The sequence below is a fragment of the Nilaparvata lugens genome, chromosome 6 (assembly GCF_014356525.2).
Source record: "Nilaparvata lugens isolate BPH chromosome 6, ASM1435652v1, whole genome shotgun sequence".
NCBI lineage: Eukaryota > Metazoa > Arthropoda > Insecta > Hemiptera > Delphacidae > Nilaparvata > Nilaparvata lugens.
The window spans coordinates 52,290,718-52,423,634 of record NC_052509.1 but is presented as its reverse complement, the minus strand read 5'-3'; the positions used below and the strand labels follow the sequence as shown (position 1 = coordinate 52,423,634).

General features: G+C 33.9%; 5 protein-coding genes across 9 annotated transcripts; 2 read left to right on the top strand and 3 right to left on the bottom strand.

Moving 5' to 3' along the window:
• Positions 1–34,700: 34,700 nt before the first annotated feature.
• LOC111064343 (proton-coupled amino acid transporter-like protein CG1139) lies at positions 34,701–77,431 on the top strand. 2 transcript variants are annotated; one of them, XM_039431220.1, is made up of 11 exons: positions 34,701–35,102; positions 62,887–62,982; positions 64,773–64,864; positions 65,997–66,110; positions 66,378–66,528; positions 67,724–67,845; positions 68,612–68,696; positions 69,178–69,450; positions 73,137–73,315; positions 74,818–74,987; positions 76,190–77,431. In XM_039431220.1, exons 1-11 carry the CDS (start codon positions 35,076–35,078, stop codon positions 76,435–76,437), a joined length of 1,557 nt encoding a protein of 518 aa, XP_039287154.1. In that variant the 5' UTR covers positions 34,701–35,075; the 3' UTR covers positions 76,438–77,431. The 2 variants fall into 2 exon arrangements, with proteins under 2 accessions (XP_039287154.1, XP_039287155.1); XM_039431221.1 differs by lacking the exon at positions 34,701–35,102 and adding an exon at positions 40,252–40,470.
• A 638-nt stretch (positions 77,432–78,069) lies between these two features.
• Positions 78,070–88,963, bottom strand: LOC111062984. The gene is made up of 9 exons (XM_039431222.1): positions 88,508–88,963; positions 87,379–87,531; positions 85,995–86,125; positions 85,417–85,546; positions 84,608–84,733; positions 83,944–84,027; positions 82,814–82,960; positions 80,205–80,336; positions 78,070–79,012 (listed from the first exon to the last, which is right to left on the bottom strand). The coding sequence occupies exons 1-9, from the start codon at positions 88,698–88,700 to the stop codon at positions 78,897–78,899; spliced, it is 1,212 nt and encodes a 403-aa protein (XP_039287156.1). The 5' UTR covers positions 88,701–88,963; the 3' UTR covers positions 78,070–78,896.
• Positions 88,964–89,510: 547 nt separating this feature from the next.
• LOC111064348 (telomere length and silencing protein 1 homolog) lies at positions 89,511–100,001 on the bottom strand. Of its 2 annotated transcripts, XR_005571676.1 has the most exons (7): positions 99,610–99,992; positions 97,296–97,410; positions 96,536–96,684; positions 95,255–95,470; positions 94,311–94,444; positions 93,094–93,373; positions 89,511–89,678 (listed from the first exon to the last, which is right to left on the bottom strand). XR_005571676.1 is itself a non-coding variant. In XM_039431218.1 (6 exons), exons 1-6 carry the CDS (start codon positions 99,717–99,719, stop codon positions 89,804–89,806), a joined length of 879 nt encoding a protein of 292 aa, XP_039287152.1. In that variant the 5' UTR covers positions 99,720–100,001; the 3' UTR covers positions 89,511–89,803. The 2 variants fall into 2 exon arrangements, 1 of the variants encoding a protein (XP_039287152.1); XM_039431218.1 differs by lacking the exon at positions 93,094–93,373 and having other exon boundaries at positions 89,511–89,958; positions 99,610–100,001.
• Positions 100,002–100,027: 26 nt separating this feature from the next.
• LOC111064341 (actin-related protein 6) lies at positions 100,028–127,806 on the top strand. 2 transcript variants are annotated; one of them, XM_039431214.1, is made up of 8 exons: positions 100,028–100,448; positions 100,788–100,902; positions 102,875–103,067; positions 104,285–104,477; positions 105,003–105,201; positions 108,574–108,839; positions 110,032–110,157; positions 127,657–127,806. In XM_039431214.1, the coding sequence occupies exons 1-8, from the start codon at positions 100,372–100,374 to the stop codon at positions 127,670–127,672; spliced, it is 1,185 nt and encodes a 394-aa protein (XP_039287148.1). In that variant the 5' UTR covers positions 100,028–100,371; the 3' UTR covers positions 127,673–127,806. The 2 variants fall into 2 exon arrangements, with proteins under 2 accessions (XP_039287148.1, XP_022207751.2); XM_022352059.2 differs by lacking the exon at positions 127,657–127,806 and adding an exon at positions 122,522–122,701.
• On the bottom strand, positions 110,961–127,797 carry LOC111064340 (tryptophan 5-hydroxylase 1). Of its 2 annotated transcripts, none has more exons than XM_039431212.1 (12): positions 127,690–127,797; positions 126,685–126,781; positions 125,559–125,663; positions 123,075–123,291; positions 122,543–122,640; positions 122,164–122,231; positions 121,753–121,803; positions 118,868–119,013; positions 116,918–117,053; positions 115,731–115,857; positions 114,503–114,732; positions 110,961–112,525 (listed from the first exon to the last, which is right to left on the bottom strand). In XM_039431212.1, the coding sequence occupies exons 2-12, from the start codon at positions 126,772–126,774 to the stop codon at positions 112,264–112,266; spliced, it is 1,530 nt and encodes a 509-aa protein (XP_039287146.1). In that variant the 5' UTR covers positions 126,775–126,781; positions 127,690–127,797; the 3' UTR covers positions 110,961–112,263. The 2 variants fall into 2 exon arrangements, with proteins under 2 accessions (XP_039287146.1, XP_039287147.1); XM_039431213.1 differs by lacking the exon at positions 118,868–119,013 and adding an exon at positions 117,727–117,872.
• Positions 127,807–132,917: the final 5,111 nt, after the last annotated feature.

Genomic DNA, 132,917 nt, shown 5'->3' with positions numbered 1-132,917 from the left:
TTGTTGCATCATAGGTTCCAGGCGTGCAAATCAATCAATCAATCTTTATGGAGAGGCGTGTTGGCTTTTGCTAAATGAAGCCAGATGTAACGACTGGGCAAAGTTGTTCAACCTGGTACGATATAAATAAACCCAAACTTCAATTATTGCTCCACGGCCTTGGATTTTATTACTATTGCCGTTAAAACAGATTGAACATTGCATCATACAATAGAGCAGACTATAGAGACTTTGCTGTTCGTTTTCTTGCAGAACGCTTTCCTCTATTCCTTATTAAACAAATAATGTATTCACTATTTCTAATCACAGTTCATTCAAACAAAGCTCTTCAGTTTTTATTTTTGATCATCATAAAAATATAATGTAACCCTCTTATTGTATTCCCATTATATTATAGATGAATACACTTCTTCATCTATACCTTATAGATGGGATGTCATCAGTAAATGGAGTGGCTGAATCAGGGGTCCCCACAGCATGTTTTGATGTCGCAAGTTGCGACACGAGGCTAAATTTTGGGGGAGATTTTTAGAAAAAAACGTTGGGGGATTTTTTTTAATATACAGTTTTCAAGTACCTAAATTGATGCCAAATTTTGGGGGATTTTGCGACATGGACCATGGGGGGATGGGCACCCCTGGGCTGAATTAGAAGTTCACGCTACCAAAATCAAGGGGTTGTCCAATTAGTTAATGGGTGAATTGGTCACCATTTCATCTTTGCAGCTCACTACCAATAGGAAACAAGCAGCTTGAGAATTTTACATGCAAGCCATTGTCCAATGGGACTAATCATTAAATTTGTGGTGGGGCTTACATTAATATATTTTTGGTGCCAGTTCTATCTCAGCTAAAGCTATTTTTCTCTGAAATTTCAGTATTTTTTTCAAAAAACTTACAACTATAAAGCTGTATCGATTTTCAAGAAATTGGCATAATTGGCCTGCTATAGATTTTTTCAAATATGTTTCAGGAGAGTGACTCTAATATATTGGGCCTAGGATCGTCTAATTGCTAATGTCGGCCCTGCATCTACTCATCCACTGAATCTTTACCAAATTGTACCACGATGTCCTTATTAAATATTAGCATGTAGAATGTAGACTGTACTTTCACTCATTCACTCTCTGCATTGACTCATTCACATTTACTATTCTTTTGTAACAGATCACCTGAAACCTCCAAATATTGTTCTTCAGATGTGTTACTTGGATACAGATCCTGGATTCTATAGATAGAGTGTGTATTTTTGTCTTTGATACTCCATATGGCGAAAATTGTATATTTTAAGTGATAGGACAAACTGATTTGATAGGATACTTCAAAGGACATACAACAGATGGCTCTGTTTTAACTTATCTTGTAGTGTGAGTGCAAAATTTTCAATCACCGCAACAAACCATAATCAATCACTTGATCCATGGTACAATGACGGTGCCAGCTTGATGCCTTGATCTCAGCACTCTTATCAGGTTGACGCATTGGGATAGGCTTTTAAACTGTTGTCATGCCCCTCTCAGAGTCGGGGTGCTTATCCAATTCACTGCAAATTGCTCTAACCATTGACCTTGGCTTCATTATATGAATTCGGCGCACAACCCTAAACTGTTTTCACGGCTGAGAGAGTCTCTCAACGAATAACCTTAATATTCACACCAACAAATAATGACAACAATCTCAGATGAGGATGTGTGAGTGGGATTTTGTCTCAGCAAACTAACTACAATAATAATAATTTGATTGTGAATTTTGTTTTTACACAACTCTTGTACTTTATATGAATGTTAAGTGTTTTTTACTGTTGTACTTCAGTGTTTTACATTCTTCATTTGTTGTTCTTACCAATTTCCTCCGCGGTTTCTGTTCCTCCTGCCACGGATAATTTTGCTCAATTCTCTTTGAATTGGTCAGTTTCATCCAGGCTCTCTTCTTCTGACTGATTAGAAATGCTGGATTTACACCATAACACAATATGTCTTTCTCCTTCACTCTTCGAAAATCGGATCTCTTATGCAAATTCCCACCGGAAGCACACAGGTCAATAACTAGAAACCCTCCAGGTTGAAGAACTCGCTAATAACAGGATATTAACAACTTATTTATAGATTAATTTAGCTCTTCAGAGATCTATTTTAAAAAATATTTCATTTGAAATTATTATCGACGTCCTTTCAATTTTGAAATAGTTTTGTTTTTGCACCCTATAACCCAGCCGGATTTAGAAATTTGACACCTCTAGGCTCAGAATGTTTCAGACTAGAATTCAGTTGAAGTAACTCTTCTAGAATATATCTTTAAAATCTATATCACGCCCATTATCTTAATTGGTTGAATATCATAATTATCACAACTTCATAATTATTGTAATTTTCAAATAATGATTATGTAGGTTTCTTCATTTTGAGAAGTTTAGAAAAATATAATTCTAGCGGAGAAAGGCAGAACCAACTTAAGACAAAAAATATAAGAGTGGCTATGCTACAGTAAGCCACGCCCCTAATTCAATGAGCAATGTCATTGGACAATGACTTGCAAGTGACATTCTCGAGCTGCTTGCTTCCTATTGGTAGTGAGATGTGAAGGTAAAATGGCGACTGATCAACTCATTGACTAATAATACAGCTCCTTGGTTTTGGAGGCGTGGATTCATTTAGCCACTCAATTTAATGACGTTGCCCTAAAAAGTATATTGTAAGTGTGCTCTAAGATAATAAGAATACAATAAGAAGTTAATATTCATTTCTATAATAATCAAGAAGAAAAACTGAAGAACTTTGTCAGAATAAACCTTTATACAGTACCTAATAAGGATAATGCATTCGTAGACGTGGACTACTACGTGGCTGTTATAGTACAGCCAGTCCTACAACAATTCCATGTTATTGCCCTGACAAGAGTAGTCAATGATAAGAATACAATTAAATATTCCATCTATTGCATATTTATTCATGTCCAGCAAGAACTGATCTAGAAGAGTTCAAATACGATTCTTATTTGCTCTCTCTTGGATTTTCCATAAATAAACAAAGCTTGCTTCAAGCCTCCATCTACTAAAGTGAGTAACGAGAGCATGTTACCATAGAGAAAATATAACATAAGTTATCTTATCTCAAAATATAGCATAAGCTATTTTCTCTCTATGATGTTACTCATATGAAAGTAATTACATATTACGCTATCGCAGATTCATCAGTTCACCCAAAATTGCAAAAATCATATTTAATCAAACATCTTAAGCCGTGTCCACACTAAACGAATGTTTGATCGACAAACATAATGTGTTGAGGGACAAACATTTTGAAAAGTTTGGACAATCATTGTTTGTCAAACAAAAAATTACTGTTTTTCCAAACATTTTCAGTGTTCACAGCTGTAAAACATAAAACCTGTTCTTCCCACTTACAAATATTTTGATTGGTGACGCGTCCGCACTGGCCACAGGCAAACATTGTTTGTCAAACATAATAAAATTTGCCCCAACTTTTTCAACAAACATGTTTGTAGAACATTTGTTCAGTGTGAACACGGCTTTAGACTACACGACAGAAAAGGGACGAACTCTGTCTAATGCTAATTAATCTAATACAATAATAATGCTTGATATTTTTAATAATAGAAACTTTTCTCTAATGCTTATAAGAAAAATGTTTGAAACATCAGAATTATTCTGTAACTTCAAATTAATATGTGAGTCTCACTATCACGATAATTAAACAGGATTCTCGAAATACACGTTGATGGCTTCTTACATCTAATACGAGTAGAGCTATGTTTTTACTTTCCTCTAGCTAATGGAATTTCATACTCCACAAATTCCAGCTGTTGCTGATTTTGCATTCCGGATTTGAACCATTCTACGCTTAATCTCAAATGTAACAGCCCGTGACACTTAATTACAAGTGTATGCTCTCTTCTGAGGAAATATTTCCGTGGTCAAATTTAGCAATTGGGGAAGGTCAATAACTCGGCTGGCTCCAATCTGGCAATCAGTAATTAATTTTCCGTCTCCAGATCAGTTCTCATTTATTTTTAGAACACACTCAGATGTATTAATAAATCAAGCATACCTCTACAGTGTGTTCACAACCATACACTAAAAAGAGCCAACCGCCTTTCTTACAGAAAACCTACTCGAATTTCGAATTCCAACACCGTACAGTAACAAATGGATTGCACCAGAAAAGTGGATATTAATCAATTTCCTCTAAATGGTGCAAAATGAAGTGAATTGATGGATGGTGAAAATTGATGAAAATACCTGTACCATGATATCCTACATGTTGTACGTACACACGTTATAATTTTCCATTCCGATGAAATGAGACATTTAGAAATTATTGGTCTAAATAGAAATAGCGAATCCAAATCGGTAATATTTTACTCAGTGATTATGTAGCTCGAATTTTTAAATCTGAATACATTATAATAGTGATATGTGAAATTATGTTTTATATGGAATGTTTAGTCTTTCAATGTTATGTCGTCAGCCCAGTTCAACTCGTCCCTTTTCGAATAGGAAATAAATTCTTCCACATTTCTTCAATACGCAATTGAAATATGCAGTGTAATATTAAAGAAAAGAGCGAAGGCTGACTAATGCTAATTAATCTAATACAATAATAATGCTTGATATTTTTAATAATAGAAACTTTTCTCTAATGCTTATAAGAAAAATGTTTGAAACATCAGAATTATTCTGTAACTTCAAATTAATATGTGAGTCTCAGGATTCTCGAAATACACGTTGATGGCTTCTTACATCTAATACGAGTAGAGCTATGTTTTTACTTTCCTCTAGCTAATGGAATTTCATACTCCACAAATTCCAGCTGTTGCTGATTTTGCATTCCGGATTTGAACCATTCTACGCTTAATCTCAAATGTAACAGCCCGTGACACTTAATTACAAGTGTATGCTCTCTTCTGAGGAAATATTTCCGTGGTCAAATTTAGCAATTGGGGAAGGTCAATAACTCGGCTGGCTCCAATCTGGCAATCAGTAATTAATTTTCCGTCTCCAGATCAGTTCTCATTCATTTTTAGAACACACTCAGATGTATTAATAAATCAAGCATACCTCTACAGTGTGTTCACAACCATACACTAAAAAGACCCATCTGCCATTCACAGAAAGCCTACTCGAATTTCGAATTCCAAGACGTACAGTGACAAATGTACGGCACCAGAAAAGTGGATATTAATCAATTTCCTCTAAATGGTGCAAAATGAAGTGAATTGATGGATGGTGAAAATTGATGAAAATACCTGTACCATGATATCCTACATGTTGTACGTACACTCGTTATAATTTTCCATTCCGATGAAATGAGACATTTAGAAATTATTGGTCTAAATAGAAATAGCGAATCCAAATCGGTAATATTTTACTCAGTGATTATGTTGCTCGAATTGTTAAATCTGAATACATTATAATAGTGATATGTGAAATTATGTTTTATATGGAATGTTTAGTCTTTCAATGTTATGTCGTCAGCCCAGTTCAACTCGTCCCTTTTCGAATAGGAAATAAATTCTTCCACATTTCTTCAATACGCAATTGAAATATGCACTGCAATATTGAAGAAAAGAGCGAAGGCTGACGGATAAATAGTTCAATACTAGGACCTTGACAAATGAGTTAATTAAAAAATATTGTTTCCACTGCTGTGGCCACAAACTCTACTAATCACTGACCATAGCTTACCAGCCGTGAAATAAGTTACTATATTTTCAACACGCACACCAAGTTTATCTTTTTGGATTCTCCTAATATTTTATTTACATATCAACTCTGTATACTTTGTTTTATTATATATTTTACATAGAATTCTGCTGATGCTTCCTATTTTTGAGAATAACATTTTTGGGAATAACGGTTTTTTGCTAGAGATTTAACTCAAACCAGGGCATTTCTGAATGATGATGATATCATAAATATTGTAAACTTTGAGAAGTAACTGTAAACACTCATTCAATGACTTTAGGATTTAGGGTTGATATGAAGCGAGCTGAAAAATTAGATGTTTCCAAAAACAAGCATTTGATTTGCGGACGTTCAAAACATCGAATGCTCATACCTATCATGTGTTTACCAATCATAGGTTGACGGCAGATCATGAGCCGTGCCAAAGTTTCAAATTAATAAAGCTCTTCTGTTCTGCACAACAACGTGGGAGTGTAGTAATCTAAATTTAGTCCTCCACACTCTCGAAATACATTACTAAATTTAGTTGCGCATTTCAAAGCAGAGTGAATAACAAAATGAAGCTGCTGTCATGTCCCATAAATTCCAGTTCCGTGAACGGTGAAGTAAATAAATCGTTTGGCATTTTTCACTGTGTATGGAAACTCATTTCAACGGCTATTTCAACGATCAAAATTTACGTTATCAGTGAGAATCATATATGTATCGTATTCCACTGTGATAGGGTAACTATCGGTACATTGTAGATAAACGATAAAGTAACTTTAAATATAATTTTAGTGAAACGGTTATCGTGTGTGAAAAGTCAATATGAAATCGTAAATTATTTGTGTATGGTTTTATCCAATTGAACTTCATGACTTCATCCGTGCAAAAAATTAAAAATACAGTATCAACATTCATAACAAGAAATACATTAAGTTAAATATGCATTTTGGCTTTGAACTTTCCTTGACAACGTCTCGAGTAACCGACTTTGGCAATTTCTCGAGACACTAAACCCAATACAGTCCCACACTCATATAAAAAAGTAAGTTCCATTCACCTCCTAACATGTTTTGGAGTTGTCATCTATTTCATTTTAAAAATGACGGATCCTTTTGTTGTTCAATGAGGATCTGACTCAATTGTCACAGAAAATGTAATAATTCCTCTTATAATATTGATCCATAATATAGTAGAGAACTACTAATAATTACTTCTAATGATGTTGCGTTGATCTTTATAATGAGTAAGGTGAATCAGTTTCTGTCGCTATTTGAAAAGTATGAACGTTTAAATCAACTGTCTAAATGAAAATTACAATTTTCTTTCGTGATAGATTCTCCAAAATCGGAGAGAGGGAGAGGGTAGCTAATAATTGGCGAATTTCTCATCACTGGATGAGATGTCGCTATCTCTGGATCAGATGTCTCAATCATTTCCTGACAAATCAAAAAATATTGTCTACCTTTGGTGAACTGGTAGAATAGTCATAGCTGATTGGAGGACGAAAAATCAAAGATTGACACAATTTTAGTCAAGATGAGATCACTTTATTGTAGGTTATGTGTGGTTGCGAGGGAGTATATTGCGTCACGTATATTGCGTTCAGTAGAACGGAGACAAGCGAATATTTTAAGTAAGGTCGTTGACCTGTCTTTTCTCTTCTCTTCTCTTCTTTCACTGTATGCTCTCCTCTCTCTTTCCAATCTGTTTGGAAAGCAGAATGTTTATGCTAGCAAATAGGAAACAATGGAGGAAGATTGACTGATGAATCTGAATGGGACCGAGAGAGAGAGTATGGTATTGAGTGTGGAGAGAGAGTGATGGATGGAGTGATTGTTCAAAAGAGAAAGAACACGTGATTGGGAGGAATCCTTTTGTGTGGTGATTCGGCGGCGCAATGTCAAGTGAAGGTCACTGATTGGAGAGGCAGGCCCAACTGTTACTAAAAGGCTTGCAAGGGCATCATGCTCCCTCCCAAAGTTTCAAATTAATAAAGCTCTTCTGTTCTGCACAACAACGTGGGAGTGTAGTAATCTAAATTTAGTCCTCCACACTCTCGAAATACATTACTAAATTTAGTTGCGCATTTCAAAGCAGAGTGAATAAAAAAATGAAGCTGCTGTCATGTCCCATAAATTCCAGTTCCGTGAACGGTGAAGTAAATAAATCGCTTGGCATTTTTCACTGTGTATGGAAACTCATTTCAACGGCTATTTCAACGATCAAAATTTACGTTATCAGTGAGAATCATATATGTATCGTATTCCACTGTGATAGGGTAACTATCGGTACATTGTAGATAAACGATAAAGTAACTTTAAATATAATTTTAGTGAAACGGTTATCGTGTGTGAAAAGTCAATATGAAATCGTAAATTATTTGTGTATGGTTTTATCCAATTGAACTTCATGACTTCATCCGTGCAAAAAATTAAAAATACAGTATCAACATTCATAACAAGAAATACATTAAAGTTAGATATGCATTTTGGCTTTGAACTTTCCTTGACAACGTCTCCAGTAACCGACTTTGGCAATTTTGCGAGACACTAAACCCAGTACAGTCCCACACTCATATAAAAAAGTAAGTTCCATTCACCTCCTAACATGTTTTGGAGTTGTCATCTATTTTATTTTAAAAATGACGGATCCTTTTGTTGTTCAATGAGGATCTGACTCAATTGTCGCAGAAAATGTAATAATTCCTCTTATAATATTGATCCATAATATAGTAGAGAACTACTAATAATTACTTCTAATGATGTTGCGTTGATCTATAAAATGAGTAAGGTGAATCAGTTTCTGTCGTTATTTGAAAAATATGAACGTTTAAATCAACTGTCTAAATGAAAATTACAATTTTCTTTCGTGATAGATTCTCCAAAATCGGAGAGAGGGAGAGGGTAGCTAATAATTGGAGAATTTCTCATCACTGGATGAGATGTCGCTATCTCTGGATCAGATGTCTCAATCATTTCCTGACAAATCAAAAATATTGTCTACCTTTGGTGAACTGGTAGAATAGTCATAGCTGATTGGAGGACGAAAAATCAAAGATTGACACAATTTTAGTCAAGATGAGATCACTTTATTGTAGGTTATGTGTGGTTGCGAGGGAGTATATTGCGTCACGTATATTGCGTTCAGTAGAACGGAGACAAGCGAATATTTTAAGTAAGGTCGTTGACCTGTCTTTTCTCTTTCTCTTCTCTTCTTTCACTGTATGCTCTCCTCTCTCTTTCCAATCTGTTTGGAAAGCAGAATGTTTATGCTAGCAAATAGGAAACAATGGAGGAAGATTGACTGATGAATCTGAATGGGACCGAGAGAGAGAGTATGGTATTGAGTGTGGAGAGAGAGAGTGATGGATGGAGTGATTGTTCAAAAGAGAAAGAACACGTGATTGGGAGGAATCCTTTTGTGTGGTGATTCGGCGGCGCAATGTCAAGTGAAGGTCACTGATTGGAGAGGCAGGCCCAACTGTTGCTAAAAGGCTTGCAAGGGCATCATGCTCCCTCCTCAATCTGTTTCTATCTTCCATCTCTGTCTGCGGCCGGATGAGAACGCAACCGTCTGCTGAGTGGAGTATTGCAGGGCTGCCTGACTTGCTCCAGAATCACAACTCTGTTATGTGTGTAGCATAACCTTTCCCGTGCTCTCTATTCTCGCAGTACTGTCAAACTGTTCATACACTTGCTCATCACACAGGCCTTCTGAATACATTTGATATACAGATATAATATTTTCATGAAAATAATCATATTTTGATAAGTATCAAACTTGTCATGGGGAGTGTCGAAATGTCTGAGATTTAAAAGAATGATAGACGAAAGAGACTGCTAAATACCAGTCACTCTATGATTCTTAATTGAATAATGATACATGATTAGTAAGCTATATTGATTCAATCGTCCTGGGATTGCATCTATTTTTACTCCCAAATTAGGGATTGTTCAGGAGTGTTGTCAACCAAATACTTTCTTGAATCATTTTATATCATTTCGAAATTCTTCATAAATGAATAACAGATAAGTTACCTCCAGTGGATTAGACAGTAACTTTAATCGTGGAGAAATCTATGGGAAGATACCAAAGTCATACTATTCAAATGAATCAAATTTTTATATACAGATATAATATTTTCATGAAAAATATCAAACTTGTCATGGAGTGAGCTGAGTTTTCGATTGTGCGTAAATGCCGTCGTCGACCACGACAGGGTGAGTATCTCAGATTGGGTAGATTTCAATTTGTCTAAATAACCTAAAAGATTATACTTTTGAATGGCAATATGTTGATATTATTAGAAATGTTTCGATTCTTAACGATATTTTGAATTATTAACGATTATTTTAATTATATTATTTCTCTGTAGATTGATAGGTATTATCGCTCTTTCTCTACAAATGGGTGTAATTTATAATGGTAAATGATACTAAAAATGTTTGTTTTGTATGTATGTGCGAGCTTGCACTCAATCATCTTCATTACATCATACTTAAATTCTGAATCTCTCTTCTTTCCAACTCCTTTTCCTAGACCTACTAAATCTTAAACTATATCAATTTATCAAATAAATAATCTTACTTATAACACTTTGTATCTGACTCCTATTCGCGGACAAAGTCCAGTAACATACTGTACTTTTTGTGAGTAGTATCTTGTTCACTTGTAACTTGTCGTGTTATACTTTTGTTAATATTTTGTATGAATTTCGAGTGAATAAATTTGAATTTGAATTTGATAGATAACGAACACAAATAACAAAAAGTTATTGGATCAGCTGTGTTGGCACACTTGAAATTTGGACAATATGGATGTCTTCAAACAACAAATCACAACTTGTCATAGAGTAAGCCGATTTTCTCAAGACACTTTCAATATGAAGTCAAAATACTTGTATGAATGGGAAATCATAATGTAATGCTGGTTCACTTTTAATTTGAGACCAACTTGGGATTCCTGAAAACAAAGCTGAGTCATTATTTCAAATTATTGATTTCCTTCTATAGCACAATAAATTTCCAGGAGAACAACTCAATGCTCTATTATAAAATATACTTTCAGCCTTCATTCAAGCATCATATTGATGCCATAATTCATTATTTTATGCTCTATGTCGGTGTTGAGCCTGAAATGATAATGAATGACTGCTCCTTTATGGAACATTGATAACAAGGAACCTCTAACTCAAGAAACAATCGTTATTGAATCTCATAAAAATCCCAGCCTGTTTATAGCAAGAGTTAACTGCGATAATCATTTCATTTAATTACAATTGATTCCAGAATATGCTTGGAATTCTATTGTAACTTTATGTAGGAATTTCATGTAGAAATCACTCAGTCCAGTTACTGTTCTGGTAGTCAATGGATGTAATAAGTAACATCTAATTAACCTTGAGCAATGGAAAGCTGATTTTCATCATGAGTTCAAATTTTCATCAAACAGGAGCAACACAAGGATCAAATTGATTATTACTTACTTTCCGTGTCCAGGATCACCAGTCTTATATTTTTCTATATATTAGCCACCCGGAGGGCTTTGTCGTTGCTTTGGAGGAGGTCGTCATGAGAGCAGTTTGTGTCAAGCAACTCGCACTGCAATAGGTGAGTGTAGTTTTGTTCCAGGCCGCAGTCGCAGGCAGCATCGTCCTGAATGTAACCCCAGCGTAGTAGATTTGATTTGCACCTTGTGACTCCTGTGCGTAGTCGGTTTAAAGACTTCCAAGTTGTGAAAGGGAGTTCACTACCACAGCTAGCACTTTCTTTCAGTTCCAGGAGTGGATTTTGCAGTTCCTCCTGCCATAGATCCAACCTTCGTTGTTCAGGTGTTGTGGTAAGAGGTACTGTTGACTGGATGAAACTCCTTCTTGACTTGAGCCTTGTTGCCGTTGGTTGATGGTGAAACAGAGGGTGTCTTGGGTCACTGATTTGCTTCTTCCGTTCCACTTCTGCTGCAACAGTTCTGCGAATGGGTGGTGGTGCTATTCCTATGATTGGGAAAATTTTACCAATGGGTGTGGGCTTGAGACAGCCTGAAATTATTCTCCCAGTCTCATTGACCGCCGTATCAACATGTCTGGCATGTACAGAGTTTGCCCAAACTGGGGCAGCATATTCTGCAGTGGAAAGGCATAGTGCAATGGCTGATGTACGTAGAACACTGGGGTTAGCCCCCCATGTTATATTTGTCAATTCACATATTATGTTATTCCTAGCAGCCACCTTCATCTTTGTGTCCTGACAGTGTGCTGTATGACAGCGTTCGGTCCAGCTTGACACCAAGGTACTTAGGCCACTCACAATGCTCAAGCTCTTGTTGCATCCAGTTTACTCTAAGTTTCCTTTTGGCCTCTTTATTTCTGAGATGGAAAGCGCACACCTGAGTCTTAGATGGATTAGGCTTGAGGTTATTAAGTTTGTAGTACACACCAAGATTTTCAAGGTACTGGCTAAGCTCTTCCTCCACCTTGTCAAAGGTTTTTGCTTGTACAGCCACTGCTGTGTCATCAGCATAAATGAATCGTTTCACCTTGGGACTGGGACTGTTTGGTTGGTCATTTGTATAGATGTTATATAATAGGGGCGCCAGAACACTTCCCTGTGCCAAACCGTTTTTCTGTTGTCTCCACCGGCTATTCTTTCCCTGCAGTGTTACATAGAATCTTCTATTCTGCAGAGTGCATTCAATAAACCTTGTCAGCTTGTAATCTTTGGTGAGGTTATACAGCTTATGGGTCAGCTTTCTATGATTGATGGTGTCGTAAGCTGCACTTAAATCAATGAATGCAACTCCTGTTACCTGGCCCCTCTCATAACCATCCTCTATGTGCTGATGAATCTGAATGGGACCGAGAGAGAGAGTATGGTATTGAGTATGGAGAGAGAGTGATGGATGGAGTGATTGTTCAAAAGAGAAAGAACACGTGATTGGGAGGAATCCTTTTGTGTGGTGATTCGGCGGCGCAATGTCAAGTGAAGGTCACTGATTGGAGAGGCAGGCCCAACTGTTACTAAAAGGCTTGCAAGGGCATCATGCTCCCTCCTCAATCTGTTTCTATCTTCCATCTCTGTCTGCGGCCGGATGAGAACGCAACCGTCTGCTGAGTGGAGTATTGCAGGGCTGCCTGACTTGCTCCAGAATCACAACTCTGTTATGTGTGTAGCATAACCTTTCCCGTGCTCTCTATTCTCGCAGTACTGTCAAACTGTTCATACACTTGCTCATCACACAGGCCTTCTGAATACATTTGATATACAGATATCATATTTTCATGAAAATAATCATATTTTGATAAGTATCAAACTTGTCATGGGGACTGTCGAAAGAATGAGAGTGTCTGAGATTTAAAAGAATGATAGACGAAAGAGACTGCTAAATACCAGTCACTCTACGATTCTTAATTGAATAATGATACATGATTAGTAAGCTATATTGATTCAATCGTCCTGGGATTGCATCTATTTTTACTCCCAAATTAGGGATTGTTCAGGAGTGTTGTCAACCAAATACTTTCTTGAATCATTTTATATCATTTCGAAATTCTTCATAAATGAATAACAGATAAGTTACTTCCAGTGGATTAGACAGTAACTTTAATCGTGGAGAAATCTATGGGAAGATACCAAAGTCATACTATTCAAGTGAATCAAATTTTGATATACAGATATAATATTTTCATGAAAAGTATCAAACTTGTCATGGAGTGAGCTGAGTTTTCGATTGTGCGTAAATGCCGTCGTCGACCACGACAGGGTGAGTATCTCAGATTGGGTAGATTTCAATTTGTCTAAATAACCTAAAAGATTATACTTGGCAATATGTTGATATTATTAGAAATGTTTCGATTCTTAGATAACGAACACAAATAACAAAAAGTTATTGGATCAGCTGTGTTGGCACACTTGAAATTTGGACAATATGAATGTCTTCAAACAACAAATTCACAACTTGTCATAGAGTAAGCCGATTTTCTCAAGACACTTTCAATATGAAGTCAAAATACTTGTATGAATGGGAAATCATAATGTAATGCTGGTTCACTTTTAATTTGAGACCAACTTGGGATTCCTAAGAACAAAGCTGAGTCATTATTTCAAATTATTGATTTCCTTCTATAGCACAATAAATTTCCAGGAGAACAACTCAATGCTCTATTATAAAATATACTTTCAGCCTTCATTCAAGCATCATATTGATGCCATAATTCATTATTTTATGCTCTATGTCGGTGTTGAGCCTGAAATGATAATGAATGACTGCTCCTTTATGGAACATTGATAACAAGGAACCTCTAACTCAAGAAACAATCGTTATTGAATCTCATAAAAATCCCAGCCTGTTTATAGCAAGAGTTAACTGCGATAATCATTTCATTTAATTACAATTGATTCCAGAATATGCTTGGAACTCTATTGTAACTTTATGTAGGAATTTCATGTAGAAATCACTCAGTCCAGTTACTGTTCTGGTAGTCAATGGATGTAATAAGTAACATCTAATTAACCTTGAGCAATGGAAAGCTGATTTTCATCATGAGTTCAAATTTTCATCAAACAGGAGCAACACAAGGATCAAATTGATTATTTAAGTGACTATAGTATAACCATAATTACTATGTAGTCTAAATCTTCATCAAAAGAATTTATATAGGCACTGTAAAAAGACTATTTATCATTGAAAAACAAATTAAATAATGAAAGTTACAAAGTGGAAGATGAATTTCAGAGAGTACATCATGATTACAGTAGTTTTATTGGAATTCAAATCTTATCGTGGAGCAAAGGGTTAGAACTCACAAAGAGAGTAGTCAAATTGATAATTTTCAAGTAACACTTCCTATAGTTACATTGTTGGATAGTCGAGGGTAGAGAAAATAGGATTTTCCAATTATGCTATTTGAAAAAGTAAATTTATTCTCATAAAAGTTTTCAAATAACAAGTTCCACTATTTGCTACTTGAAAAGTTCTGAATATACTTTTTATTGCTGTAGAAAAAGAGAACATCGAATACATTACAACGTCAAAATCAAAAAATACATTTAAATTCGCATGTGGTTCAAGTAAACCTGCATACGACATGAATTGCACACATTGAGCAGCAATGAATTCAATAATCAAATCATCATTTTTTAAAAGTTCCCGCTTTAGTGAACTCTGGAACTATTGAATCTCATTAACTTATTTATCTAGAGTCTTCCCCCTGTGATTTATCTTCCCTCATATTTCCACTGGAACTGAAAATCGTTTGACCTCCATCAACTGAAATTCATTTGTACCGCATATCTTGAGAGGAGTTGAATCCAAATTATGGAAAGGTACAGTTACCGGTAGCATAGCAAACCAATCTGAATCCTATCACAAACCAAATATCAGCAAGTCAAAATACGCTCATTGTTACAATAATAATCCACGGCCAACATGCAGACAGGAAACCCAATTTGTAAATAGAAGGCTCATTAAGAAGGGTCCCTTTCAATAGCAGACCACCGCCAACTGACAACTAGTTGAGGTAGTGCCGTCGAATCTCGGTTTTCATATTCAACAAGAGATTGCTAATTGCAATTTCCTTTACAACTTCGCGACTCTCCTTTCAAAACTGCTATACAGGAGTGGAATTCGGATAGTTTATAGAATCAAATCCAATCTGGTTTTAAAAAAGTATGCAGTCATCATTTGTCTCTACTATGTATTTACCACAAGGAAAGGGGAGACCAGTATCGTCGTGGTTGTTACTGATGTACTTTCCCTTGAATATTTCAAATTAATTTACAATCAATGATCTCAATTATTGTTTTCTAAAAATAATGAACTTTTCAATTGCAAAGACTAATGGGAATCCATTTTTATTATTCGAAATAATCAAGTAATGTATTCTAGGTATAATTATAAATTATTATTGATTGTTAAGTGTTGGTTTGTTCTTCTAATTTTATCTGTTCAATGTGACAAGTGTAATGTGACAATATTCAATGTACCTGAATATTTGATGAAAACAAAGATTGATTGATTGATTAAATGCTGTAATTCACCCCGAAGACTTCTGCTACTGCAAATATTGACAACAGGGTGAACAACTAGATGGAAATTCGATGAGCGCTACTATTTAAAAATTATTTGTCAGCCCGGGCTGGTTATTACTGATATATACTTTCTCTTGAATTTAAAACTGATTTACAGTCAATGATTATGAATTGTATTACAGAAATAAAGTACTTTTCAATTGCAATGACAAATGTGAATTCATTTTTATTATTCTAAATAATCAAGGAATGTATTCTAGGTACAATTATTATTGGAAATAATGTTGGAAAGTGTTCAATCATGAGGTATTTCTCAAATATTTCGGCTCGACCTCTATCACAGGCTATGGTTCTTACTGTCCTAATGCTATGTTAAGTCAAGTCAAATTGAGTGTAACAACCTTACAAATAAAAGTCCTACTAATGTAATCATTGTTGAAGATATCTTATAGCTTATATCGTATAATATTATATCTTATAACTGAAGATAGCTCATGCTACACTGGTGGATTTTTCATTATCACTGTTATCATTAACACCAGCCTATTATGTTTCATGTCTCACCCACAAAGTCTAGGTGCTTTATGCGCAAACAATACTTTTTAGTTGATATTCAAGAATCTTGAATATAATTTAATGGTACAGTAACTTTCTACACTAATTTATCGATCACTGCTTTCTATCTGGATGAAGGTTGGCAACGATTGATCGAGAGAATTGGAGTTCTAATTTAAAGTTAGTTTACTTTTTACAAAAAATGGAGAGTCCTTCAAATTTTGAACGCAATGGAACCATTCCACAGATCAAGTTCGTTAGCCAACGAAATTGACTTGACTCGTCATTTTTGAGGATATAACAGGATGACATTGGAAGTGCATTATACAAAATGTTAAAGTAAATTACAGATAACAGGTGATTAAATTTCAAAATTATCTTTGCCTCAAGGTAAGGTAAGGTACAGACAAGGTAACGAATGCTCAAAATCCTTCCAGCTGAACCTGTGAATCGAATTTCAATTTTTCAAGTCGAGTCATTCTTGAAATATATACATAGATTACCCTTCCATAAAATTTTCCTATCGTTGAAATACATGCATGAGTGGCTGATTTAGTATTCCTCTCCTGACGCCTCCAAAACCAAGGATCTATCTGATTGGTCAATGGGTTGATTGGCAGTTATTTTACCTGCACAGCTCACTACCAATAGGAAGCAAGCAGCTTCTGAATGTCACATGCAAGTCACTGTCCAATAAGACTGCTTGTTAAATTTTGGGCCTGGCTTACATCAGAGATAAGGGAAGATCTAACTTCTTAGGGAAGGGAAGTACTAACTTCTCTCTGCCTACATTAACGTAGTAATCAACAGTCACATCTTTAGTTCTTTTTGGAGATTCCAGAAGACTAACTAGTAGTTCTGTGAACAGTAGACCTCACGCAGTATTCTCATCCACAAGTACCTTATGGAAATACAGCAATAGACTGGCTTCTCCACACATCTGTGTAATCACTTGTCAGCTGATTTATGATGAATAATTCATTAGTCTGATTTTTACTCTAATATTGGCGTATGAAGGAGGCTCCTTTTTCCTTTTATATTATCCTTGAAATGCAAAATTTCCAAAAACCTTGTATATACGTCGACGCGCAATTAAAAAAGGAACATACCTGTCAAATTTCATGAAAATCTATTACCGGGTTTCGCCGTAAATGCGCAACATATAAACATTTAAACATTAAGAGAAATGCCAAACCGTCTACTTGAATCTTAGACCTCACTTCGCTCGGTCAATTAAGCTATTATCACAATTGACTAGTAGTTCTGTGAACAGTAGACCTCGCGCAGTTATAAACCGCAGCCTCATCTTATACTGTCCATCAGAGTAAATCCTGTCTGTATGTCGTGTCGGCGAGATATCGGTGTGGAAACGGCTAATGGCTGTTGGGGTTGGTGTATCAAAAATGATAACATCAACAGCTAATATCCTTCAAGACATACTGTCAACAGGACAGCCTGAGTTCAAAGCAGAGAAAGTTCGAGAGACAATACTATGTTATTTTAGTTATTAATTGCATGCGCTATTGCACGCAATCAATAGTTAATTTTTATTTATTCACAATGGAGACAACGGGTTTCCCCAAATATGTCTCCTTAAAAATAAAAATTGTACAGATACAAAAGAAAAAAGAAAAATAATACGAAATTATGCAATAATAAATAATACAAACAACGAAAATACCACCTTATCCAAAAATGAAAAATACAAAGATTTCAAATACTTATGAAAAACGTAAAAATAAAACAAATTGAGAATTCAAAATTCCAAAACTTATAAAATATAATAACAAACAATGAACAAAATTTTATCAATAGAATAAATAACATTTATAACTGAACGATAAACCATATGCACATCAACACTGATACACTACTATTTATTCGATCAGATCATTCTTACACAAGATTTAATTATTATCATAATAACGCTTTCCGGAATTTAGCGCGAGAAAACTAGAAAACATCTAGGCGCCCAGACAAGCTGTTATAAGTTCTTTGCATCCTATTTGATAGTGCATAAAAATTGCATTCAATGAGGCATGCAATTTATAGTCTACACAGCTGCGGATTTTTCATCAAGTTACATTGAGATATTGAATTGCATGCGTCATGGCATGCGATTTATAATCAACTCGACAGCTGATTTATGATGAATAATATTCTATAGTCTGATTTTTACTCTAATATTGGCGTATGAAGGTGGCTCCTTTTTCCTTTTATATTATCCTTGAAATGCAAAATTTCCAAAAACCTTGTATATACGTCGACGCGCAATTAAAAAAGGAACATACCTGTCAAATTTCATGAACATCTATTACCGGGTTTCGCCGTAAATGCGCAACATAAACATAAACATTTATAAACATTTAAACATTCAAACATTAAAACATTAAGAGAAATGCCAAACCGTCGACTTGAATCTTAGACCTCACTTCGCTCGGTCAATTAAGCTATTATTACAATTGAATATCAATATATACTACAAAAATATTACTACTCAATTATTTTAAGAGTGTCAGTCATTGAAGGAATGTGAACGTTGAATGGCCAAGAAAGAAAAAAATCTCTTCAGTTTCAGTGCTAAGTAATAGCAGAGACAAGTAAATAGTATGAACAGTATCTTGACTCTATGGTAATAACAGAGACAGCTGATAACAACTGAAACTTACGCTATCTTTCTCTATGGTAATAACATAGCAACCTCTAATACTGTAGGCCTACATGTATTAGAGGTGGCTATGGTAATAGTGGAGTATGTAAAGTATCGGCAGTCAGCTTTGTGCATTAGCTGCCATCTATCGTTGTAAAGTAGCTGCGACTCAACGCTCATTGGAAATTTGTCTGCTAGATGGCGTGAGGCTGGTTATTTGCCACATGGAGGATGAAAAAGGATAATCATCCTTCTCTGTCCTACATAAATTACAAAAATAAATAAGGTAAATACAGGTTCACTGTTCTTGTTCCTATTAACTTCTTCTAAAAACATAAATTACTGCACCTATTGAATATTTGGAACAGACCAGTACCAGACTCTCTGTTTAGGTACTTTTCATTTCCTAATGTTCCCCTTTAGTAACACCATCCAAATTTCCTTCATTTGAATGGGAAAATAGTAAATTAACAACATCTATCAAGAGTGGAAAAAATTGAATCTGAAGTTAGGAGTTCTTGTTTCATCCATTATTTTCAAAGTTTCTTCCTCATTCATCTTAGGACTCTATGAAAAGTCTATGATATGGAATTGAAAAAGAGTTGTCTTGAAATTCAAATACAAACAGTCTTTTAGCCTCAGGATTATACTAGTACCATTTTTTTATAAAGACTCTGCCTGTTAGAGATATTCTATAAGCATACATTTGAGCAAGTTTGCTCAAAAATGAATTGCAATACTCATTTGCAGCTTTAGGACACTGAACAGATAACCTTTTCCTGTTTTGGAGAGATTATTTTTCAGTTCATGAAATATAGTCGCTACTTGCAATGAATATATAAACTAAAGTGATTCAAAGGTATATATTGAATTGAATCAGTATGGTATGTATTGTAAATGTATTGAATAAGGTGGCTCCTCCTTCTTAATATTTCAATATCGGGGCACCGAGCTTCGCTCGTTATTTTTATTTATTGTCTCATAATACCATTTCTTATAAATATGAATGAATCAACAGCATTACAAACTATGCACTATCGTACCTTGTTTTACGAACAATATTATCTATATCACAGTTTACTATGTGAACATCCTTATTCAAGGATGATTCAGACTTCATTCACTTTAGACAACTGGACGCATCAGTTACTTGTACTTTATTTCTATGTACTTCAAACAGAAAACAATTCTCTAAAATGATCGTGTTTATATTTCACAGCTGGCTATATGTCATCTTATGAATTTCGGATGCGATATTTTGATTTTTCACATACTCACTCGCTCACTCACTTTTTTACTATCCACAGACGACGAAAGTCTCAGCGGTTTCAGCCAAGGATGAATTATCCTTTTAATGTTGTTCAGCGAGTTTTCCCAAGGATGAGACCTAGTGCAATCGAATTTTTATATCAAAAACCTACTATGTTCCAAATTTCGTGAAAATCGTTAGAGCCGTTTCTGAGATCCGTTGGACATAAATAACCAGATATAAATATAAATAACCAGATATAAAAATACAGAAATTGCTCGCTTAATATAATAGAATTTAGACGAAATCTTTTTCGACCAACATATCAAATTACTTTCACAATTAATGCTGGTTCTATACTACATCTACTGTGCTTTATCACGAGTTGCACAAATGTTTTTAATATATAAAAATGGTATGTATAAAGGTAATGGCTTTGGTATATATAATGTATGGTATTTGAAAGGTTTCGGCCTGCCTCTACCTACATGGCATTCAAGTTTGTTCATTGGTTTACCAACCAATTAGTCAATGCAATACACTTCAATTACTTTTCAATTGGTCATTGTTCAGAAGCCATTATTGAATATTGTAGAATCAATTTTGAATGATATCTACCAGTAGTTGTCATAACTATGCTTTATTACAACAACTTGAAATACTATTTCAGGTGTTATACCATAGTCAATATCTAGTAAACTGAAAGCATACTTCAGTATGCAGTCTGCAGAGTATTTCCCAGAGCACTGTGCTGTACTGTCCAGCATTGGCTTATACCATAGAATAAACAATCCATCAAGTATAAAAGTTTTCTCTGATCATACCAATAAGTAGTTCAATTTTTATGATCATCAATGTGTGAACTCTGAAACCGGAGATAATATATAGTGTGGACGAAGCTCTACGATTAGCCGTTAGTTGTTGACCAATAAACAAGTTCTCTTGCCCTTATTTGGTGGACTGTAGGCTTTTCTTGTCTCGGCCAATGACAGAGCTCAAGCTTGACCAATCGTAGAGCTTCATCCACACTATACATTCTGCTGCTCGATGTTTTAGCTTTTATTTTGCTGAATATTGATAATGGTGCAACAACCGAAACTAGTATTTCAATAATTGTTTTAATAAATCAGTGGTTTTGACAACTTCTGGTCGTTTTCATCCATTACCTGTCACAACCTCACCTTCAAAAAAATACTGAAAGTTTCAATTTATTTTGCCTTAACACTAATCAACAAGGCAATAGACCCATTATGTCCTTTGCTTACAAGTCTTAGGCTCATAAAACCTTCCTCAAAATAATAGAATTAATTATTCATTGAAATTCTAAGAGAAACAGAAAATGTTCGAAGTGTTGAAGATAGAGGAAAAGAAGTTTTTTTATGTACGTAGATAGGCCTTCAGTAGAAATGAAATCATATATCAGGCCTACCCATACTAACATTATCGTCCTAACATATTGCCACAGAACTTAAAGATTGATTAATTGCCCATTCTTATCCATGTTCCAGTTTCCAGTTCTTAAAAATTATTTTGACATTGACATCCAAGGAATTTGAATGTAGAGCACTGGAATTTGAAACCACTGCACATTCAGAATGTCAAGTGTCAAAATTACTTACGCTAGATACGATTATTTATCCGTCGAGAATTGAATAATTGGAGTTGGTAAGAAGTGTGTTGTTATTCTCTTACAGAAAAATAGGAAATAACCATTTTAAAGTGTCCAACTCTTCGTACTCAATCAAGTAAGACATGCAATGTAACTTATTGCGGCTTGAAGTTTAAATTAATACAGTACTCAAGATGAAAGTAATTCAACTATTACTGATATGAATATGATTACTTATATTAAGTCTACAATCATATTAACAACTGAAATTTCTCTGTTGTGCAAGGTGATTTACTTCAATTAGAATCAAATAACAAGGATTTGAATGAAGCGATTCTGTCAACAAAAGATTTTCTGTGAAAATTGTCCCAAGCAAATACTCTTCGTCCATGTTTGATGAACTGTATTTCCATATTTCTTGTACTTGTGAATACAAGACGATTTCAGTAACATCCCCTTCATATTATAGCATTCAGATTGAAAACTGTGTTGTAAGTCTTAAATCAACTGTTAGCTTCAGCATGCAATTTTTCAACTCAATACAACCTTTTGGACTTTTCACTCGGGCTGGCAAGCTGATTAAACCTGGGTTTTATCAGTTGAGGCTGGGTCCACATTGTTGATTTTTTCGTCGATTTCATTCTCCCTATACTATAGTGAGTTTCACGTTATAATGGCAGTGAAGAAAGAAAGGAGACAACGTTGCCGATCCTCTTGCAAATGCCTTCTAGAGACGGTAGCTGATACAGGTTTATTGATGTAATATTAACTGTTCATTCTCGTTTAAAATGATTAATTATATTTTATTGAAAAGAAGACCAGAATGTGGATCAGACCACAGGTTGGTTTTAGCAAAAATGCTATTCCCATGGACCAGCAGTAAATCCAACAAAGTAGAAAAATCTAACGGTGAAGAACAAGGAACAGCAAAAGAGAAAGTGAGAAAGTATAAACTGAATCTTTTACAGGATGAGACTATAAGAGACCTCTATCAGAGACGACTTGACCAGAAGTTATTGGAGTTTAGGTTTGATAGTACAGAAGATATCCACATCCACATTAAGCAGTGTATTCACCAAGCAGCATTGGAGGCATTGGGAGAGAGAAGTGAGGATAGCAGAAAGCACAAATACATTGTGTCAGACACAACAAAACAAGAAATTCAAAACAAAAAGGTATTATATGAGAAATGGTTGAGTACAAAAAAGATCGATGATTTGCAACGGTATAAAGAGACAAATAGAGAGGTTAAAAGGTTGATAATACAAGAAAAAAACAGCCAGAGGGAGAGAACTTGCTCGCGAATCGATCAGTATCTTGGGGGAGCAAGAAGCTCTGAATCTTGGAGTGTGTTGAAAAGTATGCGAACAAATAGGATGGAATCCATAACTGTGACGCAAATCAAACCCTCTGAATGGGAGAAGCACTATAAAAACCTGCTGACAGAGTCAAGAGGAGAATTTATGGGTAATATTGCAATAGATGGAGAACAGCCGGAAATCCCTTTGGCAGAAGAAGAAGTGAGTAAAGCAGTAAGAGGTTTGAAAAATAATAAGTCAGCAGGGCCAGGAGGTATCAATCCAGAATTGATCAAGTATGGTTCAGAAAAGTTATTTCGGATCTTGAGAATGTTATTCCAACGGGTAATTAATTGTGAGAAGGCACCAAATGAATGGAAAATTGCACATATGTTTTCAATATTTAAGAAGGGCAATAGAAGATTATGTGAAAATTACAGGGGTATAGCAGTTTTGCCAACAATAGCTAGAATATATGGAAAAGTTTTGAAGAATAAGCTTGAAAAAGAGATAGAAGGGAAGATTGGAGATGAACAGGCAGGGTTTTCAGCAGGAAAATCATGCGTAGATCACATTTATACCCTCCAACAGATAATACAGAAAAAGAGTGCCAAAACCGATCAGTACATCTAGCGTTTGTAGACCTGAGAAAAGCATATGATACAGTACCCAGGAATAGACTATGGAAAGCTATGGAAAACCTACATATACCAAGAAACCTCATAAATGCCACAATGGAACTGTATAATGAAAATCAAATCGGAATTAAGATAGGTAAGACTGTAACTGCTCCTTTCCGAACATCAAAAGGCTTATTGCAGGGATGCAGCTCGTCCCCAACTCTCTTCAAAATATACCTAGAAGATACCTTAAGGACTTGGAAAAGAAAGTGTCAAGGTATGGGTGTACCTATCAGGGGAGAACACCTTTTTACCCTGTGTTTCGCAGACGATCAGGTGGTTATTGCGCAGGATGAGGAAGATTTAAGTTACATGATGAGAAAGTTGAAAGAAGAGTATGATAAAGCCGGGATGGAAATCAATGTGGACAAGACGGAGTATTTACAAACGAATAGTGATGGCACACCGGATTTGTCTATTGACTGTAACACCGTGATAAAAGGGAGAGATAAATTTAAATACCTGGGATTTACCATCATGAAAAATGGTGATACAGACGAGGAGATAAAGATTAGGTTGGCCCAAACCAGGAGTTGTATTCGACAGTTGCACCCAATCATATGGAGTAAGGATATTCATAGGAAAAATAAACATAGAATATTCAATGCAATCGTCAGAAGTATAATGACGTATGGGGCAGAGGTTTGGTGACAAACAAGAGAGCAAGAGATAAGATAAGAGCTGTTGAGATGGATTACTGGAGGAGATGCTGCGGGCTTACCAGAATGGACAGAGTGAGAAACGAGGAGATAAGAAGGAGAATGAAAGTGGAATGGGATATTATAAGTTGATTGAGGATAAAAGGTTGATGTGGTATGGCCATGCTAGAAGGCGAGTGCCAGCAAATGGATAGGGATGGTGACTGATTGGAGTCCAATTGAGCGAAGGAAAAGAGGAAGACCTAAAAGATCATGGAGAAATGAGGTGGATGAGGCTATGGAGGCCAGGAATTTAAGGGATGGTGAATGGGTGGATAGGCAAAGATGGAGGTCTCGACTAAAAGAAGGAAGACGGTGAATCACTGTAAAATCCTATTATATATATTGTAAAGCTTTTCCTGGGGGAGTCACTCTCACCTCCAAGGACAAGTCGATACACATATAAAGAATCAGATGTGGAATGTAAATAGTCCCACGTTACTGGCCAAATCATGTAGTGCTGTATCTAAATGCTTCACGTTGGGCCGGCAAATCATGTAAAGCGGTTTTTTACTCGCCTCACATACGTAGAGTGAATCTTGCACTGAATCAACGGTGTTGAGGTTATAAATTTTGTAACAGCGTGCGTGGACGCTAAGTATACACCAGACTGATTGGTTCACTACAAGATTCAATACAATTGTCGGAATCGCAGGAGGCCTAAACGCTCGCTCACCCTTGATTCTTCTTATGACAGATTGTATGGTGATGAAATTTCTATAAGTAGTGTAGCGGACGCTAAACACTGAATACGGATACCTTAAAATTATTACCTGTGAAGAATAGGGTGGGTCGAAAAAAATCGATATTTTTTTTTCGGATCGTAATACCGCGGAAAAGTTTCTAAATGGTATGACTAAAAAGGGGAAAAAGTATTAAAATTATCGGATGTTATCTTCCGTTCGCGCATGAGCTCTAAAGTTTGATTAAATTTTGAAAAAATTCTATTTTTTTGGAAATTTTTAATAATTTTTTTTTACAATATTTAATATGTAATAGTGAAAAATGTCATCTACGACACACTAATGAATTAATATAAAAATACTGGTATTGAGTTTTAACATCTTCCGTTCGCGCATGGGCTGTAAAAATAGCAAAAAAGTGTTGAAAACGTCAAAAAATGTGGACTTAGGAAAAATTAATATATACAAGCTTCGACATATTATTGATGTATTATCCAATAAATACAAAGTACATATTTCACTTACGAATAGATTACATGTCTGGTAGTTTGAACTGTCTTTTATTATCAAAGGCTGGCATCGTGGACCTTGACTTAAGTGTCGTTCTTATGTACCCGTCTCGAGCTGCAGATCCGCAAACCTTAGCCGAAGCCTCGCTCACCAACTTGACGCTTCTCTCCACTGCTTGAGTATGGACTGGCATCTTCTGTGATAGGATTTCCCACTTCGGAACTTCTTCTGTTTTGATGTAGGTTTCAAGTTCATCATCAGTGACATCTTTCAATAGAGGCGGCGAAGAAAATTGACAGTTTGTCCAATCATTTAATTCCGTGTAGTCTGTTGCGGAAAAGATTAGCTCAGGTGCCACGTACGTTCGAATTGTTTTCCTCTTTTGGTCTCTTTCTCTTGCCTTAATGATGCGGCGTAGGCCCAGTTCTCTTATATGCTTTCTGGGATCTTGAGTCATAGTAATCATAACATGTTCTGGATGCGCAAAGAACCCATTTCTCTCTATAACTGGGTCAATTACAGCTTTGAGTTCATCTTTAAGATATCTTGAGGTTTCAATAGATTGGTGCACGAGCTTAGGGCCATCAGTAAAAAGTTTGGTCTTCTTAATACAAAACCACATCGGCATATATGACTTCAGAATGAATATTACTATTTCCTGGAACTCAGCAGTTGGATTTTCTTGACTAATGTAGAGTCTTAAAGCATAGTTTGCTGTTGTTAGCCACCTGGAGTGAGACAAAGGTCCTGGATCCCTGATTGATGAATCTTTTGGGCATTCACCTGATTTAATCGCTTCTGATATTTCCAGCAAATACTTCTGATCCTTACTAAGAGTTTCTTTGTCTATCTCAGGGATTTGGCAATCAATACTTTCAAACTGCACTACTGGAAGTGTTTCACATTTGATCAATTTCTCACCAATCGGTCCTTTCAAAGAATTTGGCCTGGTCGACTTACCATCTAAATACTGAAATAAATGGCGGAAGGGTAGTTAATTAAAATGAAGAAGACAAACTGCCGATTGCAGAGGCTTACCTAAGTGTGTTTCAATACGGCGTATTATACCGTTTTCAATCCGGTGTTAACATTGGTGCCATCACAGCCAATAACGACTAATTCGTCCAAAGAAATGTCATTGCTTGTCAAATAGGATATAATAGAGGTCGCAATATCCTCTGCACTTCCTGAATTCGGGGTCACGTGTCCCATAAATATATTACCAGGTTCTTGTATAAGCACGTAATGTTCCTCCTTTACCACTCTTTTAAATCGTTTTGAATGTGCCTCTTGTACCACAATAGTGTCGTCTAGCCCAACTAGCTTATTTTCTGTAACTATACATGAAAAGAAAATAGGACAATAATCTGATTTTTTTGTAATTTGGCTATATTTGGATGTCCGTGCGCGAACGGAAGATGTTGAAGTGCAATACCGGTATTTTTATATTACTTTATTAGTGTGTCGTAGATGACATTTTTCACTATTACATATTAATATCATAAAAAAAATTATTACAATTTTCAAAAAAATTTTTTTTTTTTCAAAACTTTAGAGTCATGCGCGAACGGAAGATAACATCTGATAATTTTAATATTTTTTCCTCTTTTTAGTCATACCATTTAGCAACTTTTCCGCGGTATTACGAACCGAAAAAAATATATCGATTTTTTTCGACCCACCCTAGTGAAGAATGAGCATACAAAATCATACAGGTCGAGCAGAAATCCTGATGTAGATCATTTACGGGACTGCGTCTCTAACAAGTTCCGAAGATTAAGATAGGGTGCAAGGACCAGATATCGTTCGGAATATATTTCGAGAACAGAGTCTTGTCGGGGTTTAAGCTCTATTGTAGGAAATTATATGATCTCCGGTTGCATCTGCTGTACAGTTGACGAATTCGCTCCTAAGTCGAGGTTGGTAACAGATAAAAGCTGATATATGAGCAGGTAAGGACAGAAAATAAATATCTCGATCTGACCCCACTCACTACATCCACTTAGACCTGTTCCAAAATCCAGCTCGCTTCAATTATTTCACTGATCGTATTCGATCGGTTCTCGATAATATAGAACGTATCAGACACAATAATTGACAGGCTTAAGAAATAATCGAACTCAGAAAGCGAATTAACAAAATTGAAATATATTATAATAAAATATATGATCACACAGTGCAGATTCGGAATGTGATTTACAGATTGAAAGTAATTTAACATTAACAAAGATGATTAGCAATTTTCTTGTATTTGCATGACACCATGCATGATTCGACAGAATTTTACAATTGATAAAATTTAATAGTTGAAAAAATAGTGAAAATAAATTATAAAATATTTTTAAAAATGCTCGGGGTCGTGGTTCTGGCAGCGGAGGATAGTTAATCAACTACAAGTTCTTATAAACTCTATATTGAATAAATTCTAGGCTCTTAATGACTAATAAGCGCTTGTCGGTGTGGCCAATAATTTAACAAAGAAAAAATTTATATTTTCTGCACTGAAATATTTTCGAAGCGTAGATTGGGGCCCCTTTAAACTTATAACTCACGTGAAATTCCTTGATGGTCGTGGTTTTCTTCTTCAGATCAAAATCGTTTGATCGGCGGCGGTCCAGGCTTCGGTCTCAGCACGTGTGGAATTTTAATTTAATATCTCCTTCACCAAATTAATTAAGGGATAATTTAACTTTAAACTTTTGATTTATCGATTGATGAAAATAGATTTACAAATAACAATTAGAATAGCCTAAAAATATTAGCTCACAAATAAAACATATAAAATCGAACGAAAATTTTTACGAATAGGTCTTGGTAACTTTAACGAGGTCTTAACGGTGAGGATTTTAAAAGGGAAGTGAAGTCTCTTTCTCAGCTTCTTGGCTAGAACTTTCTTTCTGAGAATCTCGGTGTAATTAATTTGCATGAAAATTTGCCATTGGTAGAACGATTATGACGTAGACGTGATGTCAGTGGCAAGCAATAGAATATAATTCCTTAATTATGATAATATCCAATTTGTATAATTCTTAAAACTGCTTAATCTCCTAGATATAGTTCCTCTTATACAATGCATGTGCTAGCGTATATGATAAGGCAGGTTTGTTGTCTGATAGTAGATTACATGTTGTTTTCAAACTATCACCTTTTTGGTGCTACTTCTATGCCCTATGATTGGCTTAGACTTGCCAAAGAGATTCAATCACCATGTGGTTCAGTGGAATAATAATTAATAATGAATATTCTTATACAATTTTTATTATGCTGGATATTGATAATGGTGCAACAACCGAAACTAGTATTTCAATAATTGTTTTAATAAATCAGTGGTTTTGACAACTTCTGGTCGTTTTCATCCATTACCTGTCACAACCTCACCTTCAAAAAAAATACTGAAAGTTTCAATTTATTTTGCCTTAACACTAATCAACAAGGCAATAGACCCATTATGTCCTTTGCTTACAAGTCTTAGGCTCATAAAACCTTCCTCAAAATAATAGAATTAATTATTCATTGAAATTCTAAGAGAAACAGAAAATGTTCGAAGTGTTGAAGATAGAGGAAAAGAAGTTTTTTTATGTACGTAGATAGGCCTTCAGTAGAAATGAAATCATAATTATGTAGATAGGCCTACAGTAGAAATGATATCATATATCAGGCCTACCCATACTAACATTATCGCCCTAACATATTGCCACAGAACTTAAAGATTGATTAATTGCCCATTCTTATCCATGTTCCAGTTTCCAGTTCTTAAAAATTATTTTGACATTGACATCCAAGGAATTTGAATGTAGAGCACTGGAATTTGAAACCACTGCACATTCAGAATGTCAAGTGTCAAAATTACTTACGCTAGATACGATTATTTATCCGTCGAGAATTGAATAATTGGAGTTGGTAAGAAGTGTGTTGTTATTCTCTTACAGAAAAATAGGAAATAACCATTTTAAAGTGTCCAACTCTTCGTACTCAATCAAGTAAGACATGCAATGTAACTTATTGCGGCTTGAAGTTTAAATTAATACAGTACTCAAGATGAAAGTAATTCAACTATTACTGATATGAATATGATTACTTATATTAAGTCTACAATCATTATTAACAACTGAAATTTCTCTGTTGTGCAAGGTGATTTACTTCAATTAGAATCAAATAACAAGGATTTGAATGAAGCGATTCTGTCAACAAAAGAATTTTCTGTGAAAATTGTCCCAAGCAAATACTCTTCATCCATGTTTGATGAACTGTATTTCCATATTTCTTGTACTTGTGAATACAAGACGATTTCAGTAACATCCCCTTCATATTATAGCATTCAGATTGAAAACTGTGTTGTAAGTCTTAAATCAACTGTTAGCTTCAGCATGCAATTTTTCAACTCAATACAACCTTTTGGACTTTTCACTCGGGCTGGCAAGCTGATTAAACCTGGGTTTTATCAGTTGAGGCTGGGTCCACATTGTTGATTTTTTCGTCGATTTCATTCTCCCTATACTATAGTGAGTTTCACGTTATAATGGCAGTGAAGAAAGAAAGGAGACAACGTTGCCGATCCTCTGTCTTGCCAATGCCTTCTAGAGACGGTAGCTGATACAGGTTTATTGATGTAATATTAACTGTTCATTCTCGTTTAAAATAATTATATTTTATTGATCAAGAAATTATCTGGCAACAGAGCAAGGCGAGTAAGAGATAGCGCTATCCGCTTTGTTGAATGATAGACAAGGATGGCAAAACCATTGCTAAACAAACACTATCGTGGACCTCACTATAGTGCGGGGCATCTTATTAGAGGTGGATGTGGCTGAACGGAACATACACTTTCACTTCGAGAAAAATATTCCTGTATAGTCTATTATTATCAATAATATGATCATAGTCATGGAATTAATAAATTAAGGGGAGCTTTCATATTATTCAAAAATACTTCAAATTATGAGGAATATTTATTCAAATTCCAAACATTCATTCATTTAGCTTCGATGAACTATGAAGTTCGGTGATGAGAAGGCAGAGAATCGTAGGAAGAGTTTAATGTTGATGATTGTATTGCTTTGACTATTGGAGAGCTAGAAGCTACGAAGCGGTTCCACAATTTCGAATATTCAAAGAACACTCAGTAACTGAATATTTTGGTTCGATAATCATGCACTCAGATAAACTACTCGAGACAAAAAGTTTAATCAAACGTTTTCAAATAGCTGAAGTGGCTCTACTTGAGACTGCTTTCGAGAGTATGAGAAGATATCATTTATAATCCATTACAGTTGTGAATGATTTGCTACTCTAAAGTCTAGAGAAAGCAAACTAAGAAGACAAAGTTTAAACTGTTTGAACTCTACAAAGAATCTATTGACAATAGAATGCAGGCCTGCATTCATCGATTGATTTATTGTCTTTATCAGACACACAGCTCAATCATAAACTCGTGACAAGGTAGTTGAGACAGGTAGGGAAATCAATGATGTAGATGTACCTTGGTAGATGTGGACTAGAGAAACGCACTCCAATGTATCTGGTAATACTGTTACTGTGAATTCGATCTTAACTATTTTTTTGCTAAAGAATGAATTAGTTTATTGCCATAAAACAAATCCTATTCATGTATTAAAAACTTTGTGCAATATTCAATCTGTAATATTGATGTTTACTTATAATTTAGATGAGTCAAATTCATACAACATTTTGATTAGAAATAGAAGTCTATTTTTCATATTCAAATCCAGAATCCAAATTGGTTTAGACTACACATCCACAAAATGATTCAGCTATCCAATTTTAATATCCGCTTTATTCAACATATCCCCTTTTTTTAATACAGATTCATCCGCTTAGCATTGAGAAATGATGAATCCTCTGGTTGTATACATCATTGACATTGTCTCTGAAGAGTAAAATCATGTATCTGTGAAACGAATAAATTAATAAATTCTTCAACCAATCGGCTGCAAGCATTAAGCAATCATAATGGGTACTTGTGATCTAGTTGACCTTGATTCAATTGGAATTTGAAAATTACGATGTTAACATCAAAGTTTAATTGGATTGGAGCCGAATTTCATGATTTGTTATACGTATGTGTGTTTAATTGTGAGTGATCTTCTATAATTTATCATAGCATGTAAATTCTCAGTGTGCTTCTATAAGTTATCATAGCATGTAAATTCTCAACGAAACAAACAATGCAAAATATCGAATATGTTCATGCTCAGCCTTCTGCAATCTTCAACGATTTATTCTGTTCATGTGTCTATGTAATAATTACTTTATAGTTGATACCGATGGTTTTACCAGTTGAATCTTCCTAAGTAAGTTCAAGGAAAACCCCTTATCAAAGGCTTCCCACAGGATGTTAGCAGCATATAACATCAAATAAATTCCTTTTTAGAGTACGTATTAATAAGCGAATCTCCATGACCTGAAGTGTTCAAGGTTTCACATACGTTCACTTGATATCGCCTGAATCAATTATTGTTTAGTATTGGTAAGTTGTTGATTTGAATTAACCTTCATCAGAGAGGATGAAATCATGAGATTTAACTCTTGAATACTCCTTCATTGTTGATAGATAACAAAACCTATGCCATAGAAGGGAGAACTAATACGTACGGTAAAATATGAAAAAAAGTTTTAAGAAAAGAATAGTATCATTTGATTTACTCTTCTTCATAATTCAATTCAATAAAAACGCAATTCAGACCATGAAAATATGAAGTAGTGATTCCTGATTGTTATTTGTCTCATAAAGGTTTCTAACGGAGACAAGATGATATTACCGTTACAGAGTATATCACAAGAGGTGTAACAGCCGAAAACCTCTAACCAACCATATCCTTAGAATCAGATTTTGACTGATAGTTTCATAGTTATTGATGTTTAAGGATATCGAAGAATTTATATAGGCCGATCTCGAAAACTGAGATCGATATGGGAAAATTTTACTGGACATTTTTTGCAGGAAGCTTCATGTAATATCTATGGTCTTCGGCTGTAGCACCTGTCGTGTGACAGCTTGTATATTATTCGTTCTCAATTATCATACTAGTAAGTATTGTCAGAGACAAGCAATATAGAGCTTATTCTTATCCTTTATCTATGGTATTGTACTTACTACTCATACTTTGGTATTGATATCTGTCTTCTCAAGCGTTATTTAGTATTAATAAATTGACTATTCACCATTTTCAATTTGATTTTTTTTATATTGTTCACAGTATTTATTATTCTGACAATCTCAAATCTTCTTTCAAATTTTCTGCCATCTTTTTCGTCAGTAGGATTACGATATAATGTACACCTTTCATTGAGTAACCTATGCTTTGCCGAGAGCTGAACAGCTACTGACTATCCATACTGGGAGCAACTTAAATCCAAGCAGCTAAGGACGTTTCGTAATATTTTGCGAGCTGCAGGTATGTTCATGACCTGGGAAAGAAGGGACCAGTTTGCAAATTATGATCAAGTCTCGGTCCGCACTGAAACTGGTTTTCTCATTTGAGATTGACCAGCCTCAAGCATCGGGCATCTCGGCCTAATCATGATTATTATGATTATCTTTGCTCTGTTGTTGTTGTTATTATTAAATTGAGTTGAACTCACTGAAGTTTTTTGGGGTATATTCAATTATTTGGACGTCATCAACATGTGGTATAAGTATGGCCATAGAATAAAACAAACAAGTTTTCTCAATTCTCAATGCATAGTGAAGAATGATACAAACTCTCCTTTCGTCTGAAGACTCAATTCAGTTGTCATCTCCAAAAAAATTGGTCCATTCTCGGGTAAATCTAACTAAACTTTCACTTCAGATCCTACAAGTGTCCGCTTGTCAACTGACTTACAGAACCGTTTACTGATAAAACGCTGCAATAATATTTGTAGACAATTTTCAAATTTTTCCACAGGATAGGGATCGTCTACCATGTTAAGCAATTACCGAAAGATATGGAGTTGAATCTTATTTACCCAAATCCATTTACTTATCGATGTTGATCATTCAGATCATTCATCAGTGGAAATGTAAGCTGTGACGTAATTTGTCAACAATCTAGCTACTTCCACAAGCTTCCATTATACATTCGTCAGAGAATCAGTCTAAACTATTTAGCTCATTACTCAAGTGATCATTCATTCACAAATACAGAAATAATGTATGTTATTGCAATTATCTTTCCAACGAGGAATAAGATAAACATCTATTTGTGAGAATAAATTACAGTATATAAAATACAAAACATTAAATTGTACAGTATATCAGAATCGCTATCTAGTGGAGTTATACTTGCTATAACTCAAGTAATAAATGGGCTTAAATTCCACTCCCTGCCTAGTCTTTATTAAAATTCATGTATCATACCCTTGCTCAAGTCTGAAATACATTCAGGCATTAAGTCTAATTATTATGTCTGCATTAAGGCATTAATCATCAGAATCACCCAAAAAACAAAAGGATTTTCAATTTTTTAGATAATTAAAAATAGAAAAGAACAAATTACAATCAGGAGAATAATGTTAGTCCGGGACTGTATTTCAATTTTTCTGTTCACGAAATTGAAAATTAATTGAAATTTCAAGTCCTTGAATAAGCAATAAAAAAACCTCCCTGTACTTGTATGAATATGGTGAATATTATATTATTATTATTGTCTAAGAATAGAAGTGGAACTCTCAAAAGGAATCAATAATTTAGGAGCTGAGCCTACGCTAATAAACTGTCCTCGTGTGGCGTAGTTGTTAGCAGTTTAGATCCCAATTAGCAGTTTAGTCATCTATAAGTATAGTTTTAGTCCGTCCTTTTTTTAGAAAACTGTTACCTAGGAGGACAACGAAAGGCTATCTAGGGGAAGAGCTGTTACCTAGATAAGGAGGATACTTTTATCTACTGTGCAGATAGCAGAACTCCTTGGGCATAAAAATCAAGCTACTACAAAACAACTGAGAGCAGTAACCTGCTGTTCAAGCTCACCTTTGCTGTTCCATTTATCTCAATAATCTGATAATTTCTCCAATTGGCTTTATCTACTGGCTAACATTCAATTTCTTCCCCTACAAATCAGTTGTTTCTTGGGTAACCTAGCTGTTGTGTCTTTTGTGGTCTCTACTCAAAGAACTAACATAGTGATTCATAATGTAATCCAATACGCCTCATGTATTTAACGTTGATGCTTCCAGTGACAAAATATAATTTGCCAAAATGATAGAACTTCAACAGAATTGTGTACAAAATTCGTTACAAGAATGAGTTACTCTCGCAAAATATTTTTTGGTACTGGAAATCGCTCCACAGATAAGATTTGAACACAATGTTTTAAAATTTTTCTCCTATTATAAGTGACAAGTTATTCTACAGTCATAACGACAAATCTATTATAAGTAATCTCATAATTTAAATTCAAATAACTGCATGTTAATACCCTTTTAGAAGATGCAACTCTCAACCATTGATAGAGGGGTAAGTAGAAACTAAATTTATATAAGTAATAATTTAATTCGTAATCGATTACATGATTCTATGCATATTGAGCAGGTCAAAATTATGTAATTCTGCTACTGATGATATGTCCATTTAATTCTTACATAGCTATCATAAAAAATCTTTCACACTTAATCAAATTTATATTAAAGTGGAATTGTTATGGAATAACAACAATATTATTGACTGGAATCACTTCCACTGTGGTGAAGCATTACACACTTTTATTGGTTGCAGCTCTATAAATAATGATAAAAGAATCCCATGAAAGTCACTACGTATTACTTTTTCCATCATTTTTATTCATGAAATCTCAATGTTAGAAAGATTATTTCAATGCTTGTACTAATGTTTTATAACTGCACGTGGTATGGAAAAACTGTTTTAGTTGCGTATGGCTTAGGTATTTCCTTCATTCCTCCTCATCAGTTATTAAGTACAGGCAGCTCCAGGAAAACTTTGGCAATCAAATAATGTTATTGTAGCAGTCACGTTTTGATACTCGTGATTCGCGATGAGAGAATTATCTCACAAAAGTCCCAGATATGATGTCCAATGATGGACTTTTCCTTGACTCGACAGTGCTTAGATTGAGTGTTACTTCGATGGATCTGATGCTAAGCTTCTTCTGGACGAAAAACTTCTCAGTCTGCTATAATTATGATTATTATATGGATAATCCGATTTTAACGAGGGTAATTTATTTTTTAATAATACTTGAGATGACCTCATCAAACAGTATCTATTTATAAAATCTAACAGCAATTTGAAATATTGAACTTTACAAGGAGAATAGGTTTCCCAATAAATAAAGACATTAAGCCTCTGGATTTTTCTAATTTCATGATAATTTGTCTTCGTATGGAAATGAAGCTTCCCTTAAAAATACAAGCCATGATTTACAATCCTCAACTTACTGGAGACCATAATAGAATATACAAATCACAGTAGACCTAAATTGTAATAGTTGATGCTTTTCTAATCTAAATCAACGATGGATTTAATAGTATATAAATTGAATAAAAACGGCCCGATATCGTCAAAATCACTGGCTTATAAGAACAATCTGAGATACTAGTTTCGGTTGCCAAACCATTATCAATATCAAGTTAACTGACTTTGAACGGCTGAATTGGCCATCAGCTGTTGACCAATGAAAACTGAGTACTACTGCAATTGGCCGAGAAAAGACATGGCCAAGTATTCCAAATATGGTCATATGAACCGTATAGTCATCCCTACCATATTATTATTATTCTGCTTTTCTGTTGCTCAATTTTTGAGCTTCCAGTTTACTAGAGATTGATAATAGTGTAACAACTAAATGAAACCAGTATCTCAGTTTGTTTCGATAGAACTGTGATTTTGACAATATCGCATAGTTTCCATTTGATGTGTATATTTACCACAACATCACCTTTAAAACATCAAAGATAATATCTGAATTATTTGAATTCCCTTAATTTTTTTGTTGAATACAACAAATTATTCCAAACCATTAAAATCTTATCAATGATAACTCACAAGCAATGATAGCTTAAAATTATTCCCAAAGCATAATCATTATTCAAACTCACAATATTATATTGTTGTAAACAACTCTAAAAATAAATAATAATAGAAAGATTAGTTGCCACTCAAGAACTTATTATGACTGAAATTTAGAATCCTCATTGTAGTACGATAAATGCTGAAGTATTTACTGCAACCGTCAACACTATTTTGAGTATGGGTTACGAAAAAAGCCAAAAATGGTCAACATTTGAAGAAACATTCAAAATTTAAAAATGTTCCTTTCCCAAATGGTGACATAATAATATTATGTAATGCTTAAGTACCGATAAGAAGAAATTGTAGAATAAGTATAAGACTCGAATTCATGTGAGAGTTTAATCTGCATATTTAATCCATAAATCACCTTAATTGAAATAGTTATTCTGCTTATTTTGGTAATCAGAAGCTCATATATTTTGGGAGTTGTTCAATAGTAAAGTACAAAGTATTGAAAAATTATGATAATACAGTATAATTTCGCTAATCCCAGCTTAAATTTAGCTACAGTACGATTCATCTTCGTTATCACAATAGAAATATATAAAACCACTTCGCCTCATAGAGAGAGTATTCAACCCTAATGACTGGAAATTATGGATAATTCGAACTCAGAATATTCTGAATCTATAGCTCCCGGCATGAATAGTTATGCTGCATAGCTTGAAAGAATTCCCTAGCTTCTCTAGCCTAGATATTATATCTCATCTTAGCTTGAGGATGTGCCAAACTTAATCTTCGAATTCTACTATGAAGATGAGATCAAGTTACAACTTGACAATAACAACAGCCAGACAATCTACAACATATTATCATAAGCATTATTAATGTCTGGTACTCTATATCATAACACAACATATACACTAATAACACTATTGAGCTCAATCTTCAAATTATTGTACTATGGGAGATAAGATCAAGTTACAACTTGACAACAACAGCAATCTACAACACACCAACAAAATTATTTATATTTGGTACTCTGTATCATAACACAACATATACACTATCTAGAATTATAGAGGGAGATTGAAACAGAGACAAAAATATTGTATGCGTTCATAAGTTCAATCAACAGGAGAGAATAAAATAAATGCAATGGCATCCACAACCCATTCATCTTACTTTCAAACAGAGTTTGCGTTTGTTGTGCGTCAAATATCAGTATTACTTTCTCTTGCCCTCCATTCCTGTTAGTCTCCAGAGTTGAGTCATTGCGAGCCGTTCAGCCTATTGTCCAACAGATTGGCAGAATCCAGCTGATCGCAAATAAATATTGCACTGTTTTCCTGTTAGTCCTGCGCTTGTCTTTCCTTATGACGTCACTCGTATGTTGCCCCTTCAAGTTCACTTTGATTCATTCTATTTTCACAATCTCACATGCGTACAATGTGAACTTTCTTGACGTTGGTGCTATAGGAATGACCAATCTCTGTTCACATGTGGATTTGTGTGAGTGTGAGAGAATTAATTAATCTAACGGACTCTGGTTAAACTTCTATTCATAGAAATATACACTATTTACTTCGTGTACGGTAAATCAATACTTTGCGGTTTGAAGTCACCAGAAGCATTGAACTACTCACTAAGTGTTGAAAAGGAAGATTTTAATTCTGTTTTCGACTACATTTGTGATTGAGAAAATTAATGCGAAGAGCAGAGTGACAGAGAGACGGAAAATCTGAAAATCACATGTAAAACTTATCATGATGGAAGTTGAATGGAAATAATTCACAATGGAAATCTACTTTTTTGTAATCATCCCGTAATTTAGTGGAGCTTGAAACAAAATGAACTTGTGAAAACTTTATATTGGCTAAAAAATAAAATAATTTTCATGTGTATGACCGTCACAATATTGCTTTTGTTCACGTACATATCGAATGTAGGATAGTTTTCAATTAATATACTGTCGAAAAGCATTCATAATGGATTTTCCCTCATGTACATCATTATGTTACACGGGATCACGGTGATATCCTCTCTTTTCCAACTAATTTCACCATCCCATTACGAATATGATTTCTCACTTGTTAGATGTCAGTTATGACCATTAACAATCCTCTCTTTTCTCATTCCTTGACAGACGCGCTTCTCCTTTCGCAGGGAATTCTCTTCTATTTCCATGCATTTGGCGATTGGAGAACCATAGAAAAATAGAATGTTTAATCTTATTATTCTTACTTCTGCAAACGTCCTATACTTTTCGGACAAATTCAGTTATATTTGAAGTGTGTGATCACCAAAGCTTCAGCCTAGTTAATGATTGTATATATTTCTGTTTCGGAAGAATATTAATGAAGAAAGTAGACACATCAATAGGAGGGATTATATAGGTAAAAGCTCGGAATCTAAAAGTTTTCTAGGAGTATAGAAGTTTTCTTTGGTGAAGGGTTTGTCTCCCGAAATGGACTGGGCAATTTACAACATCATATTACTTTAATTCTGCCACAGAATCATCAATAAAATATATTATTTATGAATGGAAAAAGTATATTATAAAACTGCAGGAATTTAGAATTGTCTTGCTCGTGAGAGTTGACACGTCATTTTCAGGCCATTTTTTTCAGTTCTTGTATTATTGTATTTATTGGAGGGTTTAGTGTAAGAGAGGGCTGCGCCCTCACTCCGCCCTCCTAGGTAAAAAATAAAGGCAGCGATTCTATTCTAGGCCTATTCTATTATTACTGATTGGAGATTCACTGAGAAATTTTGATTTCAAGGAGTAAGTTATTTCGGATTCAAAAGTTGGGCAGGATAAGTTAATAGTCTTAATAACGTTCAGATCATTGCTTGTATGATGAAGATTATGACTAATAATATCAAAATTTAAAATTTTTAGTCTAGTCATTAGTTTTGAAGTGTAAATTGGACTTTTTGAAGTGAAAAGTGAAATCTAACCTCATTCTTTTTTTGAAACTTTTATTTGTAAAAATTTGGGAGAAGACAGTTTTGGGCTATGCCTGTTGTCTTCTCCCAATCATATTTTAATTATAATTTGTGATTGTGGATAAAATGAATAAATAAAAAGTAATCTAGTTAGCTGAAACTCGCCTTTTGCTACCTATGAAAAGTGAGTCTCATTTAATTATTTTTAGTTGTCAACTTCTCAAACATTGTTGTTTTAAAATATACACGTGTATTATTTGCGCATGTATTCATATTCTATTTAAATTTTGACACAATACATATTGTAGTAACTTTGATGACAGCTACATACCACCTCAAACACAATTTTCAAGACTTCTGCCATTGTATTCTATAGAGATCACAGAAAAGGAAAACAATAGTTCTTCATTCCATGATAGAAACATTCCCAGGAAACAAGAGCTGAAAAAATTGATGATTGGCGCACATTGAGTTGTACAGAAGAAGACCTCAGCGTCATTATTTTTCATCGCAACTCGAGATAATGTGCATTAGGATCATCAATATATGTATAGTACTATAACATTAGGAGGTTGTCGTCGTATTGTCTGCAGAGTTGTGGATCACCTGTGGAGAGGGGTGGGTGTGAGGACGGTGGTCGTCCTGAGTGGGTGGCGGGGGAGGGGGAATGAGCTTTTCATTTTAGAGCGGCTGCGGGCGGCGAATCGCTCTCAGTGCGTTGTGACCAGTCGGTGGTGCACGTCTTGTTGTGTTGTGGTGGACTAGTAGTTGCTCCAGTTGTTGTTGCTCCAGAGAGAGAGAGTGGCAGAAAACTAAGCCAATCGGATAAACGGGAAACAGTGGAGGTGGTGAACACTAGGGGGCTGTCTGTTTAACAAGAGGCCAACTCGTTACATGCTACTTTCAGGTTGGTTTTCTGATATTTTAACAGTTTTTTTATGTTATCAGGGTGTGTTCTGTGTTCCCACAATCTAGTAATGGAGCTAGTTTGTGGTAATTTGCCAATTGAATATTTAGATTTGAAAATGAATGTGAAATTTTGTTTATTAGGCTGACCCAAGACATGAAAGTATCCTCCACTATTCAAATGCAATATAATAAGAATAATAATTATTTTCATTCCTTTGGGAAACGTCAAATTAAAATTATACATTGTAAATACATTCTAATAGAATAAAATTTTTATTCCCTCAGGGCACAAACAATGCTATTGAAAACCTCTATTTAAGGTTTCCTCCATATATGTCAATATGAGAGACATAAATTTTGGTCTACCAAAAGTCTGTATAGAGTTTAAACCAATATAAAGTAAGCTATCCATTATCATTTTCAATGTTCTACTTATTTCTTTTGGATAAATGGAGAGTGGTCATTTTGGATAAAATCACAAATTTGTTTATTAGAATTAATAGAATATTATTGAGATTGATAACCAGCATTGAAAGTAATAATTTGAGAAAATAATGTTGATAGAGTTTATTCTATAATAATTTTATTCTGTCTACTCTGATAGACAAAATGTATGAATGAATATTTATTAGTGAATCCATTATTCCTCAGAGAGTATGTTTTGTCTTTTAGAGGAATTACAAAACTGTAAAATTCTCTGCACAATTCAATCAAAGATAAGTCATGGAGAAATTCTAGGTCAGCTTCCAAAAAGTTATACATCTGTGCGGGAAACTCAGCCAGTGAGGATAGAATGTAAGATTCTATACATTCTATGTAACATGTAATTAATACATGAATGTAACATGTTACATTCTATACTCTCTGAACTCAGCCCGATACAAACTGTCATAAATATGTCAACATTTATAAAAAAATAGCCTCATTAGAGTGAATGAACCAAACTTAGGAAAGTTCTAGAACAATCCAGGCAGTTGCTATTTATATTCCATTGTCAATTCTATACTAAAACTGATTCCAGGAATTAAAAGACTATGCCTTCTGAAATAATGAACTATTGTTATGTAGAAAATGTCAGTTACGTTATCAGAGTTTATAATAGCATTTTTGATAATGTAATTCCATTTATGAACCCTAAACCGTATAATTCTTGTAATTGTGGAAATTCCCGACCAGTAAACTAATTGCTGAATCTCTTCAGTGTTATCAACTACTTACCGGTATTTGGGTAATGCCTGAGCAAATAGATGGGTCGTTAATTATCTACTTTTCTAATTGAATTTCAAGTTCCACAAACCATTGGATAGTAGAATTATTCAAAGAATATTATATTAAAATGTCCTAATGAACCTATTGAGGGATACTTATATTGATCAATTAATGAAGAAATCTGTAATAATTTAGTTAGCGTTAAATTATTAAGGGTTGAAGAGTGCTACATTGTGTATTCCATTCCAATCGTACTTTACTCTACACCCAACTCTATGCCATTTCTTACTCTGCAAATGTTGAAATAATTTCAAGATTTTTGCGATTATAATGTAAACAATTATAAACAAACAATGGTTATATTGAATGTCAACGTTTAAAATCAGTTATTTAAAAATATTGATAAGTTTTATTTTCTGTCACGAATATGAACCGAAGACTAAAATGTACTTGTATAAGAGCTTTTTGAACTACTGTATCAATTCCTACACATTGGATTGACAGACTTGAAAATTGTTGATTCACACCACAACTTCATGAGAACAAACATAGACCTATGTCTTTGCCAAGCTTCATTGGTATTATGTCAAGTTCAATCACTTGTTTTGCAGTTTGGCTCAAACCATCCATTTCCCCATTATTATGTCATTTGATAAACTACTCCTCTACCAGCAGAAAAGGTCTAAATTTGTAAACCAAATTGCTGTCGTCTATTATCAAAGTAGGATAATGGATGCAACGGAGGTGTGCCCATTACATTAGTCCGACAGTTGTGCAACGATGTAGTTCTCGATAATGTGCAATGAGGTAATGTACATTTACAATCGTTACTTTGATATTTGAAATGTGCACTATGGGGTGGAGTTCATAGAGCTTCCACTTCCAATAATAATACTGAAGTTCGAGCTATGATTTTGTTGAAATAATGTATTCCTCAATCTGCTATTTCCAATTTCTTCCTTTCCTTTAGAAACTGATCAAACTCATATTTCTAACAATGTTGAAACAATTAAAATTTCATAGTTTGGGAAGAATTTCTTTTAGATAAATTCTTCATGAAATAGTAATTTTAGCTGATATAGTTCGAAGCATTTCCTGCGAATACCCTTCTTAAGCACTCCGCCGCAGACACTCCATAAAATTGAAGATTTTTCATGAAGATTGGGCGGCATGAAATATGAAGAAGGCTTCTTGATTCTACCAATATACCTAGAATACAGGTATTCTAGGTACCTTGGATTCTATTATTATGTTGAGGAGACTGAACGTTGGATTATGAGACTGCATTCAGTTGGGTTTGAATGCTCGGGATGATAATTCCTGGTTAGTGATTTCCATATAACATGTGAAACTGTAAAACTTTGTAAGCAAGTTACTTAATTCCAAAAAAATCTCTTTTGCATGATCATGATTTAGATAGGTAGTTTATTATTACTCAATCACAACCTGATTAAAATGTTGAAAATTCTCCAAGTGAACTCCCTCCTCTCAATTGCGATTGAATGATTGCGAAGTATGGTTGATCATTGATCTCTGTCAATAATTATATGTTCAGTTGCGTTTTCTCAAGTAGCGATTTCAATATGCTCAGTTCGATTTGGATAAGTGACATCTCTTTTGAAACGTGTATCATGTGATTAACACACAGACTATAACATGTAGCTTATTACAACAGTTTCTTCAAACCGGATTATACGATTATCGTTCAGTTTAATTTAGCAAAATTTATGACTCTTTATTAGTCGTGTACCGCCATTATTAGACCTCATGATAATGATCCCTAATCCTTGCACTTCAACTCGGAGTGATATCATGACAACGTGTGCTAACACGAGTTCTCTGCAACTGGTGTCCTCTTCAATACTATCGTTGCATACATGTGGCGTACAAGTGGCGACTGTGTGTTCAAGTGAGCACTTGAATTTAATCTGCGTTCTAAGTGAAAAAGATGAGTTGAACAGTCAAGTGTCACGAAGCTGAGCGTGTTTTGACTGCAATAAAAGTCTCGAATCTAATTAAAAGTATATATTGATAATATTATAAGCAGAACGGATGAGATCCATCGATGCAATTGTAAATTACTTGAAATGACTGTGGGACCTCTCAATTGATATTTGCGAAACGGATGAGATCGATCGAATTACGTGCAATTATTTTGGTACCAAGATCAAGTGGATGATTGAATCAATTTAGAAGATCAGGTTTTCCCTTGAAAATGAAGATTCAACGTCTCATCTTCATCCTTATCAGACAGAACAAGTGAAATGAAATAGTAAACATAATGATATCCATATGAGTCCATATCAACTGTCAGCATTTGTTGTATGAGAAGCATAGATGTAATTTTTAAGTAATCTGACAGTTTGAAGTGAATCTCAGTACTATAATTCATTGAGTTCCATTTTTGCTGTAGCATCCTCAAGTAATGAATTGGAAATGTGATGTGTCAAGTAATGAATGAGGAAAGAAGAATATAGTCATTTATGAGATGGATATGAAATATACACTATATTACTTGGATTCAATTTAGAGCAAAGAATCAGGTAAATTCGCTAGTCTTTTTGTCTCTATGGTTCTATAAAACCTACATCTGGTTCTATAAAATTGGAAAATTATTGTAAGTCCCCAATACAGTCCCATACAGTCCCTAATTACCTTACCTCATTATGTATTGCTCCAGTCACTCCTTGCTTTATCATCATGGTTATAGTTGATTGATTGACAACCTGGAGTCTATTAATTGACGAATGAATCTTCACAATCATCAACCTAAATCTTCATAACATGACATGCATTTCGAGATTCATCTGGTTTAATCTAGAGAAAACTCTTCATCAAAATTCCTGCTGCGAAGTCGTCATAATAAAGTAACAAAATACAGGATCAGTTTGTCACTGTCAATATCTGCTGTCATGTAAATTTTAGAAAGGAATAAAATTTCTTCGCAACAATTCATACGAGTTCTAATGAGCTCTCATTGAATGGTTACCTGAATGTATAGTAATCAGTCAAAGTCCTAACCACCTCACATTAATTGCACAGCCATCAGTTTCAAGGACAATCATTAACAATATGCAGGAAATAAAGTAGGCGCTGATTGGAGCTTGTTTACTACAATCATATTCAGAACAATTGCGAGTCTCGCGGAAAGGATATTTAGATTGATTTCTAATTGTATCATTGGATTGTAAAGTAGTTTACCGTCGTGCTTGACCGCCCTGAAATATTCGCAAATTATTGTAAAATAAACAGATTTGATTCTTGAAGTGGCTCAGTATAACAATTTTCAACAGTATCCTGTGATTAAAACTAAAAAAGTGATCAACTGTTAAGCAATGTGACTGCCGGAAGGTTAAAGTAGAGGCAAATGATCTACGTTTATATATTGCTCCATGGTTAAAGCCACTATAAGTAACCTGCCCTAGATTAATATCTTTATGTACTGTTCACACCAAAATATGTAGCTCTGCAGAGCTGTGGATGGATTACTCTAAGGTATCCGATATCAATATCCATCGGTAAGCCAATTTGCAACATTGGAATACTTTACTTTAGCAAGCGGGAAATATGAAAGCCAAGGATTTTCTCGAAATTCTCATTCAGAAAACGTTCCTAGTAGTTCAATAATAAATTAGCCTACTTATTGTTCTTGCATCGCAAATTAAGAAAATAATCTTTTAATCTTCTTTTCAGAGTAATCACTGATTGATTGTCTCTATTTAATTACTACTAATAATAATAATATATTTCATCCCTGTGTTTCTTTTTCAACTCTACAGCTTCCTTTCAATTCCACTGATCCGCTCTAGTATAAGATACCGCATATTGCTTCGAATCGGGCTAATTGCCCATATTTTTTCCTATCTCTATTATGAAGAGAGAATAGCGAGACCATTATTTAACAAGAGAGATATTTTAGTCTGCACTCGTGCTCTTTCTTTGAAAGTCCACTTTGTATTCAGTCCCAGTTTCATCTAAACTGCAGCTAGTTTCATCCGTACCGAGTGTGAAACCGTTCTATTTGCCAATTTTTGAGAAGGTGCTGCAAAAATTTGAGATTTTTCCTGTTACAAGCTCCATGAAGCCTTCTTTCAGGTGAAAGTGATAGTATAAAAAGTGCGATGTCCATAGCTTTGCCGATAATAATCCTGGTATGTAAATTGTGCAATAGATTTTCAACTCTTTTATGACACTATATTTTGTGATACACTATTATTCATGAAACAATCTGGAAGTGTATGGTACTATACCAACCAATCAAAATGCTACATTTTTTGAAAAGCTTCTCAAAGTTGTAAGGGAATATCAGAGACAAATAATCTCAAATATCTTTACTCTATGGTAATATCCAAAGGATGCTGTTAGCTTGAAAACATTTTTGCAAGTGAATTAAAACTACTTTTCACATCCATAGAGTTGTGTTGACCCTTCAAAAAATATTCACCCGTTATATAACAAACTGTTGATAGAGTTTAAAAGGTTATGATAAAAATCAAAGAATTTGACGATTTATGAATTCTCATTATTTAATCGGATTATTAATTTATTGCATTCCTGTTCAACTAGTGAATTATTTGACAGAAGTTGGCCTCAACTGATTAATACCTCTCAAAAAACAGTAAACTCCAATATTTTTTCATCAGTTAATCTCCTTCATTGTTACCTGCTGAAGATGATTTTTTATAGTAAATAGGAACCGGTTTTAGATTTAAAACGCCAACTCAATATAGATGAGTCAATTAAGGAAACAATAAATTCCTTCTGTTTGCGAGAAGGTGCACCTTGAAATACAAAATGGATATCTCATTCAAGTTTATAAATAAAAAATTCTGCTTGAAGCTATCAAATAGCAGTAGAAATAGATTATTGCAAAAGCAACCTGTGCGCTAGTTCAATAGTTTCATAAAAACGTAACTGAAGGTTGAATTATAACTTTCCTGCCAGTGATCTGACGACAGAACTGAATATCCAATTAAATAATGATAACATCACTTCTTTTGTTACTATGGCATTTCCCTAGAGGAAGATGGAGCTTTTGTTGTAGGAAATTGATGATGATTACTGCAATTGAGTAATTTCATGGTAAATTATGCATTCAACGCAATGGTCAACATCTAATTTAGTTTGAATTGGTTTAGTTTAAAGTCTCTTTCGTGACACTTCAATGATTTTTTCCGTTAATCAGTAATGGATTGAAATTTGTTGGGAATCAGACGATAAATTATATCATTTTTGTGTCCAAACAGCTTAATTAGTTGCATTTGCATTCAACTGGTAGGAATTTTCCACGTGATATTTTCTCAAACTTTATTCCAGAAATGTAGATCGTTCCATTGAGAAGATAGAGAAGAACTAATAACTTATCTTTCTCACTATTTAGTTTTTTGTGCATGCAAGACAAATAAGTATTGACTTTTCACTGAGCAACTTCTTCTCTAGGCTTGCCATTTGTCTTGAAACGTTGAAAATTATTGTACCCTACTTGATAAACAATGTAGTATTAACATAATTTAAGGCTACCAGCAATGCCCCTGACATAAAAGAAGGCCTTTTCATGAACATAAAAGCGCCTGACAGCTATTTGTGATGAAGTTTGAATAACGTTCGACGTGTTATGTTTTGTCACGAATTCGTGACATACCATCTATATCGTATCGTTTGTCAACCCTCTTCGAGCGTTACATCACTGATTTCACCTCTTTATATCGTGGTGATACTATTTTGATTAATACTTGAATAGGGCACCTAATTCAATGCTTCCATAACCTCAGTAGAATGTCATGCCTTGTAACTTGTAACAGAGAAAACTTACACGTTATGTATGAGATTGATTTTATATTAAGATTGCTTTATTAAGACTGTAAGATACTACAATGAAAATACGAAACACACACAGAAGAAGTTTGCTCTTTATTTATCAGAATAATTTTTTCTAAAAAATTATATGGACCTACCTAGCTGTGAGTAAAGCTATACTGATAATCACTCCAATGATAAAGTTTTGTGATTACGATCAATAGATTATCCCAACCTTGAATGTAAAGCTACTAATCAATTGAAAATAAACATATTTGCTTCGTGAAGCTCCACTGATACGATTCTTATGCACTTTTATTTTCTATCAGAACCAGTTCTTTAAAGATAATAGGTTTTGTGCGCTATAGAATTATAGAATATAATCACATCAATACGAGGTATGGATAATATAGAAAATAGAATGGTTCTAGAGAAAAGAACAATGGAAAATATGATTATTGTCAGTCTAGTAATTTGGCAAAGTGATGATGATTGCTTAAGGAAAACTTCGATTGTTCTCAAATACGAAGAACAGACTTTTTATCGGAGTTGGATGAGGAAAATTAACAAAAAAAAGAAATTCCACGCTTACCTAGAATTGACCAAGTTGAATTTGTTGAAATTGTATCATGGCATACAAATACTTTTGTGAATGCTCACATCTCAAAATAGATACGTAGTAGCCTGGTGCACTATTTTGTGGTGAGTGAAAAGTGAGAAAAATGACCTGAGATTAATTAATATTTTTTGGGAGGGATTCAATTTTCCTCTTCATTTATTACCACAAGTACGAAATCCAATGAATAATTTGGCTTTCGTTTCATATAAGAAGTCCATCAGTTGGCCTCTTATTGAACAGTAGACGGTTGAAGGCCTAGTTCACTTGTTTAATTATCACCTATAACACTAAAGCCTAAGTATTGTCAACAAAAATACAAAGTCTTTCAAACACATTTCAAACCTATCTACATTCAAGTTCACAGTGACCTTGGATATAACTCAAGTTACGACAAGAACTTATCTAGATAGCCTAGTCTGTAGTGTTGCTAACTACTAAGTAGTTTCCCTACTATTGCATGTACACCCATCAACTCACTACATGAAGATTATGTTTGTTTATGTTTGTCTTGAGTGCTTGATGGCGAGTTTCATTACTCATGACCGAAGCTGTAGCGGAGACAAATGAACAGGTATTACCAATTAAACAGTATCTTAACTCTATGGTTGCAGCTAGTTACACGTATTGTAATCTTTGTATTATTGTGATAAGTGTTGCCTACTTTTCCATGTATCATCAAGTCACAGATTGATAGCAAATGATCGTCATTCAATATCAGTTGCCCTGGTCTCATTTTATTGTAGGCTTCCTCTCACGGTGACTCTTACCCTGGAAGTAATAAAATATTATTAAAATTCAATATTTTACACGTTATCATCATCATCAATTGATGTTTGTGTGATCACGGCATGAAAATAAAATAAAATTCATTCGAATTGAGTAACTTATTGAAATAAAAATTTGAATATTGATGGTTGCGTAATCATATAGCATGTAAAAAAATATCAATTCATTCAACTTACGTAAGTTATTCAAATAATAATCAAATTGTGTTTTTGACAATAAATTATTCGATTTGATTAATTATTCATCACATCTATTCAATAATAACAACAATCAATATTTACAATTCTATGAATCTTGGTAGATTCTCCCACCATAGAAACTTTGATAATCAACAATTTGAATAAAACAATATTCCCGCCAGAGAAGATGTGTATGCAGATATAGTACAGATGGAACAATATAATTTGCAGACTCGCGGTGAGCAATAATCAATTTGAGAAAATAATAAGTAACAGATAACAAGCTAGGAAGAAACATGGCTCTGTTTTAGTTTGATATAAGGTTATGGGGATAGAAACAGAGCTGCAATACACCTACAGAATACGGCATTTGAACAAAATTTACGGTCTAAGAGACAGGCATTGCAATAGCAGTAATAGGTAACCTTTCAAACTAGCCAACACCCAAGGTAAACAACAGAAATAGCTCGAATAATGAATTTAAGCAGGTCTCTCACTTGTGGCTGCTTTATATTATCATCTTGCCAAAACCGTTCCATTTTTTCGGGCAAAAAGTTGCACAAAGAAATTTGTGGATGATAAATATTCAAACAGAGCTCTGATTAAACATTCCGTGTTCTACTTTGTGAGAGATCTAAAGAGCGTTGGTACTGTATTAAGTAAGAGTTACTATGTCAATGAACGGTACGATTGTTTTATGGCGGTTTTAAGATGAGATGAGCGGAGATAATTAAGTTATTGTCGGTTTGGCAAGTTGGTTTGCTGCTTGACAAAGCAGTTCATGGTCGTCTCTTGTCTTGAAAAATTGAATCAAGATGAAACAGTGCAGACCATTCTTATCTTATTATTTGAAGCCAGTGGTTTTTGTGACCCCCTGTGGAATTTCGGGCACCCCGATGATACACCTCCTCAGATACACCCTGACCCTTTCCATTGTTAGATTATGGAGTAAGGTCGTTTTATGTTTATCTGTGATACATTCACTGTTGGAAGTGTTCAGCAGCTGTTGGAAAAGTGAAAGCCTTGCGCCTGACCTATTATACGTAGGCCTCAGTTATGAATAACTCATAACTAATTACGGACTCTTTCTTCACTTATTCATTCGTTGCGGTAATGTTTATGTGGTATTTTGTTGTGATACTAGGTCATCCACACGACGCATCATCTGCGTTTACGTTTTTTGGAAAGATTTTCTTCTAAAACACTTTGAATCTATGGAAATTGTTTCTAAGAATTCAAGGAGAGAGATAATTTCTAGTATGGAAACTATGTGATTAGTGGACGAACTCAAATTCTCAAGTTTATTGAGGCGATACACATTATTATATATCATCTCTGTGGAAGATTTTTGTTTGAGAATCTGTTGAATGTTAAAAATCTGGCGAGAGGACTCTACGATTCCTTATAGATTAACAAGGTAGTATCAAGTACCATACATTTAATCAGAGATTTATCTACTATGAAACGTCTCTATTCCTTTAATTGATTATTCTTCTAATTCATCCACCTAATTCCATTCAATTCATTAATCCAATTGCATTCGAAGGCTGATTCGATTATAGGTATTTAATGAATAAAAAATAATAAGAATGGAGGCTACGTTGCACATACACAGCCTTCTAAGTAATAATAGATGAAACACGAATCAAATTTGATTTCAAGAAAATGTGTTAAACTCATTAATACCAATAATTATCATTATTATGTCACTCACCAACTGATCAACGTCAACGTACGATTAAATAGAAACAACAAATAGAGAGTATTTTCCTTCTAGTAGAGTCTTGGATTCTACTGAGAGACAGGAATCCGAGTTCGTTTGCTAATTTGATTACAGTTCGATACTTCTCACAATACAACAGTATGACCAGTCAGTGTAACAATGATATTCTAGACTCTAATTACATTATCATAGTTCAATCTGCTCATATTATACTGTAGGCTAGAATGTCAAAAGTACATATGAACAGTATGAAACAATTCGATGTTTAATTTTGTTGATATCCCAGTTAGATATTCACACAATGGAAAATTTTATCTGGAAAATTTGAGATTTACAGAGCTCAATTATTGTTTGAATTCAGTGGGTTGAACATGGGGTAATTTCTACCTTTCTGGTGTTCAATAACTCAAACACTATAACATTTGTTATAACAAGTGCAACAATAAAATTTTCCTCAGCTAGAAAATTACGCAATTGATTGGAAACAAACCTAATTGTTGTGTTGCACCACAACACATTGTCATTTGATAGATCTTAAAATGTGATGTGGCCGCTTACCATACCTGGTGATCCATTTTGAAGATCCAGATACAATCAAGCATCAGCTGAATTCGTGACACAGATAAGTGTGGTTGAATTGCAACAGCGATTCAAAGCGCTTATGCATGCTCTGATCACATGCAACAAAGTCAGCCTAATGGAAATTTCTTTCGAGTTCAATGAGCCCCGACGGAATTTTTCTTCAAGTATCCACTTTGGTGATTTTGAGACGTCGGCTCTGAAGTAATTGAAGGTGATAAAAAGGAGTCAATCCAATGACGTAAATTAAAATGCTTCGAATTCCATCTTCGTCTACGGAATATGGTTATATACAGATAACGAATCAACCTAACAATCGGTGATAGTATTAAGCAACATTCATAAAACGTAAGGCTCTGAAATATTATGGTTTTCAAGCAGCTATCCAATTAGAGAACGGACATTTTATCATTAATCGTTCGTGAAAACTGCTAGAATAGTGGAGCAGGTTCAATTAATTATTTTGTACCACCTGTTATTATTAAAATATTCTCCCCTGTCTATAGATAGTATCAATCACTACAAAACATGAACCTGAATTTTCTAGCTTATAGCATTCTCATCAAATTACAAGCCACTTTTTCTTAATTGTGAGAAAAAATGGACCAAACAAGCACCGTTTCTAATGAAAATTGTTAATATTTTAGGAAGTTACTATCACCAGACACTACTGAATTTATACTATTTTCTTCAATATAAATTATTATATAGGAGTATACTTTGATATGAATAATATTTACGAGGGTTACTGATTATTAAAACACAAGAAAGTTATCAATAGAGGGTACTTGATCATTACATTATTATTAGCGTATGACATACATAGACGCACACAAATACATAGGTAGGTAGTCAATGAAAAATCTGGCCATGAGACCGTTGTCAGGTTAATAAAATTCCTTTATCATTTATATTGTGTTTTGTATATATAATATACACCACAATTTACTCATCCTCCTCTTTAGAACTACTAAAATTAATGAAATGTAATGGAAGTAATAAAGTACTCTTTCTTACTTTATTGATCACAACTAAGTTACAACTAATTAGAGCTATCTTCCTTTAAAATGATGAAAAAGGGTGAACATAAAAGATAGTACTTTATAACTTCCATTTCATTTTAATACACCAGAATATAATTCATTTTCGCCACACTGCACAGAAAGCAGCTGTTTTCCAGTCCCTACGTAGATCTGAAAGGCGCTGTTTGCAGACGACTCTCGTCTGACGTCAGAACAGGTTTCTTTCCGGCTAAGGCCGGAAAGAGTACCCTTTCCTGCCCTAGGTGCGAAATATACTATTACTATCATCAACCAACCGTACTCATATTTGCAGTCACATGGTTTTTAAAAGTTACGAAGGTTTTCGATAGAAGCTACGATGGTCAGTCACATGGTTCCTAGAAGTTTTACAAGTTATGATGAAGAGTGGTCAAGGAACAAAACCAAAACAATCAAGCTATCTTCTGTCATCGCATCACGCACCATTGCAATAACGTTCGGACGTTATCGCATACAAAGCGACGACCGATTTAGGTTCCCAGCTCGGAAGGCCACCAGTATTCGACATTGGCCTGCAATCCTTTACTATCTTAACATCGTTGACGGTTGACTGTTGATGTTCTGACTGTTGACGGTTGACGAAGCTCCGTGCCAATGGCTCTCGACTCCCAGGTCGTGGTCGTGATTGGCATTACAATAACATAAACTAAATGGAACTACTTCACTTTATTAGTGACAGTTCCTTTTTCGCACGCATCAAGGCTTTGGCAGTGAATGGCTGTGGGAATTTTCAGTCACTTGCACTTATCGCGATGAGATCATCATACTTCGACTTCGTTGAAGTACTAGGATAATGTACATCCTTTACGGCATTAACTTTCAATTAGTGTTGATTGTTATAATTAATTGTTCAGGTATTCTGATGAGTAGGAAGGGTAATTTAATGACAGAGTTATAGATAACGGTAGGAAAATTACTTGTCGTGAATAGGGCAGTTTAGTGTGGTGTCCTTCAAATCTTTGTTGGATTATACCAAGTGTGCATGTGGATTATACCAAGTGTGCATGTGGATTACACCAAGTGTGCATCTTATCACCTCCAAAACCTTTTCTTTTCTAAACTTTTTTGAATGATGAGTTGTTAGGTCATAATAGAATTAGTTGAATGGTTTTGTTGGCTTACACCAGGAGTAAATTTTGTCATCACCAAAATTGCTATCTTATTGAAGCTTTTTTTTGAGTTTGTGTATATTATATAATAGAATAAGGTAATTGTTGCTTAACAAACAAATTGAAGTTCATGTCAAAGGCTGATTAATAATTACAAAACTTTATAATATTATGTGAAGGAAGCAAGTGAAATTATGAAACTTGAGGGTTCGACGTTTTGTTCAAATTTCTTCCATTTCGGTGAGTGGAGTGAGAAATTGGAATTAATAGAATAGAATGACTTCTTTATTTGTTGACGTGACGAAGTTTGGACAGTAATGTCCACTCTACCACTTGACCATGATTCAACTGTGAAGGGAATATGGAGTATTTAGTGTTAATTTTCCTGTACAAGATTACATAGAAGATTTACTAGACTATACCTTTTTGTATTATAATTATTAGAGCGATAAAAAAGAAATTGATCTTTCTATTTGGATTTTTCATACAGATTTTCACTCCAAGCATAACAATAGCTAAAGAACATTCATGTGATTTGAAGTTCCAAAATTGCAATAATGTCTTTGGAAGTTCGAAGCTATTCAACTCATAAGCTCGATTGAGTTTCATCTCAGTGTAGGCTAAATCTATTGTAGTTTCATCTCAGTGTAAGTCTGTCAGTCAATAAGACTGTAGCAGACTATTAATACTATGACTGAAACTTATGGAAGAATTGATCTTCTTCAAGAATATCTTGAACAAAAGTTGGCTACTCATTCAAACCACTATTCTGACCAGTGAGTATGGAATATATACATTTATACATTCTATACATTATTATTCATACATTCTATATACTCTATACATTATTTTATTCGTTATACGTTATACATTCTATACTCACTGATTCTGACACCAGTGATGAGTGAAAGGTAGGCAAGAATCATTACAAAAACATTGCGAAGAAATTGCAGTCGGCCTACTATTTCTAGAGTAGCCATCTCCAATCTGCTACATTCACGCAATACTTATTTACTTAAATTATAGCTAGTCGATTCTATCCATATTGAAACAGTACCTAATGTGATGTACAGAGTTATGTAACAGGTAGTGACTTAGCGCTCCAATTTTATAAATCGACCATACACAAAAACGAAAGGCCAGCATCTAACCTTTAACATGGAGGAATTGATTCTCTTCGGAGACGGTAGGAAACACTACTGGAATCTTGATTTGCCACGGAGTCATCCTCGAGAGAAAATTGGCGAAACTGATTCCTCGAGCTGATTGAAGCTGGTCGGAATTGCAGCATTGTACTGAAGTAGTGCAAAAAGCCAGGTATGAGGTTGCCTTATTACAGATAACAACAAACTATCTCACCGTGACCTTGCGAGTCTTGCTTGACCTTGAATGTTATATTCACTTCTGGTCTAGATGTGGATGGTGAAGCGGTCGCAAAATAGGCCTAGCTTTTCTTCAGTTGGCTCCTAGCCCTCAGTTGCTATTATTGACAGGCGATTTCAGTTGACCTCTTGTATTTCTGGTAATATCTCTGCTCTCACGAAATTCTCTGTCACATAAATAATATGTCTTCAGGAAATCCTGGTAGGTGTCCAAGTATTTCGAACTGTATTGTATTCTAAATCGTCTGTTATAGAGTCATAGATATGCTATTATTTCCGAATTTCCTGAGCACCTGTTCATTCATCACGACACGTCTTGAATTTGGATTGCTTTTGAAACGTTCTGATTAGGGTAGGAATAGTAACAACAATCTCGACTACATATCATGAAAACAACTGAATGGCGGAAGGCTTTTTTGTAAGATGGAAATTCAATTGGAAAAGATCAAATTTCCTTCTAGCTGTTTACCCTGTTGTCAATATTTGCAGTAGCAGAAGTCTTCTAGGTGATTTACAGCATTCAGCTTTGATTTTCGTTTAATAATAATTATAAAATGGAAAATCTGAAAACTTTAGCTTCTGGAAAAGTACCCAGAATCCACTGCCCACTTGAATGAATAGAAGATCTCTAGGCATATTCACACAAAACTGAATACATCTGAGATTCAATTATAATTACAGTAGAATATTAGGAAGCTCTGAGGCTATTTTTATTTAGTGTACACATCACAAATTGTGTGAACGTTGATAAAGAAAAGGAAAATTAAAAATATTAGAATAATGAACCTGGAAAGCATTTTTATATCAGAATATGCCTATTGATGTATGTCCATACCGAAAAAGTGATATTGAATAAACTCGTTTTCATCACTTTCTCAACCATAGCCGTTTGGATGCATCTCCATCATTTCTCTGTCTGTCTAAATAAATTAAAGTATTAAATAGGCCTACTGTGTTAGTGGTTAGTTCTAAGTACAACTGGATAATTGGTGATATCCATATTCCAACTTAACAATTCTATCATTTATTTCGTCACGGAAAACAACCAGGAGATGATTTTTATGGGAGTATCGCTAATGGGGCTTACATAATTTTTATCGTTTAAACGACGCCTCAAAACCTATATCATCATGGCAATAATCTCTTCACCGTGGAGAATGGCTCATTAATTTATTATTCTACCTTCAACAATCACACTGGCTACACGAGTTCCGTCAACTTTTTATTTCAAATGTGTAATTTTATTTGGAACACTGTTATTATTTTTAGGAGACAAATACCTGTTAACCAGTTTGCCAATTAGGCTGGAGTGGAGCGGCATCAGGACTTTTCCAAGGTCAAACTTCGGTGTTCCAGAAGTTTCTATTGACCTTTCTTGCTCCAGGAGTGAATGCATGCGCTGAGAAACCGCACACCGGACTTCTTTTATACTCTTGCTAATGCCAAACAGCCACGAGGACTTCACGTGTTGTGCTTTTATTTTTGCTCAACTAAACTTGATTTCTCCAGTCTGCTGTTTTGATTCCGTTTTTGTCTTTTATTTTCATCAGACACCATCTGAATACTGATAAATCAGACCAGACTCGATCATGCAACCTCCTAATTGGTAGAATGTATAGTTTTCATAGTCTTCATAGTTTTCACGATAAAAAATATTATATTCCATGAACAATCGGTTGTTATTGTTCTTGCCGACTTCAAAACATGTTATCAAACATGCACTTGTGAAGTCATGTGTGTAGCCTTCTTGATTATCGGTTTTTATTTGTTTTAACTCTGTCGAAAACAATCAATCACTGACTTCAATCTTTGGGGTAAATTATCATGAGGTAATTTCATTACTTCAGACACTTTGACAAATATTCAGTACTGTTTATTCGTCAAATAAGTAGTTATTAATGGAAAACACTGTCTATTACGTCAATTTTATCAGAGACAATGCAATATATTCTTGAATAAATAATCGATAATGGAGCAGTGCTCTGTAACTATTTGAGAAGGCTTATCTGGGAAAAATTCGGATTCCAATTATAATAAATTATTATTGTTTCTTTCAAGATGTTTAATTTTTTTCCAATGGGTGGATAGATTTAATAATAGGTTACTAGAAGGTATTAGTAGCTATTATATGTATATGAATTAATTTCAAAGGTGACAGCATTATCAGTTGTAAGTTCTAAACTTTCAGAACTGAAAAATAAATAATAGTAGGTTGTTACATTGGATACTTGCAGTTCAACGACTGCCTTAATCGGTACAGGAAAATACAATTTAATCAAGTTGATGACTTGTAACTAATAGCCTCACTTAAGAATTATAAATGCATTAATGAATGCAAAATAATTGGTTTCTTTTAATTATAACGTGATTATTGCCGTTCCCATTCGCCAAACTATAGCCGGAAATAATGTTTATAATGGCAAGATATAATTTATTTTCTATGGTCATTGGTTCTTGATGAACTCCTGCTGAGTAGGCCTGCACCTCACTTGTAACCATCATAATTTAAAGAACTTTCTTTTTAAAACGATGCACCCGACTATACAAGAATCTTAGTTCGCAACTTGCAACAACTCCGAATGCAATTTAAGATGCGAAACTCTAGACAGGAGTTAGCTGATCCAGAGATAAAATATTACTTTATATTATATTAGTATTCTTTCCTCTGTGGCTGAACGTTGTTTATTTGAAAACTGAGAAGGAAGAACTGAGTGTGTGGTACATAACGAGCAAAAGAATGGAGAAGAGAAAGAAAATGAGAAAAGGGAGTGGAGAGGATTTATGGAAGTGAGACAACTTGTCCCGAAAGCCCGACAGTGGAAAATTTCCAGCCGAGTCAAAAGTGTACCATTGGTTGTCTCCAGTCCGGTTCGCACCGGTTTTGCATGGCCCAGCCACACTGTTTGTTGTTCATCAACCTTTGCGCTTTCTACCTCAATGCTAATCCTGTAAGCAATCGATACTGCACTCCTTCAGATAAATACTGTGGATGGCAGATAAATTTCAGTGGAGGGCAAATGAAGTTTGAGATTTCTTCCAGGTAGACTGTTGACCCTCTTAAGAGTGTCACAGTATCAGATTTTGCAGTGGACTGATGAAGTTCGAGATTTCTTTCAGTTAGGCTTTTGACCCTTGGAGAAATGTATTCCACCCACGGTTGAATCGCCAAATCTGAGGTTCTTGACCCTTATAAATTATTTATTTGGTTTACAGTTACTTTGTTCAAATCAAACAATACAGATTTCAACTGCTGTTGATATTCAATCTTAAGTTTATCTTTGACAATTCTAGTGACATGTATTTTTCACTCTTGGAATCACTATATATACAAGATTTTCCCCACATATTGTTCGATACAGAAGAATCTTGAATGTTCTGAATAGGCCTACTAGTACTAATTCACACTCATTCCCTATAGTTAATTCAGACTTCATAGTAAATGAGGCCTACTGATAAATTGTAGGGGATCTTCGTGATAAGTAAAACAATCAATATTATTGGCAACAATTCTTATTCATTACTTTGAGATAGAAGAATTCTTATCCACACTATTCTGAAATGAAGAAATAACTGTGCTGATTTGATTAAAATATCCCAAAGTTATTTTGCAAAGATTAAGTTCTATTATGTCTAATGAGTTAAAAACACCACTTTTTGCAAACTTGGAGGCTTAGAGCTAACTGCTAGTGTGTTAATGCTTTAGTATCTCCTGTTCAGAATTCAAAACTAGTTTTTAATGAATAACTGTATCTCACTTTTCTCCAAGGACTTCTAGTTTGAACAGAGCATTCTTCTTTCTGTGTGAATTCAAGTTTTATGAGTAGATATTTAATGGGTATAATAAAACAGTTCTAGTAGCATGTATTTTTCAACAATAGATAGTGCGTAACTAGGATTTTATTAACAATTATCTCCCTATTATTATGTGACGGAAATTTCAAAATAATCCTATTTTTAAACAATGACAAACATTGATTCCATTGTACTCTCTCAATATCAACTTCTACTCTCTTTAATATCTTCTAAAACGTCTATCTACTACAGAAGTAATAGGTGACTTTAGTGAATAGATTGGTTGACTTTTGCATTTACAATTATTATTACAGACAATCTTGTGGAGCAATTGTATTTGTTTCAGTTACCCACTTGCTAAGAACTCGCTGGTTCTATCTCCTATCTCTATAAAATCTGATAATTGTCATGAATTATCCATAATAAGCAGTCCAAGTCATGAAAATCTTCGTTCAATTTTGGAAGTCGCCAAAATAGAGTTAGTCAGTCGTATTGTATTTTCAATTGGAGCTTCCATCAACACGGCTTTATTTATGTGAGCGTTTGCTGGCAACTGGTGAAAGCTATTAAAGTGGAGATGTTATCATAAGTGACTGCACGGAAGTTGCAAGGTAATTGCTTTCCGGTTCGCGGATGAAAGCTCTCTTCAAGACTAATTGATTGTCAATCGATTGTTGGTGATAAATGCCCGAAGCGAAATCAGAAGACCACGATAACAGTTTTATTATGATCCACGATAAATGAAGTTCAATGATTGAGCTGTATTCCATGATTTTTTTCACGTTTGAAAATAAGTAGTGATACTATCTTGTCATAAAAGAGTGGAGGTGACTATCTTATAATAAAAACTATACGATTATGAGTATTGAGAGGTGTCAAATGATTAATCCTATACTATTGAACGAGCAGCTTCAGTTTATATGTTTAGATGTTCGTATGTTTAGATGTTTGTATTTCACCGAATCTCGAAAACGGCTCTAACGGATTCTCACGAAATTCAGAACATAGTAGGTTTATAATATAAAGATTCGATTGCACTAGGTCTCATCCCTGGGAAAACTCGCTGAGGGACATTGAAAGGATAATTATTATTCATCCTTGGAAAAACAGCTGATAATAATTATTTCGTCGTCTGTTGGTGATGGATGTGAGTGAGCGAGTTCATGTGTGTGGGACTGTGTCAAAATTATGACTCAGCTGTTGAACTTTTGTAATCTCATTCAATCAGGTACTTAGTGCCGGTTGCAAAAAAGCCGGGTTATTTTCAATCCTGATTAATTCCAGTAGATCCATCTTTTTGAAATGGTCTTCTCTGATTTGGTTCACGTGAAGTTAATCAGGTTTAAAATTTAACCGGCTTTTGTGCAACTGGGCCTTTGTGAGGGAAATTTTTGCATTCCTCTGGGAATCAATCTCAATTTACTGTGATTATATGGAACATTTATGTATGAATGTTATTATAATTTCTTCTTTCGTAATAAATTTTTTATGCTTTTGTATTCCAGAGCGAAGCTCGGTCCCCGATATTATCTATTAAGAACATATCAGTATAAATGTTTATCAATTCTTAGTGGTAATTGGTAATATAGGGAAGGTATTTGCAACTCAAAAGTGTAGACTCAGCTGTGTATCACTTCGAACTTTCTGTTGCTACACTCTTGCCTCCTGATTCAAATTATACAATCATTACCATAGAATAAACAATCTATTCTCTGTTGATGCACAGAGAACAGTTGACTTATAACTCAATTAGAATTACTCTAGAAATAGAGCTCAAAATCATTTGCACTTCCTGAAAAAGAAGAATTTTTCTTGTAATCTACAATAGGAGGAGAAGATACTATTGATGAACAAAACAAGTGTGAAAATATAGTGAAAAATAATTTGAAAAAGTGACAATCCGGAGGAGGTTGAGAAGAAGGAGGAGAATCAGATGAAAACATAGGAGTAGGAAGATATGAGAGCTGATAAATTGATAATAAAGAGGAGCAATCAATGTATAGAATAAAATTACTGCAGGCTATCAAACCAAGTCTGCACAACAATTCTTTAGTTCGGGCATCAGGCATCGCATGACATAGCGCACTCGTATAACCGGAATGTGTGGAAATAAACAGCTGTCCGCTCCAGTCAACATACTGCATATGTGAATGTTGACTGTTGTGTGTTGTGTGTGCGTTATTTAGGATGTGAGGAAAAAGAGAGAGAAAGAAAATATGAATTGAGAAAGTATAGACGGATGAGAAGGAATAGGAGGTGGTGGAAGAGGGGGAGTAAGAAGAGAGAGAAAGAAGAGTATGAAGTAAGAAAGTAGACGGATGAGAAGGAATAGGAGGTGGTGGAGAAAAAGGAGGAGGAGAAAGAAAGTGAAGAGGATGAGGAGGACAAGGGGGAAGAGAAGGAGGAAGAGGAGGAGGAGGATGAGGAGGAGTTGGAGGATGAAAAGAAGGGTGAGAAAAAGAAGGAGGAGGAGGAATAAGAGGAGATGGAGAAGAAGAAGAAGAAGAAGAAGAGCAGGTAGAAGGGAGAAGAAAGAATAAATAAGAAGAGGGGTGGAGGAGGAGGAGGAGAGGAGGAGGAGGAGGAGGCGAAGGTAGAGAAGTAGTAAGAAGAGGAGGAAACGATGATGAAACCCAAGAGAAAGAAGTGAAAACCAGAAAATACAAATAATAATATTAAGTTATTATACAACTTGGATGAGAAGTCGAAAAAATAGAGAAATATAAGAAGCAATGGCGTTGGTGCGTGGGATGTAAGAAAAGACAACACAGGATGATGATTTAAGCTGGCTAACGGATAGTGACGTCACAATAGTGGAGAATACCGACAAGTAGCTGCTGTAGTAATAGTTTCAGGCTTCACTGATAACAATATTAGCCAAGGCCTGCTTAGCCTAGTCCCAAGGCATGTTTCAGATTCTTTAGATTGTGAAAACTTTCTTATCATATTACTTATGAAAAAACGATACACTGTTTCACAAACATTGTTTTGATTTTATGCTCATGTAAATGAAATAACATTGCGTTAATTGCCTCAAGAATATTATTACGATAGATTTTTTATGTTACTTTATTATGGTGGAAATCGAAATTCCCTCATAACTTAATTATTTGAAATATTGTGTCCCATTTCAAAAAAATTTACTGTATATTCTTATTCTCTCATTGTCAAGTGAAAGTAAATGGTAGTGCATTCCATAGAATTGAAATACTGTGAAGGCGATTTATGATTTTGGCACTTCTTTTTGGCAGTTTCCTCAACAATATTTTTTCAGCTGCTTCTCATTGATACAAAAAACTCCTTTGATCTGCATCCGTTACTATTTTTGGCTTCAAATTGTTTGTATGGCCAACTCTGGACTATATTTATTGGTTTTGTCAATCCACTTCCTGGATTATCAATACCGTAATAATATTTATCATCCAGATTTCTACTAGAATATAATTCCAGATTCAAGATTCTGAGGCTGAAAAGAATTGTAAATTCATTGACAAAAACTAGCAGTGCCATTTACTTCCATATAGGTCGGTTTCCAACTCTTCATTGAGTTCATGATGTATTAAGGATGTGAAGGAGGAGTAATCATGTCTCTACATTTGATTGGAATTGTTATTCAACCTATTGAAAATCATGTTTATATTTATCATGCATTTGAATAGAGAGATAAATGGAATGGAGAATTTCATATGAGTTTATAGAATTTCTCCCACCTAATTTCCAGGTACTCACCTCACCATAACACGTTTCGAAACAAGGCCTCAATAAATAAACTTCAAATTACAATCCCTAACCTAATGTCAGTATTAAAACCACTCATGTCATTGAAATTACTCACTATTTGATGTAAACAAACTCTGTTGATAAATAATATTACGAGGGAAATATTATTGGAATGTTAGTCTTATCAATTTGTCCACATTTTCTTCCTCTTTCTCCATTCTCTTTCTCCATTCTCTTTTTCTATTCTCTTTTTCTATTTTCCTATCTCTATTATCTTTCTCAATTTTCTTTCTCCTTTCTCTTTCTCTATTCTCTATTCTCTTCCATTTCTCCTATTCTCATTAGGCCAGAGCCTATAAAGAAGCATTTTGAAAATTGCATCATTCTCCATCTTAAATCGTGTGTTTTCAAAATTATTTCCACAGATTTATTCTTAATAGATTTTTATTTTTGTTACAGGGTCCGCACAAGACAACCGAGCCCGCTACCAAAATGACGCGAGACACTTTATCGATCGCTCTCCACAACTCCGGAAAGAATGACAAAAGTGAAAAGGTATTTTTGATTGAAAGTTATGTTCATTCTAGAATACTCCAAACGGTTGACTTAGAACTTTGTTATAACTCATATCAACAAATATTAAAATAACTGCTAATGCAATTAAGGATTTATTTCATTCAATTAAATCTTATATCTTTTTATTATTCATTTTCAACCTAAAAGATGAGATTTCTCATTGGTTCTATCTCCTAAGCTCTTCTATGCTAAAATAGCATGTTATTAAACGCAATATTAGCCTACTAATGATATATTCAATGAGAAATTTCATCTTTTAGGTTGAAAATGAATAATAAAAAGATATAAGATTTAATTGAATGAAATAAATCCTTAATTGCATTAACAGCTATTTTAATATTTGTTGATATGAGTTATAACAAAGTCATGTTATATATATAAGAGTATATATATAAATGCGAAATGGCACTCACTCACTAACTGACTCACTCACTCGCAGAACTAAAAATCTACCGGACCAAAAACGTTCAAATTTGGTAGGTATGTTCAGTTGGCCCTTTAGAGGCGCACTAAGAAACCTCTTGGCAATATTTTAACTCTAAGGGTGGTTTTTAAGGGTTTAAAGTTCGTCTTTTAGCATGTATATTCTTCTTATTCCAATCTCTTAATAAATTGAAAAATGTCCATACGTTAATATAGAACTATTATCTAGAGAGAGTACCTCTTCGAAACAGATGTTAACTGGTAACTAAATTAATAATTTTGTCAGGATGGGATTAAGTTGAGTTGACTTTGTTAGGTTGGCACCAAGTTGAAGATTGAAATGCATTTATATCGCGGAAAAATTGATTGGGCACTGCTACTTCAATCAGAGCTATTCCTGGGAATATTATATTACTAGCCGTCAGGTTTGCTTCGCTCGCCATATCCGTTTAGCCAGACGTTTAGTCTGGACCCCCGACTGGATCGTCCTAACATATGATAAAAATGCTCAAATAAAAAATGATCAAAGCCTACTGATCTCATTCTTGGATGATCCAGTCGGGGGTCCAGGGGGCGGAGCCCCCTAGCTAGACGGATATGGCGAGCGAAACGAGCCTGACGGCTAGTCTACTAAGATAAATGTATGTATGATGTATAAAATATATCTACTAACGTAAATCTATGGACGTTACCTGCAAACCAGCTTCTTATTGCTTAGCTTGTAGCTTATAGCATACAATAAACAATCTTTATTATTAATCTGGTTATTCTATGCTATAACCAATCTATTCGATACTCTAGTATAATATTGGTATCGATATAAATGTTAGAATCTATTCTATACTCTCTGCTTATAGCTATTAAGGATGTTTCCCATATGATCATAGATAGGACTTGATAGTGGAGAGAATAATGCTGAGTGATGACTGGAACTACATTTGGACTGTTGTATAAATTAGAATTGGAACCGTTTTGGGCTTATAAGCCTGTGGTACTTTTCTGTAAGTTGTGTAATTATGAATGATTAAATAAATAAATAAAGTAAATTCGTATGGCTTTTGTTGGAGGGAAGGTCCCACCGCCTGAATATATAATTTAAGCCGTCAATGGGCCTTACGACTGTCATACTTCAGCCGGGACCGACAGTTTTACGTGCCCATCCGATAACACGGGATTGAATAAATAAAATGAACTACCGTTTTAGGTGGGTTCCAAATCATCAGGAAGTATCATAACTGTCAGGTAGTGGATCTGGACTCAAGTAGCCATCCTATTTGAGCCAACTGACTATTTCAACTAATTGTCATCCTAGACTGATAATGACTAATTTTTTTATTATGTTTCAGAATGGCCTGGACAACCCTGCCTTGGTTATGGGATCAAAAACATCGATCAACCCACCAGAAATGTACAGTGCACCACCATACTCAGAAAAAGGGTAAGTAATCATGAAAAGTCCTTCTACTTCGAAGCTAAATTTTGTTACTATTCTTCAATCTTCCTTTGAATAATTTAAGAGAACTTCTTCCAAGAACAAACTCCAGAATCGGATTTCCATAAGAATTTATAATTTCCAATTAATTTCACATGGCTATTAAATGTTGGCTACCAAAGTACCAAAGTAAAGCTACCAAATTTTAATGGCTGTTGAATATTCACAATATAATTATTGAGTCTGTTCAATAATTGCTGTGTCGCATCCTTGCTACTTTCTATGCTAATAATAAAATAGTGAATACAGTATTCGTAATAGTTTTACTACACAATATTTGATTTACGGTATGCAGAAAATATATTATAAGCTATAACATTTTTAGGTACCTTTTATTCATGTATAGTTACATAAAATTCATAATATAAAATGTACTGTTAAGAATGTCAATGAAAGTAAACTACAAGGATTCAAGAAGGACACTACAAGAATACAAACTTTATCAGAAGAAATCAAATGTTTTGATGTTGATAGAAAAAGTCAAGAGATATTTGAGATTCTCTCTAATGTATATAATAAATTGATTGGTTTCTGTATATTCCCAATTTAACATTTTGTATGAAATTAAATATCTTGGCATCACTGTATTCATTCCTAGTCAACTGAAAATAGATAGAAAATTTGACAGTTCAGTAGCCACGAGATCTACTTTGTAAATAAATTGTTGTGACCTTGAACTCTGAGAAATTTGTTTATGACATCCCGCTTTCCTCAGAAATACTAATTTCTTATTAAATACAATCACGTGAGCTAGTAGCTCGGTTTTTCCGCTGAGTATATTTTTGAATTTTGGACAAATAGAAGCTATATGCTATGATTTGACTACTGAACCATATCACAATTTTCGCACACAAAAGGAGATCAGCAGCAGTAATTTCATTCAATTTAGTTATTGTACTCTCTGCTTTGTTCTTTAATCTTCAGTACACGGTAATCTCTCGGATGACCACTAAAGTTAATTGTCTTTTGTCTATTTGTTCAGGCTTCCATTCTACTGTCTATAGTTGCAGTCTACTAGAATTAGAATAAATTATCTTTCACAGAAGTGTTCTGTTAAATTTTGTGGATTTATTTTCAGAATGTCAAAAGATGTGTTGCAAAGTGTTTACGTTGTGCCTGCCAATGGAACTAAAACAGAAAAAGAAGAAGAATATGATCCGTACCTCAACAGAAACGTCAAACATCCGACAACGTGAGTATCAAAATCATCCAATCGTAACTAAATTTTTGTTGAACAGACAATTCGAATGTAAATTTGAATATACTTTATTTAAATCACATTCAAAGACATCAACTCTATCACTTTAAAAGATGAGAGTAAGAGTAATCCAATTCTGTTATTGTAATAGTCAATATCGATTTGACCTTTGATAATTAGAATTTAATAATTCTAATTTAAATAATCAATTAGAATAATTTTTCTAGTTGTTCAAGTCTGATGAACTGTTGTTTTGGTCAGGTACTGGGAGACACTGATCCACATGTGGAAAGCCAGCCTGGGAACCGGAATCCTTGCCATGCCAAACGCATTCCATAATGCTGGATTTGCCGTTGGAACAATCGGAACACTCGTCATAGGATTTCTGTGCTCTTACTGCATTCATATTCTCGTGAGTTCACTCAATGTCTCAAAATAAATAGATTAATGGAGTTCTACAATGAATCAACTAGGAAGAATGTATTTTTATGAAGAATTTATGTTTATCAAGTTGATTAGATAGAGCATCAAATAGAGTTGATTAACAAAGAGTAATTCAAGTTGTAAACAAATGAGGAAAAAACAATAAATTTGGACGTGGAGGAAGTTATGAAAATACAGCATTTTATTTTGTAGAATGAAACAATCAGTAGTCTACTCTCAATTTTATATATGTTTCATATGGCATAACATATTTTTCGACGTATATAGTTCTTAAAATAATTTGACAGAATTGGAAATGTATAAAAAATTGAGTACCGTAGTCAGACAAGATACTATAAACACAAAATATAGTACAGTTGTGGAACCTTGATAAAGTACATTTCAAGGTACCGCTCAAAAAATGTCCTTTTACGAGGTCTGTACTAAATCGGTGTGTACTGTATCAATATGAAAGCTATATGGACGTTTTAAGGGACTGTAGAAAAAATGTACACCGAGGAATGTACTAAAACGGACAAACGGGGAGCTCTCTATCAAGGCTCCACTATAATATCAACTGATTAATAATATTTATCGCGAATAACTTTCCCTTACATTTCCAAACTGTATGAATAATAAAAAATTGAGTGCCGTAGTCCGACAAGATACTATTAACACAAAATATAGTACAGTTGTGGAACCTTGATAAAGTACGGTACATCTCAAGTTACCGCTCAAAAAATGTACTTTTACGAGGTCTGTACTAAATCGGTGTGTACTATATCAATATGAAAGCTATGAAAGCTTTCAAATGGTCCAAGTATCGGTAATGGAAAATATTGTCAAAAATTTTAATATTATTTCTTTCGTTGTTTTAAAAATATTATTCTCTTGGCATGATAGTAAAAGCCTAATAGCTTTACTGAATTTTATAGAAGCTTCAGATATGTCAACTACTTGATGCATTCTACACTGCATTCAACAGGGAAAATCTATATGAAATAAAAATATCAAGGACAGGAAGATGGTGGATAATATGAAGCTTTTTCCAAAAATGTATTCTCATACACCATTGCTCTGAAACATTTCTTGTCCCTAACTTCGTTCTTTGGCTCTTATAGATAATATTATTTTAATTCATTCAAAAAACGTTGATAATGATGACAGTTGATTCATTGTTGCAGATAAGTACACAATACGAGCTTTGCAGGCGAAGGAAAACACCGAGCATGACCTACCCGGCCACAGCTGAAGCAGCTTTCCAAGATGGGCCCACGTGGACTAGGAGGATTGCTCCCTATGCACCGTGAGTTCATCACATACTTATACAGTCATTTTATCTTTTTCAGAGCAAACTCAACACATAGATTCAGGCTATCACATAGCATTAGCCTACTCCTAAAAGAAAAATTAATACAATAGAAAATATATTGAAAAATCTTTTCATGTGCAAAACAAGAGTTAGATAGGTTAATTTCTGAAAACAGTTTCAGGCAGATACAGTTATATACGGTTATTTATAAATAAAAATATAAATCTCTATACCCTTTTAAACTATTTTGTCACAACATGTTTCGGACACTCCGAGGGTATCAGAGATTTATATTTTTATTTATATTAAAAGAAACTATATTTATATATATTATTGAAGATTGAAGTTTGAAAGCCAGTAATTATTGATTCTTCGGGAATCACTTTTACTAGCATTGATAATGTTTATTTTATATGTTACTTGTTCCACAGACTTTTCGTTAGATTTGACCGATATTTCTTGATTGGCATCTACATTATGAATCCAATTATCTTTTTCAAAATAAAATAAATCTAAAATATTCTAGTTGTATGAAAATGAAAGTACTATATGTTGGCCATTTTATTAGCCTTATTGAATCCAAGAAACATTTCCTTTCAAGTTCAATCCTTTCTGTATTGGTACGATACATAATAATTATGTATGTTATTGTCTTACATTGAGTACTTATATAATTGTACTTATCAATATAGAATATTATCGAGTCTCTTGTTAGTTATTCATCCAATTGAAATGTAATTTATATTTTGTTTGATTGCAGGGGTATATGTAACGCGTTCCTCCTAGCTTATCAGTTGGGAAGTTGCTGTATCTACGTCGTTTTCGTTGCCAGCAACATTAAGTCGGTAAGTTTCAATTTCCAAAAATTCTGCAATGTCTTATAACAATGTGTGTATATGAAAACTATCACTTTCTTTAAATTTGCTTTCAAATACCCAAGAGTATAAGCTAAATAGTAATGTAAAGTAATCTTATCACTGGAGTAAGTTATTAGCAAATTATACTAATTTTATTTCAATTCGTCAATCACAATAATCTATTTTAGATTTTTCTTAATCAATACAATTTTATATAAATAAGACAAATAGTTGAATTGTGTGAATTACCATGGTAAGCTTACTTGAAAAATATAATATGCTGCTGATCTTATATGGGGGATCAGAAGGAAGAGTCACAAGTTGGTCATTTTACAAAAATCCAAGATACCCCATTCCCACTTTCCATTCATAATTTCGGCCTCTTTTCCAAGTCCAATTTTCCATTAATAATTTTGTGCTTCTTTGCCAATTCCTACTTTCCATTCATGATTTTTTGTCTGTCTTTCAGGTGATGGATGACTACATTGAACCTATGGACGTGAGGGTGTACATGGTGATCCTTCTGGTGCCGCTGATCCTCATCAACTGGGTGCGGAACCTCAAGTACCTGGCACCCTTCAGCTCGCTCGCCAACATCCTGACAGTGATCAGTTTCGCCATCACCGCCTTCTACGTGTTCCAGGACCTCCCCGACCTCTCCACCCGGGCGGCTGTCGGCAGCTTCAAAGGGATGCCGCTATTCTTCGGAACTGTGTTGTTCGCCATGGAGGCTATCGGAGTGGTCAGTACTTCTACATCACAAGCTTCATGTTTTGTGGCTCTTTAGTGTTATGGCTAAAACAACCTCCGACTGGGAAAGATATGCGGAGCAGAGAAATGAAGGAAGATCAGCCAATTACAGTTATATGAATGGAGTCATATGAAGAAGCGCGCAGTTGCCAAGTTGTCGATCAGACTGACTTATACCATAGAGAAACAATAGCATAAATATATATCCTTTTAAACTATTTTGTCACAACATGTTTCGGACACTCCGAGGGTATCAGAGATTTATATTTTTATTTATATTAAAAGAAACTATATTTATATATATTATTGAAGATTGAAGTTTGAAAGCCAGTAATTATTGATTCTTCGGGAATCACTTTTACTAGCATTGATAATGTTTATTTTATATGTTACTTGTTCCACAGACTTTTCGTTAGATTTGACCGATATTTCTTGATTGGCATCTACATTATGAATCCAATTATCTTTTTCAAAATAAAATAAATCTAAAATATTCTAGTTGTATGAAATGAAAGTACTATATGTTGGCCATTTTATTAGCCTTATTGAATCCAAGAAACATTTCCTTTCAAGTTCAATCCTTTCTGTATTGGTACGATACATAATAATTATGTATGTTATTGTCTTACATTGAGTACTTATATAATTGTACTTATCAATATAGAATATTATCGAGTCTCTTGTTAGTTATTCATCCAATTGAAATGTAATTTATATTTTGTTTGATTGCAGGGGTATATGTAACGCGTTCCTCCTAGCTTATCAGTTGGGAAGTTGCTGTATCTACGTCGTTTTCGTTGCCAGCAACATTAAGTCGGTAAGTTTCAATTTCCAAAAATTCTGCAATGTCTTATAACAATGTGTGTATATGAAAACTATCACTTTCTTTAACTTTGCTTTCAAATACCCAAGAGTGTAGGCTAAATAATAATGTAAAGTAATCTTATCACTGGAGTAAGTTATTAGCAAATTATACTAATTTTATTTCAATTTGTCAATTACTTACGATAATCTATTTTAGATTTTTCTTGGTCAATTCAATTTTATATAAATAAGACAAATAGTTGAATTGTGCAAATTACCATGGTAAGCTTACTTGAAAAATATAATTTGCTGCTGATCTTATATGGGGGATCAGAAGGAAGAGTCACAAGTTGGTCATTTTACAAAAATCCAAGATACCCCATTCCCACTTTCCATTCATAATTTCGGCCTCTTTTCCAAGTCCAATTTTCCATTAATAATTTTGTGCTTCTTTAACAATTCCTTCTTTCCATTCATAATTTTGTGCTTCTTTGCCAATTCCTACTTTCTATTCATGATTTTTGTCTGTCTTTCAGGTGATGGATGACTACATTGAACCTATGGACGTGAGGGTGTACATGGTGATCCTTCTGGTGCCGCTGATCCTCATCAACTGGGTGCGGAACCTCAAGTACCTGGCACCCTTCAGCTCTCTCGCCAACATCCTGACAGTGATCAGTTTCGCCATCACCGCCTTCTACGTGTTCCAGGACCTCCCCGACCTCTCCACCCGGGCGGCTGTCGGCAGCTTCAAGGGGATGCCGCTCTTCTTCGGAACTGTGTTGTTCGCCATGGAGGCTATCGGAGTGGTCAGTACTTCTACATCACAAGCTTCATGTTTTGTGGCTCTTTAGTGTTATGGCTAAAACAACCTCCGACTGGGAAAGATATGCGGAGCAGAGAAATGAAGGAAGATCAGCCAATTACAGTGATATGAATGGAGTCATATGAAGAAGCGCGCAGTTGCCAAGTTGTCGATCAGACTGACTTATACCATAGAGAAACAATAGCATAAATATATATCCAATGGTATAGGGCGTTTATGCAACTTTTACTGTTATCTCAAGCCGATAGTACACGTACTTTTTTCCCGTGGAGCTTTATGACGCTGGTAGTCTCTCACATTGTGTCGTTCATACACTCTTACCCGGTCGAAACAGTAAAAATCGACAATAATCGACAGTAATCGGCTTGAGATAACAGTAAAAGTTGCGACATAAACGCCCTATACCATGGGATATCTACTTACGCTATTGTTTCTCTATGCTTATACCCTATAGTAGCTTGGACTTACGTTCATGGATAAAGAACAGAAAAGACAAGTTTTTGGGACTTGGTAATGGACCTGGCAAGAGCTTTAAAAGCTTTATAGTGAAGTCCACGTTAAAATGACAGTGAAGAAAGATACAAGAACAGCGTTGTTGAATCTCTGTTCTGCCACTGCCTTCTATAGAGGATAGCTGAAACCAGTATACCTGTTGTAATATTTACTGTTCAATAATGAATTATATTTTATCTGTCAAAAAAATATTTTTTTCAATGATTGAATAATACATTTTCATAATCGAGATTGAAAACCTTGTTAATTAAGTATATTGTTACATTAATAAAAAACAATCTGGCAACGTTGCAGAGCTACGTTGCAACGTTGCAGAGCAAGGATAGCGCTATCTGCTTTCTCAAATGATAGACATGGATAGAAACAACAAAGTCAATCAAATACTGTCATAACGTGGATCTCACTATAGTCAGTCAGATAGATAGTAGATCTCGGTTGCTCATTCAGTCAGTCAAGCAGTCAATCAGTCAATCAGTCAGTCAGCCATAAAATAATGAGTTCTGCCTCCATAATATTGGCGACCCAAACAGTCATTTCTTAATTCGTCATTCAATTAAAATAGAGGTAGCAATTGGAACAGAAATTGATCGAGAAATTTACTGTACTTACGGTACATAGCGTAGGCTACCCCAAATATTGCTCATCATTTCCTAATTAATGTCATTACTGTGCATTTATAATTTATGTTTGTGGAAAGCAAAACTCACCAAAGATGTGAAAAAGAGTGAATTATGCTTGATGAAGCGCTTTGTTCATGAGGATCAAAAACTCATTGAAGATGGTTAGTGAATTTTGCTACGCCATAATTTGATTCTTTTGAAAACTAGAACTTTGGTAAATTTTGCCAGACAAGAAAAATGTCTCTAGCAACTTGGTGAGATCCAAAAAAAAGAGAAATAATAATTAGAGATATGTCTTGGTGAGTTCTGCCTACTCAAAGAACTACATTTTTCAAGCCTATTGAAATACATAACTGAAAATGAGCAATTTTGTAGTTAGTGCCAGAACGGGGACGCTAGTATATATTATGTAATTGTATATTTTTGTAAAGAATTGAGAAATGTGAAAGGAATAATTGGTAGGAAAGACAAAATTTGATTATAGAGTGGTGATGCGTTTGATAGGAATAGGTACTAATATTTTTTGATAAAAATATCTATGTTATGAGAATGGAAAACTTTTTAAAAATGACAATTTTTGTACCTAATAAATGTAACTGATGAACAATTTGGAATTGGAGCATTTTGTGAGCAAAGTTATTAGACTTTGATTAGATTTATGTCTATTATTAGATCTATGTGTCTACTAACGTTGCATTGTGAGGACAAATATTTCCCAAAACAAGGCGTACTTTTTTATTTGGGAAGCGAGCACATCTGTTGAAATCACCACTCAGTAGCCTATTGCTTTTCGAATGATAACAAAAGGTTCAAGAGTAATGTCACTGATAGACGCAACTATTACGTAGACGCAGCTATTTATAATTTTTGTTTATTGATCAAATCATTGAAGGTATTTATGTATTTTGATGACAGGTAATGCCACTTGAGAACGAAATGGACAACCCGAAGAGGTTCGGAAGTGCATTCGGTGTGCTCAACTGTGCCATGCTACCCATCACCATCCTCTACACCATTGTCGGCTTCTTCGGATACCTCAAGTATGGCGAAAATGCTGCCGGAAGCATCACTCTCAACTTACCAGGCGATCAACTGTGAGTATCAGTGCATTCTCACTCAATAATTTTATCTCTCCAGTATCATACTATACAGAGTGTCCCACGAAAGGTGTAACAGTCAGAGACCATAGCACATAAAACCTATGCAAGATTTGAAACCTGAAATAAGATTGTTTATTTTATGATTTTACATGAAATTTGCAACAAAAAATGACTCGTAAAATTTTCTTATATCGAACTTAGTTTTCGAGATATAGATTTTTTGATAACGTCAATAATAGGAAAAACGACTAGCAGTCAGATATTTTACAATAAATGAATTAATCACTCACTGTGACAACGAGATCTTTCGGCAGGTCCGCCATCTCTTGGTTGTCATTGATTAATTCATTTATTGTAAAATATCTGACTGCTAGTCGTTTTTTCTAATAGCAAAAAGTGATTCAATAATAAGCAGTTCGTGATGGAAAACAATATTGAATAATTCAATAATAGGTTTGGCAGGACCCTCAATTAAAAAAAATAATAGAATTATTGCGAATAAAAATTTTGTTTTGAAAAAAAAAAACTATCAGTCAAAATCTAGTTCTAAGGATAAGTTTGAAAAGAGGAAGAATTTTCAATGAGATTAATTAAATTTGTTCATTTGTTTTACATTCTTGACTATTTTGTAAGCGTTCAACTGTTTGTAATTTGGCTTTGAACTCGACGACTTCACTTTTCTCAACTTTGAGCGCTCATAAAAGGTCAAAAAACGTTAAACATATGAACAAATTATATGAATCTTATTGGAAATCTCTTCCTCTTTCCAATCATACCCCTTGAATCAGAATTTTACTGATAGTCTTCTAGTTATTGATGTAAAAAATCGAACAATCTATATATCTCCAAAACTAAGGTCGATATAAGAAAATGTTACTAGACATTTTGTAGATTTGAGTAGCTAATATTCTAGAACTGGACAGAAGATGTTACGTGAAAATCTGTTATAAGGTGTTTTTTAATTGAGGTTGTTTGAGGTTTGATAAAGATCCATTTTTGAAATAACTTCAAACTGTGAAAAATGTTGTGATTAAATGCAAGTAGAAAATTATCTACTCATAATAAATAAATAATAATAAATATATCTTTATTTGCACAAATAGACAAGTTTGGACACATCTAGATATACATAATAATAGTAAGCTTTTAACGTACAGAATCAGCTCATGGATCGTGAATTAACAGCTCAGGGTCTTTGTAACTTGCACAAGTCAATGAAAAGGAAGAAAAGTTCAGGTACCGTACCGTACTTAGTTTGATATAAATATCTTCATGCTGCTTGATAATGACGACTCATTCCTAAAATATTGATATAGATCTAGAAGTATTGAATATCACCATGCTATTAGAAGAAACTTAATAATTTTCTTTTTTATAAAATAGAATTATAGTACCGTACCCTTTAAAATTAATAAAATAATAAAACAAGAATACAAATTGTATTAATAATTTTCATTTATATTATCCCTGGCATAATTTAATCTCAATTTTTTCAGGCTGGCTCAAAGTGTGAAGCTTATGCTTGCCTTATCCATCTTTGTGACTCACGCCCTGGCTTGCTACGTAGCCTTTGACATCACATGGAACCAGTACATGGGACCAAGAGTCGAATCCAAGAAGATGTTCTGGGAGTTCTTCTGTAGGACAATGCTTGTTGTAGTCACATGTAAGAATTATAATAAGCATCTTATTATGTTATGTTGTTCATACACCGTTTTATTCACTATTGTATAGTGTTGTTGAAGGTAGCAATAATTATTATAGCTATCTTAATAAAAACAATATAAAAACTTGTAGTGCCCTTTATTATTAAAAACTTTAAAATCTTGAAAATTTTAAAAAAGATTTTAGAGTTTTTAATAATGAAAGGTACAAGTTTTTATATTGTTTTTATTAATTTATTCAAAGGTACCCATATAAGTGGAGTGTTTTTATAGTTACCTTATATCTGCCTAACTATTATTCATAGTGTTCTATAATATTGAAGCTTTATTCTATTTTGAACTATCCTCAAGTGTCGGTGTCAAAGAATTGGAGCGGAATGCAATACAAATAATGTCAAAACGGGAATAGAAAAATGTTTCACATAATAAAATCATAGAGAAAAGATAGCATAAGTAAGTTTCATGCTATATTTTTCCAAGATCTTGCTGCTTGAAGTTTTTCATCCTTGTTTTACATGTTTGATCTCCAATAGAGAACTGATGAAGAGCATTCAATGATTTTCCACTTTCTTATGCAGCATGGAATTTTCAATTAGATTTGACGGTGGAATCTTGATTATTATTAATCCATCTAGCAAAATTGTGTTTTAGCCTACAACATTCATATCCAACTTTGAATAAAAAGTAAATGTCGACAATTTTCGAATCAAGGAAATGGCTTTCTTTTTTGTCATATCAAAAACCGTAACTTATACATCACTGCACAAAACTAGCTCTTCCTCTGATTGGCTGATCATTTCAGTTCTAGGATTTGCTGTAGGAAACTCAACAAGCTTACATGAGATCATAGAAAAGTTTTTCCATTGATAATCAAAAGCACTGATTACGATTTTTGACATATCAAAATAGTTCAATGGGAATAACGAACACAGACCTTTGATATATCAAACACTGGTCTAAGTTCCACTGAGTATTAATAAAATAATTTACATGATTTTCTCATGAATTCAACTTATTAGATTCTTTTTAAGCACAATACTGTCGAATCAACAAAGCTTCACAAAGAGTAACGTTTCTCGAATTGAAAGTTATAATACGGTAGTTAAACTCTTTCTCTCTTCCTACAAAAATAGTCAATGATCATTTGAAGTGTTCGATTCAATTTGTCGAATTTGTTTAATCAACTGACATTATTCTATTTCAGTTGGGTTCGCCGTTGCAATTCCGAATCTGGAACTGTTCATCTCTCTGATTGGCGCTCTCTGTCTCTCTACTATGGGTCTCTCTCTTCCTGCAGTCATCAACATGCTAACATTCTGGGATCAGTATAGAGGCGTTGGATTTATTCTCTTCATCTCCAAAAATATGTGTATCATACTCATTTCAGTTCTAGGATTTGCTGTAGGAACCTCAACAAGCTTACATGAGATCATAGAAAAGTTTTTCCATTGATAATCAAAACCACTGATTATGATTTGACATATCAAAACTGTAACTTATACATCACTGCACAAAACTAGCTCTTTCTCTGATTGACTGACCTATCAAACTTTTCTCATTGAGTTTGTCTTGAAATTTATGTGTTGAATGTTGAATTTTAACTTCATCTTACACTCCGGTGAATTTTCAAATGTTAATTTTATCCCTAAAAAATCGACTTGAAGGTAAACTTTAGTGAGATTTCTTCCTAGCCAAAATTTTAATTTCGCTATACTTGGAGCTAGTTCTATAAATTGTATTTATTTTTGAGTTTATAATATCAATGAGAATTCCAATGACTTCTAGAATTAGGACTTCTGAAATGTAGTTTGTTAAGAGAGACTGTGATAAATTTGAAACAAAAATCTATTTTCGTAGGCATAACTGATGACTGTATTTGTGAAACTCATCCACATTTCTCCTTCCATTGTAATTAGTTATCATGTCTTTTCATCATTTCCTTGAGATTAACGCTATCTTTGAACAATTATATTATCACCTACATGTATTTTGTTTTACAAACAAATGGTTTTTGAAATATTTTAATAATATTATAGCATGACTCATATTGTAATAAAAATGAATTTTGATCCATTTGTAATACTAAGAAAGTGATTATACACTGTTATTCAGAACTACTGTAAACATAAACGATCAATTTTTAATAATATTTCTATCTTATATATGTTCTACTTAATATGCTACCTGTCAAATGCTTTTATGAATACTGTAAACTAATTTTATATCGAATGCATGTATCAAATCAACAATAGATACATAACTTTTTCAATTAGGTACCTAACATCGGTTCAATGTGCTTATATTATTATAATTGCCTTTCCTTGTACATTTTTGTGATGCGATGATTGACTTTGTAAGTATTTTTACGTCGTAAGGTTGTTAAGTATTCTATTCTCAATTAAGAATATTGTTAGTTCGATAAATAAAGAATGACTAAAAAATTTAATTTTTCGAGTTTTATTTTTAATTTGTCATAATCTTTATATAATACATTTTATTTTTTTAATAAATATACACTACCGTCTATTTAGAGGTAATAAGAAACTGTTGTTTCATTTCAATTTTTGATAAGTCTGGAACAGTATGACAGTGGCGCATATAATTATTAGTTAAATTATTCATGTTCGCATAAGAAAATATTCAAATATAGAGATTGATTTTAACTAGTATGTACACTCAAAAGATTCCATTCCAGAGCAGTGTTATTACAACAGTTGAATTTCATTATTCCAAGTTTTTTTCAATTATTTCTTTAAGATCCATCATACGATGTTTTTCAGAGATGAACGAAAAGGTTGAAGTGAGCAAGATGCAAAATAATTATAGGTCAATCTTTATTCTGATCAATAAATTAGACAAACATTTCTATAGATAAAATCAGAACATTGTATTCCAATTTCCAATGATCACAATAGAGCATATCAAAGTCAGGCAAGAACAATTACAATAGTACATAATTTGAACATTTTTTTTTTCAATATAAGTTCAGAATTAATAAATTACTGTTACTTTGAGATGGGATTCAAATACACTTGAACTTCAAAAATGAAAAACTCAACTTTTTAAAAGCATTGTAACACATTTTTTTTTTCAATATAAGTTCAGAATTAATAAATTACTGTTACTTTGAGATGGGATTCAAATGCACTTGAACTTCAAAAATGAAAAACTCATCTTTTTAAGAGCATTATAACAAAAATGAGTGTTCTCGTTAAAGTAAAAACATAGTTGAGCGGCGATTATATTATGGGGTAGCAGAGAAAGTAGCTGCCAGTTTTCAAACGTAATACATGTATTCGAATGTCTGCTTCACTCTACCATCGACTGTCAACTATTATGTTTTGTCAACTATATGTTTTGTCACATTCGAATACATGCATTACTTTTTGAATGGAAAAGACTAAGAAATTGTCAAAAAACCACAGATTTATTGATACTTAGAAAGACCAGTTTCGGTTATTACACCAATGTCAATCTCTGATAAACTGTCTATCTCTGATAAACTGTCTATATAATCTCTTATAATCTGTGTTTTTTTTTTACAATTTCTTAGTCTTTTCCATTCAATATGAATAATTACCACAATATCAACTACTTTAAGTGCATTACTTTTCATCGAACTCGGCTTCTTCTCTACTATTTTCTGCCTTTGCCACTCCACTCCACTATATTTTGTCACATCTTAATGCATGCTTCACTTTTTAACACTCTCCGCTACCTTCTCTGCTATCCTCTACTTTCGCTGTTCAACTATCTCTCATCCTTAGGATGCCGATTTAAGGTGAATTTTTTAAAATTTAAGCCTCAAGACTGATGCTACCGGCAAGAATCACAACATTTATTGATTTTTTTCAGTTATCACTTGTTATTTATCAAGAATCACAAAATATGAATTCACGGTCCATTATGTTTCATTTATCACCATCTACACATGCATTCTGGCTGTACTCCAAAAGGAATCCTCTGTTATTTGAATTGTTCTCGTCGTAAGATGTTACAACGGTCATTACGAATGGCCCTGAAGAAGCTGTAAAGAGATAATTCATTATCAATGAAAATATTCTATTCTCACAACCAGATACGAATAGAGGTTGAAGTTGAATTGGAAAATTATTCTAATTTACTCGGTATCTTATCTACTATACAAAAGGTAATTCTCAATATTTTGGCAAGGAATATGACCATAGACAAGGTAAGTTGAAACTACTGAAGATCAACTAAAACTATTGAAAGAATCATAGTTTCGAGACTTCTACGTTCATTATTTCGGCTCAAGTGATCAGAGAATTTGTACAGACTATTTTATAATTTGATAGTATCATATTCAAATGAAAGAGTTTTTAATCTAAATGAAACAAAGTACTTTACTATGTATGTGCCAAACTTATGGTCTCAAGCGATTTGTGGTTTCTCAAAATACCTCAATTCTATAGTGAGGTCAAAGTTATAATGACAGTATTTTATTAACATTGGTGTCGCTATCCTTGTCTATCATTCAACAGAGCAGATAGTGCTATCCTTTTATAGCTCCGAAATGTTTCCAGATCGTTTTTCAACAATGTAGAAATATAATAGTAACATAGTAATATATTAGTGACAAAATATTCAATCTCAATTAATAAATGTTATTATTGAATCATTAGAAAATATATATTTTCGTGACAATAGAATAAAATTAACTATTTTAAAGAAGGATGACCAGTTAATATAAATTACTTCTAATTAAATTTAGAAGTATATTTATAATGTTACAATGATTTTTGTGTGTTTTGAATTGGAAATTGAGTGTGTAATTGCAGAATGTTGAAGTGACATTATAACCTAGCCACATTTGGACTGTTGTATAAATTAAAATTGGAACCGTTTTGGGCGTACGCCTGTGGTACTTTTCTGTAAGATGTGTAATTCTGAATGATTAATGAATAAAATAAATAATTAAAAATAAATAGGGCCTATCAATATTACGGTACATTAGATAAGTACGGATATCAGCTATATTCTATAGACGGCAGTGACAGGGCAGAGAATCAGCAGCGCTGTTCCCCTTTCTTTCTTCACTGACATTATAACGTGGACCTCACTATATAATTTGTTCAATTAACTTGAATTTGTAAGAGTTATTGAGACTCTATCAACAGATCATGTACTTTGAATTAAATTTGAATTTGAACTAGTATGTGAATATCATAAATGAGATAATGTAATAGAGTATTTCTTACTTGTAACTGGTGACAGATTATTTCCACAATAGCGATCTTCGGCCGCGCCATCTTGGCTTGGCTTGCTGTTGGGGATGATGATGAAGTTGGATTTGCAATTCGTCGATCCAGACAGGCCGGTACCACCAGCTCCTATTCGGCAATGGAAAAACATAAAAATCGAATTAAATTTTACTTTTCTCAAAGCAAAATAAAGTTACAGTATTTACTTAGAAAGAGCAAGCAAATGGTGTATGAGTTAAATGATGAACAATTCTATCTTAGGGGAAGTAGAATTGTACCCACAGTATCCCTGCTTGTTCGTAAGAGGCGACTAAAAGGGAACCACTTTCCAAAGCCCTTATTCCTCCTCTCTTATTCTCCTTCCACATGCTTTGGAACTTCTTTATTTTCTAGCATGGCACCTTTCCATTTACTCAGCTTTGTGCCATTCTCGTCAGTGCGCGACTAGTTGGATGGCGGGGTCACCTTGTTTCGAGAGGGTGAACACTCGCTATTCCAATGGTCGCGCACTACATACTTTTTCTGTCCTATCCGACCACTCTGGTTATTCTTTTCTCAAATCATCATTTCTCTCACTTCTTTCAGAAGCGTCTGTACCCAGATTGGGCGGCTTCAAACAGCGTCTGTACCCATATTGGGCGGCTGATACTCCAGGGAATAAACCCAAAATTCTGGTCCTCCTAGCCAGGGGGTTGTGCGATAGGCCAGTACCCTATCCATGTAAAATGCCAACCACTTGCAGTACCCAAAACAGCCTCGGAATGGACAGGACAATCGGAAATATAAACAGGATTGCTCAACATAGAAAACGGAGCTGGATTGCGGAACAATTGAAAATAGCCACATGGAATGTAAGGAAATAAGGAATAAGGAAATAGAACTCTGTGAAGTTTTCAAGATTCAAAATATTAATATTGCTGCTGTAACAGAGACAAAAATGAAGTTGACTGGCTCAAAATATGTAGAAGAATATGCTATGTTTTATAGTGGTGAGGATCAGGAGAGCAGGGCAGCCAAGGGTGTGGCCATTTTTGTGGACAAGAAATGGGAACAGAGAATTGTAGACTACAATTATATAAATGAAAGAGTTCTCACCAACAAGTTCAAATATGGACGTGGCCACCTGGTAATAATAGGAGTCTATGCGCCTGAAGAAGGGAAAGAAGAGGAAACAGTTTCATTCTTCAACACACTTCAGACGGAGGTGGAAAAATATAATAAGAAATATGAAATTATTATCATGGGTGATCTGAATGCAAGAGTTGGAGTAGAACCTACTCATACCAGCGGCTATTATTGTGTCTATAAGAGAAGTTTAAGCATCAACCTTATTCATCAAGAACAACGCTACAAGTTGCTATGAATTTGAAGTCTATATAGAACGAACATTGAATGTGATAAAGGAGTTTAAAATCCATAAAAATTTATTTTTTTTAGATTTTCAAAAACAAAGTTGACGTAATTTTTGCTATATTGAAGAGGAAACTTGCATATTTTTCTCAAATTTTTCTGAGCAGTAGTTTTTGTAGGGTAGGTGTACCATCTGCCGCAAAAAAGTGACTTTTGAAGCCCTATTGTTAGCTAACAGAAGCTGATAAAAATATTTCAATCGCATAGATTATGTCCTAAGAACCTGTCTAATAGATTACAAAAGAAAAAAAAATTTTTTGGAAAAAAAATTATTGAATGCACAACCTTAACTTGAGAATAGTTCGCATGGGATTACATTATATTTCGCAATATACTTTCTTCGACTTCTAAGAGTGATAAACTGTCTCAATGATATCTCATAGTGAGGCCCACGATATAATGACAGTGAAGAAAGATAGAAGAACACCGTTGCTGATTCTCTGCCTTGCTACTGTCTTCTATAGAGTATAGCAGATATCGGTGTATCTGATGTAATATCAACTATCCATTCTTGTTAGGAATAATCAATTATATTTATTTGTCAAGAAAATATATTTTTCAATGATTAGATAATAAATTTTCATAATTGAGGTTCAATATTTTGTTAACTAATTATATGTATACACTGTTAAGAAACGATCTGGCAACGTCGGGAGCTAGGAAAGGCTCCCGATAGCGCTAACTGCTATGTCGAATGATAGACAAGGATAGCAGAACCATTGTTAATCGAATACTGCCATTATAACGTGGACCTACTATAAGATTAATTCTATTCTATTCAGTAGAAATTATAGTTCAAACTAGTGATTCTGTAGAGATCATACAGTCATGAATAGGGGGTTTCAATGTATAGAAAATGAACTATATGATTCCTAAAGGAATTTACTACAAAACACAATATTGAATAGTAAATCATATCATCTCATCGATAAATCATCTCATCTCAATCATATTATCACACGATAAACTATTATAAAAATTACCCTTCATTTCATTGCAACTAGTTTGGCTCTTAAAGTGTCATTTGAAAATGGCTTTTGAAAAGTTAAAACTATTAGTGTTGCAATAAAATAAAGTGTACTTTTGATAATTTATTTTTTATTCTGTTTTAATAATCAGTAGACCTTAGTAGTACTAAATCCTTAAAAGGACTCAAGTATTATATTATTATCTTATTTGAAAACGTGAAATCTCACCAGTTGTATCGGTAGGATTTGAAGCTCCGGACATAGTGAACGTGAAAGCATTGGCGGAGCTGCGTGACCAGGTGATAGAGCAGAAGCCAGGAGCTCTGCGCACACAGACACCATAGTTCATGCCACTAATCACTCGGTTTCCTGTACCTGCCGACAAAATTTTCAATCATCACTTTCAACAATTGTTGAACATTATCAAACTCTCTCATATTCCACTAAAATGCTTTTCAGAGTGGAACAAGAAATCTGGAACAATCTAATATAAGACACAATTTCATTGATAACTTAATTATATGAGGGGTAAAAACAATCTTGAGATAGCCGCAGCTAGTAAGTCGAGTTATTTGGTAACTTGAATTAGCTGCTTCATTTTTTCTGTAATGTACTCTTAATCATCGACTTGGCAAAAAGCAGGAGTTAACAAATAGCTCATTTTAATCAGGACTTCCTGCATACTAGAATATAGGAGGTCCTGTCTAAATTCAACATCGTGAATACCCCTATGGAATTAGAAATATGCAATGGAAGTAACTTTCCACATTGTGATTAAAAATTTAAAAGTTTCCGACCTCACCATTGAGAACTAAGATGACAACTCTCGTGAGAAAGATCTGCTGTATCTTTTTTGTTGTATTTTATCAGATACTCACTAACATTTCAGCCTTTTTAGACTCCAATAGTACGCTCTAATGAAAAAATAAATAAAAGAACGAAATATGCTATGATTTAAAGAAATGTGATTATTTTATGAAAATTTATTTGAAAACTTTTATATTTCTGAATAACTATTATGCTATAAAGGAGGAATTTGGACTGGTTTCTTGAACCTTTGAAGAGAGCTTTAAACAATTCTGCAGGAGTGCCCTCAGGTGGTGGGGGGGGGGGAGGAAGCAGAATCTTAGGGGGGATCCAAAAAATTTATTCACTCATTTATTCAATCATTCAGAATTACAAAAAATTCAGAAGAGTACCACAGGCTTACGCCCAATTAAAATCGGCAGTGTTCAAAATGACTACTAACGATAATTGGCTTAGTAGGGGGGTGATTTCTGGAACTATTTCATAAATGAAATTCTCGGAGGACGTTAGGGTCAGGATGTTGGGAATGTAGAAAAAAAAATATTATTCACCTGAAGCTGTTGAGAGTGGAGAAAAGTTGAAACTACGGTCACTTCCTTTATCTGCGGTGAAGTATTTCAGACATCCAGGAGGCGCTGAAAAAGCAATTTCCGATTCGGGTTAAAAATTTTAATAAAATTTGAATATGAATAAATGTGAATGTAAATTTTATTTGAATAATAATAGATCGCACATTACTCAGAAATCATTAAACCTTTTAGATAATGTTGTTTTTGCAGCTGGTTTGATATCTTCAATACGGTAATATTTCCTAATAATTTCAAACAATAAATAATATACTTTACACATTTCAATCTAATAATAATTCTAATTACAATCGATCAAGAGAATAATGTGAGATAAAAATTAGAGACGACAGAAACAAACAGAACTCTGTTGGTTGAAGAATGAAATCGGTTGAAGAACCTATAATCAAGTATTTCAAAATTGAACAAGTTCACAGATCTTCAACAATTCTCTTGTTTTTTTTTCAATTCATCCCAATAGTTATTACACTGCAAATATTATGAATACATCTTTTTGTTCGTTCAATTACATAATCAAAAAATTGAGAATAAGCATACATGCAATTTTTTTAATATTTCTATTTCAAATTTCAACATTTCATTATCTTTCAACTAATAATGATACTCTGATAATAGTAATTATATTTACCCCTCTCTGAGCTGTTGCATGCTATCTGTGAGATTTTCAAATTCCATCGCCTACTCAGTGACACCGCATTCACGGTTGATACACTGATGGTGTGGCCGTTTGAACCAGCTGGGAAATCCAGGTAAACTAGAATCAAAGTAGGAGAATAATCGAGTTAATTTTATTGTAATCGTACATATTTTTATGACTCATTGGGATGAAATGAGGGTAATGAGGCGGATGATGATGAAAGATGGATGGACCTACAGTTTTAGGTGGGTTCCGAACCACTGGGAAGCGATTTTACAACAGACTCATGAATCATATTCAGAGGAGTTGTCTCAAGCTGTTGTAATCTAAGAGTATCTTGAAAAGTAAAAGTATGCAGAACAAAAAACTTGAAACACTTCAAATATTTCAATAATTCTGAGGAAGTAATACAGTATTTCATAAAACACTTTGTATTAAATCAGTATTACTTTACAGATATATTATTGTTCGAAAATGTAGACTCAATAAAAACTTGAACAGATAAAAATTAGAAATCCAAGTAACCTTTCAAAATTGTTCAATCACGACATGTTTCGGTTATATAATGGCATTATCAAGTGATTGGAAAATAAATGAAAATATATATTTTCCAATATAGCCGAAACATGTCGTGATTGAACAATTTTAAATTAATTTTATAATTTTTGAAAATATGATTTCTAATATGGAAATAAGCGTAGTTGTAAATAAATAAGGGGAAATAACAATGGAACATTAATGTAGCCATCACAGAGAAAGCACACACAAGATATAACTGAATGGGTTTCCAACAGACTCACCATGATGTCCACCATTTTCACCGCAGATTACTGGATTATTTGGGATACCCAAACTCAGCTTGTCATTTTCACAAGAACCAGTCTTGGGATCAGGTTCACTGATAGAAAACTCCAAAAAATCTATTCTTATCTGAAACAAAATTTGTTTTTAGTATATCAACTTCATTAGAGAGTTAAGAAAATTACCGTATATAGTTATCAGAATGATGATACAGTATAATTTTAAAAGTGTCACTGTATCCAGTATCCCAGAATATGAATATGAATATAAATAAAAATATAAATCTCAGTACCCTTTTAAATTATGTTATCACAACATATTTTTATTTATATTAAAAGTAGCCCTAAATAAAAAATACAATATGAATATGTATGTATATTATAACTAAACAATTCATCAATAGAAACTTTGATAACTTTCAAAAAGGAATAACATGTTAACAAAAAATTCGCAGTGATTTATTTCAATGAAATTCAAGCTCAAATCCAATGTGATCCAGGCTAGCAATGGAAAATATTTTAAAACTCTGGTAAGATGTGAATAAAGTGAAAGTTATTAATTTGATGAGAGAACCCACCTGACAAACACCTGAATTCATTTTCTCAATTGTGAAGGAGCAGCGTTTTCCACCATTGAATGCGGCCGAATAGTTTGGACTGAAGAAATAAGTGTTGTTTGCATTGGTTTTCTCTCCACATGTTCTTTTAACTATGAAAAATAAGATGAACGATTGCGAAAGTGGAAAAATTACATAGCATATTGCACAAAGGGGAACACTTGAACAATATAGAAATTACTGAGATATTGCAATAATAATTCAAATGCAAATGAATTAATTATTATTGCAATTATTCAAATGCTAATGAATTAATTATTATTATTAAACAAATATCCAAATTAAATCCAATTTTTTTATTCCCTGTTCCAATATTTGCAGTAGCAGAAGTCTTCGGGGTGAATTACAGCATTTAATTTGGATTTTCGTTTAATAATAATACTTAAATAAAAATTTAAACTCAGTATAATGCCTAAAAAGGACTGTAAACTATAGGCTACTTTTGGATACTATTAATCCTAGCAATAGTTTATTCATCTGGGTAATTCAATTAGATTCTTTTTTAAGACTTTGGTCTTCCTCTCAGGAGTATCACTGGATGAGTAAAGTTTTTTACCTCGAGGATGTTGCACAAGTTAATCTATTTGTCTTCCAAACGGGTTCGATTTCAATACAAAAGAATATCTTCTGCAAACTCCTATATTTTTATAGTGAGATTCACGTTATGAAGTCAGCACCTGATTAACATTGGTTTGCTATCCTTGCCTGTCATCAGACATATCAGATAACTCTATCCTTTTCTAGCTTCCACAATGTTGCCAAATCTTTTGTAAGCTATTGATAAATATAATGAGCTACCAGAATATTTCATTTCAAGTATGGAAATTTATTATTAAATCATGTAAAGATATATTTTCTTGATGAATATAGTTAATATATTTGAGATATAATTATATCATTATTGACAATAATTAGGCCCAGTTGCACAAAAGCTTGTTAAGTTTCAATCATGATTATATGCCACGAGAACCAATCAGAGAAGGCTTTTTTGAAAAAAGTATTCTCTGATTGGTTCTCGTGGAATTTAATCATTATTGAACATTTAAGAGGCTTTTGTGCAACCGGCACTTAGCAATTAATACATCAGATGAACTGGGATGACGTGAATCCCAGCTATAACTACTACAGGAGGCGGTGGAAAAAGAGAGTTGACAACCGTGCCGTCCTATCATTTCTACAGACTTTACAACGTAAATCTCACTATAGGTACGTTCGTGAGTTCCAAACGGGCTCCATCATAGTACCTCGCCGTGTTTGCAAGAAAAAACATTTAGTAATTTGAAAAACAAAAGATTTAGTTTTTAGAATCGATTATTGATTTGATAAATCGAATGAGGTGACTCACAAACACAGCATACACCTTTGTATCCACAATTGCCAGCACAGACTCCCGCCCGAGCGTTGCATTGTCGCTGACTCAGGCAGATTCCATCCAAGTTGTCGTTGGTCGTACAGGGCAGGCCAGGCAGCACCCGATAGAATGGGAACAGGAACAGGACTAAATCATTTCAAAAACATTGAAAAAATAATTATTATTAAACGAAAATCCAAATTAAATGCTGTAAATCACTCCGAAGACTTCTGCTACTGCAAATATTGACAACAGGGTAAACAACTAGATGAAAATTCGATGAGCGCTACTATTCAAAAATTATTTGTTCAGCCCGATTTTTCCATCTATGGACATTGAAAAAATATACGATACAATAGAATAAACATATTTTAATTTGTCTTGTTTTCAGAATTGTTTTTGTAACTGGACATCCACCAAAAAAACTACATGTTTTTCAGGCCCCTCAAATATTTTGAAATCACGAACAACATTTTAATTTGATTTTGAACACCAAACTCAATGATGAAGATACACAAGAAGGCAAGCTAAGTCTAGCCTACTCATATACAAATTCTACCACTTGGAAGAGAGAAAACTAGTGATCCTTACAAGTGTGTTAGACATTCTATTTATTCTCGAAAAACTAGTGACCCTTAAAAGTGTGTTGAACATTTTCTTTATTCTCGAAAAATGTCTACTGTAAAATAGCCTACTTTTTATACATGCTTCAAATGAAAATCATCCATCCAACTATCTATGTCAAGTATGACTCATTCCCCACACCCAGTCTTGTTGTCTTTGTGGGGAATATTCATTATGCATATTGTCTCTGCTGCTGTATTTTTCTTTTCTTGTGTGAATGAAGATTATTTGAATTTGAATGAGATGTGAAACAATTTATCAAAATAATCACAAACATTCAGTATTATTATCATCATAATCACCAAAAATTTCAGTTAACAAAATAAATTACACTACAAACATGAGTTTCATTAGAAAAATGTATTCACATAAATGGTAAGACTGAGACATTTTTTATCACGTCATATTCTCTATTTCGTACAAAATTCGAACTTTCGTAAGTAGTGAGCTAATTTTAAGACTAGCAAACATATCCTCAGTAGAATTCAAGCTTACTTACATTTTGGGTCTCGACGATAATATTGGTTGCCTATGCCTTCCACACCTACACAGTACAAAACGATGCTACAAAGAACAGATTTCAAAAGCAACATAGTGCCGAGAAACCTCCGGATTTTGTAACCGTAACGCGTCAAGTGTGTGAGACACTGTCTAATCGGATGAGCGGACCAGTAATTAGCACCTCCTAACATCGCCGTATATTTGGTTCAGCAGGTCACTGTACTGTTGTTATACGAGCATATATCTGGAAACTTGTTCAAGACAATGCCTCATTACACATTCAACTTATGCAAAGTTTCGAAGAAAAGCTATTCCAACCAAATTTCTGATTGGAAAACATCTACACAAACGTGGTAAAGAATTACTCGTTCCAAGAAGTGTATTATTTGGAATCTTGTTGAAAACAAATTACAGAAAAGGTATAGTGCTCACTGGATTGAAACTATTTCTCTAGTCTAATGCTAGCCCCCTAATAAGGGTCGTTCAACCACTTTTTCCTTTGCATATTATACCCGTTTGTTGAAAAATTATATTTTTTTAAATATCTGTGATTTAATAAATTGAAAATAAATCTAATTGAATTTTTCTCATGTACTATGCTGACTTCTAATCAGCAAGCCGTTTCCACAATAACGTTAACTCTGAAATATTTTATTTCGCACCACTGCACATTTGTTATGTGTCAAATGAGAACGGAAAACAAACTTTTTATGATGAGTTTCCAAATTAATTTATATATTTTATAGTTTATCCCACTCCATTAATTATTTCTTTCAATTGTTTTTATCATAACGGTCTCAAAGCCATGCATTTCATCAATGAAATTTCAATAATTGACTATCAAACAATCTAGAAAAACTGAAAACCTCAAAGACGTAAATATGATTTTCAAATGATATGTCAGTTATATGATAAGAGAAAAACAATCATATTTGAAGTTCGATTGCTACATGTCAATTGTAAGCTAAGGTTTTTGAGGGTGTGTAAATGATTCACTGGAATAGAATGATAAATTATTTTAATACGTGATAAAACCATAAATTAAAATACTATATTTACAAATAGATAATAAAATTACAAGCACCGTTGAGTCAACGATGTTTAACTGAGTTTTAAAAAATGGCCTTAATCCTTCATTTGGAAAAATGGGTTTCAAAATAAACAAGAACCTATAATTAACGCCAATGATCGACATTAGTCATTGTAGATAGAATTAGCAACATTGATAAAATAGACTCACAACTCCCAACTACTCTGAAGACGATAATAGTGGGAAAATGTCCGTGTGCTTGCATTAATATCTACGAAACTGTTTTTTGAACTTTTCGTAATGGTAATCATCTGTTGCCTTTTCACCGTTCTCTCTGTTGCGTTTCTCAACAGTCACTTTCTTCTTATCAACTTCCACTTTGTCTCGCTTCTTGGGTGGACCTGATTCTTCTATGTTGACTGCAACATCAAACAAACAAATAAGAATAAATCGCAAATGAATAATGCAGTTTCAACAAGAGAAAACTCTGAATATTGTAGACACTTTTATTTGAATATCAATAATATAAAGAATGTTCTATCAATAAGGCACTAGCAATAGGTGACATTGGAAGAATATAAATATGAGAATGTGTGTTTTCACCAAGTGAATACACTTTATTCAAATGTGACAAGACATGTGAATGGATCATGGTTACTCCATTTTTACTTTCCTTGCCCTATTACCATAGGTAAGGAAGTATTGCTTTCCAAAAAAAATAAGGTACCCCAATTTCAAGTTTTCTATACGTTTCAAGGTCCCCTGAGCCCAAAAACATGATTTTTGGGTATTGGTCTGTGTGTGTGTGTATGTGTGTGTGTGTGTGTGTATGTCTGTGAACACAATAACTCCATTCCTAATTAACCGATGACTTGAAATTTCAAATTAAGGTCCTTATACCATGGGGATCCGACAATATGAAATTCAATAAAATCAATTCAATGGCGGAAAAATGGCGGATAATTACTAAAAACCATGTTTTTCACGTTTTTCTCGAAATGGCTCTAACGATTTCTTCAAATTTATACCATGGATAGCTATTATAAGCCCTATCAACTGACATGAGTCTCATTTCTGGAAAAATTCCAGGAGCTCCGCGATATTATTGAGAAAAATGGCGGATAATCACTAAAAAAACCATGTTTTTCATTGTTTTCTCGAAAACGGCTCCAACGATTTCTTCAAAATTATACCATGGATAGCTATTATAAGCCCTATCAACTGACATGAGCCTCATTTCTAGGAAAATTGCAGGAGCTGCGTAATATTCTCGAGGAAAATGGCGAATAATTACTGAAAAACCATGTTTTTCACGATTTTCTCAAAAATTCCTCGACTGATTTATTTAAAATTCATACTCTGTATAGTTATTTATCAGCTCCATCAACTGGCATGAGTCTCCTTTCTGGGAAAAACTATGGGGGTTCACTCCATCCTTCAGAAATGGACTTTGTAACCTCCTTCTCGTGCATGTGGTAGGTAGGTAGAGCAGTCTATAAAATAACACATAGTCGAGATATTTGTAACAATAAACATTGTTACAATTGTGAGTGATGAGAATTATGCGAATTAGGCTGAGAAGTTAGCCTGTTGTGAAAATGGATTTTGCTGTTTTGCTTTTCTGCGTTGTGTTGTTTGACTCTGTAAGTGTGTGCGTAGAAGCTATGATCCTAAGAATAACACAATTTTCCTGGAGTATCAGCTTAGTTCATGACCCTTGCTTTTCTGCGTTTTGTGTAGTGTCGACTCTGTAAGTGTGTGTGTAGAAGTTGGGGTACTGAGAAGATCAACAATTTCCTGGAGGAGCAATCTGGTTCACGACCTTATAAGGCAAGGAATTTATAGCTGTCAAGGAAAAATAGCTGTCACTTGGTGGGAGAATGTATCTTAAATTGTAGTTCTAATGTTCCTTTCTATTGGTGGAAATTTTTCTAGAAAATAGTAACTGCCAATCACAGTTAACGTTGGTTAGGTCTATCTAGTATGGACGATCACACAGCTGTCCACCTCAAGACGAGAAAAGCGAAGTGGATTCACTCAGTGTCTGGCCTCCGTCATAAGCAGTACAAAATGTAGTCTGATCAATATTTTGTGTTAATCATGGCTTCCATGCCAGCTTTAGGCCTTTTTAGTATTTGGCTCTGGAACCTTTTGTTCCAGTAGCATTTTTTTTTTTCCGCCTCAGTAGTTGCTTTAATTAAGAAGAGAGAGAGAGTATCAAAATTGTCACCTCACAATGGAGATTTTCCTCCTATAACCGCTACTAAAGCGGTGTAAGTACGGGAACATAAAAGTATGGGATCAACGTGCGAATCCATCAATTCGTATGTATCATGAACCCGTATCATGACGTGTGTCTTTAAGCTGCTGAGACGCCTCTGAATCGATGGCAGTCCTAGAAGTTTGGGGTATGCTGTCTCCTGTCCATCTGGACGTGTAGAGCTCGATCACCGAGCCTAGATTCAATTTGAAGAAACAGCTATGAGGTAACAACTTTTTCCAAATTAAACGAACGTCCCAGGAACTCCGGATGTGACAGAATGGGTTTTAATAATGATAGACTTTCAAAAAAGGGGAAGGGTGTAAAACGTGCGGAATTAGACTTTTGTTAAATCGTAATTTTGAGATATTATTTGGATTGGATAGATCACTAATTTTATTAATCTTGGTTTGAGTAATAGATTTTCGGTTGTATCTTTACATTGAAATGTGAGGCCATATTTTCTCTGTAAGGATCCAGCTGGGAATTTCAGTTTTCTTTAAATTTTATTTAATCTACTAAGCTACTAAGTTGAATTAGTATACGAAATGTTTAAAGGTCCGTTATTGATAAATTAATGTTTTAAAATAATTCTCTAGTCTAATGCTAGCCCCCTAATAAGGGTCGTTCAACCACTTTTTCCTTTGCATATTATACCCGTTTGTTGAAAAATTATATTTTTTAAATATCTGTGATTTAATAAATTGAAAATAAATCTAATTGAATTTTTCCCATGTTCTATGCTAACTTCTAATAAGCAAGCCGTTTCCACAATAACGTTAACTCTGAAATATTTTATTTCGCACCACTGCACATTTGTTATGTGTCAAATGAGAACGGAAAACAAACTTTTTATGATGAGTTTCCAAATTAATTTATATATTTTATAGTTTATCCCACTCCATTAATTATTTCTTTCAATTGTTTTTATCATAACGGTCTCAAAGCCATGCATTTCATCAATGAAATTTCAATAATTGACGATCAAACAATCTAGAAAAACTGAAAACCTCAAAGACGTAAATATGATTTTCAAATGATATGTCAGTTATATGATAAGAGAAAAACAATCATATTTGAAGTTCGATTGCTACATGTCAATTGTAAGCTAAGGTTTTTGAGGGTGTGTAAATGATTCACTGGAATAGAATGATAAATTATTTTAATACGTGATAAAACCATAAATTAAAATACTATATTTACAAATAGATAATAAAATTACAAGCACCGTTGAGTCAACGATGTTTAACTGAGTTTTAAAAAATGGCCTTAATCCTTCATTTGGAACAAGAACCTATAATTAACGCCAATGATCGACATTAGTCATTGTAGATAGAATTAGCAACATTGATAAAATAGACTCACAACTCCCAACTACTCTGAAGACGATAATAGTGGGAAAATGTCCGTGTGCTTGCATTAATATCTACGAAACTGTTTTTTGAACTTTTCGTAATGGTAATCATCTGTTGCCTTTTCACCGTTCTCTCTGTTGCGTTTCTCAACAGTCACTTTCTTCTTATCAACTTCCACTTTGTCTCGCTTCTTGGGTGGACCTGATTCTTCTATGTTGACTGCAACATCAAACAAACAAATAAGAATAAATCGCAAATGAATAATGCAGTTTCAACAAGAGAAAACTCTGAATATTGTAGACACTTTTATTTGAATATCAATAATATAAAGAATGTTCTATCAATAAGGCACTAGCAATAGGTGACATTGGAAGAATATAAATATGAGACTGTGTGTTTTCACCAAGTGGATACACTTTATTCAAATGTGACAAGACATGTGAATGGATCATGGTTACTCCATTTTTTTTGTAGAACACTCAATTACAGACAGCACGTACACAATCAGTCTATATTATAATATTTCAAAGCCTACTGAATAGATCACCTCAAGAGTCACAAGTAAAGGCGATGAATTTATCATAAGAGCATGTGACCCTTTCCCATTCATTCATATGATTTGTTAATATTTTCAATGTGAAATGAATAAATGAATCATGATAATGTATAAGTATTGAGAACTATATTGAAAAAATGAGAAAGGAGTAACTTTGAAAATTTATTAGAAGCTCCAGTAACTGGTTTCTGAAAGATCCATCATCTTTCCACCACCGGAAATGCAAATAAACGCATTTGTAAGTAGAGTGTAGATGATATCTATTCAATTGCATATTTAATCTATTCAAGTATCGAATTTCTCTCTTACAACAATAATTACTTATTTGTGAAATCCGGACGCGTCTCAAGACAATGGGTCCCTTTTTCCCATCAGGGAGTTCCTTGATACGACCCAGAGCCTTGAACACAGTGTTCGGATTTTACAAAAAACAAGTGAGTACTGTTGTAAAATTGAAATATGTTGAAAAGTTGACCAGCAGTTGAAGTTAGGATTAAAAATAGAAAAGTAGATAGCATTCTCTAAAAAAGAGAAGCTGAAAGAGTTTTAAGCAAAGAAGTAATTTACAATGTATCGTTTCAAAGATATAAATCTTCTTACATCGATTATGTTGTACAAAATTGACGGCCATATTTGTGGGAACAAACTGCGACGGTCCATCTTTTTTGCACCTCTGATCCCACAGAAGTTTCAGTTTTGCTTCCTCTGTTGCCTCAATGTTTCGTATTTTTGCACTGGAATCAAAATAAATAACAAAATTTTCTCAGATATCCATAGAACTGATTTTCATAATGAATTTTTATTGGTCAGTTAAAATCAGTACAGTACATCATTAAGATTGAAATTTAGTTATTTTTTCATTTATAAGCAGTCTCTAGGATACTAGAGAAAAAATAGTAAAAATTATTCAAAATAATATTTTCTTATAAAACTAATTCAAGAATATTAAACTTTAAGGAGGATGGTTTATGTGTCATAAGTCTGGAAGACCTTACAACAAATGTGAAACCTTGAGACAGAGAATGGAACGGGCGAGAAGGAGATAAAGATTCATGGAGAGGACTTTCGGGCCTTTTTACCGGTGTCTCTAGGAGTTTCAATTCTGTCTTTTATATTTAATAAGGTATTTTAAAAACTTGAAAATGGATTGAACATCCGAAACTAGTTGTTTTTGTATTTTATATTGATTTTTTTTAAAAGGCTCGAAAATCAAGTAGCCCTGAAAAATTGTTTTTAATAAGATATAATTGAAAGTTTAGTATGATAATATATGATTCACATGAAATCTAAGTTATCTGATAATATGATAGAATTAAATTATGAAATTTATAGTAAGCCTCTATTAGAAAACAGAATATTAATTTTTTGAATTGTGTTTCAGTAATCAGTTGCCCTTTTGACAAAAACATTAGTTTTTTAAGCTGGGGATGGACTTTTCCCAAGATAGATAGATAAATAGGTAGGCAGATAGCTGGACTATTCCAGCTTCTTAAAGCTTTGATCAGATGACAAGAGTTCATAGCTGGACTATTGAGACTACTCACTCTATGCCGAGATCGACTTCAGGAATACCGCTGAGCATCTGATTGGACAACATCTCCTCGGATCGATGCGTGGAGGAGGCCCTGAGGTGATTGGGCACTGCCTGCAGGGCGGCCTCCTCAGGCGAACAGTACTTGCCTTTCCCCTCCTCCGCCTCCTCACCCTCCTCCGTCAGCTTTCCTTTCCTCTTCGACAGCTGATCTTCAATGTATTTCATCCTGCAACACATCAACACGTTCAGATCAATCACTTAAACTCAACTTGTAATTGATTAAAATATGTAAGATATTTGTCAAAGCTTGAGATAGATTAGTTATATTACAAAAAACTGTAGTGACAGTGAATGTGTACTTTACGGCTCTAAATTTGTAAGTTTAATTTAAATAATTTGATGAAACTTTGGAATTGATTCATTTTTATTTTGTGCTACGTCTAGAATTGATCTGTTTTCACTGGCTTTATTATCGAACCTTAAAAATTAATCATTAATTTATTCCAGATTATTCTTGAAATAACCTTTAGAATAAACAGAATTCGGACTATATTTTCCAAATTTGTGTTAGAAATAGTAAGGGATATTATGTATGGTGTTTCTTCGACAAGTATTCTTGTCATCAAATGAAATGAATTGAAAGGTTTCAGGAGAAAGCTTCAAGAGCCGAATATTCACAAAAAAATACAAAATGCTTGAAAATGAAGAACATTAATAAAAAAATAAATGAATTATTCACCTCAATTTTCGTAAAAATATCTTGTTTTCACACGGATTTAGTGATGCACTATAGAATTATTGTATGTAATTCATTGATATTGGTATATTGATGTTGCCGTTAGAATGGTATTGTTAATTGTTATACATACATACCTATGGTGCAAGCAGCAAAATACAAGGATACACTATCTATAATAATACATTTAACAAGAATAGAACAAAAAATTCAGTAGGCTAAAATACATAATTTGTACTAAGTTTGGCAAAACGTTAATTGTTAATATAAATAAAAGCTAAAAATTTATTATATTTCAACAGATTTAACACCTAATGAAATGAAACTCCCGAACGAAATTGGAGAGTCACCCCCATATATTGGGAGGAATTCACATCTAGTCAACAGTAACATTGTAAAGTAATGAATAAATTACAGAGATGGATAGTTTTGGAAACAATCTCCAAATAGAATGGAAAGACAATTGAAGTAATCGGAGACAAGTATGAAACAATGAATGAACTGATTTGAAAGAAATTCATCAGAAGAGAGATTGAGTAGTATTTTTCTACTTACATTTCTTCATCTTCGTCTCTCTTATTGGTTTCTGCTGAGAACTGAGTGCCAATGCCGGTATCGTAAGCATCATCAACTTTCTGCACTTGACCATTTTTAAGAGCATGCATGTCAATTAAACCTCCTGATTTCACCTTGAAAGGATCAGACTGAAAACAAAAATAATCCATGAGAATGTAATTCATGGTTATTACAACTTTACAAGTACCATGAAGTAAGCGATATGTGATAAGTAATTACAGGATAGAAGTAAGTAAGTACCTACATAACTTATAAGTGTTTTTATGGTTATTACTTTATATTCTATCAAACATGAAAAAACTGTGAAATACATTTGTTATCAACTCGAGAATGAATTTGCCATACCTAAGTGGATTACTTATATTGCTATATTTGCAATTCAACGGTCCTGTGTTTGATCCCTGGTTTGACCAAGATATTTTACCATGTTTCGAATTGATGTGTTAAATTAAAATTGGGCTGCCAAAAGCCAGTAGTTGAATCACGCCAGAAGCCCTAAAATTGTCAATTCTCTGAGACTGAGAACTTGAAAGCCCGACACAATTGGTAAAAACATTTAAAAAATTGCATTGAAGTTTGAGTGAAATAGCGTTAGTAAGGATTGACATTACTAAAATATTAATACTAATAATATATTAATACTGACGGTTTTACTGATCATCCATTCAATAATCATAATTGATGTTTACATTGAAGTCCACATGGATAATTTATAAATGTGACTTAAATAAACACTTACCACTAGACATTCTTCGACCTCTGAAACTTTCTGACCAAGGGCAAGGCTGACAACACTCACACCATTCGGTCTTCCTCTCAGCTTCTGTAAATTCTTCATCTCTTCCAATTTCGACCTGTAATTTAAAAAAAAAACACAATAAAATCTAATATTCTTCTGTTTAGTGGAAAAATTAGAACATTTTCAATGAAGCAAATGTGTATTGGTAACACTAATATAATTATATTAGCCTATAGAAACATAGTCTCTTGAAAGAGATTAGTAGCCTCTGTAGGGCTACTACTAGGGCTACTTTCCATGGGCTACACTAGGCACTGGAAAATTAAAGGATGCACAAAACTGGACGCTGCAACCTTGTTGAGCAGTGGCGTACCCAGGGGGCGGGGGATATGGGGATGTATGATACGAAAAGTTTGTTTTTAGGGGATGTATGATAGAAAGTTTGTTCTTTGCCCCTCGAAACAATACTTAAACATTTTCTTGCCCAGATCAGCTTCCAATTTCATATTTTCTATATTGTATTAGTTGAAAAAATAACTAAGGGATAAGAAATAGCACAATGATAATTATGAGCTAGACATTGAGAGGTCTATTACGTAAGGACTAGGATAGCAGAAAACTATTCAAAATTAGTCAATAATTATGTTTATTTTTTCATATATTATTATGCAGAAATTTAATGAAGCTTTATTGCTCTAATTGATCATATCTCATTTAGTTTCAAGCATATGGCTGAAAAGTGTGACCGCCTATAGTAGTTCATATCCTACGGACGTAGTTTCCGTGGACAGCAATGGCACTTCCCCCCAATATTTCAAAAAATGATTCTATCACCTCACCCCCCCCCAAATAAATTTAAAGTCTGAGCACTAAAGTAGAAATTATGAAAACTTGAAACGATTGTCAATAAAGTTGAAACTAGGCCTAGGACATCAATTTGCCTCAGGCCAGACTGACTCGATCTCATAATAGCTTCCCTGTCCGTGCACTTAAGATTTACAACAGGATGTGTATTTCCGTGAACAGGAGGAACAAATCTTCAAGAAGGCACTTCGTGAGAAGCTTGTGAGTCTGGCTTTCTACTCCCTGGATGATGAGTCAATCCAATGTTTTCTGAGATCTATTACTGGCCTCCCATCTTGATCTCAGTCTAGTTATCAAGTTTTATTTTTTATGACGCAATCTATCCAGCAAGTGCTGGTCATGGATGGAGACTACTGAATACTGAATACTAAAATATGTTGTTAGTTTTTGCTCTAGAGCCAAAATTATATCAGAAAACCTAAGTCAATGAATGACTTATAAACTTGAAAACTTGTATGGAATGTTAGCTTTTGAGTGGAAATTGCACCAAATTGTAGGTGTAATTTCAAAACTTTTCTGGACCTCCATTTGGTGGGTGGTATTCCATACCCTTACACCCAACGGTGAATCCCCCAAAGTTGAGGTGCTTTCTACACATCTCAAGCCATGCTGATCTTCACATGCTGCAACAGATAGAGGCTGAAACTTTCAGTATGGTGGCTGAGTGGTTTGCTGCAAATGGGCGGCTGATGTATGCCGAAAAAACTCAAACGATTGTCTGTGGTCAAAGAGGTGTTATCAAAAATGATGCGGATGCAGTGAAGCTTCTTGGAATTTATTTGGACTCCAAATTGGATTGGCAGGTACATGTGAGTAATGTCTGTACTAAGCTCTCTAGAGAAATTTATGCTCTACGAAGATTCAACAAACTTAAATTGCATCAGTGGTTTGAAAGAAACCCATTTTATTCAATAAATAAATTTTTATCTGGAGAATGTGATATTGATGTATAGGTTATTTATGTTTTATACTATGTTTCTGTGATTTTACCTGACTGTGATTGATTCTTGTTTAATCTCCGTTTGATCTGTGATATAAATGTTATCAATTGGTATTGTTTCGATCATTAATAGATATGTTGTTGTTTTTTTCTGTTATAATTACCTACCTAAATTTAATTATGATATGGACTGATTCAGCATTGGATAAGATTTATATTGAATAGACTATTGAATGGAACTTATATTAATATTGTATTGACTCTAAATTACTTTATGACAAAATTCTATGTTTGAAAAAGCTCTTGAGTTAATAAAACAGTAATGTCAGAATTATCATTATTACTCAAATGTTATGAACCCCCTGGGTCATTTTCTGGATACGCCAGTGTTGATGAGCTTCTATGAGTTGATATGTTAATTTCGAATACAACTATTAATTTTATTTGTATAAATTAGGGGTATGAAATAGAGCTAAAAAAAGGTTGCAGCTAAAATTGTGACATACTTACATAACACTTGATTCTTCGCTGCTTTCATCACCACTGTCATCTGAGTTACGACGTTTCCTCACTGGCCTCTTTTTTGGAACGAACTTTATCTTGATATCCTCGTTAGACATTATAAATGTTTAGTTTTCTTATCCAAAAATTGTTCAAAACTATCTAGAACAAGTCATGGAGAAACTTTAAAATTTTCAATCGGATCAAGAGAATTTATGTTTGACACATAAAAAATAATGAATCACTAAACACTGCTAGCTATTAATAAAATATTCAAGTTTTTTATCCAATTTTGAGTATGCCAATGCTTTATCAAATTAATGCAACTATAAATCTATAAGATGAGTATGATTAGGAAAATAAGTTAGGTTAGGATTATAGGATTCAATATTATTATTTATATGAAACAGCTGTTGAATTTGTTAGTGCCAACCATGAAAATATAAGTTGAAAACATCAAAATTTAATTGTATCTGCCAAAAATAGTAGGTAATTATGTCTTGAAATACATAATATAAATTGAATAATATTTCTTACAATAAATAATACTCACATAATGCAAACTAAATATCAAAATATTACTTATAAAATACATAACCTAACATTTCTGCCGGTTCGATTGTCGGTTGTGGTTTGTTTGTGGTTATGTTTCTTTGGTAATGGGCAGAATGTAAACAAAGTTGAATTAGAAAATAAAACAATACTTTTATTATTATAAAAGTGTGTAATATATATGTTTCTGAACACTTGTGTAAAGAAAACAATTTAAAAATGGTTGAAAATGTTTTCATTTTGGACAATGGTGCTTACTCTGCCAAAGTTGAATTCTCAAAAGCAAAAAAGCCCAAGTAAGTTATTTTTGAGTTATCAAATGCTTAGGCCTATATTAATATTTTACATTATACTAATGCACATGAAATATTGCATCGATTTTCTTATCCCAATTTTTTCTCATTGACAAACTAAATTTAGTAGTAGGCCTACTGTTGTGAAGATATAAAGGGCCCGTTTCAAAATACCTAAGCTATTACCAAAAAAAAAATGAATATAATGATTTACAAAAATGTAAAATATTCATAAATAATGTACTAATACGATAATGTGAAGTAAATTTTGGTGTTCTATATCTGTGGTGTTAAATATATTAAATTTTTATTAAACCTTCTTTGTTGCACTTTAATTTTCAGAATTGTTCCAAACTGCATCGTGAAAGCAAAAGCCCAGAGACGCCGATTCATTGGTAATCAAGTGGATGAGTGTGGTGATCTTTCAAGTCTCTTCTATATTCTGCCATTCCAAAAGGTACTAGCATTTTTTATTATTAATCCTAATTTCTGAAAAAGTCAAATAATTTATGGCTTAGAATATTATGGACTTTAAACAAAGAAATATTTTTCACATAAGCTTTTATTGAAGTGAATTTTTCATCATCGATTTTAAATAAGTTGCTAGTTAGAACTCTAGAGTCTGTCACCTACTACAAAAGCGGAGCAGTATATGAATGTTCCAGCTGAGTTTGTAGTCCAAGGCAAAACCCAGCAGCTTCACTGGATTCTGAGGGTCATGCAGCTCTTGTGACAAGTTGCAGATAATCCTTTGGATCTTTCCCTCATTCAGCTGGAATCGATTAGCCAGGAACCATAAAGTTGCAGATTGAATATGTTTCGCAGAGGCCTCCAAAACCCGCTCAAGCTCAGCACCCATCGTCAGTAGAGTTGTCGTAGAGAGTATCATTCGCAAACATCAGATAGGAACTATTCTAATCCTCATTCGTAGGTCCATTAGCCAGCCAGATGCGCTGGTAGGTCATCAATATACATACTTCACACAAACGTTTTTGACAACACTGTGACGTCAAAAAATAAAACATAATGTCATAGATGGCTGAACACGGTGATGGCCTCTAAATATCAACCATAGACTCTTGAAAAATTCACTCAAGGAGTAGTAAGGTCTGGCACGCAGCCTGGACTTGAGTCTCTTCTTAAACTCACTGTCACTCAAATGACGCACAGATGGAGGTAGCATGTTAAACATTTTAATAACGATATCAGGATAAAGTTCTGAGCCTTACTTAGCCTACATCGAGGAACATTGACATTGAGCATTTCGAAGTGAGTAGGTACTCTGCAACCCCCTCAGATTCACTGTCAGATTGGTATTACTAATACCAACCAGGGAAGCGAACTATCGTCGTTAAAGTCATTTTTCATGACTAGGAACAGTGTAGGCCCTAGCACTGGTCCCTGAGGAACACCAAAAGTCACCGGAAGAGTCTAGGAGTTTGTACCATACAGGAAGGAGATGAGCTGATTTTTTCCAGAAGGGTATGAGCTCAAGATGGAAAGGGCAGAGTCCTTTAGGCCATAGTAACACAGCTTTCCAACTAGATTGCCATGGTCCACGCAGTAAAAGGCTTGGCTCAGATCAAATAGAGCCAGAGCAAAAGACTCACCATCCTCGAAGGCAGCATCAAGGCCGCTTAGCTATGTTCTACAGCACCCACTGTCGATCTCCCAACTCGGAAGCCAAATTGCAGACCGTTCTCCTCAAAGAAAACGACTAGCCGAGGCTTGATCACTGTTTCAATAACCTTGCCAAAGACAGGAGCTATCGAGATTGACCTGAAGCTATAAAGGCTCTCATGACATTCCTTCTTGAAGTCCGGGACAGTTCTTGAGGTCTTCAAGAAATCAGGAAAATTTCCAGACCTCAAGCACTCGTTGACAGATGCAGAGAGAGGAACTGTAACGGCATCCACAACCTCACGAAGCATGCTCACAGACATGCCAAACTTATCTGGGCTTTTAGAGGGCTTGAAGGAAGCTCTATAATTTTCCTTAAGGCAGCTGGTCGAAAAAAAGGAGAGATGCTCCAGTCCTGGCTGGGTTCTTCCCTCTAATAAAGCAATTGTAGCATCCTGCAGGGCACCCACTATGTCCTTAACCGAACTCACAAAGAAGCCATTAAAGTCATCCGGGCTTGCAAAGTCAATCTTTTTGGGGGTGAGCATGATCCCTTAAGTATGGCCAGATCATCAGTGCACCACTCCTTGTGGCCATCCAGATGTCTAGGTCTCCTCTTTCATTCATCTAGCGCTTAGCATTCTCATCTCATGTTGGAGGCTTCAACCAATTGATTTGTTCAAAGCATCAACCATCTCGAGTGTCTGAATATCACCAATCAAATTAATGTGTAAAAATAGTGAAGAATAAATTTTCATTTCAGATTCAAATTTCATAGAATGATTACAATATTGGTTTATTTGTTTCAGGGTTATTTACTAAATTGGGAAGTACAAAAGACTGTTTGGGACTACATATTTAGCAAAGAATGCTGTCCTGTCAATTTTTCTGAAACACCGTTGATAGTAACTGAACCTTATTTCAACTTTAACTCCATTCAAGAAGTGATGCATGAAATATTTTTCGAAGAATATGAATGTCAGTCGCTCCTGAAAATGAATGGTATGTTGGTTTTTATTTGTATTATGTATCAGTTAATATAAAATTAATTATGTGTTGTATATCGTAAACTTAATTTAGTCATTGCTAGAATTAATGTAAATCAAGCTATTTATAGTAAGCCTACATTTTTCATAAATTTTTACTTTCCTTGCCTTATTGCCATAGGTAAGGAAAGTATTGCTTTCCAAAAAAAAATTAAGGTACCCTAATTTCAAGTTCTCTATACGTTTCAAGGTCCCCTGAGTCCAAAAACATGATTTTTTTACTTTCCTTGCCCTATTACCATAGGTAAGGATGTATTGCTTTCCAAAAAAAATTGAGGTACCCTAATTTCAAGTTCTCTATACGTTTCAAGGTCCCCTGAGTCCAAAAACATGATTTTTGGGTGTGTGTGTGTGTGTATGTCTGTGAACACGATAACTCCATTCCTAATTAACCGATTGACTTGAAATTTTAAACTTAAGGTCCTTATACCATAAGGATCCGACAATAAGAAATTCAATAAAATTCAATTCAAGATGGCGGAAAAAATGGCGGATAATTACTAAAAAACCATGTTTTTCACGTTTTTCTCGAAAACGGCTCTAACGATTTTCTTCAAATTTATACCATGGTAAGCTATTTATAAGCCCTATCAACTGACATGAGTCTCATTTCTGGGAAAATTGCAGGAGCTCCGTAATATTCTTGAGAAAAATGTCAGATAATTACTAAAAAACCATGTTTTTCACGATTTTCTCAAAAACTACTTGACCGATTTTTTTTCAAATTCATACCCTGTATAGTTATTTATCAGCTCTATCAACTGGCATGAGTCTTTTTCCTGGGAAACTAATGGTGGGTCCACCCCATCCTTGAGAAATGGACTTTGTAACCTCCTTCTCGTGCATGAGGTAGGTAGTTAGAGCAGTTTATAAAAAGAACACAGTCATAGTCGAGATATTTCTTCTGTAGAACAGCTGTTTTGACGACTTTTGACAAAAATTCACACAAAGGAAAAAGTACTCTGAAAACAATTATATATATACACATATAAAGTAGTCTGATCGTAGTTGCAAATATCTTAGAAGATATGGCCCAATGTACATTTTATTCCCGGGACATACTGTTTGTTAATATTTGAAATATTATAATATTAATGTGTTATTTATGTGTTATGTATTATTGTGAGATATCCCTATTTAAATGTTTGAAATACGTCTAATATCTTCTTACAGCTGGGGATCTATGCAATTACAACTACAGGAAGAATAACCCTCAAGCTTTGTGCTGTCTTGTGGTAGACACAGGTTACAGTTTCACTCATATCGCACCCTATATCAAGGACAAAAAGTACAAGCCTGGAATCAGAAGAATTGATGTGGGTGGCAAGGTTTTGACCAATCATTTAAAAGAGATCATTTCTTACAGGTAAGTGATCATAGTAATCTTCCTCTCCCTATCTTTTTTGAAACGAAGTATCCTATCAAAAAATTTATAAGTTAGATTGGTTGGAAAATAAATTGTTCTCAACCCGATCAACTTTTAGTGGCATACAATCATCCTATCAAATAATTTTTTTCGAATCTATTGACTTTTATAGCTACATATAAAATTAGATGGGTTTGATACTGATTACATTATAACTATGTAGATGGAATACATTATTTATTATATGTTATAATATTATTATTTGTGCTCACTACAATGATAAAAGTTCAATCTCAATTCCCAAATCTTGATTATCCAAAGCTTTCTATCTTTCAAGTCATGCACATTTGTTGCTCACTTGTAAATTTTTATCTCATTCTTCAATATCGTAAAAATAATCTTTCTGTTTTGTTGTGAAAGTGATGTTGTGGTTGTTGTTGTAATAAATCAGTGGTTTTGACTTTATCACAACATCAATTCATTTCCATTCTAATAAATAATCTATTATTAACTTTGATGTAACAGACAACTACATGTTATGGATGAGACCTACGTTATGAATCAAGTCAAAGAAGACGCATGCTACGTGTCACAAGATTTCATCAGAGACATGGAAACTGCAAAGCACTCGAAGGAAAAGGCCAGAGACTACGTTCTTCCAGATTTCACATCAATAAGACGCGGCTACGTTAGAGCAGCCGGCCAGCCGGATGAGGGAGGTCATGTGAGTATTTTTAAATCTTTTGTTACTCTCACTTAAATTTCTCACAAAATTATTCTCAGTATGCAGGAGAACTCATATCTTAATAGAGGTTACAAGATGTAACATGAGCCTGAACTCTTTAAACGGTAAAAGAGTGGCTGGAATGGTAGTGATGTAGGGGTGACTACACTAACTAGGGCCGGTTTCCGAGCTCGGGATTTAGCTAAGTTCTAGACTTTAACTGGCTTTAAACTCTGGAGTCAGAAAATTGGCTTTCCGAGTCAGAGCGTTAACGTAGTTGAGGACTTAAATAGACTCTGGAGTTTATAGATTATGTTAGACCCTGGAGTTTATAATTTCGCTTTCTGAGTGAAGGGCTTATAAGTCCAGGACTTGAATTAGATTCTCGCCTCTTTCCGAGTCAAGGATTTATCAAAAATCGTTAAGTCCAGGACTTAAAACAGCGTGATTTTAAACCCTCGACTGAGAGGGTTTAAATTCAAGTTCTAGACTTAACTGAGCAAACACAATTCAGTTATTGTTTTAGAGTAGATAAAAAGCCAAATAGATGTCATGGAATACCTAAATTATTTGGATTAGTCAATCTAAATTCATAATTTATAGTTTGCAAGTTCATTTTGGAATATAATTGTATCAGAATTAGGCCTGTGCGTAATAAACTAACCTCATTTTATGACTTAACCTAAAAATGTTCAAGCAAAATAATACAAGGATTGCCTTGGAATTTATATTCCAATCTGAATGTTATTAATCAATGTCATATTCAACATATTAATAATAATAATAATTATTTATTACTCCAGTTTTTTCGAAACAAATACGTTTTCAAACTAAATAACCTAATGTAATTTTTATTCCAAAATCACTGGTTAGGATCAATGATCAATAACAGCGTAACGTAAAATGAAAAAATGTTCATTCATTCACCTTTCAAAGGTTTTGCTTTGAATAGGCCTACAAAGAAATCGAAACGTATTTTTATAAAATAGTTTGGAGAGCATGCTCATTTGAATTGTCCCGCTGCAATCAGCTGTTTCGTTTTGCTATAATGCCAACAATACAACAGCAAAATATTGTGAATTTCCCTCATGTCTACTGCGTTAAAGTCCTGGACTCAAATAAGTCGAGAACTTGATAGACTCCGGAGTTTAGAAGATAAAATCGTGACTCAGAAAGTCAATTTAGACCCGAGAGCTTATTTGAGTCCTGGACTCTGTAAGTCCAGAACTTATAGATCCCGAGCTCGGAAACCGGCCCTAACTATATTACCTGGTTATATAGTTACTGTAGGGGTGACAATGGCCCATATGAATAAAACCAGAGCAAATGCTCATGAGCAAAAGCATGGAGCATAAGGTTTTGCTCATGAGCATTAGGTAGAAGCATAAGCATTTGCTCATTTCTATATGAATAAGCTTTACCTTATACTCTTACCTTATGCTCCTGAATTCTGGAGCAAATGCTCAGGTATTTTAAAGATTTTTCATCAGCTGATTCGCCTTTGTGGCCTTACTTTGTTTTTATAGCTCACGTAAGCGCTAGTGTTTATATGCAAGTTAGGAGACACCGCTTGTGTTTGCGTCGTCTGCTCTGTTTTCTATTTATGAATTGAGTTCTAGGTTAGTTGAGTTTAGAATTTTGAAATAATAACGTGAAAAAATGCCATCTCTATAATAACCTCTAGCATATCTTATAATATCAATATCCTTCTTATAATCGTCTACACTCTCATCTTTTTAAATGCCTATTTCCTATTCTGTGATGGTTATCTTCATATCGGATGGGTGTCTTTTGTATTTATCCAGGAATAATGGTGATATATATCATGGTTGAATCTAAAAAGAGTTTTATAGTTTTCAACTATTGGTTGTGATCGTGTCTGGTATAGTTTCCTCTTACTCACACGAATTAGTTGAGCCATTTTACTTTGAGCAAAAGGTGAAAAGCTGCTCCAGAGTAGACTCACCTTTTTTGAAGCATTTGCTTCAAAAGTTGAGCAAATGCTCTAGTTTATTCATACAATTTTGAGCAAAAGCTTTTACTTTTGAGCAAATGCTCAAACTATTTTTTTGATGAGCATGAGCAAAAGGTTTTGCTCATGTTTATTCATAGAAAATGAAGCAAATGCTCCATATTTTAGAAGTATAAGCAAATGCTCAACTTTATTCATATGGCCCAATGTCTCTCTCACACATCTTCCTTCCATCTTCCTAGTGTAGAGAATGTTGGAAGTGAAGGTATTGGCTGCTGAGGCCAAAATGACCATACTCTCACCTCGACCCTGAAGAGTTGAGTCCCATGTGGTGGGGGTCGAAGTTCCAAGTTGTATCTCAAGGCCTCTACCTTTTTGTCCATCCTTTACACCATGCTTGTGGAATCGATGGCTTCATAATACAAAAAAAAAACACCACATGATTATGTAGTGTGTGGGATCCAGCACAGGTTTCAAACAATGAAACAGACTATAACATGCCTGGGTAACAGGACAACATCTGAGTCAAGTCGTCGTACAGAAACTCCCGAACATTGTAATAGGCCCTGACATTCAAGCATTTAGTCTTTCTAATGTACCCAACTCCAACTTTTTCACCTGATAAGGTGATATAATTTTTTCACCCTTATCAAACAGAACCTTTTAAGTTAGTTAGGTTAGGTTAAGTATGTTCATCTAGTTTTATACATTATACAAGATGCGTCAGAGAAACTTACTGATTTGAAAGGTCAATAAAAGCAAAAGTACTTTAGTTATTGTTTTAATCTTTTTTTATATGAGAATACAATATCCAGATTTTTTCTTCATGCATTCTTGAAAATGACATCAGATCAATGGCGACCCCCATTGCGCATACACTGATGAAGTCGACTTTTGAAATTTGTATCCACTCGTTGCAGTATATCAATCGGTATGTTGGCAATGGCGTCGCGAATGTTGTTCTTGAGATGTGCTATGGTCCTTGGTCGATCGACATAAACCAAGGATTTCAAATAACCCCATGAAAAAAATCGCATGAGCTTTGTCACTGAAAAAATGAGCGCGTCTCCAGGCAGGTTGTCAATCAGCATATAACATGCATTTTGACGGTCAACAAAATCGCGTTCAGTTTATTCTTGAACAACAGCCAATTTATAAGAATGAAATTGAAGGGCCTCATGGAAAATTCGACGAACAGTGGAGTCAGAAATTGCCATAGCAGCTGCGTGTTCGCGAGTCGAACGCCGGGGAGAACGCACATCTGACTGCCTCACTCTTTCGATATTTTCCTGAAGTTCTCATGGTTCGTTGAAGTCCATTTCTGGGATTAGCGACACTTCCACACTCCCGAAATGTGATTTCTTGATAGGTTTGTAAAAACAGTTGAAAATGGTTTGCAGCAAATCCTGCACCTGAATAACGAGCAGTTCGCGGTGCCAGAGGTGCTGCTTCGTCCGTCGGACATCGGCATCTCGCAGATGGGCATCACAGAGGCGATCGTCAACAGTGTGGCCAGCTGCCCCGAGGAGGTGCGGCCGCATCTCTTCAACAATGTGCTGATAGTGGGCGGATGCGCCAAGTTCCCCGGATTCCAGCAGAGGGTGCAACGGGAGCTCAGGTCGATGACCCCGGAGGAGTTCGATGTGCGAGTCACCATTCCCGAAGAGTAAGGATAGTAATTAGTCCTCACATTGGTCATCCATTTACAGCACATGTCACCCACATTTTATTTATACGACCATGTGCCTCACCATTCCAGAGCAAGGTCTATAGAAAGAGGTCAAGACAAGCGGCCATTTTGTTGCTTGTTGAAAAGTTTGTTTATTTGCTGTTAGCAGGAGCTAATAAACAGCTAACCTATTCTTAGTATAAAGATAGTAATTATAGTATAAAGATAGTTATTATTAGTATAATTATACAGTCCAGTATCATATAAATAGTGTAGTATAATATTTTGTTATAATCACATAATATGGAATAGACATATTGAGTCCTGGACCAAAATGTACGTTGGTGTAATTACCTCTATCTGTAGACCTTGTTCAAGAGGAGTAGGAGTAATGTACATGTAATCCATTAAATCACTCATATGGGCTACTTTATTCAAATAATAAAAACTTGTGTTGCCCTTTTATTAAAAAAATTTTAAAAACTTTAAAACATTTTAACGACTAGTTTCGACCATTGGCCATTTTCAAGTTAAAAATCATTTTCAAGTTTTTAACTTGAAAATGGCTAATGGTCGAAACTAGTCGTTAAAATGTTTTAATAAAAGGGTACTGCACTTTTTCATATTTATTTTATTTATTCATCCATATAACTTTCCTCGGACCCATGTAAACTGAATTTTGTTGATCCTCGGGTGTTATGGTGAGGTAGACAACTTCTCCATATCTGAGTCATCTTTGCAGTATAGATTTTTCAACAATTTTCAGTTGATAAGACAGTTGGTGAGGCCGCAAAACCAGGTTCTGTTATAAATATTGTATTGTAATGAAAAGTCGTTGACAATTTCTATTTGTGTTTTTTCGTGAAGGAAAAATACCCCATCACGCACAACACAATTGTAAATTGAAAATGCTCTTCAGTGCTCCGTTGCACTTTTTCATTGATTAATTGTTACATTGATTAATTGATTTATAAACATTCCAGAATAGTAATAATTCACATTTCATCATTCACCCATTAATCTCATTCCTGGGGTATGATTTTGATTCAGACATTTTCTTCATATTAGATACATTTTTAATTAGTAGATTTTCCATCAATCTACATTACAATTTCTCATAGTTTTCGTCATAAATTACATTATCCAAAAAGTTTTACATTTATTATAACTGTGTATTGCTTTGTTCTAGCCCGATCACATACGCTTGGCAAGGTGGAACTGTTCTCAGTCAAGACCCGGAATTCTACACATATTGTGTCTCCAAAGAGGAATATGACGAGGAAGGACATGCATTGTGCTTTGAAAAATTCGATACGTGAGCATTCCAATTTTTATTGATTTGTACGAATAAATATTAGTTTATTAATTTTTTATTGGCTTGTTGATTTTTCAGTTTGATTCCCTAACGTTTCTAACGTCACTCAACTGTGGAATCATAATGGTTATACAATTAATTTATTTGTAATATTTGTTATGTATTTCAAATGTGACTTTTCAGTGAGAGGCTAATGCCGCTTCTACATTTTGGCCCCGTCGCTGTCCAAGCTTGGCACAGCCTGCAATGTGACCAGTGCCCAATGAAGGACAGCGGTAGCCATCATTGGCAAACCACCCATCCATATACTGGCGCTGGTCGGCATTGGCCTTTATTGGGCCAACATGTAGATGCAGCATAAAAGTTATTATCTCGTCATGTCTAATTCTTCTGTGTAAAGACTTACACAGAAAGTTTTATTCTCTATTCAGAAAGTTTTGTAGCCCTAATTAGTGTTGAAAGCATTTATTTTCACTACAAGTAGGCTAAATACTATGTTTCTGTCTGGCTTGAGAATGTGCAATACCAGCACGAAACGGTCGTCGCCACACCAAAGAATGTGAGTGATTTTTCACTTAAAAGTTATATTGAAATACGATAGTAATAAATACTATATCTGTCTGATATGCCAGTTATAAGTTAGTGTAAAACCATAGAGAAGGCATGCGAATAGACACCAGCGTATGCTTAGTCTACGGTAAAACGTACCAACGTAAACTCCTAATTCTACCACCATTCAATTGAAGACTAATCACAGGCTTGAAGGTATTATTAAATAGACTTGAAAGGACTAAAGGGAAAGATTGCTTTCACAATATTTATTTGTCATCCAGATCTACAACTATTCATTCTACAATGCTCTAGAATCATGAGTAGTATTTAATTACAATATTATTCAAATTAAAATTATTACATGCTCAACCTCTCTCAGTCGCACTTTCTTAATTCAACGTAAATTATTATAGATGATAAAAAATGTGAATGCTGTGAATCTATTAATTATTAGCATGATAGCCAAACAGCAAATGGATGATCAATATAAAATTACATTATTAAACAATAAACTTATTTTAATTATAGTCTTGTTTTTTAATATAGACTATTCAAAGTAAATTAATCTAGTAACTTATGTAAAGGAAAAAGGTTAACCCACTTAAAGCTGATGGTTTCAATAAGCTTTGGTTAATTGAAAGTTTTTAATGTTAATCATGTCTTTCACAATATTTAATACATCATCATGTATTTAAGTCTCCAAACTCTAGTACTTCCAATTGAATTGAATATTATCAATAGTCTATTGAAAGATGATCTCGAATAGGATAATTATAATATTCCCTAGAATATGAATAAATAACAGGACTGAATAAAAAACGTCCAATGGTTGAGATTCACGATAGTATTTGCTACTATAGTTGAAGATTTAATTTCTGTATCGACTTCCTCGTATTACCCTTCTACATGAAAATCAAAATAATTTTTTCAACTTGAATTTACTTTTAGTTTTTACCTAAATACCAGTAGCCCCCACCAAGAAAGTCAATACCCTTCTACAATTTGATTAACTCTTATTTGCTGATGTTGCGAAGTAAGTACAGAATTCCTTGTATCACTTTGTATCTCTGAATCGGATTGGGCTGTCAAAGCCTGTTGTTTCCAAGCCTTTTCAAATGAATAAATAAATGTCAACCACTCCACTACTTATTGTCACCAACAACTAGACTATACAAACCAATCGAGATTATTTCAATTCAGATTTACAATAGATCTTCCATAATATGATTAAGGAAAGAATTGGCTTTTACTAGTACGGGATACGAAATTCACATCATCACGTCTGAACTACTGAATTGATTGACTTGAAATTTTGTTTATAGATTCTTCATTTACCGAGGATGGTTATAGGCTTATCTTTAATTCTTCAAGATTTCAGTAGTTCAAGTTTTCAGTTTGGCCCTTGCGGAGCTCGGGTTACCTACTAGTCAAAAATAAAATAATAACACATATTTGTGTTTTCATTATGATATTTCAGTCATGGATAACTCAATAAAGATTTCAATTGGGATTAAGCGTTAGGTTATGACATAGTTTTGGCTATCCTTGTCTGATCTAAGTCTTGTGGAAGTTGTCATTCTTTTCCTTCTCAGTGTCGATGTGCAGGTCGCAGTGCAACATGTTTGCGATGCCCTCCACGTCGACCGTTTCGTCCTGCTCGTGTATCTTCTTCAATGCGTTGCTCACAATGCAGAGGTCGCCTCGCAGCTCCGATACTAGTGCCGCTATCTTCTTAGCGTTGCTTAGCACCTCGACGCTCTGTGTGTACGGGTTGTAGCGAACGCCAAACGGTCGCTTGATTGTTGACGCGAATTCTCTGTGGAAAACATTCGAATAACTCGTTTCATATTACAGAGATAATTATATGTTGATCAATACGATGATAATAATGGAGTTTTAATATGTGAAATTTTCAGTTCAATATTATCTTCAAAATTTTATATTTGTTTGCTTTTTAAATGTGAATTTGTGTTTAGAAATGAGTTTTATTGATTTTTAACTTTATAAAATGAAAACTCAAGAAGTGAAAGTGCCAACTTTTAGTGAGAAAACATGAAGAACCCAATACATAACCTATAAACTTGAGTGTTAATAGGAAATTACATTGGGTTATACGGCAAGGCAGAACATCCAAAAGGATCTCTCTGCCAATAAAAGCCATAAGAATAAATAAATAATGGAATGAATGATAACGATGACGCGTATTCTCTGTCAAAAGCATTCGAATAACACGTTTCATATCACAGAGTTAATCATCGACACGATAATGATAATGGAATGAATGATAATGATGACGCGAATTCTCTGTCAAAAACATTCGAATAACTCGTTTCATACCATGGCACAGTTCACAGTGATAATCATGAATTGAACAAAGCTGGGTTCGCACACAATGACACTGAACAGTCATGTAACCCATGTCAGAGGTATTTATTTAATCATGAAAAATATATATACAATATGGGGAAAGTACATTACATACTTCGATTATTTCACATATCAGTAAAAATATAATTTCAATAAGTTCTGATGGTATTATTCATACTCACTCGACCGGGCTGAGTGAGAACAGTCCAATTAGAACTCATGGGAATTATATTTTCACTGACACTGTCACTGTTGTGTGTGAATACACACAATACGCTCAATACGATACCGTAATGAAAGAAGTGGAATTATATGAAGAGAATGTTTAAGAGGCACAGAGGGAGCAGAAAGAGATCATATCACCAGCTTTTTAGGGTAAATGAAAGATCAATCATTCAATTTTTTAAACTAGTGTGAACTATATTTTACGGTGTACATATCAATGAGAATGCCACAACAGATCGTCACTTTCATAATGTTTCACTAATAATAAATAATTGAACTGTAGGTCCACTCATCTCTCATCATCACCCGTCTCATTACCCGCGCACAAACCTAGGCCACTCATCAGGGTTTCAACCTAAATAATGTCTCTTCGATTCCCTTTCTAATAACCTCTTCTTTCAAGAATGAATCAACAGGATACATTAATATTCCTCAAATGAATTATCAAGATTGATATAAAACTACTTTGAGGGAGATGCTTCGAATAGCTTAACTTTGCAAAGGATAGTCGATAATTACCAATTTAGAAATCAATGCTTGATACTTGCTTACATCAATTACAAGGTAGAGACGTTGAGCAGCGCATTTATTTTAGTTCTATCAGGACTTGAGAGGCTTTTTACATTATAAATAGTCTTCCAATGTTTTCCTATGAATTATGTTTAGGCCCTATGTTGTAAATTAATTTACATTGAGTCATATAGACTAAACTTTCTTATTAACTTTTTTGAATTTCGTTACTTGAAGTATAAAAAAACTCAAAACAGTTCAAACATACTCCAAGGCATTCAAAATTGGCCTATTCTTTTTAACTGTATATCTTGAACAAATATAGTTAAATCCCTATTTTATAAATACAAAAAAGTAGTCCTGAATTAGTTCTAATTGTATTTTTATTTCATTATTTTCAAAGGGTACTGCAATTCTATTTTATTCATACATTTCAAGAAGATAGTTAAAGCCCTTCTTTTCAATGCATTTTTGTTCTAAGGAGCAGAAACAAAAACCGTGGAAACCCTACTAGTATCACTTGTTCTCATTCGCACATTGAATAAACCAAACTAAACCAAAGTAGGTACTAAACCCTGAACTAAAGTGTTACTCTACCAATGTTCAAACAATGCCTTAATAATGAATGGTTCTCCGGGTTTCTGTTGATGCTTAGCTGAAAATTCATTGGTAAACAGGGATCCAGGCTCACCTCATTTTCTCAGTAGCCTCTTCAAACGAGTCGGTATAGTAGTAGGAGTTCTGATAGGATGTGATAATGCACTCCTCGTGACAAGTGATCTCTGGATCGAATCGCTTTATTTTCTCTTCAGCAGTGAGCGCGTGTTTCAGCTCAGCCACTGATGACAACAGTCCAGCTCCGTACACCTTCAACGTGTCATCTTGTTTGCACAGTCCAAATTCCACCGTGAAGAAATACAGCTGCAACAGATCCCCATCCATTATAAGTGCTTTCTCATATAAGTATGATATTTGTACATGATTGATTGATTGAAGAACAGGATTACTTGATGGGAGAGAACAGGAGCAGAGATGCCATATGGCAAGTGGAAGACTCTGAACCGTCTCAGACCTGAATGTGCCTGTATAAGAGCAAACTGCACAACCTGGAGGCAATTTGACGACCAGCACTGAGACTGTGCTGATATACAGTCAGATAGCCAACTGTTGAAAAGCTGTCTTGCTCCAGCATGCACAAGACAGGACCTTTTTATTTTCAATGACAAAACTTTTAAAACAGTAGATAATTATCCAAATATTGGCACAAACCTGACACGAACGAACGAATTGATTGATTGAATATTGTTCAAACCTCCACAAAATCAAATGATAAATAACATTTAGTCATTGGCTTGAGATAATTTGAAATAAGTAAAATATATTCTATAAATACTCACATTTACTACTAACTATTTTAGTTTACATGTAGCCTAATCTTTACTATTTGAACCGTGATAACCTGTTTGGTTGAACCGTTAAGATAACACTGTTAAAATTCTAATTTATTGAAAGTATAAGTTTTACACAAACTACATTAGGCTTACATTATAATATAGCAATGAAAAACACTATTCGTCAGCCATAGAAGTGTAGAACCACACAAATTCCAAATGAATATAAAACTTTACTTTTATTTTCATAATACTCATGAAAATGATAATTAATCATTGATTCATCACCATATTATAAAATCTACTCAACTAAAAACATTGAAAATTGATTGGGGCTTCCAGTTTTACGTATATATGTGTGCTGATAACGCATTAATTTAACTGTATTCCGTGTAAGGGTATTTATTCTTCACGATGAATGAATCCCAACAAATTATTAATAAGGAAACTTCATTGATATTGAATGGAATACTATGATTCTAGGGAATATTTAATGGGTACTATGGGGAATAATGTGATGATACAAACCGTTGCAAGTTTTTCAATGTCATCATCAGCAGCGCCCAAAGATGTCAATCCCAATTCTTGTGAGAATTGAGCGAAACTTGGATTTGCCAAAAGTGGCATGTGACCCAATAGTTCATGGCAGCAGTCACTGCAACATTCAAGAAGGTACATGATACGTATTATTGTACATTCATTGTTAATTATTGTGAAAGTAATTTTATTTATTTGGTTTCTTCTCTGCAACTGAAAGTTATATGGTGATTCAATTAAAAATGACTGAAAATGTGATATGTACATCAGTGGCGGCTGGTGATTGAAAATACTGGGGGTAGCTGTTTTTACAATATAATCTTCAATAACTGGTACCTTAATTGACACGCGTCTGATGTGTGGGGACGGGGGTAAGAGTTCAACTTAATGATTAAAACAAATATTTATTCAATTTCTGATTCTATCTTTACACAGCAATAAAAGCCCATCCAAACAAAGCATTCTCCAAGTGAAACCATGCCGTAATTGGCAGCTGAGAATTTTCAACTCTGATAAAGATAAACAATGTAATTTTTTACAAAATGATAAATAATTATTCTATATTTCATGTTTCCTGGACAAATGGAGATTGCATATTACAACACAAAAATAATTCAGGACAGTCCATTTTTTATTGGACCTACTTGTTTTGCTTCGAAAATATAAAAACAATAATTGGACATGATATTTATTATGTTATTTTATCATAGTGATAAATTATTACATCATGCTATTGAGGCTGTTATAATATTATAATATAGCCCCATCAAAAGATTATATACTCATGGGAGAGCAGATAGCAGACTTTCACATTCATCAGAATCTGGTACGGGGTAATTTCACATCTAGTGTGGTATGGACTGCTAGCGCCTCAAGCGGATGGTTGTAGAAAAATTGCCACCACATTGGTCTTATGGGCTCGAGTAGAAAAATATATCACACTACTAATATACATAGTAATAGTGCGCGTAGATGAGTTTGGTTGCAGGAGGATTGCAACCTCCAATGCTATATCCACTATTCAGTTCCTTCTCTGCAACTGAAAGTTATATGGTGATTCAATTAAAATGACTGAAAATGTTTTATGGTGATATTGACTCCATAATACCCATTGGTCTTGCGAATTCTTTATTAAAAAAAGAAATGATTTCCATTTGAATAATGAAAAATTTACTCACGGTTCAGGTGTATAGTAGGGATCGGAACTGTGGCGAATATACTGTGTACAATGGAAAACTCTGAAAGCCAAACCAGACAGAAAGTCGCGCGGTGAAAGATAACCAGCTACTGGTCTCAACTGGAATCCTGTTTTCCCTGCAAACACAATCATGTTTTCTTTGAATTCTCATACTACTGCCAACAAATATATTCTAGCTGAAAATTATTTCAAACTAAGTTTAATATTTATTTATTCATTTATACAATAAGTACATTATCAAAATGATAGGGAGAGGAAAATAAGATAACACAGTCCGAAATAGGTTAAGTCTTGTAGTTCTTTGATTCACAAAATTTTCAGTCCTCAAGTATTTTCACAAAGTAGATTTTCAAATTTAGATGCTTCAAATCAAAATCAAATCTAATAGTGTTTTATTCACTAATCATAAACAATTATACAGTACATTCTATTTGATTTATTTAATTAATAAAAATCACCCATAAAACAGTAAATAAAACATTTTGTAAATAAAATCAATTAAATTATGAATATTTCCCACAAAGACTGAGTCTGTGTGTGGGGAATGAGTTCTTTTCAAACGAACTTTATTTATAGCTAAACGTTTTTATTGAAAGATCATAGCTGGACCTGCAAAGTTTACTAGATTATGTAGGAGAATCTTTCTAACGTCTTATGGAATGAAAATTATTATTCAGAAATCATTGATCTCCATGTACTTCACCAGTGGTCTTTTGTTGCTTCAAAATTTATGAAAACTGAAGTAAATTATTGATGAATAACAATAAGCAATAATGAATGAAAGTTTACTTTTCAAGAATGTGTTGAGATCTTGAAGCTGCGGTATGTTATCTTCACGGTATCCACAATACTTGACAAGCTCGGGCCAGTTTTCAAGATATTCCTTGCAGGCATGTACGATGTACAGCTTGTGCAGCTCACGGAACACTGTACCCCTGAAAAACGGTTCAAAGTTTTCAAACATATTCAAATTCTCTATTTCTCTGCTTGAATACAATTAGCAATAATAAAATATATAGAAATATGCATGTCACAGTCGACATAATGTGAAAATACAACACTCAAACATTTTTGATGATTCATGTTGGAAGAATATTATAGTATGACTAAAGATATATTATAAGGAGCAGATTCCTTTATTTTGAAAACAAGGTACAAAAATACCTATATATATTATGTTAGAGAGAAAACGTTATTTCTACGTTATTGTATTTCAATTGATAACTCTTATTATTTTTATTTATCACATTGTGTACAAATACTTAACATGAGGAAAGGCACAACAGGCTCATGCCCAAAACTGTCCCATTTCCAATTTATACTATACTGTCCAAATCAAAATGTTGATTATGTCACTTTCACTACTCAAAATACAATTTCGCTCTTCAATACTCAGATAAACGAGTAAATTTTGAATCAGAGTCTAAAATCAAAAAATCTAGAACAGTAACTTAGTAATAACGGTATTCAAAAGTCTAAATTTTGAATGAAACTAGAAACTTTTGAGCTAAAAACTTCACACTACAGCTTCTTCAAATAACAAATAATTGCCTTTCAACAGGATACATGTCTGAAAATTAATTTACATGGGATATTCAAGTAAATAATTCAAGTCTGTAAACATCATTCAAACACTAAACTATGTGTTTAGAAGAAAAACTTTCCATGTTAATAAATGTGATAATTGAATGTTATTTTGATGATTTTTCAACGAATATTACTAATCTTGTATTGAAAAATTATAGCTGGACCTGCAAAGTTTACTAGATTATGTAGGAGAATCTTTCTAACGTTTTATGGAATGAAAATTATATTCAGAAATCATTGATCTCTATGCACTTCATTGATAGTATGTTGTTGCTTCATAATTTATGATAACTGAAGTAAATTATTGATGAATAACAATAAGCAATAATGGATGAAAGCTTACTTTTCAAGAATGTGTTGAGATCTTGAAGCTGCGGTATGTTATCTTCACGGTATCCACAATACTTGACAAGCTCGGGCCAGTTTTCAAGATATTCCTTGCAGGCATGTACGATGTACAGCTTGTGCAGCTCACGGAACACTGTTCCCCTGAAAAACGGTTCAAAGTTTTCAAACATATTCAAATTCTTTATTTCTCTGCTTGAATACAATTAGCAATAATAAAATATATAGAAATATGCATGTCACAGTCGACATAATGTGAAAATACAACACTCAAACATTTTTGATGATTCAAGTTGGGGGAATATTTTAGTATGACTAAAGATATTTTGATAAGGAACAGATTCCTTTATTTTGAAAACAAGGTAAAAAAATACCGATATATATTATGTTTGAGAGAGAACGTTATTTCTACGGTATTGTATTTCAATTGATAACTCTTATTTATTTATTTATCACATTGTGTACAAATACTTAACATGAGGAAAGGCACAACTGGCTCATGCCCAAAACTGTCCCATTTCCAATTTATACTATACTGTCCAAATCAAAATGTTGATTATGTCACTTTCACTTCTCAAAATACAATTTACGCTCTTCAATACTCAGATAAACGAGTAAATTTTGAATCAGAGTCTAAAATCAAAAAATCTAGAACAGTAATTTAGTAATAACGGTATTCAAAAAGTCTAAATTTTGAATTAAACTAGAAATTTTTGAGCTAAAAACTTCACACTTTACAGAAAACTACAGCTTCTTCAAATAACAAATAATTGCCTTTCAACAAGATAAATGTCTGTAAATTAATTTACATGGGATATTCAAGTAAATAATTCAAGTCTGTAAACATCATTCAAACACTAAATTATGTGATTAGTAGAAAACTTTACATGCTAATAAATGTGATAATTGAATGTTATTTTGATGATTTTTCAACGAATATTACTAATCTTGTATTGAAAAGTACCTAATTTTCTATTGAAAATTTATAGTAATTATTCAAGTTTATGTATTTTAATTAAAAAGTTGACGAATTAAAAATAATATTTTTTTAATCTTTAAATCACTTTTTATAGGAAAATGAGCATGATAAAGTGATCATGAAATCTCATTGAACCATATATTCAATCATGTCTATCCTCTTTTTGAAAATAGTTCATCAATAACTTGAAAACCAAGAAAGAAGTAGAAGTTGTTATTTGTATAATGGCGTTCAGTAACTCAGTTCAGACAGAACTGCTACATTCAGAGAACATTTTTTCCTTGTATTGTAATTGAAAATCACTAGCAGTCTTTCTGCAGCATTTATCAGACTGTCTCCTAGAGAAATGATAAGTTTTGTAGCAAATTGTCTTCGTTTCTGGATAGGCACGAACGTCAAAGAAAGAGAGAAGTTCTTATGACGGATAACGGCTCTCAGATTCAGTTGAGGAGTAAGGCTTCGTCTCTAAAATCTTTCCTTTCTTTATTGGTTATCCTTGTCTTTCTCGCTTTCCCAACCCTCTTTTTTCCAGCCACCCACGACCTTACCCTTCTCAATTGAGTTGATTACTCTATTCCAGCGATTTCTTGTAATAAGAACTTCTAACTCACTGTGTTTGTGACGGATTTAGAATTAATATGAGAGATTTGTCTCGTAAAACATTTATTTGTAGAACTAATCTTTACTTGTTAAATATGTGTGGCTCCTTATCAAGTTTAAATATTAATAATTCATGGCCTACTGGATTCTAAGTAAAAGAATAATTTTAATTGCACTAAACCTCAATCTATTGCTAATTTATAGTAATTATTCAAGTTTATGTATTTTAATTAAAAAGTTGACGAATTAAAAATAATATTTTTTTAATCTTTAAATCACTTTTTATAGGAAAATGAGCATGATAAAGTGATCATGAAATCTCATTGAACCATATATTCAATCATGTCTATCCTCTTTTTGAAAATAGTTCATCAATAACTTGAAAACCAAGAAAGAAGTAGAAGTTGTTATTTGTATAATGGCGTTCAGTAACTCAGTTCAGACAGAACTGCTACATTCAGAGAACATTTTTTCCTTGTATTGTAATTGAAAATCACTAGCAGTCTTTCTGCAGCATTTATCAGACTGTCTCCTAGAGAAATGATAAGTTTTGTAGCAAATTGTCTTCGTTTCTGGATAGGCACGAACGTCAAAGAAAGAGAGAAGTTCTTATGACGGATAACGGCTCTCAGATTCAGTTGAGGAGTAAGGCTTCGTCTCTAAAATCTTTTCTTTCTTCATTGGTTATCCTTGTCTTTCTCGCTTTCCCAACCCTCTTTTTTCCAGCCACCCACGACCTTACCCTTCTCAATTGAGTTGATTACTCTATTCCAGCGATTTCTTGTAATAAGAACTTCCAACTCACTGTGTTTGTGACGGGTTTAGAATTAATATGAGAGATTTAACTCGTAAAACATTTATTTGTAGAACTAATCTTTACTTGTTAAATATGTGTGGCTCCTTATCAAGTTTAAATATTAATAATTCATGGCCTACTGGATTCTAAGTAAAAGAATAATTTTAATTGCACTAAACCTCAATCTATTGCTAATTCTTCCACTAATATACCACTCTCAATTTCTTAGATGATTTCTTCTTCCAAATGCAGTTCCTCATTCCTTGAAGAAAACAAATTTCACTTCATCAATGATAAATTTTAAGAGCAACAAATTCATTGTGCAAAATGTTTTTGCAAAAACTCACAAAAGATCACATTTTTATTGATTGTCTTATGTTCCTTTGTAATGTAAGTGTAGAGCTTACATTAGAAAATTATAAAAAAGAAAAATAGGGAATGAATTAATATAGAAAGAATGTATAATCATGTTTCCTGAGGATATAGAATAAATTGTTTTAAGCCTTACCAAGTTTTAATTTCCTCCTCTGTGTATTGAACGCGAGGTATTGATTGTCCACTGTAAAATAAATGTATTTATTATCAACATTCAAAAAACCTATATAATTATAACATCAATCATGCACTTGAACATTAGCAATGTCATGTACTATTCTGATATTATTGCTTTGTTTTAAAAAAATGGACGCCTGAATTTGTGAAAATATAATTCATATTTTTTTAATTGAGAGAAACCGTGTTGGCATTTCCCATTAAATTCAATTTTTATCAGATAGTCAATCCTTTTAGGTTCAGTTACTGAATGCATTAATAGATTTACATGTCTTGTATCAGTTGAAATTCATTTATAAGAATGAATACACATAATTCATAACACATTATATTACTATTGTAGTAAGTATTATAGTAGCCTACTCACTATTTGTAGCTGTGGGCAATATTAGCGAATTGCTCTCTGCGTTTCCTATAGACAGGATCCTTGAAACCCTGGACAATAGAACATAATGTTATAATGCTATGAATCATTTTATTCCATTCGGATTCATTGAAACACGAACATACTCTTTTATACTGTTGATTTTTGGGTGAATCACTTGACATTTGATCAATGAAAGTCAAATTATTATACAATTTTTAAATTCTTAAATTTGTTATGTTTAAGACACATACGTGAAATTATGACCATTCATTTGAATTGTATTCATGATACAACAATGATGAATAATGATATCATCTAATATTGATAAGTTAATGCATTATCTCTTGTTTATTGTCAGGAATTGAAGTGAACTACTTACGGGATGATCAGCGTCAAGCTCAGTTCCGTACATGAGGACATTCTGGGCTCTGTCAAGATCTGATATTTTTCTCGGAAACCAAGGAATGTCGTCAAAATCTGAGGAATAAGCAGAAATTTTGTTCATGTATTTCATTAAACAACATACAATAGAAGTAATAATAATTAAACGTCATGCATGAGCCGAAAAACAAAATCTGGAAAGTGCTATTGAAACACGTTGTGTGACTTGCATGTAGCTGCTCACACTGAACGCACCAGCAAGAGCAACTCACACAACGTGTGCCGTGCTACCGTGATATGTTAAGTCCACATATCGATTACACTGATATTGACTATCAAGCTTTATTGATATTTAGATATCGAATTGAAGATTCGATTTTTTATTGAGAAAATGTAATATCACAAATGTTTCAATAGCACTTTTCAGATTTTGTTCCTCATCAGCACGCTTGGTCATGCATAACCATATTCGCATTCAATGTGATCACACCCTATGAAACAGGGAAGGTTGAAATGATGTAGTGAGTTACCGAAACTGGCAGTGGCGGAGAGTGGGGTGGGCGGGGGCGGCAAATCGTTGCCCTGCTCAAAGGTGGCGAGGTTGATAGCTGCCACCTCCCGCCGCAACATAGTCATCAGCTGCTCCATGCGACGATTGTCGCACTCCACGTCCACCAGGATCTCGTACTCGGACTCCCTCCGTCCCGAGCGCCGCGACTCTATGTGCAGCACGTTGATGCCCAGGTCCTACACAACAATCAATCAATTATTTATTTAATTCAACTCAAAAGTACAAATCAAAATACAAAAAAAACATTCAAAATACACATTTCTAATGAAAATATAGAGTGACACAGAATAACGGGAACTTTAAAAACGCCATAAAACATTTAGGGCCGTTTGCACAGTTTAAACTAAATTTCATTTTAAACTGGATTAAATCCGTATCAAGTCTCGTTTGTTATAATGTGATTCATTTTGAGTTTAAGCCACCAGCTGATTGAATTCAGTTTAAGCTTTGACTGTGCAAACGACCCTTAGTGGGAAGGGCAAAAATGATTTTATTCAAACTAATGTAAAGTTCAAGACTTGCCATTTGAGAATTATTAATAACATCTATCACCTTTTCACTATTACTTCTTCAAGTTGCTTCCTCCTGCATAAATACATTCTTGAAATCTGTGTTGGGATTCCTGAACGATTGCTGCAACATTTCAGCTGGGATATTGTATATTTCATTTTGAATTGTCTGTTATGATTCAACCACAGTTATTGGTCAAGTTGGTCAATTATTTTACTTCCTCATTGATTGCTGCAACATCTGCGTTTCCTGATCTCATGATCTGTCCACCTGCGATTTTCTGTTTGTGGAGCTTTTTCAAATCAAACGTTTTTACAACTTCACCAATAACTGTGATTGAATCATAACAGACAATTCAAAATGAAATCAACAATATCCCAGCTGAAATGTTGCAGCAATCGTTCAGGAATCTCAACACAGATTCAAGAGTGTATTCGTGCAGGAGGAAGCTATTGCTATTGTTTACATGTATTTTCCATTCATATATGTGATCCATTGCATAATCCATTGTAGGTATCTAATTGTAGCCTTTATTCAATAAATCCAAATAGTCATTGCATCAAAGTACTTCATAGAGAATGTTAGGAAGCATTTAACTCTAGAAGAGTCATTATGATTGTAATATTACATTTTTCTTCTCACATTTAAATCGAATCTTCAATTCGAGATCTATGGAACTTTATAGTAAATGTCAGAGTTATCAATAGACGGATAAACTTTTTGACGGAGAATTTATTATCGTAAATGTTTGTTGCATTGTTCCATGGTGTCACCGAGGCTGGGTTGACAGAATTAAAAAGATAAATGGTTTAGTTAAATAGAGATGATATATATATAAAAATTTAAAATAACATTTTCAAATTAAAGTTTTATTGAGAACAGATGTAGAATGTGAATTCTAAACTTATAAGTTATAATTTTTTGATGACGTGTTTGTGGAGATCGATATTGAACAGGGCGTTGGTTTGGTGACTTTCAACTTTGCTTTTCCTGTTCAGCCCTTCCTTCTCTTCTGAAAAATGGCTTGCTACAAGTATTGTTGTCGTAGAGTTTTGCTCCAAATCATTTTCGTTTATTAATGTTTTAAATTGAGTTTTATATAAAATTTTGTGCTGTTTTGGTCAGATTTAGCGGTTTGTATTGTCAAGCCATTAGCCACTGTGTTTCAACTGTAAACTAGATAAGTATTTTTAGTTCGTAATAACTCTGAAATCATTAGGCTTGTAAGTTATTGTTCTTTGTATATTTCTGTGTTTTGTCAAAATTTTCATCTGAAGATTATAAGTTAATTTGCTCTGAAAACTGGATTTCTCATTCATAGGCAATAGATCCATTCACAGTTTATCAAGAATCTATTTTATTGGAGCCGACAACTTTCCTTAGGTGATAGGTGTTAAATGCTATTCCAACCGTTTAAGGAAAAATTGGTAGCACGGCATGATAATAATATTGTATATCAATTTTTTATTCTTCATATTTGTTAATATGATTGTTTCTTCTGACAAATAACTAATTTTCTATTGAAATTGAATTTAAATTCTTTTTATTCCAATGAGTCTTATATTTACAAAATAGAGATACTAAAGAGTCATATAGTACGTCACAGTAGACACACACAGTGTCAGTGATTTCAAGAGTGTATTCATGCAGGAGGAAGCCATCTTGAAAGAAGTAATTGTCAAAAAGTGATAGATGTTATCAATAATTCTCAAATGGCAAGTATTGAACTTTACATTAGTTTGAATAAAATCATTTTTGCCCTTCCCACTAATGTTTTATGGCGTTTTTAAAAGTTCTCGTTATTCTGTGTCACCCTGTACAACAAGAGACTTCATTGTGGGGTGAGCTGAGAAGAAAGGATTCAAATAACATAAATAGTTATTGATTTTTAGTGTATATTGTCTATCTAAATATATTGCTCGATGATAATTACCTGGAATACTTGTAGAGCCCTTGCTAAGCCACCGACTTGATTCTTCAGCGAGAATATGACCGAATTGTGGCCTTCTTGGCTAGCCGAGGAGCATTCTCCGGGTAACTGCAACGTAATTTACGGACAATATAATCACAAATAGTCTTCTGTGTGGTGCTCGTCACTCCAATTTAATTGGAAATGAAATTAATTCACAAAAATGTAGGTATATTGATCACTTGAGGACTTCAGCTGTGTTTTATACCTGATTATACCTTATTCACAATATTTTTGATAAACTTTTCATTTTCATTGAACAAAGAAAATAAATTTGATTTCAATATGCCTTTCATTAGAATTATCAATAGCCTACGTCAGTTTTAGAAAGTGACCCAATCACAAGACTTGACGTGAAATTATTGAATTTGAGTCTCCGCAAATCGACTCTTGCACAATTACAACAATATTCCATTTATTTTTTCAATTTCACATCCACACAAGGATCGAATAATCAAAGTCCTTGATACATTGGTTAATATATTTATTTATTCATTGCAGAGCAGATTTATTCAATTTTTTGTATCTGTGATCTACAAACTTTAGTGGTAGTTTCACCGATATTTATCGTTCTTGGTTGAACGATACCGTAATTGAGATGGAATAAAAAATACTTGTCACGGTACTTAACGAATTAACCATAAGAATAAAAGATACTTGTCACGGTACTTGACGAATTAACCATATTAAGAATAGTAAGTCCTTGAGTGAGGAATACTGAGATGAGGGAAATTACTGGATAGGGAAAGTAGACACTTCATTAGAGCAGATTGAAAAGAAGCGCCTTGTAGGCTATAGTTGGGACATACACAGAGTATGACAGATGATAGGTGGCCCAAGATGATACTGGATTTGAATCCACCTGAAAAAAGGAGTGGTAGACCGCCCAAACTGTGGAACAAACTGGTGTATACTTATATGATGAATAAGAAACTTGTCCAGGGTGATAGGAATAATCGAAATAAATGGCAGATTCGAGAAACGGCTCGAGCTGTAGAATAAACTCGCTTATATACATAGAAATATTTCTCTTTCAGTCTGTTGGTGTATTATGGTTTTAATCTTAAGACTTATAAGTTTATGCTCTTACCTGTTTTTTGGTAACGCTATCTTTCAACGCCCATTGCTCTCCAGTTCTATACAGCCACAGTCCGAGCAAGCTTTTCCCTGATCCACTCATGATTTACCTAGCAAACACCAAATAACATGTTGTTTATAGAATAATAGTCACAATACAGTATTTCAATTGATATAAATCTTGTGAAATGGAGCATGTTATTTTTCGATATTTCAATATTTTCTCGATTCAATAAAATTCTATTTCATATAAGCCTATTTCCATTCCACATATTTAATCAACCCATCTGAATTCCAAATTTATGTTTGTTCTATAATATTGGACTTGTATATCGCATTCATTAAACCTCATTGATTTGTATATTTCTTCAACAAGAAGTCTGCTATTATCGATTTCACTGTCCATTGTCCGCAAGCCAACAATTGGATTGGATTTCAACTCAACTCCCATACTGACGTGTACAGCAGTATACTAACGAAACTTCAAAGATGTTCTGCTGCACTAAAAACCCTACAGAAAACTGATTCTTATAATGTTATACCATCTTTGTAACTTTGTTCTTGTTCAATAAATAAATAAAGTCACCGAATTATATTCGGTCCGGGAATTCTATTTGCACAATAAATTATAGTTGAGTAGAAAACCACAATCTATCATATTTTCATCCCATTACGGAAAACCCCACAGCATCTCTAAAACCAGTGTTGAACTTATATCTATAAGATTTTATCAGTAATTCGAGTTTCAACATGAAAGTTCTCTATAAAAACTATGATGAATTTATTATCTGTAACATCTTATCAGTAATTCAAAGTTTCAATATAAAAGTTGTAGTCAAAATAGTACTATTTTTAATAAGATCAATTATATTTTTGACAAAGCATATCAATTGGCTTAGTGAAAGATTCAACATTAAAGTTGCAGTCAAAATACATTTATTGATAAAAATCAATTCTATTTAAAAAATCATTTCAATTTGTTTTGAGGGAGAAGTGGATGATTTAATGAATGACTCACAGTGAACGGAGCTTTTCCGGAGCGGGGTGTCTCACCAGTAACCCGAAGTGGAGTGTTTCATTGAAAAAGGATCCCTGTTGCGCCGAACTCAGTTCTGCCCTGCCATTGGTCGATCGTGCAGTGACGTCATCGATTCAATGCTCCCATTGGTCGACACACGTTTCTGTAATTTCGCTGTTCTAATGTATGGTAAGTGATTCTTTCCAGCCGAGATGCTCGCTGGCTATCTTTCTTGCCTGAAATACATTGGCATTTTATCGCTATGGAAAGCAAAGGAGAACCTGGACAGTTGATTGGGATTTATCTCTTGCGGTAGAGATCTGTCTTGCCGCTGTCTAGACAGTTCATCAACTAGGAGGACGGAAGCCGAATAAATTATTACAGTATTTCTTTGCGATTCCTCACTTGAGAAAACTCTTGAGTCAGAAAACTACTAGAGTCAAGGCAAAAATTAATATCAAAATTAAATCAGAAAACTGTAAAGTTACGACTCCTTGACTGTCTCTACTGTCACTGTGTGTGTCTACTGTGACGTACTGTATGACTTTCGTATATCTATTTTGTGAATTGCAATAAAAACAATTTTAATTCAATTTCAATAGTCTGAAGAACATATCATATTAATTAATATGAAGAATGAAAAATTGATATACAATGTAAATTTGACGTTGCTCATAGCATTTATGTTTTATAGCAATAAAATTACCATATTTATTCAATTATCATGATTACTCTTTAGAGTTAAATGCTTCCTAACATTCTCTATGAAGTAGGCCTACTTTGATGCAATGACTATTTAGGTTTATTGAATAAAGGCTACAATTAGATACCTATAATGGATTATGCAATAGATCACAGATATGAATGAAAAATACATATAAACAATACAAATACGTAAACTGTAGCTTACATCAGAAACCCAGTACTGTATCATGATGTTGTGTTTGTTCTCATGTCACAAGTATTCTGGTTAGGATGACTTAAATTTGAAAGTACAAAGTTCTCTTGCAAAACAAAGTTTTTGATATTATAAACTGTAGGTTTATAAAATGAAAGGTACTGGGAAGAGAAGAAGAGAATTAAAGCAGATAAACAAAGAAAAATGACTAACCAGAGACTACAGTGATCCTATGTGGTCATAAAATCACACAAAAAACCGTAGATACCTAACTTCCTCCTACTAGGCTACCTGGAAGTTGTATTAATTCATTCTTAATTGTATCAATAAACTAAAACGGTATGCGTTGCGAGTGTATCTTTGTATCTTATCAGATTGTATTCATTTATATGAGATCATGAAGACCTTCTGTTAATTAAGAGTGGGATCATAAGATCTTCAGACTCCTACTCATTGAGGATATTCAAACTCCCAAAACATTGAGGAGCAGGAAGTTTCAGAGGCGATATTGCGTTATCCCATGCCGTCTGCCTGCGTAAATCGAATCATCCCTGATTAGATTAGTCACTCAGGGCTGCTGTTGATAAACAGATTATCTAACATCCACTATTATTCGGAGCTTGATTGATATATATACAGCACGGCAAGTCTTCAAGCATCATCTACAAGTTCAAGTATTGAAAATACAATTTTTCAAACATTAAAGTACTGATGCTAGAAGAAGGTTTGAGATTTGTGAAAATCAATAATAAGTACAGTAGTAGTCTACTATACGTTCACTGTCATCTGAGCTTGAAGCTGCCAATTTCTACTAATTCGGATTAATCGTCACTCCTTCAAAATACGCCATCTGATACTAAATAATAGGCTACTACTTATTTAATAGTAATATTAGGGCGAATGCCTGTTTTTTATTTCCCTTGTTAATGTATCACTGGATTCGAATGAATAAATGGAATCATGGTTATTGCAGTTTAGAATATGTTGAAAGAATGTAGTGGATGAATACCACATTCAATTACTTGTTAGATTTACGAAGATCCTATGATATGAATATCATTTTTAGACATGATAGAGAATATTGATTACAATATTACTGCTTGATTGAAAACTATGATACTAGTAATTCTGTGAACAGTAGACCTCACGCAGTTTTCTCATCCACAAGTATTTGATGTCACCTGTTCTAGTTGATTCAGTTGAATCACAATTCACAGTAGAATCATAATTTAGGCTACTCTTTAAAACTTTTATTATTGTTTTCTCCAAGATCAAAAACTCACTTATGTTAATAAACTCAGTTCACGTTTGAATTTGTATCCCATATGATTAATGAATAATCCACTTGTCAGCTGATTGATTATGAATAATTCTATAGTCTTATCGAACCTATCTTCAAAGTAGATTATATATATTATAGTGATATCAGAGTATGGAAAAATTTCTTTTCATATTATCCTTGAAATGCAAAATTTCAAAAAAAAACCTTGTGTATTCATCGACGTGCAGTAGAAAAAGGAATATTCCTGCCAAATCTCATCAAATTCTTTCAACGCGTTTGGCCGTAATCGCGTTACTGTACATACAGACAGACAAAAGCAAATCGAGTTGAAACATATAGACCTCACTACGTTCGGTCAATTATCAGAAAACTTTTTTTAATTGTTATCTTCCAATTAGTTTTCCTGTTTTAGATTTGATTGATTCATTCATTCTTCAACCTCTTCAAATAGGAGCGGTGTCGTTTTGTTTCTTCTCTAAAGGAAGGCGCAAGAGCTAATGTGCTGTTTCTATTTACTGACGACTCAACACTCTTATCTACTCTGTCTTGCACTTTCAAAACCGCAACCCCTATTACATTTGGCTCCACTTTCGAGATTGCCTGCAAAGTAAAGGTGCAATCTAAAAATAGCATGAATTGACATGAATTTTGAATTGGTCTCAAAATTGTAAGTCATTACTCACAAATAAATTTCCAATCAATCTTGGCCTACTTTCCTGATTAGGCCAACTTTATTCTGTTTTGAGGTTTTACCAAGTATGTGAATAGTTGAGTTTGTTTTCCATTAAGGAACTATAGACTATATGCGGCGAGGTGGAACTACCCTTATTGGGTCTCCCAACCATTGAAAGCCATACGCTAATTGAACCAAGTATGTTTCTTTTTCTGTGGCTTTACCATATCATACATAAATGATCCATTACTTCCTCATTTCTTCTTCACGTCACATCAGTTTCAATAACTTCGTATAGTAATTGTTTTTCATATTCAAATCGATTTGATTTTTGTAAGAAATAGTCTACATACGATCATTGATGAAAAACGGCCTATTTTACATTGTACTATATTGAGTGCCCTAAGAGCCTCAAAGCTCTTATGTGTTATAAAGCCTTCAATTTAACATCAACTCAACTACCATACTGACGTGTGCAGCATAGGCTACTATAGTGAGGTCCACGTTATAATGGCAGCAGTGTTTGATTAGCAATTGTATTGCTATCCTTGTCTATCATTCAACAAATCGGTTAGCGCTATCTCTTTCTCGCTTTGCTCTGTTGCCAGATTGTTTTTAACAATGTATAAATATAATTGATTAACAAAATATTCAATCTTGATTATGAAACTTCATTATGAAATCATTGAAAAATATAATTACTTGTTTGATAGAATATAATCGATCACTTCAAACGAGAATGAACAGTTGATATTGCATCAATAAACCAATATCATTTATTCTCCATAGAAGGCATTGACAAGACAGAGGATCGGCAATGTTGCTCTCCTATCTTACTCCACTGCCATTATAACGTTGACCTCACTATAGAAGGCAATCTTAAAGCTGTTCTGCTGCACTAAAAAGCCGACAAAAACAAACTATTACAATGTTATAAAGCCTTTGTAACATTGTTGTTTGTAACACTCGTTTTTGGTTTAATAAATGAATAAATAATATTGAAAAACGACACTATCGAAATTCTACAACATGTGTTACATGTTATCCTGCGCTACTTGGATAAATGCAAGATTTCTCTTGAGCTTAATTCATATTGTTGTATCAATGTCATATCACAAAAACTTTGAAACATTGTTGGAAACTTTGAAACATCAACTTATAAGAGCTGAACGAGTGTGAACTTAATTCATATTTTTTCATACTGTTACAATCACGAGATATCATTTCTGAAGGTGCGTACAGATATACGCGCCGCGAACATGAGCAATTCACTTTTAATCAGCTGACTATATCTGTATTTTTACTGAAACTGTAAGATACAGATATAAAAAGCTTGGCATCAGCTGATTAAAAGTGAATTGCTCATGTTCGCGGCGCGTATATCTGTACGCACCTTGAAGTGTACCAAATTTCAATTTTTTTAATCAACATTTAGATAGTGGAGTGGTATTAGTAATGAAAAGGTATGCATGAATAAGTCTTGCGAAAAAGGACCATTTTACAAGGAACCGACTATACCTGGAGCAATCTACACATTTGACTATACGAAATTCTACAACCTGGTGTAATCGCACACCTCGACTAATCGGAATATAATTATGTTGAGAGCCTATGTCTCGATTATACCAGGTCCATATTGATGTAATCTTTTATATACATATTGATGTTATATTTTAATCTATACCAACATCAATAATATTGATGTATACAAGGTAGCCCTGGACCTTGTCCAGTATACAGTGTGTCCCACGAAAGGAGTATTAGCCGATAATCATAGATTCTACATGATATTTGCAACAAAAAATGTTCAGTAAAAGTTTCTTATCGACCTTAGTTTTCGATATTTTTAAAATCGTCAATTAGGTACTAGAAAACTATCAGTCCAAATGTAATTCCAAGGATATGGTTGGAGAAAGAAAAACTTCCCATCTCAGATTCATTTCATTTTTCCGTTTTTTCAACGTTTTTGAACTTTTTTATGAGCGTTCAAACTGTTTGAAATTTGGCTTTGAACTTAATGAATGTACTTCCAGTTTTGAGCGCTGATAAAAAGTTCAAAAAGTCAAGCAAAGGAACACGTTATAAGAATCTTATTGGAAATTTCTTCCTCTTTCCAATCATATCCTTAGAACTAGATTTTGACTGATAATTTTCTAGTTAGTATTGACGATTTTCAAAAATATCGAAAAATCTATATATCTTGAAAACTAAGGTCGTAATAAATTTTACTGGACATTTTTTGTTGCAAATTTGATGTAAAATTTATCGTCTTCGGCTGTTATACCTTTCGTGGGTCACTCTGTATAATCAGCATAGGCTACATATAGGTTGATCGTAATTTCTCCAGTCTTCCAGTAACGTAGTCCACATTCAAC

Coding starts and splice junctions, on each gene's coding strand:
- LOC111064341 (XM_039431214.1), top strand. CDS start 100,372: ATGGTTGAAAATGTTTTCATTTTGGACAATGGTGCTTACTCTGCCAAA. Junction 100,449..100,787: donor TCAAAAGCAAAAAAGCCCAA/GTAAGTTATTTT, acceptor TTTAATTTTCAG/AATTGTTCCAAACTGCATCG. Junction 103,068..104,284: donor GTCGCTCCTGAAAATGAATG/GTATGTTGGTTT, acceptor ATCTTCTTACAG/CTGGGGATCTATGCAATTAC.
- LOC111064343 (XM_039431220.1), top strand. CDS start 35,076: ATGCAACTCTCAACCATTGATAGAGGG. Junction 66,111..66,377: donor AACGTCAAACATCCGACAAC/GTGAGTATCAAA, acceptor TGTTTTGGTCAG/GTACTGGGAGACACTGATCC. Junction 68,697..69,177: donor TTGCCAGCAACATTAAGTCG/GTAAGTTTCAAT, acceptor TCTGTCTTTCAG/GTGATGGATGACTACATTGA.
- LOC111064340 (XM_039431212.1), bottom strand. CDS start 126,774: ATGAGTGGATCAGGGAAAAGCTTGCTCGGACTGTGGCTGTATAGAACT. Junction 123,292..125,558: donor GGGCTCTACAAGTATTCCAG/GTAATTATCATC, acceptor ATTGTTGTGTAG/GACCTGGGCATCAACGTGCT. Junction 114,733..115,730: donor ACATTGAAAAACTTGCAACG/GTTTGTATCATC, acceptor GATCTGTTGCAG/CTGTATTTCTTCACGGTGGA.
- LOC111064348 (XM_039431218.1), bottom strand. CDS start 99,719: ATGTCTAACGAGGATATCAAGATAAAGTTCGTTCCAAAAAAGAGGCCA. Junction 94,445..95,254: donor GAAGTCGATCTCGGCATAGA/GTGAGTAGTCTC, acceptor TTTTGATTCCAG/TGCAAAAATACGAAACATTG. Junction 89,959..94,310: donor TTTTGTACAACATAATCGAT/GTAAGAAGATTT, acceptor TTGATGTTGCAG/TCAACATAGAAGAATCAGGT.
- LOC111062984 (XM_039431222.1), bottom strand. CDS start 88,700: ATGTTAGGAGGTGCTAATTACTGGTCCGCTCATCCGATTAGACAGTGT. Junction 84,028..84,607: donor ATGCAACAGCTCAGAGAGGG/GTAAATATAATT, acceptor TTGCTTTTTCAG/CGCCTCCTGGATGTCTGAAA. Junction 82,961..83,943: donor TCCACTCTCAACAGCTTCAG/GTGAATAATATT, acceptor TTTTGTCGGCAG/GTACAGGAAACCGAGTGATT.